Raw genomic sequence first — 144,179 nt, 5'->3', positions numbered from 1 at the left:
GGAAGAAGGCCGGCAGCGGCCAAGGTGCTTAGGGGGTTTATGGACCTAATTAGGGGGAGTGGATCCGTGGAGACTTGCCAGGCCGCTGGCCAAAGAGTTCTCCTTTTTCTCCCATGTCCATAAGGTATACTCCCGGATAGATTTCTTCGTTCTGGGAAGGTCACTGATTTCGAGGGTGGGAGGAATGGAGTACTCGGCCATAGCTGTTTCAGACCATGCCCCACATTGGGTGGATCTGGAACTAGGAGAGGAGAGGGAACAGCGCCCACTCTGGCGACTGGATGTGGGATTATTGGCGGATGAGGGAGTCTGCGGAAGGGTGCGGGGATGTATCGAAAGGTACCTGGAGGCCAATGATGATGGGGAGCTCCGAGTGGGGGTAGTATGGGAAGCGCTGAAGACAGTGGTCAGGGGAGAGTTGATCTCCATCAGGGCTCACAAGGGGAAAACAGAGGTCAAAGAGAGGGAAAGATTACTGAGGGAGATCTTGAGTGTGGATAAAAGATATGCAGAGGCCCCGGACGAAGGACTATATAGGGAGAGGCGAAGTCTCCAGACGGAGTTTGACCTGCTGACCACAGGGAAGGCAGAGGCACAGTGAGGGAAGGCAGAGGCACAGTGGAGGAAGGCACAGGGGATGAGATATGAATATGGGGAAAAGGCGAGTCACCTGTGGGCCCACCAGCTTCGTAAGAGGACAACGGCGAGGGAAATAGGGGGAGTTAGGGATGAAACGGGAACTACGGTGCGGAGAGCAGGGAAGGTGAATGAGGTGTTTAAGACCTTTTATGAGAGGTTATATAGGTCCCAACCCCGGAGGGAAAAGAGGGGATGCAGCAGTTTCTGGCCAACTAAGGTTCCCGAGGGTGGAGGAGCAGGAGGTGGCAGGCCTGGGGCGCCAATTGGGGTGGACGAGGTGGCCAAAGGGCTGGGGAACATGCAGGCAGGGAAGGCCCCGGGACCAGACGGGTTCTCGGTGGAATTTTACAGGAAATACGTGGACTTGTTGGCCCCGCTGCTGGTAAGAACCTTTAACGAGGCCAGAGATTCTACCCCCGGCAATGTCGGAGGCGACGATATCACTAATCCTGAAGCGAGATAAAGACCCGCTGCAATGCGGGTCTTGTAGGCCTATCTCGCTTCTGAATGTGGACGCCAAGTTGTTGGCAAAAGTGCTGACAACGAGGATAGAGGATTGTGTCCCAGGGGTGGTGCACGAAGATCAGACAGGGTTCGTAAAAGGGAGACAATTGAATGTCAACGTGCAACGGCTACTGGGGGTGATAATGATGCCCCCATCAGAGGGGGAGGCAGAGATAGTGACGGCGATGGATGCAGAGATGGCATTTGATAGGGTAGAGTGGGAGTATCTATGGGAGGTGCTGAGGAGGTTCGGGTTCGGGGAGGGGTTTGTCAGCTGGGTTAAACTCCTCTATGGGGCACCAATGGCAAGTGTAGTCACAAATCGGCAAAGATCGGAGTATTTTCGACTACATAGGGGAACAAGACAGGGATGCCCGCTGTCCCCATTACTGTTTGCGCTGGCAATTGAACCACTGGCCATAGCGCTGAGAGACTCCAGGAAATGGAGAGGGGTGGTTAGAGGGGGAGAGGAACACCGAGTGTCACTCTACGCAGATGACCTACTGCTGTATGTGTCGGATCCAGTGGGGGGGATGACAGAGGTTATGCAGATATTGAGGGAGTTTGGAGATTTCTCGGGATATAGGCTTAACATGGGAAAGAGTGAGCTTTTCGTGATACACCCTTGGGACCAGAGTAGAGGGATAGATGGCCTGCCGCTAAGGAGAGTGGAAAGAAACTTCCGATACCTGGGGATTCAGATAGCCAGGAGCTGGGGAACCTTACACAGACTCAATCTGACTCGGCTGGTGGAGCAAATGGAAGAGGATTTCAAAAGGTGGGATATGCAGCCGCTGTCACAGGCGGGCAGAGTGCAGGCAATTAAGATGATGGTCCTCCCGAGGTTCCTATTTGTGTTTCAATGTCTCCCTATATTGATCACTAAGGCCTTTTTCAAGAAAATAGATAGGAGCATCATGAGCTTCGTGTGGGCAGGGAAGGCCCCGAGGGTAAGGAGAGGGGCTCCTGCAACGTAGCAGGGACAGAGGGGGACTGGCATTGCCGAATGTGGGCGACTATTACTGGGCCGCCAATGTGGCGATGATCCGTAAGTGGATGAGGGGGCGGCGTGGAAAAGACTGGAGATGGCGTCCTGTAAAGGAACGAGCTTAAAAGCGCTGGTGACAGCGCCACTACCGCTCTCCCCGAAAAGGTTTACCACGAACCCAGTGGTGGCGGCCACATTAAGTATCTGGGGGCAATGGAGGCGACAGAGGGGTGTGCTGGGAGCCTCGGTGTAGTCCCCGATCAGGAACAACCATAGGTTTGCCCCAGGGAGGTTGGACGGAGGGTTCCAGAGCTGGACCGGGCAGGAATTAGGAGAGTGGGAGACCTATTTATAGATGGGACATTTGCGAGCTTGGGAGCGCTAGAGGAAAAGTATGAGCTGCCTCCGGGGAATATCTTTAGGTATATGCAGGTGAGGGCGTTCACGAGACAACAGGTGAGGGAATTTACGCTGCTCCCGACACAGGGGATCCAGGATAGAGTGCTTTCGGGGGGTGGGTCGGGGAGGGCAAAGTGTCCGAAATATACCGGGAGATGAGAGAAGAGGGGGAGGAGCTGGTAGAAGAACTGAAAGGAAAATGGGAAGAAGAGCTCGGGGAGGAGATTGAGAAGGGTTTGTGGACTGATGCCCTAAGTAGGGTAAATTCCTCTTCCTCGTGTGCCAGGCTTAGCCTGGTCCAATTTAAGGTGCTACATAGAGCACACATAACGGGAGCGAGGTTGAGCAGGTTCTTCGGAGTGGATGACAAGTGCGGGAGTTGCGGGGGAAGCCCGGCGAACCACACACATATGTTTTGGTTGTGTCCGGCACTGGAGGGGTATTGGAGGGGAGTGGCTGGAGGGATCTCGAAGGTGGTGAAGGTCCGGGTCAAGCCAAGCTGGGGGTTAGCTATATTTGGGGTAGCGGATGAGCCGGGAGTGCAGGAGGCGAAAGAGGCCGATATTGTGGCCTTTGCGTCCCTAGTAGCCCGGCGAAGGATTTTACTCATGTGGAAGGAAGCGAAACCCCCCAGCGTGGGGGTAAATTTTGTTCTAGAGGGGATGAAGGGGCGGGGGGTGGGGAGTACTATTTTGTGTTATGTTGTTAGTTCACTATTTTATTTAAACCATGTTATCTATCAGTTATCATGTTACAGTTTTTGTTGATTTGTAAGGGGGAAAAATTGTGTTTGAAAACTTTAATAAAATATATATATTTTTTTAAAGTGTTAACTGGTTTCATAAATAAATATTGTTTTAATTTAAAAGTACTGTGGCTCTCTGGTGCATAAGAACATAAGAACTAGGAGCAGGAGTAGGCCATCTGGCCCCTCGAGCCTGCTCCGTCATTCAATGAGATCATGGCTGATCTTTTGTGGACTCAGCTCCACTTTCCGGCCCGAACACCATCACCCTTAATTCATCAAAATATTATCTATCTTTATCTTAAAAACATTTAATGAAGGAGCCTCAACTGCTTCACTGGGCAAGGAATTCCATAGATTCATAACCCTTTGGGTGAAGAAGTTCCTCCTAAACTCAGTCCTAAATCTACTTCCCCTTATTTTGAGGCTATGCCCCCTAGTTCTGCTTTCACCCGCCAATGGAAACAACCCGCCCGCATCTATCCTATCTATTCCCTTCATAATTTTATATGTTTCTATAAGATTCCCTCCTCTTCCTTCTAAATTCCAACGAGTACAGTCCCAATCTACTCAACCTCTCCTCGTAATCCAACCCCTTCAGCTCTGGGATTAACCTAGTGAATCTCCTCTGCACACCCTCCAGCGCCAGTACGTCCTTTCTCAGGTAAGGAGACCAAAACCAAACACAATACTCCAGGTGTGGCCTCACTAACACCTTGTACAATTGCAGCATAACCTCCCTAGTCTTAAACTCCATCCCTCTAGCAATGAAGGACAAAATTCCATTTGCCTTCTTAATCACCTGTTGCACCTGTAAACCAACTTTTTGCGACTCATGCACTAGCACACCCAGGTCTCTGCACAGCAGCATGTTTTAATATTTTATCATTTAAATAATAATCCCTTTTGCTGTTATTCCTACCAAAATGGATAACCTCACATTTGTCAACATTGTATTCCATCTGCCATACCTTAGCCCATTCACTTAACCTATCCAAATCCCTCTGCAGACTTCCAGTATCCTCTGCACTTTTTGCTTTACCACACATCTTAATGTTGTCTGCAAACTTGGACACGTTGCCCTTGGTCCCCAACTCCAAATCATCTATGTAAATTGTGAACAATTGTGGGCCCAACACTGATCCCTGAGGGACACCACTAGCTACTGATTGCCAACCAGAGAAACACTCGTTAATCCCCACTCTTTGCTTTCTATTAATTAACCAATCCTCTATCCATGCTACTACTTTCCCCTTAATGCCATGCATCTTTATCTTATGCAGCAACCTTTTGTGTGGCACCTTGTCAAAGTATGAGAAATTAGCATTTTATGTTGTTTTTACATGTATAACTCTGGTTCACAATTAAGATGTCAACAATAGGGCTTGATGGGAAATTAAGATGTCAAGTTCTGTGTAAGCTACAGTGAGCAAGTTGTTGTAACTATGTACAGGACTGACCTTCAGGGAAGAACGGGATGTACAATAACAGAAACCACTAAGCAAGGGGGAAGACAGCAGGTGCAAGCAGGGGGCCTTATTCTTATCTTTTAATTGACGGTCCAAGGATATACCAGGAGCGGACAGAAACCACTATGCAAGGGGGAAGACAAAATGAACATAACAAGTCCAAATAAGGAATCACTGATAAGGAAACTGCCCTTTCTGCAGTTTGTGGGATGTGTTTCTCACAGATTGTATATAACAAAGTGATGCTGTATGAATTCTTTGTGTCTGCCAATGTTGATGGGCTGCACCCGCTCTTGCAAGATCGATTGAATAAAATACTTCTTCAGAATTTGACTAAGTGTAAATTATTATCAAGTGAGCGGTGTTTCTCACAATTGGGGGCTCGTGCCGGGATAGTTTTCATTGATCGAGGGGGCGGCTCAAGAGGAACCGAGAAGACGCGTCCCGTTATTTAAACGGTCTCGTACTTCGTCTTGAGTAGTTACCCACGGTCAACTGAACACGTTCCTAGGGTAGTCATTCTGAAGAAGCACATAACGGATTATAGTGGCAGGCACGCCGTGAGTGAAGTCAGGCAACTCTGTGCACGGAGCAAGGTAAGAAAAGCGACTTTTAAGTATTACCTTGTTGACTTGGGTTCGTATCTAGACATCCGTATAAGTGTATGGGCGGATTGATGATATAAGTACTTTCAGGATTGTGATTGTTTTGACGGACCGGTCATAACTAGACACTTTACTTAGAAATAAGTGAAAGTTGAGTACATTACAATGGGAAGTAAAAACTCGAAACAAGGAGACGGCGCCGATAAGAAAATCCCTAAGAATATCCCACCAGAAAGTCCAGTGGGTCGGATGTTAGTGAATTGGGATTTTGAGAGTTGTACAAAAAAATAAGGACAGGAAAACAATGATAAAATGTTGTTGCTTCATATGGATAGAAGAAGCAATCCGTAAACCCTCAGTCTTTTGGCCGAAATACGGTTCGGACGAAGGTTGGACGTGCCAAATTTTGAGTATAAATGTCAATGATAAAAGACCCTGTTCCGATAAAGAAGTAAGTTACGCGAGTTGTTGGCTTCCTAGCAGGAACGCCACCCGAATATATCCATTAATCCCACAGGGCAAAGACAGTCCCACCGCCCCTCTTAAACAATGGGAATTCCTAGGAGAGAGTAAAATGATATTAAGATCCACAAAAGGACAGGGAAAGGAACCAGAAATAACAAAACTGAACCCCCTTCGAGAAGTCCCGATTGGAGATGGAGATGTAGGATTTGTAAATTCTCCTTTAAATTCAGAAGTCAGAGCATTCAAAAAGAAATGAAAACGTTAATGGAAGACCCCTTAGGACTGGCAGAACAATTCGATCAGTTCTTAGGTCCTAATATATACACATGGACCGAATTAATGTCCATTATGAGTATCCTATTCACGGGGGAAGAAAGGGGTATGATTAGAAGAGCAGGCATGCGACTGTGGGAGAATAAACACCCGCCAGGGGGAAGCGAGAGAGAGTGAGAGAGATACAGAGAGACAGACAGAGAGATACAGAGAGACAGAGAGATACAGAGAGAGAGAGAGAGAGAGACAGAGAAAGAGACAGAGAGAGAGATACAGAGAGATACAGAGAGACAGAAAGAGAGAGAGAGATACAGAGACAGACAGAGATACAGAGAGACAGAGAGAGAAAGAGACAGAGAGAGAGAGACGGAGGGAGAGAGACAGAGGGAGAGAGACAGAGGGAGAGAGACAGAGGGAGAGAGACAGAGGGAGAGAGACAGAGAGAGAGAGAGACAGGCAGAGAGAGAGAGATACAGAGAGATACAGAGAGACAGAGAGAGACAGAGAGAGAAAGAGACAGAGAGAGACAGAGAGAGAAACAGAGAGAGAGAGAGACAGTGAGAGAGAGAGACAGAGAGAGACAGAGAGCGAGATACAGAGAGAGATACAGAGAGACAGAGAGAGAAAGAGACAGAGAGAGACAGAGAGAAAGAGACAGAGAGAGAGAGACAGAGAGAGAGAGAGAGAGATACAGAGAGACAGAGAGAGAGAGATGCAGAGAACAGAGAGAGAGAGAGATACAGAGAGACAGAGAGAGAAAGAGACAGAGAAAGACAGAGAAAGAGAGATACAGAGAACAGAGAGAGAGAGAGAGAGAGAGACAGAGACTGAGAGAGATACAGAGAGAGACAGACAGAGAGATACAGAGAGACAGAGAGAGAAAGATACAGAGAGAGGCAGAGAGAGAGACAGAGAGAGAGATACAGAGAGACAGAGAGAGACAGGCAGAGAGAGAGACAGAGAGATACAGAGACAGAGAGAGAGAACAGAGAGACAGAGATATACAGAGAGACAGAGAGAGAAAGAGACAGAGAGAGACAGAGAGGCAGAGAGAGAGATACAGAGAGAGAGACAGACAGAGAAGGCTGCAACATGCCTGGAGTCACTGTTTCAATACAGAGAGAGAGAGAGAGAGACAGAGAAGGCTGCAACATGCCTGGAGTCACTGTTTCAATACAGAGAGAGACAGAGACAGAGAGAGCTAGAGAGAGAGAGACAGAGAGAGAGAGACAGTTTGTTACAGAGAAGGCTGCAAATACTGAACTACCACCCGTGGGAAGGCTGTCCCCATACGAAATGTTGTTTGGATTGCCATACCTTGGAACAATGGGAGAATGGCCCATTGCAGAATGTAAAGATATCTATGTAAAGAAATATATACTGGCACTGTCTTCCTCATTATCATTCCTCAGGAGACAAGGCCTGCTAGCGCAGACACCTCCCCTTGAATTCGCAGTCCGCAAATTTAAACCAGGAGATTGGATACTGGTGAAATCGTGGAAGGAAACCAAGCTTCAACCCACTTGGGATCGTTCCTGGTTTTGTTAATCACAGAGACTGCCATACGAACCGCAAAAAAGGTTGGACTCATTACAGCAGAACAAAGATACCCGTGAAATCACCACCTGAACAGGAACAATAGCATGTGGAGGCCACTGAGGAACCATTAAAAATAAGGTTGCAAAGACACTGAAAATAGGACTAAAATAATATGAAGAGACTACAGCAAAAATGGACGATACAATGTATTATAATATTAATAATGTGGGGGGACGGAAACGGTCATATGTTTAAATCAACAATCCCAGAAAGTCGGTACCCTCAGGTAATACGGACTGATCTATGCACCCTCATAGACAGCGAGTCAGCGGGGAATGGAAAGGAGTTTAGGGTGGAGTCTCTTGAGTATTACCGAGGAGGGATGATTACCGAGAGGGGGGGGTTGGCTGAAAAGGTTGTGCCAATTGCCCAGAGGGGCACCACCGGTCGTATCCATTCACCAGGTTAATGAAAATTCCCCCTCAACGTGCAAGGCTGGAACTTGTAACCCCGTATACATCACCGTAAAACACACGGCCTGGACCGAGACAGGCAATAAGCATTGTTCACTATGAAATTAGATGTTCGGGGTAAGAATGAGAAATAGCGAGACTAAATGCTGCTTCCGTATCTCAATCGACCAGGGGGCAGCTCCCACAAATGGAACTAGGAAAGAAAAAAAAAGAAAAAAAAAAAGGAAGAAGGACAGGGTGTCAAAATAATAGGAATAAAAGATTTAGAGAAAGCCTTTGAGATAGAAACCAGATATGAGGGACAGAATACGTGGATTGAGTGGGTGAGGTATTCGGCCCAGATGCTGAAGAAAGACAATTGTTGTGCTTGCGCATCAGGTAGACCACAGGCCCATATGGAGCCCTTTCCACTGGTGTGGACAGAAAATAGAGGGAGCATGGAATGCATGATGGCCTTGTACCAAGATGCGACAGCCTGGGGCAACAAGACCTGCACTGCCCTATCTCTGATGTTTCCTCCTGCTAAGCAGAAACAATCAGCAAACCCTCCCTCCTTCTTGGTTACCGTGACGCATCATAAATCGTGTATAAGTCGTTCTGATATGGGACTAAGTAAAGATATGGGAGAACTCAAGGCTTGTATTGAGTCTAAGAACGTGACCACCCAGGGCAATTACTCATCACTAAAAATACCACGTGCGGATATATGGTGGTATTGCGGAGGAAAAATTCTAAGACCCATTCTACCCCCGCCAATGGAAAGGGACATGCGCATTAGTTCAGCTCGCCATTCCGTTCAGTATAGCCTATGAAAGACAAGAGGAGAGGGGGAGTGTAAAAGGGGGACAATCTAAACGGGGCATACCCACCTCATTTGATGACAGGATTTACCTGGACTCCGTTGGCATTCCCAGAGGAGTACCGGATGAGTTCAAAGCCCGAAATCAGATTGCAGCTGGGTTCGAGTCCCTCTTCTGGTGGGTTACGATCAATAAGAATGTGGATTGGATAAACTATATATACTATAATCAACAGAGGTTCATCAATTATACCAGGGACGCCGTGAAGGGCATAGCAGAACTGGACGCAACCAGTAGAATGGCCTGGGAGAATAGATTGGCTCTGGATATGATTTTGGCAGAGAAAGGTGGTGTATGCGTTATGCTCAAGGGACAGTGTTGCACGTTTATCCCCAACAACACGGCACCCGACGGATCGATTACCCGTGCGCTACAAGGGTTAACCACTCTGGCTGAGGAAATGGCAGACAATTCAGGGGCAGACACATCCATGACTGGGTGGCTTGAATCAATGTTTGGGAAATGGAAAGGGTTAATTGTATCCATCCTCACCTCCATCATCGTGGTAATAGGAGCATTGGCGGCAATAGGCTGTTGCATCATCCTGTGCGTAAGAGGCTTGGTGCAGAGGCTCATCGAAACAGCCTTGACCAAGCAGATGCCATTACCCCTGGGTAAGGGAGGCCAGGATACAATTTGCCTACTAGAAAGTGGGGAGACTGAAGGAGAGGACGGCCCCATCGAAAGAGAGGTTGAGAGGATGTTGGACAATTTGGGGGTAGGTTAGAAGGGGCTACATAGTGTAAAAAGCAACAAGAGTAAAAAGAAAAAAAGAGGGAATTATGAGAAATGAGCATTTTATGTTGTTTTTACATGTATAACTCTGGTTCACATTTTTTTTTTTCTTTTTTTTTAATTCTCTTCCATTTTCACATTTTCTCCCACATTTACATCCATCAACAATAAACAATAATCAGCAAGATATGTCAGTCCCCATAATAACAACAACGATCCCATCTACCCACCAACCCCCAAACCTCAACCCGCATGTTTACATAAACAAAGGACAAAAAGGAATCAGGGATTACCCGTAGTCACCCTTAATCTTACACAGCTCCCACCCCCCCCCCCCCCCCCCCACCCCCTCACCCCAGGTCTCCAGCTCCTCCCATCCACTGCCTCTTGTAAAACTCCTCCCCCTACCCTCGGTTCCTTGCCCCCCAACTTTCCACCCCGGCTAGACCACTCGGACCCTGTTCTGCCAGGCTCCGATGGCCGCAGCCCCTCCCCCCACCTCACTCCCGTTCACTGGCCAGCACCCACCAGCCAGCATGGAGGCCCCCGCCCAGGTCCCTTTCCCACGTGCCCGGCCCCAGGAAAGCCCAAAGATCCCCTTTTAGCACACAAACCCCGCCTATCCACCTACACCCCAAAGAACTCTCATTTCGAGTGAAAGTCCCGTCCCTTCCCTTGTCCAAATATATACCACCTTGGCTCCTTTAATCTCTACACCCGCGCGCAGTGATACAAAAAAGTAGAAAATACAGTCATGAGGTTACATCGGCACAAGGCCATTCCTCAATTTGTCAGTTCTGCCACAGTCCTTCTGCTTTCGCAAACTCCACCGCTGTTTCCGCCGTTCCAAAATAAAAGTCCCTGAGCTTATAAGTCACCCTCAGCTTCGCTGGATATACAATGCCGCACCGCACCTTGCTAATGTACAGTGCGCGTTGGACCGGGCGCTCGCATTTGTGGGGCTTCCTGTGGTTGCCCGGGTCCCATGCCCTGCCCATGCCCTCCTCCGCATCCTCCTCGTCGAATGAGACCGGGTGTTCATCCTCCTCCTGCAGCATGTCATCCCTCTGCTGCGCCATGTTATGGAGAATGCAGCAGGTCGCCACAATGTGGGAGAACCTCCTGAGGCTGTATTGAAGTGCCACTCCAGAGCGGCGCAGGCATCTGAACTGCACCTTCAGGATGCCGATGCACCGCTCGATCACACTCCCCGTAGAACAGGTGCTATCGACAAACACGAGACCTGGGTGCGATGCCTCCGTCCCACCTCCTCTACAGCATGTTGGGAGGCCGGCTCTCCATCATCATCATCGGCTGGCTCCTGCTCATCTAGAATTCTGCTGGATCCTCCCAAGCAACCCCAGCTTATGTAGCCTCAGTGCATCCGCCAGGACTGCGGTGGCCAGGCAGATGCCAACCACTCCTGTCTCGATGCCAATATCCATTTTCTGCAGGGCGTGAAGGACAGACATGTTAGCATGGTGAGTACTCACTTACCCAACCAGGTCCAATGGGCTGCACGGTGGCCCTGGCTTGTACTGCAGCCCCTACCCCTATTCTCACACCCACTCTGGCCTGGCACTTTGCCCTCTGCACTGCATCCCTAGTACCATCAGTTAGCATGGCGGTTATCCCAGCGCCCAACCAGGTCCAATGTGCTACACGGCGGCCCTGTCCTGCAATACAGCCCCTGCCCCCTACCCCCTGTACACGTCCCTGCTAGCAAGAGTACCAGTGGCCGGTGCTACACATGCCAGCGGTATGCCTGATGGCTTCTGTCCTGCGCCCTCATGTGGGGTCTACTGTGGTTGCCCTTGGTGGGCAATGTGATGCCCCACCAGCAGGGTAGCTCCTGGTTGTTTGGGGGGGGGCAGGGACTGTGGGCTCACTGGGGGTTGCCTGGGGGGAGGGGGCACATATATGGTCGGTGGCCCTCTGTGCAACTACGGACCACGGAGAGCGGTCAGAGGGGTGCACTGTAAGATGGCTGCCTTTCAGGCCGCGACAATGGCGGTCCGTGCCTGAACACCTGTCCGTGTGGTCACCTTGAACCCACAGACCATCTTCTGGCCCTCCCCCCACTACCTTCCCCGGATTGCCAGAAGCCGCCGGACCAGCGGCAGAACTGTCAACCCACGCTGCACCTTTAGGAACATGTCTTACCTCCTCTTTCTCCCTCAGCAGCCATGGTGCCTGTTTCCCAATTTTAAATACCACAAGTGAACTTCGCCATCGGCAATTCCTCTTGGCGGAGGCGGAACATCGTGGGAGGCTCAGAGGATGCCGGGCGGGCCCGTTAATGCTATGCCAAAGGCGTTTACTGTACAATCTGTTTGCCCAGACGGGCATGCGGCGTAGAACGTATTCAAACCGCTGTCGAGTCACCAGAGCATGGCGTTCCAGGAGTCGCCGGCCCAATTTCCAGCTGACATGCAATTCTCCGTCCGATCGTGCTTCGTGATTCCGGCATCGCTGGATGGAGAATCCCGCCCAGATAGTGGGACTCACACCTGGTGCTCTGAAATCAAGACACAGGGAAGTTCCAGACTGAATCACAGGACCTCTCCACTGAGTCTAAATATGTATTTTGCAGACAATGTGGACACTCATTGAGAGGATTTGGTGTATTTCATTTTTTAAACACTGAAGGTTTCTTCGGCCTGTTACCTGGAGTATTGCGTGAAGTTTTGGTCTCACTACCTAAGAAAGGATATACTTGCCATAGAGGGAGTGCGGTAGAGGTTCACTAGGCTGATAGTGGGCTGGCGGACTGTCCCATGAGGAGAGATTGATTCGACTGGGCCTATATTCACTCGAGTTTAGAAGTACGAGAAGAGATTTGATTGAATCATATAAAATTCTAACGGGGCTGGAAAGATTAGATGCAGGGAGGATGTTTTCCCTGGTTGGGAAATCTAGAATCAAGGGACAGTCTCAGGATACAGGGTAGACCATTTAGATCTGAGATGAGGAGAAAATTCTTCACTCAAAAGGGTAGTCAACCTATGGAATTCTCTACCACAGAAGATTATAGAGGCCAAATCACAATGTATTCAAGAAAGAGATAGATCATGATTTAGATTTTATGGCATTAAGGGTATAGGAAGAGAGCAGGAATAAGGCATTGAGATTGAGGACCAGTCATGATCATATAGAACTCGATGGGCCCAATGGCCTACTCATGCTCCTAGTTTCTATGTCAGTGCGAATAACTGCAAACACACAAACTTGTTTTGATTTAAAGTTGTGTTGTTAAAGGCTTTTATCCAATGATGAATTTATTGATGGATGATTCGTCAACTCAGCCTCATTAACCAAGACCGATGTATTGTGGATGCTAGAAATCTGAAATCAAAACAGAAAATTCTGGAAAAGTTCAGCAGAGCAAGCAACAAGAATAGCCAGAAAGCTTGGTTTTAGTTTCGTTCTGTTAGAATATTTTAAATGCAACATACGTTAGTGTACATTAATGATTCAGATGCAAATGTAGGGGGTTATGATCAGTAAGTTCACAAATTTCACGAAAATCGTTGGTGTGGTAAATAAAGAACAAAGAAAAGTACAGCACAGGAAAAGGCCCTTCGGCCCAAGCCTGCTCCGACCATGCTGCCCGTTGTTGGTAATTTTGCCTTAGTTCAATTGCTCTGTTTTATTACCTTTGCTCTTGAGTCGCCAGGTATCTTTATGATACCGCCACGTGGTTCAAGTCAGAGTAATGATCAATAATCCAACACACCGATTAGTAAGATTTAAATCAAAGCACATTTATTATACACAGTAATCACTACTCACGTACAAATTCTACATCTAAGCTACTTCTACAGCTAACAGGCCAATACTTAACTTGGAACGGGCCCACCAGGTCAGGGAAACGAATGGCCTTTCGTTCGGGTTCTGAGCCTGCGGGATTCGAAGTTGGTACAGATTGGTAGCTAGGAGCGCCTATCTCGTAGCGAGCGTTGAATTGAGACTTACGGTTTTGACCAGCTGCTGAAGAGTGAAGAGCTGGAGAAGCGGTGGAGAAGAGAGCAATTTGAACTTGGAGCTCAATTCTTATAGTTCCCAGGGGCTTCCCGCCTTTCGGGGCGGACCCTGTACCTGGTCCCAAGTGATTGGACTTCGTCCCAATCGCTTGGTTCGATTTTCTCCAATGCTGGAGCGGTTCCCTGATCGATGGGCAGTCTTGCGGTGGTCGTTCACCTCCTTTTGTGTAGGCTTCTGCTGGCTTCGTAATGTCTGGTTTTGCTTTGTGTGTCTAAATGTTGCTTATTGTTCCCGGGGATTGCTCATTAGTATGCAGATGGCTGGTGTTTTGTTATGCTGATATCGATCTTGTCTGGCCTTTCCAGAGGTAAATACACAGCCAACCTGCAGCTGCTCGTTTGTGTCTTGTTGGCTGACTTTCCCATCAGCCTTTGCCGTTCGCCATTTTGAATCGGGGGTTGGCCATTTTAAGTGGCTACACCGTCTAAACTAAAATTTTCCACACGTGCAGGGTCCGTATCCCTCTATTCCCATCCTAGTGATAGTGAGGAGGCAATCCTTAGATTACAGGATGATATAGTCAGGCTGTGCATGGGCAGAACAGTGGCAAATTAAATTTAACCCTGAAAAGTGTGAGGTTATGCATTTTGCGAGGACATGAAAGACAAGGGAGTATACAATGAACGGTAAGATGCTAGGATGTAGAGGATCAGAGGGTGCATGTCCATAGGTGCCTGAATACAGCATGACAGGTAGAAGAGGTGGTTAAGAAGGCCTATGGGATACTTGCCTTTATTAACTGCAACAGAGAATCTAAGAGCAGGAAGGTTATGATGGGGCATAGATTTAAGGTTAGAGACAAGAGATTTAGAGGGAATGTGATGAAATACCTTTTCACCCAGAGGGTAGTGGGAATCTGCAACTCACTATCTGAAAGGGTGGTAGTGGTGGGAACTTTCACAACATTTCGGAAGCATTTAGATGAGCACTTGAAACACAACAGCATACAAGGCTATGGACCCAGTGCTGGAAAATAGGATCAGAGTAAATAGCCGGCATGGACACAATGGGCCAAAGGGCCTCTTTCTGTACTACAAAACTTTGACATATATAACAGCAAACAGTTGTGTTCAAATAGCACCTTCAAACTACGATTTAGGTCAGAGAAGGAAAAGGAATGGGGGTGAGGACAGATTGGGTGCCAGACAGGATACTGAAGGAGTCCAGAGGGGTTTTGGCAAGGTGGAGCCTGGTAACATCAGCCTACACAACGAACGTTGTATTTTGAGGTGATGTTACCAAGGGTGAGAATGGAAATAGGGAAAGGACAGGGAGAAAAGGAGAGAAAACGGGGAACTGCAGACCTGTTAGCTTTACACATCATAGAAATCATAGAATCCCTAGATTGTAGGAGGCCGTTTGGCCTATCATATCTGCACCGACTCTCCATAAGAGCACCCACCTAGGCCCACACCTGGGCCCTATTTCCATAACCTTGTTTGGACACGAAGGGGTAATTGATCAAGGTCATTTGAGGCATTTTACAGAAGGCTTTATAAATCGGAGCCCCCGACCGGAGGGGGTGGATACGGCAATTCCTGGACGGGTGGAGTTACCCAAGATGGATGAGGACCTGGTAGAGGGGTTGGGAGCACCCATTGGACTGGTGGAGGTGATGGAGGGTATGGAGGTGATGCAGGCAGGGAAAGAGATAGTGTGGGGGGGGTTGCAGCATAGGATCTCGCTATATGCGGATGACCGGTTGCTCTACATAATTGGACCCATTGGAAAGTATTGGAGGTATCATGGACACTTTAGTGGAACTTGGCAGGTTTTCTGGGTATAAGTTAAACATGGGGATGAGGTATTTCTGACCCAGGCACGGGGGGGGGGGCAGGAGAGGAGGTTGGGTGAGCTGCAGTTTAAAGTAGTGGGCGAAGAGTTTCAGGTATCTGGGCATCTAGGTGGTGCGGGGATGGGAGCAATTACACAAATTGAATTTGGCCCATTTGGTGGAGCAAATGAAGAGAGATTTTAAGAGGTGGGACGTGCTCCCGTTGTCATTGGCGGGGCGGGTGTAGTCCGTGAAGATGACGGTACTCCCGAGTTTTCTTTTCATGCTCGAGAAACTTCCTATTTCGATTTTTATTCCAAAGGCCTTCTTTAGGAAGATGAATACATTGAACTTGGGGTTTATATGGGAGGGGAAAGCCCCACGGGTGAAGGTGCTGCTGGTGCGGGGACATGGGGGGTGCGGGTTGGCCTTGCCAAACTTAATGAATATAACTGGGCAGCAAATATAACCATGGGAAGGAAGTGGGCAGTTGGGAAGGGGTCGATATGGGAGCGGATGGAGGCAGCCTCACTACCTTTGCTGCACTGTTGACACTGCTCTGCTGTTCTCACTGGCCAGGTACTCCACAAGCCCAGTAGTGATGGTTAGGAAACAGGTGCCATCCTTTCCTGACCTGCCACCCCGGGGGTCGAAAACAGGGGTTGGTTCGGGGAGGGTGTCAGGTTAAATCACCACCAGTCAGCTCTCACCCTCAAAGGGAAAGCAGCCTATGGTCACCTAGGACTATGGCAACTTTACCTTCCCACTTTATCTAGTTTGAAGCAGACACCATTTCTTCCTGTAAGAGCAAAGTGCATAACTATTTTTCAATTCATGATAGAATTATGCAGAGAGGACTTTACGGTCAGTATTCTATTGCTTTCACTGATAGAATGACCACTTTTCCATGCTACAAACTTTAAACTCTGGAACAAAGATGATTTCTAGAAAGATCCTTTCATCTTATTTTCAAAATCCTTACAAAATTAATATAGACTTAAGAGGGACACACAGAATGCTGACCAGTCTTCACTTACAACTCACTCTGATCGACACAAAGATTAATTTGCAATTGATGTCCCAGAGTCTTCGTGCAACCCTTCAAGACCTGAGATCGAGGAAATTAAACTTTTAGCAGGGCTCAAATTTTTTTCATAAATGAAGATTCATGGAATCTCTCCAATGCAGGACGCCATTCGGCTCATCGAGTCTGCACCGCCCTTCTGAAAGAGCACTCTACCTGGGCCCTCTCCCCTGCAATCCCATAATCCCACCTAACCTTTGCACACTAAGGGGCAATTTAGTATGGCCAATCAACTTAACCTGCACATCTTTGGACTCTGGGAGGAAATCGGAGCATCCAGAGGAAATCCACTCAGACACGGGGAGAAAGTGCAAAATCCACAGTCACCCAAGGCCGTAATTGAACCCGTTCCCCTTCAAAACAAGTATACCACTTTGGATGCTGTTGGGGGAGGGGCAGGCCATAGCGGCCAGGTCTCTGTTGCTCAGCCTGGCTCTGTGGCTCAGAGGGGAAGTGGGGAGAACAGAAAAGCGACAGTGAAAGGAGACCCAATGGTTAGGGGAACGGATAGGAGATACTGTGGTCACGAACGAGACTCCCGGAAGGTACGTTGCCTCCTGGCTGTCAGGGTCAGAGGTGTCTTGGATCGAGTCTACAGGATTCTGAAGGAGGGGGAGCAACCAGAAGTCATGGTGCACATTGGCACCAACGACATAGCTAACAAAAGGAATGAGTATCTAAAAAGTGATTTTAGGGAGTGGGTTGGAAGCTAAAGAGCAGGATGAGCAGAGTAGTAATCTCAGGATTGCTACCAGTGCCACGTGCTAGTGAGGCAAGGAACAGAGAGCGAGTGCAGCTGAACACGTGGCTACAGGGCTGGTACAGGAGGGACGGCTTCAGATATGTAGATCATTGGGATGTCTTCTGGGGAAGATGGGATCTATACATGAGGGACAGGTTGCATCTAAACAGGAAGGGCACCAATATCCTGGGCGGGAGGTTTGTTAGAGCTCTTCGGGAGGGTTTAAATTAGTTTGGCAGGGGGGTGGGAACCACAGCTACGGATCAGAGGATAGGGTAGCTGTTGAACGGGCAAAAATAGTATGCAGCGAGTCAGTAAGGAAGGTTAGACAGTTGATGGGGCAAAGTTGAACTCAGTGGGATGGGTTAAAGTGTGTCTGTTTAATGCAGAGTATCAGGAATAAGGCAGATGAACTTAGAGCATGGATGAATACTTGGAACTACGTTGTTGTGACCATTACGGAGACATGGATTTCACAGGGGCAGGAATGGTTGTTAGATGTTCTGGGGTTTAGATGTTTTAAGAACGATAGGGAGGGAGGTAAAAGAGGAGGGGAAGTGGCACTGTTAATTAGAGTGCATCACAGCTGCAGAAAAGGAGGTAGTCGAGAGGGGTTGTCTACTGAGTCAGTATGGGTGGAAGTCAGAAGCAAGAAAGGAACAGTCACTTTATTGGGAGTTTTCTATAGACTCCCCAATAGCAGCAGAGAGGTGGAGGAACAGATTGGATGGCAGATCATGGAAAGGTGCAGAAGTAACAGAGTTGTTGTCATGGGTGACTTCAACTTCCCTAATATTGACTGGAACCTCCTTAGTGCAAATGGTTTAGATGGGGCAGATTTTGTCAGGTGTGTCCAGGAAGGATTCCTGACTCAATATGCAGATAGGCCGACTAGGGAGGAGGCCATATTGGATTTGGTGTTTGGCAACGAACCAGGCCGGGTGTCAGAAGTCTCGGTGGAAGAGCATTTCGGTGACAGTGACCACAACTCCTTGACTTTCACCATAGTCATGGAGAGGGATAGGAACACAGTATGGGAAGGTATTTAATTGGGGGAGGGGAAATTATACTGCAATAGACAGGAGCCAGGGAGCATAAATTGGGAGATGTTCTCAGGGAAATGCACAACAGTAATTTGGGGGTTGTTTAAGGAGCACTTCCTGTGAGTGCTGAATAGTTTTGTCCCACTGAAACAAGGAAGGGGAAGGTGAAGGAGCCTTGGATGACAAGAGAAGTGGAGCTTCTAGTCAAGAAGAAGAAGGAAGCTTACGTAAGGTTGAGGAAGCAAGGATCTGGCACGGCTTACAAGGTAGCCAGGAAGGAGCTCAAAAATGGAGTTAGGAGATCTAGAAGGGGCCATGAAAAAGCTCTGGCGGGAAGGATTAGGAAAAACCCCAAGGCATTCTACACTTACGTGAGAAACCAGAGGATGATCAGAGTGAGAGTAGGGCTGATCAGGGATAGTGGAGGGAACTTGTGCCTAGAGTCTGAGGACAAAGGGTAGGCCCTAAATGAATATTTTGCATCAGTATTCACTGGAGAGAGGGACCTTGTTACTCATGAGAACAGCGTGAACCAGGTTATTAGGCTCGAACAGATTGATATTAAGGAGGCTCGAACAGGTTGATATTAAGAAGGAAGATGTGCTGGAAATTTTGAAAAGCATCAGGATATATAAGTCCCCTGGGCCAGACAGCATATACCCCAGGTTTCTACAGGAAGCAAGGGAGGAGATTGCTGCACCGTTGGCGATGATCTTTGCATCCTCACGCTCCACTGTAGTACCGGATGGTTGGAGGGAGGCGAATGTTGTTCCCCTGGTCAAGAAAGGGAATAGGGAAATCCCTTGGAATTACAGACTTGTGGTGAGTAAAATACTGGAAAGGATTCTGAGAAATAGGATTTATGATTATTTAGAAAAACATAGTTCAATTAAAGAAAATCAGCATGGCTTTGTGAGGGGTAGGTCATGCCTCACAAGCCTCGTTGAATTCTTTGAGGATGTGACGAGACACATTGATGAAGGTTGGGTAGTGGATGTGGTGTGTATGGATTTCAGTAAGGCATTTGATAAGTTTCCCCATCAGAAAGTCATGGGGCATAGGTACAGGACAATTTGGCTGTCTGGATACAGAATTGGCTGGCCGAAAGAAGACAGCGAGTGGTAGTGGATGGAAAGTATATTCCATCTGGAGGTCGGTGACCAGTGGTGTCTCACAAGGATCTGTTCTAGGACCTCTGCTCTTTGTGGTTTTTATAAATGACTTGGATGAGGAAGTGGAAGGGTGGGTTAGTAAGTTTGCCGATGACACGAAGGTTGGGGAAGTTGTAGATAGTGTTGAGGGTTGTTGCAGGTTACAGCAGGACATTGACAGGATGCAGAGCTGGGCTGAGAAGTGGCAGATGAAGTTCAACCTAGATAAATGTGAAGTGATTCATTTTGGAAGGTCGAATTTGAATGCTGAATACAGGGTAAAACACAGGATTCTTGGAAGTGTGGAGGAACAGAGGGATCTTGGGGTCCACGTACATATATCCCTCAAAGTTGCCACCCAGGTTGATAAGCGTATGGTGTGTTGGCTTTCATTAACAGGGGGATTGAGTTTAAGAGCCGCGAGGTTTTGCTGCAGCTTTATAAAACCCTGGTTAGATCACACTTGGAATATTGTGTCCATTCTGGTCGCCTCATTATAGGAAGGATGTGGATGCTTTGGAGAGGGTTCAGAGGAGATTTACCAGGATGCTGCCTGGACTGAAGGGCATGTCTCATGAAGAAAGGTTGAGGGAGCTAGGGCTTTTCTCACCGGAGAAAAGGAAGAGAGGTGACTTGATAGAGGTGTACAATGTGATGAGAGGCATGGATAGAGTAGATAACCAGAGACTTTTCCCCAGGGTGGAAATGGCTGTCATGAGAGGACATAATTTTAAGGTGATTGGAGGAAGGTATAGGGGTGATGTTAGAGGTCGGTTCTTTACACTGAGAGTGGTGGGTGCGTGGAATGCACTGCCAGCGGAGATGGTGGAGTCAGAGTCATAAGGGACATTTAAGCGACTCTTGGAGAGGCACATGGACAGCAATAAATAGAAGGGGTATAGGTTAGGTTGATCTTAGATTAGGATCAATGGTCAGCACAACATGGTGGGCCGAAGGGCCTATACTGTGCTGTACTGTTTAATGTTCTAAGTTCCTGGCACTGTGATGCAGCAGTGCTAAACACTGTACCACCGTAAGAGATATTAAATCATAAATAATTGAAACTTGAAACAGCTGCCAAAAATAAAGTCAAGTGAAGGAATCGATAATCAGTCAGCAGATATCCTATTTAATGTCAACCAGAGTGATGCATTGCAAGTAGGCTGGTCCAAGTATTATGTAAACATATAACTGACGTTCATTGAACTCTTTGTATGTCATCAGGAAGGCAATACCTTTGGACTAAGTTTCTTCAATGCAAACAATTCAATGTCACAGGCAACAGGCATTGCCGGTTCAAAGGTATCTTGGTCCTATTTTCAATATACTCAATGTCACAGGATGCCAATCAATAGTGGTGTGGAAATAATCTCAAAATACTGAATGTTTGAGCAGCACTGTAAATTTTACTGGAACATTACTACCTACAATATTCCTTGATTAAACTGTAATACTGGGCGAAATTCTCCACCTCGCAACACCACAAATGCAAACCTCGATTGGGTAATCAGGTGTCCAGCCAAAATCGAGGTATGTACCTGGTGCCGATTCACGTGCTATGCTCCAGTCCCTCACTGGTTGGAATAGGTTTGCGCCCCGCACCGACATGCAAAACTGGCATTTGCATGTATTTAAATGTAATTAGTGGCTTGGACATAGTGCACCCCTCTGGCGGAGGCCTCGCGGGCATGAATTACTACATGCATTTACAAATGGTAGCAGTGGTCAGCACTGTTGCTTCACAGCACAACGTCCCAGGTTCAATTCCCAGTGTGGGTCACTGTCTGTATGGAATCTGCACGTTCTCCCAGCGCCTGCGTGGATTTCCTCGCAGTACTCCTCTTTCCTCCCACAAGTCCCCGAAAGACGAGCTGTTAGGTAATTTGGACATTCTGAATTCTCCCTCAGTGTACCCGAACAGGCACTGTAGTGTGGCGACTAGTGGATTTTCACGGTAACTTCTTTACAGTGTAAGCCTACTTGTGACAATAACAAAGATTAATATTATATGGACTGGGCGCCATGGGTGGAAGCTTAAAATAACTGTAAAATCATTGAAAACTGTTGGGCCGCCTGGGTGGGGTGTGGGTGACTGCCCAGGTCAGGGGCTAGTAGCATGTAGTGACCTGGTGTCAAGTCCATGGACTTTGGGTGTCCGCTTCAGGATCGGGATGGCCTGGTTCAGACAGCCAATGCTGCCTTTCAAATGCACCGCTTTGGTGCTACTTCCAGGCTCCTGGTTGCTCTCACTGCTGAGTGCTGCCTGTCTTTTAATGCTCAGAAGGCCGCTGGTCATCTGCAAGTCCGCCCAGCCTGCCCCTTTGGACACACTCATACTCCAGTTGTGTCAAGGGTCAAGCTCAATCAGGAGACACAAGAACTAGGAGCAGGAGTAGGCTATCTGGCCCCTCGGGCCTGCTCCGCCGTTCAATGAGATCATGGCTGATCTTTTGTGGACTCAGCTCCACTTTCCCACCCGAACACCATAACCTTTTATTCCTTTATTCTCCAAAAAACTTCCTTTATCTTGAAAACATTTAATGAAGGAGCTTCACTGGGCAAGGAATTCCATAGATTCACAACCCTTTGGGTGAAGAAGTTCCTCCTAACCTCAGTCCTAAATCTACTTCCCCTTATTTTGAGACTATGGCCCCTAATTCTGCTTTCACCCATCAGTGGAAACAACCTGCCCGCATCTATCCTATCTATTTCCTTCATAATTTTATACGTTTCTATAAGATCCCCCCCGCATCCTTCTAAATTCCAGCGAGTAGTCCCAGTCTACTCAACCTCTCCTCATAATCCAACCCCCTCAGCTCTGGGATTAACCTAGTGAATCTCCTCTGCACACGCTCCAGCACGTCCTTTCTCAGGTAAGACCAAAACTGAACACAATACTCCAGGTGTGGCCTCACTAACACCTTATACAGTTGCAGCATAACCTCCCTAGTCTTAAACTCCATCCGTCCAGCAATGAAGGACAAAACACCATTCGCCTTCTTAATCACCTGTAAACCAACTTTTTGCGACACATGCTCGAGGACACCCAGGTCCCTCTGCAGAGCAGCATGTTTTAATATTTTATCATTTAAATAATAATCCCTTTTGCTGTTATTCCTACCAAAATGGATAACATCACATTTGTCAACATTGTATTCCATCTGCCAGACCCTAGCCCATTCACTTAACCTATCCAAATCCCTCTGAAGACTTCCAGTATTCTCTGCATTTTTTGCTTTCCCACTCATCTTAGTGTCGTCTGCAAACTTGGACATATTGCACTTGGTCCCCAACTCCAAATCATCTATGTAAATTGTGAACAATTGTGGGCCCAACACTGATCCCGGAGGAAAATCACTAGCTGATTGCCAACTAGAGAAACACCCATTAATCCCCACTCTTTGCTTTCTATTAATTAACCAATCCTCTATCCATGCTACTACTTTCCCCTTAACTCCATGCACCTTTATCTTATGCAGCAACCTTTTGTGTGGCACCTTGTCAAAAGCTTTCTGGAAATCCAGATATACCACATCCATTGGCTCCCCGTTGTCTATCGCACTGGTAATGTCCTCAATAAATTCCACTAAATTAGCTTGGCACGACCTGCCCTTTATGAACCCATGCTGCGTCTGTCCAATAGGACAATTTCCATCCAGATGCCTTGCTATTTCTTCCTTGATGAGATTCCAGCATCTTCCCTATTAGTGAAGTTAAGCTAACTGGCCTATAATTACTTGCTTTCTGCCTACCTCCTTTTTAAACAGTGGTGTCACATTTGCTAATTTCCAATCCGCCGGGTCCACCCCAGAGTCTAGTAAATTTTGGTAAATTATCACGAGTGAATTTGCAATTTCCTTCGCCATCTCTTTTAGTACTCTGGGATACATTCCATCAGGTCCTGGAGACTTGTCTACCTTTAGACCCATTAGCTTGCCCATCACTACCTCCTTGGTGATAACAATCATCTCAAGGTCCTCACCTGTCATAGCCCCATTTTCATCAGTGACTGGCATGTTATTTGTGGCTTCCACTGTGAAGACCGGCCCAAAAAACCTGTTCAGTTCCTCAGCCCTTTCCTCATCTCCCATTATTAAATCTCCCTTCCCATCCTCTAAAGGACCAATATTTACCTTAGCCACTCTATTTTGTTTTATATTTGTCAAAACTTTTACCATCTTGTTTTTGTATTCTAAGCAAGTTTACTCTCATAATCTATCTTACTCTTCCTTCATAGCTTTTTTAGTTGCTTTCCAAAGATTTCCCAATCCTCTAGTCTCCCACTAATCTTTGCCACTTTGTTTGCTTTTTCCTTCAATTTGATACTCTCCCCTATTTCCTTAGATACCACAGTCGATTTTCCCTTTCTATCGTCCATTTTTGTTGATATAAACGTTTGCTGAGCAGTGAAAAATCGCTTGGAAGGTTCTCCACTGTTCAACTGTTTCACCATAGTCTTTGCTCCCAGTCTACCTTAGCTAGTTCTTCTCTCATCCCATTGTAATCTTTGTTGAAGCAAAAAACACTAGTTTGATTTTACCTTCTCACCCTCCATCTGTATTTTAAATTCCACATTATTGTGATTGCTCCTTCCGAGAGGATCCCTAACTATGAGATCATTAATCAATCCTGTCACATTACACAAGACCAGATCTAGGACCGCTTGTTGCCTCGTAGGATCCATTACATTACATACTGTTCTAGGAAAGTATCGTGGATACATTCTATAAACTCCTCCTAAAGTGCACCCATCTCCAGCTCCTCAAAAAAAACAAGTTAGAGAACTGGAGCTGGATGAACTTCGGATCATTCGGGAGGTAGAGGTGGTTATCGATAGAAGCTTCAGGGATGTAGTTACTCCGAAGAATGAAGATAGATGGGTGACGGTGAGAGGGGCTGGGAGGAAGCAGTAAGTACAGAAGCAATGACATTTTTTCCAAATTTTCATTTTTTTTCATACAGAGATCCTCTGTGGTTGTTCCCCTTAGTAACAAGTATACTGCTTTGGATACTGGTTGGGGGGGTGGGAAGAGGCTTACCAGGGGTAAGCCATGGGGTACAGGTCTCTGGCACAGAGTCTGTCCCTGTTGCTCAGAAGGGAAGGGGGGAGAGGAGCAGAGCATTAGTCATTGGGGACTCCATAGTTAGGGGGACAGATAGGAGATTCTGTGGGAACAAGAGACTCGCAGTTGGTGTGTTGCCTCCCAGGTGCCAGGGTCCGTGATGTCTCGGATCGTGTTCCGGGATCCTTAAGGGGGAGGGGAAGCAGCCCCAAGTCGTGCTCCACATAGGCACCAATGACAGAGGTAGAAAAAGGGATGGGGATGCAAGGCAGGTATTCAGGGAGCTATGGTGGAATCTTAAGAGCTAGAACAGTTATTATCTCTGGGTTGTTACCAGTGCCACGTGCTAGTGAGACAAGGAATAGGGAGAGAACAGTTGAACACATGGCTACAGGAATGTTGCAGGAGGGAGGGATTCAGATACCTGGATAATTGGGGCTCGTTCTGGGGTAGGTGGGACTTCTACAAACAGGATGGTCTACACCTGGACCAGAGGGGTACCAATATCCTGGGGGGGGGGGGGATTTGCTAATAGGGTTTAAACTAATTCAGCAGGGGGTTGGGAACCTGAACTGTAGCTCCAGTGTGCAGGAGGTTGAGAGTAGCAAGGTCATGAGTAAGGTTTCAAGGTCACAGTGTACCAGCAGGCAGGAAGGTGGTTTGAAATGTGTCTACTTCAACGCCAGGAGTATCCGGAATAAGGTGGGTGAACTTGCAGCATGGGTCGGTACCTGGGACTTCGATGCTGTGGCCATTTCAGAAACATGGATAGAGGGACAGGAATGGTTGTTGCAGGTTCCGGGGTTTAGATGTTTCTGTAGGTTCAGGGAAGGTGGTAAAAGAGGGGGAGGTATGGCATTGTTAGTCAAGGACAGTATTACAGTGGAAGAAAGGACGTCTGATGAGGACTCGTCTACTGAGGTAGTATGGGCTGAGGTTAGAAACAGGAAAGGAGAGGTCACCCTGTTGGGAGTTTTCTATAGGCCTCCGAAAAGTTCCAGAGATGTAGAGGAAAGGATTGCAAAGATGATTCTGGATAGAAGCGAAAGTAACAGGGTAGTTGTTATGGGGGACTTTAACTTTCCAAATATTGACTGGAAACGCTATAGTTAGAGTACTTTAGATGGGTCAGTTTTTGTCCAATGTGTGCAGGAGGGTTTCCTGACACAGTATGTAGATAGGCCAACAAGAGGCGAGGCCACATTGGATTTGGTACTGGGTAATGAACTAGGACAGGTGTTAGATTTGGAGGTAGGTGAGCACTTTGGTGATAGTGACTCCAATTTGGTTAAGTTTACTTTACCGATGGAAAGGGATAGATATGTACCACAGGGCACGCGTTTAAGCTGGAGGAAAGGAAATTATGATGCGATTAGGCAAGACTTAGGATGCATAGGATGGGGAAGGAAACTGCAGAGGATGAGCACAATGGAAATGTGGAGCTTGTTCAAGGAACAGCTACTGCGTGTCCTTGATAAGTATGTACCTGTCAGGCAGGGAGGAAGTAGTCGAGCAAGGGAACCATGGTTTACTAAAGTATTTGAATCACTTGTCAAGAGGAAGAAGGAGGCTTATGTAAAAATGAGACGTGAAGGTTCAGTCAGGGTGCTTGAGAGTTACAAGTTAGCCAGGAAGGACCTAAAGAGAGAGCTAAGAAGAGCCAGGAGGGGACATGAGAAGTCCTTGGCAGGTAGGATCAAGGAAAACCCTAAAGCTTTCTATAGGTATGTCAGGAATAAAAGAATGACTAGGGCAAGAGTAGGGCCGGTCAAGGACAGCAGTGGGAAGTTGTGCGTGGAGTCTGAGGAGATGGGAGAGGCGCTAAATGAATATTTTTTGTCAGTCTTCACACAGGAAAAAGACAATGTTGTCGAGGAGAATACCGAGATTCAGGCTACTAGACTAGACGGGATTGAGGTTCATAAGGTGTTAGCAATTCTGGAAAGTGTGAAAGTAGATGTCTCCTGGGCCGGATGGGATTTATCCTAGGATTCTCTGGCAAGCTAGGGAGGAGATTGCAGAGTCTTTGGCTTTGATCTTTAACATAGAACATACAGTGCAGAAGGAGGCCATTCTGCCCATCGAGTCTGCACCGACCCACTTAAGCCCTCACTTCCACCCTATCCCGGTAACCCAATAACCCCTCCGAACCTTTTGGACAGGGAAGGACAATTTATCATGGCCAATCCACCTAACCTGCACATCTTTGGACTGTGGGAGGAAACCCATGCAGATACGGGGAGAATGTGCAGACTCTGCACAGACAGTGACCCAGCAGGGAATCGAACCTAGGGTCCTGGCGCTGTGAAGCCACAGTGCGAGTCACTTATGCTACCGTGCTGCCCCATTTTTTTTCTTTATTAAGGGGTAATTTAGCGTGGCCAATGCACCTAATCTGCACATCTTTGGTTTGTGGAGGTGAAACCCATGCAGACACAGGGAGAATGTGCAAACTCCACAGACAGTGACCCAGGGCCGGGATGTCTTTATGTTGTCATTGTCTACAGGAATAGTGCCAGAAGACTGGAGGCTAGCAAATGTTGTCCCCTTGTTCAAGAAGGGGAGTAGAGACAACCCCGGTAACTATAGACCAGTGAGCCGTCCTTCTGATGTGGGCAAAGTCTTGGAAAGGATTATAAGAGATAGGATTTATAATCATCTAGAAAGGAATAATTTGATTAGATAGTCAACACAGTTTTGTGAAGGGTCGGTCGTGCCTCACAAACCTTATTGAGTTCTTTGAGAAGGTGACCAAACAGGTGGACGAGGGTAAAGCAGTTGATGTGGTGTATACGGATTTCAGTAAAGCGTTTGATAAGGTTCTGCGATTGCAGAAAATATGGAGGCATCGGATTGAGGGTGATTTAGCGGTTTGGATCAGAAATTGGCTAGCTGTAAGAAGACAGAGGGTGGTGGTTGATGGGAAATGTTCAGCCTGGAGTTCAGTTACTAGTGGTGTACCACAAGGATCTGTTTTGGGGCCACTGCTGTTTGTTATTTTTATAAATTACCTGGAGGGCGTAGAAGGATTGGTGAGTAAATTTGCAGATGACACTAAAGTCGGCAGAGTTGTGGACAGTGCGGAAGGATGTTGCAGGTTACAGAGAGACACAGATAAACTGCAGAGCTGGGCTGAGAAGTGGCAAATGGAGTTTAATGCAGAAAAGTGTGACGTGATTCATTTTGGAAGGAGTAACAGGAATACAGAGTATTGGGCTAATGGTAAGATTCTTGGTAGTGTGGATGAGCAGAGATCTCAATGTCCATGTACATAGATCCCTGAAAGTTGCCACCCAGGTTGATAGGGTTGTTAAGAAGGCATACGGTGTGTTAGTTTTTATTGGTAGAGGGATTGAGTTTCGGAGCCATGAGGTCATGTTGCAGCTGTACAAAACTCTGGTCCAGCCGCATTTGGAGTATTACGTGCAGTTCAGGTCGCCGCATTATAGGAAGGATGAGGAAGCATTGTAAAGGGTACAGAGGAGATTTACCAGGATGTTGCCTGGTATGGAGGGAAGATCTTATGAGGGAAGGCTGAGGGACTTGAGGCTGTTTTCATTGGAGAGAAGGTGGTTAAGAGGTGACTTAATTGAGACATACAAGATGATCAGAGGATTAGATAGGGTGCAGTTAGAGCCTTTTTCCTCGGATGGTGACGGCTAGCACGAGGGGACATAGCTTTGAATTGAGGGTAGATAGATATAGGTAGTGTAGCCATGTAAAATGGCTGCGTTCCGATTAATCTGGCCAAAACCCAGTTTAAAACGGCTAACCCGAAAGGCTGCTGGGAAAAGCAGCCAAGAAGACACAAGCAGGCAGCTGCAGACAGGTTTGCATATTCAGCTCTGGGAACGTAGCCCAGATCGATACTCAGGGCTATCAACAGCCCATCAACCCAGGTATCCACAGTTGCATTCAGGACTGTTTACACCTAATCAACTCAGACATCCACAGTTAAATCGGCTATCCCCGGGAACAATTGCAATATATTAGCAATTGAATACCGGGCCAGACCTGTCGGCGTCTGCAGTGGCCGAAACAAAGACAGGTGAGCGACCACCCCCCGATCGAGGAATCGCCTCACCATTGGACACATCGACCCCAGAGACTGGGGACAGAATCCAATCACTTGGGATTCAGGGTCAAGAGCCGCCCCGGGAGGCGGGAAGCCCCTGGGCCCTATAAAAGTGAAGGTCCAAGTTCAGATCTCTCTCTCTCATCTTCGCCTGCTCGAGACCTTCGCAAGACCAGCCACCGGCCACCGCAAGTTTGAATCCAACGATCGCTATCCGGTAGACACCTAGCCACCGACCTGTAGCAGCCTTTTGAATCCCGCGGGCCAGATTTGATTGGACAAGCCATTCGTTTCCCTGACCTGGTGGGCTCTTCCTAAGTTAAGTATTGGCCAGTAGTGATAGGTTTATTATATAGAAAGTAGTATTAGGGTATTAATATTGCTTGTTGTATATAATAAATGACCGTTGTTTTAATCCTTACTAAGCGGTGTGCTGTGTTATTAATCATAACCTGAACTTGAACCACGTGGCGGTATCATAAAGATACCTGGCGACTCATGAGTAAAGGTGACCTAAACAGAGCAAATAGACTAAGGTTAAAAAGAGCAACAGTAGGTTCTTTACTCCGAGAGTAGTAGGGGCGTGGAATGCACTGCCTGCAACAGTAGTGGACTTGCCAACATTAAGGGCATTTAAATTGTCATTGGATCAACATATGGATGATAATGGAATAGTATAGATGGGCTTTCACAGGTCAGCGCAACATCGAGGGCCGAAGTGCCTGTACTGTGCTGTAATGTTCTATTGTAAAGGCTGCCTTGACCGACCTGGTTAAACCAATCGACATGTAGATTAAAATCCCCCATGATAACTGCTGTACCATTTCTACACGCATCAGTTATTTTTTTTATTGCCCGCCCCACCGTAATGTTGGTGGTCTATATACTCCTATCAGTGGCTTTTTCGCCTTACTATTCCTGATTTCCACCCAAATGGATTCAACCTTATCCTCCACTACTGTCATCCCTCACTACTGCCCGGATGTCATCCTTAAATAACAGAGCTACATCAGCTCCCTTACCATCCACCCTGTCCTTTAAAATAGTTTGATACCCTCGGATATTTAACTCCCAGTCGTGACCACCCTTTAACGATGTTTCAGTAATGGCCACTAAATCAATCATTCACGATGATTTGCGCCATCAACTCATTTACCTTATTCCAAATACTATGAGCATTCAGGTAAAGTGCACTTATGTTGGCTTTTATACCTGTTTTGAATCTTAACACCTCGATCAGTAACCTCTCCCAAGTTATTTTTCCTTTGAACTTTTCTAATTTTCCTAGTCTTCATGTAACAATCTGCCGCGTCGCTTTCCATTAATGTTTTTACTTCACGTTTTATTCCTTTTAGTATTACTGAGCATATTCACTGAGCTCCCCTCAATCACTGTACCTTGTACTGTCGCCATTTTTGATTTTTGACTATGGTTTCTCTGCCTTACACTTTCCCCCTTCCTGCCTTTTGTTTGTCCCCGTTTTACTACCCTCTGACTTCCTGCATCGGTTCCCATGCCACATTAGTTTAAACCCTCCCCAATAGCTCTAGTAAACACCCCCCAGGTCATCGGTTCCAGTCCTGCCCAGGTGGAGACTGTCTGGTTTGTACTGGTGCCATCTCCCCCAGAACTGGTTCCACTGCCCCAGGAATTTGAATCCCTCCCTCTTGCACCATCTCTCGAGCCATGCATTCATGCTATCTATCCTGACATTCCTACTCTGACTAGCTCTTGCCACTGGTAGCAACCCTGAGATTACTACCCTTGAGTGGCTACTTTTTAGTTTAACTCGTAACTCCCTGAATTCAGCTTGCAGGACCTCATCCTGTTTTTTTACCTATATCGTTGATGCCCATGTGAACCACGACAGCTGGCTGTTCACCCTCCCCCCACCCCCCACCCCCCAAGGCATCCTTAACCTTGCAACAGGGAGGCAACATACCATCCTGGAGTCTCGATTGCGTCTGCAGAACCGTCTGCTATTCCCCATACGATCAAGTCCCCTATCACTACAGCATTGACATTCGGGGATAGGGTAGATACGTGGATAGGGTAGGCTTCAGTAGGGATGCTCTTTGTAAGGGCCAGTGCAGACTCGATGGGCCGAATGGCCTCCTTCTGCACTGTAAATTCTATGATTCGTTTTACTGCCCGGCTGCGCAGCAGAGGCAGCCACGGTGCCATGAACCTGGCTGCTGCTGCTTTCCCCTGATGAGCCATCTCCCTCAACATTATCCACAGCAATATATCTGTTTTGCAGATAGATGACCACAGGGGGATACCTGCACTGCCTTCCTACTCTTGCTCTGTCTTTTGGTCACCCGTTTTCTATCTCCCTCAGTAATTCTCACCTGTGGTGTGACGTCCTCAGCATCGCGGATGCTCCAAAGTGAGTCCACCCGCAGCTCCAGAGCCATCAAGCGGTCCAGCTGGACACACTTCTTGCACGTGAAAGAGCCAGCATCAGTGGACGTGTCTCTGAGCTCCAACATCGCACACGAGGAGCATGATACGGGTCTGGGATCTCCTGCCACGTCTCAAACCTTATATTAACTTATACAACTACAATGCTAAAAAACAAAAGAAAAAAATAAATAACTAAAATAACAAATGAAAAGAAAACCTACTTACCAGTCACTTACCACGGATAAAAAGCAACCCCCCCCTTGAATTCCCATCCAGCTTCAAATTCCCAAACTCACTCTTCGCTGTGCCTCACTTCTGGCTCAGTTGGAGTTACCACCAGGTGTTGGCACTCCTCAGAAACGCTATCCCATTGCAGAGGAAGCAGGGGTTCAGCAGAGCTCACCCCAACCAGAGGACACCTGCAGAGCAGCCTTTGGAACCCTCCCTGCTCCTCTGTACTGCTCAGGGCAGAGGTCTCACCAGTGACCCCCACCCCTCCGGATCACTAGCTGGCTCCTCCTGTTGAGACTGGAGGTCTCCTCCCTCTGTCACCACCTCCCAGGCAGTGTTCAGGAGAGCAGGCTCGAGTGTGCAGCCCACTGGGGAAGAGGGTGTCCCTCCGCTCCTCACCAACATGGAGCTGTGGGTCTATCTCAGACTCCCGACAATGTCCCTCGAACAAGGCACGATATAAATGGAACAACTTTCTTTATAAAAAGACAAAGCAAATGACTTTGGATCATGTGTGGCAAATATATGGGACAGAAAGGAGGTAGACGGAAAGAGACTACAGAAAGCAAGAGTGCTCAATTGTTAAAAGTTAAATATTTGTGAGGCACAGGAAGAAAGGGATTAAGAATGGAAGCAAAGCAGAACAAATGTGAGACGTCAGTTGCAATAAGACTTCAATTTCTGCCAAAACATTTAAACATGAAAAGGGCCACAGATCCCCCCAGGACTGATATACTTTAATGTTCACGGTTTAATAACAGAACAGTCTCCAAACATGGAGCTCACCACGAGGAATACACTCACTGACAGTATCTGAAATTGGATTAGCAAGGTGAAAAACAAAACGGTTAAACTGATCAATTTGAAAATTTTATTTCTAATAAAAACAATTTTTAATTTTACAGTTTATACATCAGCATTCGGCATATATCAAGGACTGAGGTTGAGCTGAGGGGAAGGTCCGGGTCCCTGGTCTTGACGATGCTGAAGCATTCTGGTTCTCCAGCTTTTTACAAGCAGGAATCAGTGTCCTATTTGTAGTGCTAGGCATCTGTTTGTCTTGACTAAACAGTAACTAAAGCTGCAGTATGCAGGTCCGACAAACTTTATCCTGATATTTGTTCTAAGATTTTATCCCTGTGCAATCGTCCAAACCCAAATGGTTTTAAAGAAACAGCAGCATTCTTGCCAAAGGGAACTGAAATCTCAAGGCTTGCATTTCTTAGCTTGCAGCAGGTTTAACACATCATAATCACTAACCATTAATTCTATTCATTTCACATGAACTGCTGCCACCAATGGCACCAAAGAGAAGAAAATCCACTGTTCCCGAGAACCAGGCTTTCATGATCCTAAGAGAGGTTATTGGAGGGAGCTCTCATTCCATGGCACTGGGTCAACAGAAGTGGTGACACATTACAAACAGAAAGAAAGGTGCAGTGAAATGTGCTTTGGGAGATTTCCACTTCAATTGCACTCACCTGGCATTCTTACCAAAACACAAGTAGGTGCATGGGTGAACAACAGGTCCCATTCTGTGGAAATTAGCAAGTTAACTGACAACCTTTAACCTCAATGGTAACAATTAACACGGGGTGAGGGGGTAATAAGGAGAGAGAAAAAAAGTTAACCGCTGTCAAACAGTTCCATAGATTTCACATTCAGTATAACAGAAACTAAAAAAAAGGGAGAGAAATCTCACTCTGCAATTTTTAAAATCAATGTCTGAAGCATTGTTCAGAGTGGGGAAACTGTGTCCCCAGTGACACCACCCTGGTGCCAATTTATTTTAAAAAAAGATTAAAAAAACAATGGCGTAAATTGTCTTCCGATGGTGAGGGAAGACCATGAGAATTAAAAAACATGCAGAGGTCCACTGCCAGGCTTCTCAATTCTGAATCAGATGCCAACAACCAATGACTTGCATTAATTACAGCAGTAAGGCACACACGCACTCCTGTCAAACTGCACACTGTCAACTTCCTATTTCTCTTCAACAGGGCCTTCTCTGCTTAGGCCATAGATGTGCAAATATCTTAAGATCGTAAGAGCGCAACATACATGTAAACTAAACTGAATTATATAGAATGAAAAAGCCAAACAAAAAATAAACTGCTATCTTTATTCGCCCATTCCACCTGTCCAGTGGTTAAAGGTTTGAAATTAAGCTCATTATTTAGATTCCAGGTAGCAATAAGTCTCAAACTGAAAGCAAAATCTATGTTTGCAGTCTACTGTGCAAAAAATCTTTTTATAAAAAAGGCCCACTTTAAAAACCCTTTAACAGCAGGATGGCTTGTCAGATCAACAACCTTAAAGAGTACAGACTGATCCTAAATCTGCACTTCAGGAGTATTTTCACTCAAAACTATGACTCTTCCCTACCAGGGAGAGCAGGACAGGGAATGGCAACTAAAACCTGAATGAAGAGAAGTCTCCAGCCATCTCTCACAGTTGTATTCCTACATTTGTGTCATCACTGTCAAGTACTCTGAAAATTTTGTCTGTCTGGTTTTTGATTCCGGAGGTACAATTCTTCATTTGTTCTGTAAGAAAATAAATTAAATACAAGTTTTATCACACCGGCAATGCTTTATACAAACTGATAACACGTCTCGAAAACTATTCTTCCAAATAACCTTTCAGCAGTCCCCCAGTGAATCTCTCCAGACCATATGCAAATCAATACAGCTCCCTGCTTACATTTACAGGGAAGTGTTTTTCAAAATAAAGATGAGGGATATGGAGGTGTTCATTTTCTTTCCTCAGCCCAATGGTTAGCTATTTCTCCACTGTGGAACTGTCCTCCTCTCCCAGCTCCAACCTCCCTTTCCTCTCCAGCATCTTTGAACAGGTCTCCTCATAAACCTTTCCGGCAATCCATTTTTGAATCCCTTCAATCAGGCTTTACAACTCAGTTCTACCATAGTACTGGAACAGCCCTAATCCAAGTCATAAGAAACAAAATTTGTGACTCTTACTACAATAAACTATCCCTCCTCACCCGTTCAACACTCTGAAGCACTTGGGAGATATTTTACGATCTTAAAAAAAAGTGGTATACAAATAAACCTGGTTTCATCGGAAGCCTTTCAGTCGACTGTACCATCTTTCTCTAATGAGCACTATTTCCAGCACCCCCACCCCAAGCACGACACGTTCACTAACAGGGAGGTGGTTTCCATTGGCTACCGATGGGATCTTCCTGTCCCACCGATGTCCACGACATGCTGTGTCGTTCACCCATCCCGCCACGAGAGAACCTCCCGCGCGGGAGGGGGGGGGGGTCGTTTTCGGCAAGACTGGAAGATCCTGCCAGTGTGAAGGTCTGTAAACCCCACCCAGTGTCTTAACTCCATTATCCAGCTGGGTGGGTTCTGCTCTTGTCTATCTGATTATAGCCAGAAAACTACCTACAATGATTCACTTTCTTCTCCCACAAGGTTTATCCTTTCTCATCTATACTCTGGCCCTCTGCAAACATCATCCAAAAACATATGTCCAATTCCACATATTAGCTGATACATTATATGGATGGCACAGTGGTTAGTCCTGCTGCCTCACAGCGCCAGGGACCCGGGTTCGATTCCAGCCTTGGGTGACCGTGTGGAGTTTGCACTTTCTCCCCGTGTCTGTGTGGGTTTCTTCCCACAGTCCAAAGATGAGCAGGTTAGGTGGATTCGTAGGATTTACAGTGCCGAAGGAGGTCATTGGGCCATCATAGTCTATACTGGCCCATGAAAGAGTACCCTACCTAAGCCCACACCTACACCCTATCCCTGTAACCCAGTAGACCACCCTAACATTTGGACACTATGGGGCAATTTAGCGTGGCCAATACACCCAACCTGCACATCTTTGGACTGTGGGAGGAAACTGAAGCACCCGGAGGAAACCCACGCAGTCATGGGGTGAACAAGTTGACTCTGCAGACAGTGACCCACGCCGGGAATCGGCTTATGCATCGGCCATGATCAATTCCCTCTTAAAAAGTGTCCAAAGATGTCCAGGTTAGGTGGGGACGCAGGGATGGCGCAGGGGAGTGGGCCGAGGCAGGATGCTCGACTCGATGGGCTGAATGGCCTCCTTCTACATTGGGGGGATTCTATCTCCATCTCACAAACAACTCGCTCAAAGATTCCACTGCTTCTAGTTTCTCCAATTAAATATTGAGAAAACTGAAGCCATTATCTTTGGTCCCCATCACAAACCCATGTCCTCGCTACTGCCCTTCATCCCTCTTCATGGCAACTGTCGGAAGCAGAGCCAGGTTGCCTACAAGCATGGTGTTATATTTGACCCCAAGATGAGCTTCTGACTGCCTAATTGATTGCCTAACTGCAAGTGTTTCTGCTGAAATCCTCAATGTTTTTGTTACCGCGAGAGCCAACTACTCCAATACTCTACTAGGCAGCGCCCCCCATTTTGAATCTTAACTTGTCCCTATCCAAAAACTCCGTTGCACCAAGTCCTGCATACAAACCTGCGCTCACGGATCCAAATTGGGTCTAGGAAACTTCAATTTTAAAGTTCTCATCTTTATTTTCAAATCCTTCCCTGGTCTTGCCTCTAATTTTCGCTTACCACTCACTTCCAGCCCTACAAATATTTTTGTGATCTCTGAATTGATCCGATTCAGGCAACTTTCCTCGTGCCGATTTTGGTCATTCCAGGGGCAGCAGTGTTTACAGCTGTCTGGGTCATAATGCTCTGGAATCCCTGGTCTAATTTGAAGTGAATCTTTGGGATTTCCTACTCCAGGTGCTCAATCAATGAGTTTATTCAAGGCTGAAAGTGATGGGACAAGGAGGATTGGGTCGGTAGGACATGAATAGAAGTCAAAAATCAGCCATTATGTTACTGAATGCTGGAGCAAGCTGGAGAAGCCTCATAGCTGACTCCTGCTCCAATTTATTTTTATATAAATCTTTCTGCCCCTCTATCCTCCTTTAAGATGCTCTTTAAGATTCAACTAGGGGCTTTTCACAGTAACTTAATTGAAGCCTACTTGTGACAATAACGGATTATTATTATTTGACTGAGTTTTTGGTCATCCGTAACGTACTGTCCCCATATCAAGGTACTAAACCTTGAAAGACCAAGCTCGTGAAGCACCTTGGATTTTTCTCCTAAATTAAAAAAGTGCGATTTAAATACAACTTTAATATTGAGGGCTGTAGCAGTGAAAACTAATTTTCAGATTAACAGGGTGCTCAATAGAAACATGGGCAAGTGTTTTGAACTTACTGCTGAGGTCACTGCGATCCAGCAAGGTCTGAAGGTCAAAATCATTTATCACTTTCTCAGTGGATCCTTTCACCACTCTGTTGGAAAGATCGACAAAACATTTCAGGCAAGTGAGGTTTGGCGATGAGCTGATCGTCTGCAGTTAACCAGCAAATTAATTAGCATCAATGAGTCAATTAATCACTGCAATAATTAACAAAGATTCAGACCGATGAATCCAGGGCAATCATTTCTCTTCCAGTTAGTGATATCTTTATCCCCTGTCCAGTATAAAAACATTAGCGCCTCCAATTTGCAAATGTTTATGAACTATACAAGAGAATAAATATCCAGTCCAAACTCATCCAGTACGGACAACGAGCAGAGCAGGCCGGTGTTGGATGTGTGTATTCCACACGATAAGGAAATCCATCTGAAATTGCAGAATGTGTTGATGCTGCTCAGGAAGTGTTGTAACCACCCTTATTTAATTGAATACCCACTGGACCCCAAAACCCAGGAGTTTAAGGTGAAACCCATTTGATTTCCTTAAAATCCTCAGTCGACTCACCGTTTGGTATTGCACTTTGAACCAAAATTCCCTTCTGCACTCGCATATACTTCTGTCTATTTGGACTTTGCAGCAGAATGCTTGAGTTTCCCCCATCTCCTTGTGGAATAACAAGTAGGAGAAAGATTCCACATTGCTTTTCCCTCCCTAGCCCAAGCAATTGTGACCATATTACCACCCATTCTGAAATCAACTAAATCAGCTCCAGTTGGAAATTAAACCTAGGGTCTTCATAGTCTATAATATATATATATTGTTCATAGTCTATAATACATATATATTATATATATATATATATATATATATATATATATATATATGTCGAGAAAATAATGAGGAGCATAGTCAACATCTTTTCCCAAAAGTAGAGGAGTCTAAAACTAGTGGGCATAGGTTTAAGGTGAGGGAGGAGATACACAAAAGGTTCCAGAGGGGCAATTGTTTCAAACAGGATGGTGAGTGTCTGGAACAAATGCCAGGGGCAGTAGTAGAAGCAGGCACAATTTTGTCTTTTAAATAGCATTTAGACAGTTATATGGTGAAACATATTATCATAGAATTTACAATGCAGGAGGCCATTCAGCCCATCGAGTCTGCACCGGCTCTTGGAAAGAGCACCTTACCCAAGGTCAACACCTCCACCTTATCCCCATAACCCAGTAACCCCACCCAACACTAAGGTCAATTTTGGACACTAAGGGCAATTTATTATGGTCAATCCACCTAACCTGCACATCTTTGGACTGTGGGAGGAAACCGGGGCACCCGGAGGAAACCCACGCACACACGGGGAGGATGTGCAGACTCCGCTCACAGTGACCCAAGCCGGAATCGAACCTGGGACCCTGGAGCTGTGAAGCAATTGTGCTATCCACAATACTACCGTGCTGCCCTTAAGAACAAATTAATCTACACTATATCATTCTACAGTACTCCATGTACCTATCCAATAGCCGCTTGAAGGTCCCAAATGTTTCCCACTCAACTACTTCCACAGGCAGTACATTCCATGCCCCCACTACTCTCTGGGTAAAGAACCTACCTCTGACATCCCCCCCTATATCTTCCACCATTCACCTTCAATTTATGTCCCCTTGTAATGGTTTGCTCCACCAGGGGAAAAAAGTCTCTGACTGTCTACTCTATCTATTCCCCTGATCATCTTATTAACCTCCATCAAGTCGCCCCTCATCCTTCTCCGTTCTAATGAGAAAAGGCCTAGCACCCTGAAACTTTCCTCATAACGGGCAGCACGATACGAAGATTGGTGGAGTTGTGGATAATTATGAGGGCTGTTGTTAGCTGCAAAGAGCCATAGATAGGATGCAGAGCAGGACTGAGAAGTGGCAGATGGAGATTAACCCTGAAAAGTGTGAGGTTGTCCATTTTGGAAGCACAAATATGAATGCAGAATACAGGGTTAACGGTAGGGTTCCTGGCAATGTTTACGGGCAGCACGGTAGCATTGTGGATAGCACAATTGCTTCACAGCTCCAGGGTCCCAGGTTCGATTCCAGCTTGGGTCACTATCTGTGCGGAGTCTGCACATCCTCCCCGTGTGTGCGTGGGTTTCCTCCGGGTGCTCCGGTTTCCTCCCACAGTCCAAAGATGTGCAGGTTAGGTGGATTGGCCATGATAAATTGCCCTTAGTAACCACAATTGCCCTTAATGTTGGGTGGGGTTACTAGGTTATGGGGATAGGGTGGAGGTGTTGACCTTGGGTAGGGTGCTCTTTCAAAGAGCCGGTGCAGACTCGATGGGCCGAATGGCCTCCTTCAGCACTGTAAAAAAAAATTCTATGATAAGACTTACTCTCCATTCCAGGCAACATCCTGGTAAATCTCCTTTGCACCTTTTCCAAAGCTTCCACATCCTTCCTAAAATGAAGCGACCAGAACTGTACTCAGTACAGTGGCCTTACCAAAGTTTTGTACAGCTGCATCATCACCTCGCGGCTCTTAAATTCAATCCCTCTGTTAATGAACGCTAGCACACCATAGGCCTTCTTCACAGCTATATCCACTTGAGTGGCAACTTTCAAAGATCTATGAACATAGACCCCAAGATCTCTCTGCTCCTCCACATTGCCAAGAACCCTACCGTTAACCCTGTATTCTGCATTCATATTCGTGCTTCCAAAATGGACAACCTCACACTTTTCAGGGTTAAACTCCATCTGCCACTTCTCAGCCCAGCTCTGCATCCTATCTACGGCTCTTTGCAGCTAACAACAGCCCTCCTCATTATCCACAACTCCACCAATCTTCGTATCGTCTTCAAATTTACTGACCCACCCTTCAACTCCCTCATCCAAATCATTAATGAAAATCACAAACAGCAGAGGACCCAGAACTGATCCCTGCGGTACGCCACTGGTAACTGGGATCCAGACTGAATATTTGTCAACCACTCTCTGGCTGTCGGTTAGCCAGTTTGTTATCCAACTTGCCACATTTCCCACTATCCCATGCCTCCTTACTTTCTGCATAAGCCTACCATGGGGAACCTTATCAAATGCCTTACTAAAATCTATGTACACATCCACTGCTTTACCTTCATCCACAGGCTTGGTCACCTCCTCAACAAATTCAATAAGACTTGTAAGGCAAGACCTACCCCTCAAAAATCCGTGCTGACTATCCCTAATCAAGCAGTGTCTTTCCAGATGCTCAAAAATCCTATCCTTCAGTACCCTTTCCATTACTTTGCCTACCACCGAAGTAAGACTAACTGGCCTATAATTCCCAGGGTTATCCCCATTCCCTTTTTTGAACAGGGGGACAACATTCACCACTCTCCAATCCCCTGGTATCACCCCTGTTGACAGTGAGGACGAAAAGATCATTGCCAACGGCTCTGCAATTTCATCTCTTGCTTCCCATAGAATCCTTGGATATATCCAGTCAGGCCCGGGGGACTTGGCTATCCTCATGTTTTTCAAAATGCCCAACACATCTTCCTTCCTAACAAGTTTTTCCTCGAGCTTACCAGTGTGTTTCACACTGTCCTCTCCAACAATATGGCCCCTCTCATTTGTAAACACAGAAGAAAAGTACTCGTTCAAGACCTCTCCTATCTCTTCAGACTCGATACACAATCTCCCGCTGCTGTCCTTGATCGGACTCACCCTCGCTCTAGTCATTCTCATATTTCTCACATATGTGTAAAAGGCCTTGGGGTGTTCCTTGATCCAACCCGCCAAAGATTTTTCATGGCCTCTTTTAGCTCTCCTAATCCCTTTCTTCAGTTCCCTCCTGGCTATCTTGTATCCCTCCAGCGCCCTGTCTGAACCTTGTTTCCTCAGCCTTACACAAGTCTCCTTCTTCCGCTTAACAAGACATTTAACCTCTCTTGTCAACCATGGTTCCCTCACTCAACCATCTCTTCCCTGCCTGACAGGGACATACATAATCAAGGACACGTAGTACCTGTTCCTTGAACAAGTTCCACATTTCACTTGTGTCCTTCCCTGACAGCCTATGTTCCCAACTTATGCACGTCAATTATTGCCCGACAACATCGTATTTACCCTTCCCCCAATTGTAAACCTTGCCCTGTTGCTCGCACCTATCCCTCTCCATTATTAAAGTGAAAGTCACAGAATTGTGGTCACTATCTCCAAAATGCTCCCCCACTAACAAACCTATCACTTGACGTGGTTCATTACCAAGTACCAAATCCAATATGGCCTCCCTTCTGGTGAGACAATCTACATACTGTGTTAGAAAAGCTTCCTGGACACACTGCACAAACACCACCCCATCCAAATTATTTGATCTAAAGAGTTTCCACTCAATGTTTGGGAAGTTGAAGTCACCCATGACTACTACCCTGTGACTTCTGCACCGTTCCAAAATCTGTTCCGCCACATCTCTGCTACTATTGGGGGGCCTATAGAAAACTCCCAACAAGGTGACTGCTCCTTTCCTATTTCTGACTTCAATCCATACTACCTCAGTGTGCAGATCCTCCTCGAACTGCCTTTCTGCAGCTGTTACAATATCTCTAATTAACAATGCCACCCCCCACCTCTTTTACCACCTTCCCTAATCTTATTGAAACATCTATAACCAGGGACCTCCAACAACCATTTCTGCCCCTCTTCTATCCAAGTTTCCGTGATGGCCACCACATCGTAGTCCCAAGTACCGATCCATGCCTTACGTTCACCCACCTTATTCCTGATGCTTCTTGCGTTGAAGTATACACACTTCAACCCATCTCCGTGCCTGCAAGTACTCTCCTTTGTCAGTGTTCCCTTCCCCACTGCCTCACTACACGCTTTGGAGTCCTGAATATCGGCTACCTTAGTTGCTGGACTACAAATCTGGTTCCCAATCCCCTGCCAAATTAGTTTAAACCCTCCCAAAGAGTACTAGAAAATCTCCCTCCCAGGCTATTGGTGCCCCTCTGGTTCAGATGCAACCCGTCCTGCTTGTACAGGTCCCACCTTTCCCAGAATACACTCCAATTATCCAAATACCTGAAGCCTTCCCTCCTACACCATTCCTGCAGCCTGGTGTTCAACTGCACTCTCTCCCAATTCCTAGCCTCGCTGTCATGTGGCACCGGCAACAAACCAGAGATGACAACTCTGGTCTGTCCTGGCTTTTAACTTCCAGCCTAACTCCGTAAACTCGTTTATTACCTCCACACTCCTTTTCCTACCTACGTTTTTGGTGCCAATGTGCACCACGACTTTTGGCTGCTCACCCTCCCCTGAAGACACAATCCGAGACATCCCTGGCCCTGGCACCCGGGAGGCAACATACCTTCCGGGAGTCTCGCTCGCGACTACAGAATCTCCCATCTATTCCCCTCACCATTGAATCTCCTATTACTATTGCTTTTCTATTCTCCCCCCTTCCCTTTTGAGCCCCAGAGCCAGGCTGAGCAACAGAGACCTGGCCGCTAGGGCCTTCCCCTGGTAGGTCATCCCCCCCAACAGCATCCAAAACGGTATACTTGTTTTGAAGGGGAACAGTGGCGAGGGATTCCCTGCACTGTCTGCCTGTTTATTTTCTTTCCCCTGATTGTAACCCAGCTACTCTTGTCCTGTACCTTGGGTGTGGTTATCTCCCTGTAACTCTTCTCTATAACCCCCTCTGCCTCCCGGATGATCCGAAGTTCATCCAGCTCCAATTCCCCAACACGGTTTCTGAGGAGCTGGAGTTGGGTGCATTTCCCGCAGGTATAGTCAGCGGGGACACCGGTGGTATCCCTCACCACCCGCATCCTACAGGAGGAGCATGCAACTGCCCTAGCCTCCATCCCCTCTTACCTTACAGAATATAGCTGCCCTGTGGACCAACTGGAACTCCGCCCTCCTCTCTGCTCCCACTCAGCTGCACTCTCTGTAAACTCTTGGCTCTCTTATCGTTCTTTGCGGAAAAGAAATGAAAGGAGCACCGTACTCCCTCCTCACCTAACTCCCTCAGTCACCAAACTCACTATAGCACTCAAATGCACCAGATTCAGCACTCAGTGCAAACAAAGTCTGCACTGTAGCTGGATCACTTTTATACTGTGAATCTAGCCTCTGAAAACTGGCCTAACCCAATTAACAAGCTCCAGCTGCAAGTACCTACAAGTAGAACCTTTGTTTAAAGTTGATTGAAAATTCACCTTCTTCTAAATCAAACAGCAATTTTTAAGTTAATTAAGTAAATAAAAGACCAGACTTTAGATAAAAATGAACCCTTATACTCCCTCAGTCACCAAACTCTCACTGTAGCACTCAATTGCACCAATTTCAGCACTCAGTGCAAACCACTGTAGAGGGGGATATGAGCTAAATGTGGGCAATTGGGACTAGCTTAGTGGTAAAACCTGGGCGGCATGGACAAGTGGGCCGAAGGGCCTGTTTTCATGCCGTAAATCTCTATGACACTAGAACCCAGCTAACAACTACCGAGAAATAGGGACGCTCCACTTGTACCCTGGCAGAATGCCTCATTCCAACTTAAGACCCGGAGTACGTGTCTGTTCACACACTGGCAATTTACTCATCAAGTGAATCTTTTGAGAAAGACCCTTGGGCTTCCACAACGCATAAAAGGCCCTGCCCAAGAATACTTTAGGGTAGAAAATAAGACTGGGCAATGATTCTGGAATATAAAAGCAAAATTCATACTGTGGATGCTGAAAATCTGAATAAAAACAGAAAAATTATGGAAATACTCATCTGGTCAGGCAACATATATAGAAAGAGAGTTAATGTTTCATGCCAAACCTGCTTGATATTTCCAACATTTTATTTTTTATTTAGTGCTTCTGGAAGATAGATAGTATGAATGTAGGGAAGATGATGAGTGCGTGGACTAATATAATGCAGCTTCAGATGAATGAGGAAACTTCAGAGGAACAATTTTGAGCACAGCATAGAACTTTAAAAGGAAGCTAGACCCCAAACTGCAAAGAGCCTCACAAAAGGTTAAACATTCTATTGCTCATTTACTTACCTTTCATGATCTCGAGACTTCAGCAAGTCCATCAGCTCTGTTGAATCTAGGCAGCTCCTTGACTGCTTCAAACCCGACTTTCCACCTTTGAACTTATCTGATCAAGAATTGAGAAAGACACATTCTGAATGAGGCAAATAGAGTACAAAGTTTTAAAGGTTCAACTGCGCAGTGAGTAAAACACACTTCTTTCACCGGAACAATTCTGCTCCTAACTGGTACCCTGACCTCAAATGGCCACAGATCGGCCAATGTGACATATGTTGTTTGGAGGTTGAGATGGAGGCACATCTTTAGATGGAGAGTAAAGCTTTTTTCTTATTTTGTCATGATCAGGCGAGGATGGTGGTGCAAGGGAAATCTCAGCATTTCAGACACACCCAGTGTGAGTATGTCTCAGTCAGGCAGAGTTCAGCTGGATTCAACATGTTCCAGCCCCAACCCCAAGGCAACATCCATGACTACACCAGTGACATTTTCTTCATTCTCATACAAATCTTCCTGAGGGCTTGGTCCAAGATAACCCATTAGTGTCAAATTAGGAACAGTTTTAGAGTGAGTCAATTCCTGCTAGAAGCTGAATTCAGAATACCAGAACTCAAAAGTGCCTTACATGCAGGGGACAATTTCAGTTCATCACTCTGGCCTTGATTTCAGCCAGGTTACCAGAGGATTAGGTCAGCATTCAACATACTGTGCTACCAAGTTCTTCTTTGAAGCTCTCCAAGTCAGTCACAATGCAGACAAAGGGTGGCTAAAATAGATAGCTCATGACCCAAAATAAAAGGTGATGCAGTACTAAAAATATATAAGCACATTGAGAAGAGTAAAGGCGAGTACTCAAAGTTTGCACTACAGTTCCGACCAAGAAAATGCTGTATTCAAACACTAACTTTTATGTATAACCATCTTTTCGAGTCGCCTTTTTGCTGTAGCTTTCTCCACAATCTTCTCATCGATAGTATTAGCAGTTACCAGGCGATATACCACAACGGGTTTGGTCTGGCCAATCCGATGACAACGATCCTGAGCCTGAAGATCTGCCTGAGGATTCTGGAAGGATGTAAAGTAAGACACCTCAAGTTTCAGTATTCACCCACCATGTCATTGAGTGAACAGATTTGAAACGGATACTGGCTTCTTATTAACAGTACCACTCAATAAAGTTAATGCCTAGGCTAACTTTGCTACAAGACACAAAAGTGGGTTGTCTACATATGCAGAAACAATTATAATGAACGTATGGTGCAAAGGACAGGCAATGCATACAATGACCTGCAACAACATACAACATGTGCTGCGGCCATTGTTTGTACACAGTACCACAAGCCTGGCGTGTGATCTTGGGACAGATTAAAGAAAAACAACATCTCCCACACTCAGCAAATCCAGTGTGAAATGGCTCCAACTATGAATGGGGGGGGGGGGGGTGCTTACACAATTGGAATTTAAAATCTACGTGATTCAAGACGTAATTCCTTGTGACGACTGGAAGTATTTAGAAATATTGCATTCTAGGTATTGGTCAATTTAAGGTTAAAAACCTGGGGTTAAGAGTGTTTGACTGCAGTGTTCATGTTTTTTTTTATAAATACTGTTTTGCAGGGCCTGAGTGTTTTTCGCAGCCAAAGGTGAAATTGGCAAAAGAGTCGGGTTTTTCAGTCTGGGCTAATGGAGTCTGGTTTGACTGGGAAAGTCCCTGGGGAGTTAATGTGCTTTGTAGCCTGCAGAGATCATTTGTTTTTCAGCTTGGGGAGATGAGGTCATTGCTGGGTGGAGCCAAGGAATGTAGAGACATTTTGAAAGGCTTTAGAGAGGCAGTTTTTGTGGAGAAACTTTGGAGAGAGGAGTTGAATTCTGATCTGCCTGACACTGAGTCCACAATTCTCCCACAGTAAGATAGTTACAGAAGAGAAACATTTAAAACAGAGCAGTCTTGACTGTAGACTAGGAAGAAGCTGAAACATACCAGGTGAACCTGCTTTTTGAAGATATTCAGCCAGAGTCTGAAGGATTCTACCTGGAGTGAAAATCTGTACTATGATACAAGTATTACTCTATGCCATGCTAATTATCAAGATAGATTGAGAGATTCACGTTTATTTTCTTGTTATTTAATGGGAAATTGAATAAGTGTTTAAGGAGTAATTGTAAGTTGTTCTTTTTGGGTGTGAAGTTAAAAAGTTTAATACTGTTGTCATAATAAAGTTGTTTTAAAAATACCAACATGCAATCACTCCTGGAGCGAATCGTTCTTTCCGCACAGCCTTATAAATAAACTATAATATTGTGGTTTCTGTCCAGGATCCTAGCCACTGTTGAGGTCTGGTCTGGGATTGTAATACCCTGCAAATTCTTGTCACACAGTTCTCATTCCAAACACATTTCAGTAATAGCGAAGAATGCAAATGGATTGTATGCAGCATGTATTAGATCACCAATAAACTGTTCTCAGTAGCAAACCTGTATGTCACTCTTGCGTTAAAAGAGTTCAATGTGCTCTGTTTGCAATGCAATTATCACGACGAGCTGTCACCGAATGTACAGAATGAACGGTGTAGCAGTGGTAAAAACACAAATGATATTACAAATTGCACTTACTGATCAGCCACAGTGGATTCTACCTAGTGCACAAGGTGGGAATAGTGCTTACCCAGTCACTGTCATATATAATAACCGTGTCTGCTGCTGTCAGGTTAATGCCCAAACCCCCAGCTCGAGTACTCAGTAAAAATATGAAGACTTCAGGGTCATTGTTGAAATTGTTTATCTGCAAAAAGAACAAAAGACACAGATTATAAACATACCTTTCTAATGATAAATAGTGTGCTCCACTCATTGCACATCCAAAACGTTTACTAATGATATTTTCAGGCTAATGCGCATTTTTCTTTCATTTGTTCATGGGATGTGGGCGTCGCTGGCTGGGCCTCCATTTGTTGCCCATCCCTAATTGCCCTTGAACTGAGTGGCTTGCTAGGCCATTTCAGAAGGCATTTAAGAGTCAACCACATTGCTGTCGGTCTGGAGTCACAATAGATCAGACCAGATAAGGATGGCAAATTTCCTTCCCCAAAGGGCATTAATGAGCCGTGTGGGTTTTTACGACAATAATCAATGGACATTTAATTCCATAATTTTATGGAATTCAAATTTTACCATTTGCTGTGGTTGGATTCAAACCCGGGACCCCAGATGGGCCTCTGGATCACTAGCGCAGTGACAATACCACTACCCCACCACTTCCTACTGCACCCAATATCAGGACAGAAATAAAAAACAAGGAAAGATAAATCCAGTACCTTCTCACTAAAGACACTATTAATGGTCCATCCTGAGCCTACAGAGCCTAACTGAAGAGTTTAATCTCTTTGTAGCATTTCCAGTGTTTTGCTGTTTTTTTAAAAATTCATTCACGGACGTGGGTGTCGCTGGCTAAGCCATTATTCATTGTCAATCCCTAACAGCACTTGAACCTCCGTAGTCCCGGAGTTGTAGACACACCCACAGTGCTGTTGGGGAGGGAGTTCAGGATTTTGACCCAGCCATATAAAATGGCTTTAAGCTTAAAGACAAACAAAAAGGAGAGATTTCAGGTGCAGCCTCACAACGGAACATACATTTTCCTCACGTATTGTATAAGACATCGAACCATCCAGTCGACTGTATTTATAGTCCCTCAGATAGCAATAGTCCATTAGGATATCCAGCATTGATGTCATTTGGGAAAATATCAGCACCTGTTAAAACAAATTATTGTAATCAGTTAGAACAAAGCAGAATGTTGAATTGAAGTAGTAATGGGGAAATTAAGCTTTTAGAGAGGCACTAGCATCTTGCAGCAGTCGGAATAAAAGATAGGGAAAGTGGAAATAGATGTTTGTGGAGTTTTTCTATCTCCGAGCACCCAGGGGATTTGAAATGGGATTTGCAGCAAAGTGACAAGCGGTTTGGTGTCTGTAAACATACCAACACTGAAGAGCATCTCAAATGTCTTATTTCCATGTACATTTGGTTTTGGAGGATTCATATATTTGATTAGCTATGTTTCAGGTCAAGCTTCAAAGGTGACAGAGAATACCACTTCTTGAGGCAATTTGACTGGGGGGGGGGGGCAAGAGTCTGGGTCTGATAAATTCTATGGGTAAATTACATTAGGCATTAAAGATCTAGGTCCAGAAAAATTGAGAATTAGCAAAGGGTCATGTCATTTTCAATATTGAAGCGGTGGAGATGACATTTTGGAAGGCACAGTAGAGATGCCAAGGTTTTGTCTTTGTCCGATATATTTAAGTCAACACTCAATAATTGCTAATTAATTTTCTGTTGTAATTTGTGATTTATTCAGCAATTCTGCAGTACTTAACAACAATGCTTCCAAACCCTGCAACTCCAGATGTAAAAACAAATAAGGAGCATGGAAAGGAAAATAAAAATGTGTCTGAGCTTCCAGAACCAGTATAGTGGATACTCTGGATTATTGCACTCTCTGGTTACCACTTTCCTGTTATTTTACGAGCAAGGGTTTGTTTATAGTAATGCCTTCAACACTACTGTGAGAAATAGATCAGACTGAAGACCAAAAACCAGCAGCCTCCTTAAAAAAAAGCCAAACAACATACATAGACGTCACATGAAGACACAAAGAATATTGAGTATTATTTGGAACATTAAAGTGGGATAAAACAAGTGACAGAGTAAAAACAGACTTAATTTTCAACCTCAACCATTTCAATTCTATGGCTACATTACTTCTGAACTGTCACGGTCATCAAGTCACAGGGGTGACATTTATAGTCAAGGTGTAACAGCTTACAAACCACTTTTCAAAGTACAGAGCTGTTAAGAGTGACACTTCAAAATAGATCACATCTTAAAAGTTATGTGCGCCTAAATGTAAATTTGTAAATGTTTCCTTGTAGCTCTTTGATCTCTTCAATTACATAAGAGTAGACTAGTAGACGCCTTGAGCATTTCCCATTATACCAATCTTCAGCCACAACTCCCTTTTCTTGCTGGCTCCCCATATCTTTTGATTCAATAAGAACCAAAAACCTGTCTTTCTCAGCCTTAAACATATTTAACGATGTAGCATCCACAATCCTTTTCAGGATTCTAGATTCCTCAGACCTCTTGGTGTCTACCCTGCCAAATCCCTTCAGAATTTTGTATGTTGCAATGAAATCACCATTCATGCTTCTAAACTCCAAAGGGAACAAAGACCAACTCAAATCAACCTCTCTTCACAAGAAATTTACATATGTGAGAAATATGAGAATGACTAGAGCGAGGTTAGGTCCGATCAAGGACAGTAGCGGGAAATTGTGTATTGAGTCTGAAGAGATAGGAGAGGTCTTGAACGAGTACTTTTCTTCAGTGTTTACGAATGAGAGGGGCCATATTGTTGGAGAGGACAGTGTGAAACAGACTGGTAAGTCTCGAGGAGCTACTTGTTAGGAAGGAAGATGTGTTGGGCATTTTGAATAACTTGAGGATAGACAAGTCCCCCAGGCCTAATGTGAGAGATCCAAGGATTCTATGGGAAGCAAGAGATGAAATTGCAGAGCCGTTGGCAATGATCTTTTAGTCCTCACATTCAATAGGGGTGGTACCAGGGGATTGGAGAGTGGCGAATGGCGTGCCCCTATTCAAAAAAGGGAATAGGGATAACCCTGGAAATTACAGGCCAGTTAGTCTTACTTCGGTGGTAGGCAAAGTAATGGAAAGGGTACTGAGGGATAGGATTTCTGCCCATCTGGAAAGACATTGCTTGATTAGGGATAGTCAGCACAGATTTGTATGGGGTAGGTCTTGCCTCACAAGTCTTATTGAATTCTTTGAGGTGACGAAGCACGTGGATGAAGGTAAAGCAGTGGATGTAGTGTACATGGATTTTAGTAAGGCATTTGATAAAGTTCCCCATGGTAGGCTTATGCAGAAAGTAAGGAGGCATGGGGTAGTGGGAAATGTGGCCAGTTGGATAACAAACTGGCTAACCGATAGAAGTCAGAGAGTGGTGGTGGATGGCAAATATTCAGCCTGGAGCCCAGTTACCAGTGGCGTACCGCAGGGATCAGTTCTGGGTCCTCTGCTGTTTGTGATTTTCATTAATGACTTGGATGAGGGAGTTGAAGGATGGGTCAGTACATTTGCAGACGATACAAAGATTGGTGGAGTTGTGGATAGTGAGGAGGGCTGTTGTCGGCTGCAAAGAGACATAGATAGGATGCAGAGCTGGGCTGAGAAGTGGCAGATGGAGTTTAACCCTGAAAAGTGTGAGGTTGTCCATTTTGGAAGGACTAATACGAATGCGGAATACATGATTAATGGCAATGTGGAGGAGCAGAGAGTTCTTGGGGTCTATGTTCAAAGATCTTTGAAAGTTGCCACTCAAGTGGATAGAGCTGTGCTAGCGTTCATTAGCAGAGGGATTGAATTTAAGAGGTGATGATGCAATTGTACAAAACCATGGTAAGACCACATTTGGAGTCGTGTGTGCAGTTCTGGTCGCCTCATTTTCAGAAGGATGTGGAAGCTTTGGAAAAGGTGCAAAGGAGATTTACCAGGATGTTGCCTGGAATGGAGAGTAGGTCTTACAAGGAAAGGTTGAGGATGCTAGGCCTTTTTTCATTAGAACGGAGAAGGATGAGGGGCGACTTGATAGAGGTTTATAAGATGATCAGGGAATAGATAGACAGTCAGAGACTTTTTCCCCGGTTGGAACAAACCATTACAAGGGGACATAAATTTAAGGTGGAATGGTGGAAGATATAGGGGGATGTCAGAGGTAGGTTCTTTACCCAGAGAGTAGTGGGGGCATGGAATGCACTGCCTGTGGAAGTAGTTGAGTCGGAAGCATTAGGGACCTTCAAGCGGCTATTGGATAGGTACATGGATTACGGTAGAATGATGGGGTGTCGATTAATTTGTTCTTAATCTAGGACAAAAGTTTGACACAACATTGTGGGCCGAAGGGCCTGTTCTGTGCTGTATTTTTCTATGTTCTATGTTCTAAGAACAATCTCAACACAGGAACCAATCTAGTGAACCTTTGCTGCACCAGCTCCAAAGCAAGTGCATGCTTCCTTATATACGGAGACCAAAACTTCACACTCTACTCCAGCTGCAGTCTCACCAAAGCTCTCTACACTTCCTGGTCATCACTGCTTTGAATAGCACCGTTTACCATTAACCCAAGTTGAGATAGATTTTTACACATCCAGATGAGCACAGCTAAGTACAATGGTCATCGGATTACCGTTCCAAGACTACAGATCCTGCAGCAAAATCCAGCTCTAGCTGCATTAGAATGTGATAAATTTGCCAGTAATGATCTAACTGATCTCCGTAGACTGTAGACAGGATGAGCTAGAGTGGGCCTCAATTCTAAATCCACTCAAGAGTTGATTATATTGCAGGCAGCAATAGCAGTCGGCGTTTTAACACTAATCTGCATTCATCCGATAGGGATGTCCTGGAACTAGTGTGCTACACAAAATGTAAAGGCACAATTAATGATGCCTAAATTTGGAATAAATATATATAACTGCGTAAAGTCTTATAGACTCACTGAGCTATAGATCACCCAGGAACCAGCTTCTAAGGCTCAGTAGACTGATGTGCAATGATTACATTCCAACTAGCATCCAGCCTCATCCCACCAGGAACTGAGGAACTTTCTATCTTGGAGGTTTTGCTCAACTTTGCAAGCACTGCTGGTCCTAAGCAATTTGATTGCAGGTGTTTCCTATTTGTCTTTGAGCGAAGCAGCATTGTTCAAAGAATGAGCAATATATGTCTATGCATGACTACGTGGAGATTGACATAGACAGATCACCTTGTGCCCTCTTCTGCTGAGTTCCGGCAGCATTCGGTCCAAAATGAGAAATTTTCCTGAGCTTTTCACCAACTCTTCATCGATCTACAGGAAACAGATTGAAATGGACAGTGTTAAGTGCCTAAAGAATGCAACGAAAACCCCCAATTTTACAGTGATGGTTAAAAATTGTCAAAATAAGAATATGGTTAATTATAAAAAATCATTTGACCACTGGTTCCATAAATAGGTTTATTAAAAAAAAAACAGAGGTAACGCTACATATAGAGATCATTGGATAGGCCCAGTTAGAAACTACCCAGTTTCAGAGCCCTGACTGTAGGGAGGATATGGCCATGGTGAGGGTTCAACCACGTAACACCCAGAATGAAAGGGTAGAAACCAGAGAAAAGGGAGCTGTTTTTAACTAGAATAGAAAAGCCAAGAGGAGATTTCAGAGATTATGAAAGGTACGGGGCGAGATGAAAGGGAAAAGATTTTCCACTAGCCAGTGAATCAGTAACAAGATAGTACATGTTTAAAATCATTGCAAAAGGAGGACGGGTGAGATTAGAAGAGGATTAGAAGTGGACCTGGGTTGTCCACTTTAGGAGAAACAACCCATTCTAAAGGCTATTTCTTTTAAATATTTAAGGGTGTGGGTGCAAGGGCAGCGAGTTGGGAGCGTACAAAGAAGTTAGAAATATAGTACTAGAAGGGAAACTGGTTGTTAATCATTAAAATTAGTTCTTAACCAATCCCCCCTAAAATTAAAATCTGAGTGGTTAAGTCAGAGATCAGTTTTCCTTACAAATTTGGCAAGAAGATCACATTTTCTCTTCTTATTACTAACACTGGGTGCCAAGGTACAGCACATTGCAGGTGTGAGGCTAGGCTGCTTATCCTACACTTGTTGAGCTTGGATATGGTGTATATGTCGCTGCATTAAAAAAAGCAAGATTAGGATTCCTTGTTGCATGGAAGATACCCTTTATACTTTTTCTCCAGCAGAATATGCTAGCAAGAACAGGGCTCTTACAGTTAACACAGCAAGAGACCCCTGAAAATGGATTTAATCAATCAAGGGCCAACTCGGGCCACGCACCCAAGGGAGTTCACAACTTCTGGTGTCCTAGAGATTTACAGCATGAAAACAGTCCCTTCGGCCCAACTTGTCCATGCCGCCCAGGTTTTACCACTAAACTAGTCCCAATTTAGCTCATATCCCTCTCTATGCAACTTTCCCATATAACGGTCTAAATGCTATTTTAAGACAATTGTGCCCGCTTCGACTACTGCCTGCCCCTGGCATTCATTCCAGACACTCACCACCGTGCGCGAAACAATTGCCCCTCTGGATCCTCCCTCACCGTAAACCTATGCCCACTAGTTTTAGACTCTACTTTTGGGGAAAGATGTTGACTATCTATGCTCCTCATTATTTTCTAGACATATTTATACACATGGTGGACGTTTCGCAGACTTGTTTTTAAGCAGCCTCTATCTTATGAACGGGCTATGAATTTTAGTTACACACATATATATATATATATTCCACAAGGAGATGGGGGAAACTCAACCATTCTGCTGCAAAGTCCAAATAGACAGAAGTATATGCGAGTGCAGAAGGGAATTTTGGTTCAAAGTGCAATACCAAACGGTGAGTCGACTGAGGATTTTAAGGAAATCAAATGGTTTTCACCTTAAACTCCTGGGTTTTGGGGTCCAGTGGGTATTCAATTAAATAAGGGTGGTTACAACACTTCCTGAGCAGCATCAACACATTCTGCAATTTCAGATGGACTTCCTTATCTTGTGGAATACACACATCCAACACAGGCCTGCTGAGAAAATAGAAGAGACAGCAAATTACTTTCAGAACAATCAACTAAGAGACAACTTGCTAATCTGTCAGCCTTGTTTCAGTGATGGCAGTCACCACTTCAAACCCCCACTCCAGAAAGTGCAGCACAAGAATCCAGGACTGGCACCCCAGTACAGTGCTGAGAGAATACTACATTATTGAATGGGCCATCTTTCAGATGATGTTTAGCCTCAGCAGGATGTAAAAGATTCCATGGCACCATTTTCCAACAGCAAGGTAGTTCCTAGTCTATATTTATCCAATACCAAAAAAGGTCTGGTCATTTTTTCCAACACAAGTTGTGGGATCTTGCTGTACACAAATTGGTTGCTTCATTTTAAATAGTGACTATCATTGGCCAGGAAGCAGAGACTATATAAGCTAAGGAAAAACAGCTGCTTAAGGCTCAAGTGGTCGAAAGCAAATATTGCGATTCAGCTTCAAATGGTAAGTTCTCACTGAAAGGCGTACCTCCCAAGATCACTGCAAACCAATGTGCCACTGACAAACCTTTTTTACAGTAACACGCGATGCTACATACCTGAAAGTTTCTCATGTGTAACATCATGTGACAACTACATAGTGGTCGAGAGAGAAAGCATCACAGTTCGATGGCCTTTCTGATGAAAGGTCAGTGATCTGAAACATCGGGAGCAATTTTAAGGCCGTGTAGCATTTGAGCGAGAGCGTGACCATTAGAGGCCAAAATCAAGAACCACGGTGGGCGCCGATCGGTCTGTGATCTAACCGGCCTGCTCACATTGGGAAAATCAGGATCCCACCGTGGCAAAACCAATAATCACCACTTAAAGCCAATCTCTATACAATTCAATTAACTTGAATGACATCCTATCTAACAGCCTCCAGTGATCTAACCACCTCCCCAGCAAGTAGTCACACGGGCACCGATTAAGACTCCTTAATAAAAATGTGAAGCTGGCAGAATGGCTGCTGTGGGGATTAGAGAAGGCGAGTAGCCGTCTTTCCTCCTGGGTAATGAGCCTGGGGGCACTAGGGTGTTTTCCCCAGTGCTCGGCGTGGGTGGTGGGGGAACCTCGGTTTGGGGGGGGGGGGGGGGGGGGGGGGGGAAAGATATCCCGGTGCCCACGGGTAACTCCTTGGAACATAGAACAGTACAGCACAGCACAGGCCCTTCAGCCCACGATGTTGTGCCGACCATTTATCCTAATCGAAGATCAACCTAACATACACTCCTTCAATTTACTGTGTCCATGAGCCTCTCTAAGAGTCGCTTAAATGTCCCTAATGACTCTGACTCCACCACCTCTGATTGCAGTGCATTCCACACATCCACCACTCTGTGTAAAGAACCTACCTCTGGCATCTCCCCAATACCTTCCTCCAATCACCTTAAAATTATGTCCCCTCGTGACAGCCATTTCCACCCTGGGGAAAAGTCTCTGGCTATCTACTCTATCCATGCCTCTCATCACCTTGTACACCTCCATCAAGTCACCTCTCTGCCTTCTTCGCTCCAGTGAGAAAAGCCCGAGCTCCCTCAACCTTTCTTCATAAGACATGCCCTCCAGTCCAGGCAGCATCCTGGTAAATCTCCTCTGCACCCTCTCCAAAGCATCCACATGCTTCCTTTAATGAGGCGACTAGAACTGGACACAATATTCCAAGACTGGTCTAACTAGAGTTTTATAAAGCTGCAGTAAAACCTTGCGGCTCTTAAACTCAATCCCCCTGTTAATGAAAGCCAACACACTATACGTCTTCTGAACAACCGTATCAACCTGAGTGGCAACTTTGAGGGATCTATGTACGTGGACCCCAAGATCCCTCTGCTCCTTAACACTTCCAAGAATCCTGCCTTTAACCCTGTATTCAGCATTCAAATTCAACCTTCCAAACTAAATCACTTCACATCTATCTAGGTTGAACTCCATCTGCCACTTCTCAGCCCAGCTCTGCATCCTGTCAATGTCCTGCTGTAACCTGCAACAACCCTCAACACTATCTACAACTCCCCAACATTCGTGTCATCGGCAAACTTACTAACCCACCCTTCCACTTCCTCATCCAAGTCATTTATAAAAACCACAAAGAGCAGAGGACCCAGAACAGATCCTTGCTGGACACCACTGGTCACCGAACTCCAGGCGGAATACTTTCCATCCACTACCACTCGCTGTCTTCTTTCGGCCAGCCAATTCTGTATCCAAACAGCCAAAGTGCCTTGTATCCCATGCCCCCCAACTTTCTGAATGAGCCTTCCATGGGGAAGGTAGCACTGTGGATAGCACAATTGCTTCACAGCTCCAGGGTCCCAGGTTCGATTCCGGCTTGGGTCACTGTCTGTGCGGAGTCTGCACATCCTTCCTGTGTATGCGTAGGTTTCCTCTGGGTGCTCCGGTTTCCTCCCACAGTCCAAAGATGTGCAGGTTAGGTGGATTGGCCATGATAAAGTGCCCATAGTGTCCAAAATTGCCCTTAGTGTTGGGTGGGGTTACTGGGTTATGGGGATAGGGTGGAGGTGTGGACCTTGGGTAGGGTGCTCTTTCCAAGAGCTGGTGCAGACTCGATGGGCCGAATGGCTTCCTTCTGCACTGTAATTCTATGTAAAAAATGCCTTACTGAAATCCATATACATTACATCCACTACCCAACCTTCAATGTGTCTCGTCACATCCTCAAAGAATTCATTAAGGCTTGTGAGGAATGACCTGCCCCTCTCAAAGCCATACGGACTATTTTTAATCAAACTATGTTTTTCTAAATAATCATGAATCCTATCTCTCAGAATCCTTTCCAATATTTTGCTCACCACAGATGTAAGACTGATGGGTCTGTAATTCCCAGGGATTTCCCCATTCTTGAACAGGGGAACAACATTTGCCTCCTTCCAATCATTCGGTACTACTCCAGTGGAGAGTGAGGACGCAAAGATCATCGCCAATGGCGCAGCAATCTCCACCCTTGCTTTCCGTAGTAACCTTGGGTATATCCAGTCAGGCCCAGGGGACCTATCTATCCTGATGCTTTTCAAAATTTCCAGCACATCCTCCTTCTTAATATCAACCTGTTTGAGTCTATTAACCTGGTTCACACTGTTCTCATGGGCAACAAGGTCCCTCTCTCTAATGAATACTGAAGCAAAGTATTCATTTAGGGCCTCCCCCATGTCCTCAGACTCCAGGCACAAGTTCCCTCCACTATTCCTGATTAGCCCTACTCTCACTCTGATCATCCTCTTATTTCTCACAAGTGTAGAACGCCTTGGGGTTTTCCCTAATCCTTCCTGCCAGGGCTTTTTAATACCCCCTTCTAGCTCTCCTGAGTCCATTTTTGAGTTCTTTCCTGACTACCTTGTAACCTTCTAGAGCAGAGTCAGATCCTTACTTCCTCAATCTTATGCAAATTTCCTTCTTCCTCTTGACTAGAAGCTCCATTTCTCTCGTCATCCAAGGCTCCTTCACCTTACCATTCCTTCCTCGTCTCAGTGAGACAAAACTACCCAGCACTCGCAGCAAATGCTCCTTAAACAATCCCCACATAACTGTTGTGCATTTCCCCAAGAACAATTGTTCCCACTTTATTGTTCCTGTCTAATAGCAGTATAATTTCCCCATCCCAATTAAATACCTTCCCATACTGTGTGTTCCTATCCCTCTCCATGACTATGGTAAAGGTCAAGGAGTTGTGGTCACTGTCACCGAAATGCTCTCCCACCGAGCCATCTGACACCTGGCCTGGTTCGTTCCCCCCTAGTCGGCCTATTTACATATTGAGTCAGGAATCCTTCCTGTATACACCGGACAAAATCTGCTCCATCCAAACCATTTGCACTCAGGAGGTTCCAGTCAATATTAGGGAAGTTGAAGTCACCCATGTTACTTCTGCATTTTTCCAACATCTGCAGCCCAATCTGTTCTTCCACCTCTCTGCTGGTTTTGGGGATCTATAGAAAACTTCCAATAAAGTGACTGATCCTTTCTTGTTTCTGACTCCCACCCATACTGACTCAGTAGACAAATCCTCCTCAACTACCTCCTTTTCTGCAGCTGTGGTGCACTCCCTAATTAACAGTGCCACTCCCCCTCCTCTTTTACCTCCCTCCCTATTCTTCTGAAAAAATCTAAACACCGGAACATCTAACAACCATTCTTGCCCCTGTGAAATCCATGTCTCCGTAATGGCCACAACATCGTAGTTCCAAGTACTCATCCATGCTCTAAGTTCATCTCCCTTATTCCTGATACTCTTTGCATTGAAACAGACACTCTTTAACCCATTCCACTGAATGCAACTTTGTCTATCCTTCCTCGCAGACTTGCTGCACACTACTTCTGCCTGTTCAACAGCTACCCTATCCTCTGATCCATAGCTCTGGTTCCCATTCCCCTGCCAAACTAGTTTAAACCTCCCGAAGAGCTCTAGCAAACCTCCCACCCAGGATATTGGTGCCCCTCCAGTTTAGGTGCAATCCGTCCTTCCCCAGAAGATACCCCAATGATCCACATATCTGAAGCCGTCCCTCCTGCACCAGCCCTGTAGCCACGTGTTCAGCTGTTTGGGAAGGCTGGTAAGGGAATTGAACCGTGCTGCTGGCCTGCCTTGGTCTGCTTTAAAAACCAGCTGTGCTAAACCAGCCCCATATCCTACAGGAGCATGCAACTGCCCTAGCCTCCATCCCCTCTGATCTGAATTCACAAAGAGATTTAAAGGGGGAAAAAGATTAAGCACCCGTTAGGCCCCTAAAAAAAAAAACATATGTATACTATTGCTACTCTCCCAAGTGAACCCTCGAAAATTGTGATTCTGCGAAATCAAAGAATGATAGCTTGCTGCCCCAAAAAAAACAAAACAAACACGAAAAATAAAAAATTTTAAAACCTCAAAAACAAACAACTCTTACCTTACAGAATGTAGCTGCCCTGTGGACCAACTGGAACACCACCCTCAGACTCTGCTCCCAGTCAGCTGCACTCTCTGTAAACTCCCAGGGCTCTCTTCACGCTCTTTTGAGGAAGTGTAAACAAAATGAAAGGAGCATCTTGCTCCCTTCTCACCCAACTCCCTCAGTCACCAAACTCTCACTCTAGCACTCAAATTCAGCACTCAGTGCAAACAAAGTCTACACTGTAAGCTGGCTCACCTTTATACTGTGGCACTCGCCTCTGAAAATTGGCCTATTCCAATTAACTAATTATCAAGCTCCAGCTGCAAGTAGAACCTCCTTGTATCGCATGTACCCATAAGGGGGCCAACCCCAGTCCCTGCCTGTATGTATGTCCCACCGACCACAGAGACCTCTGGCAGTTCAGCTGAAAACTATTGCTAATAGGGAATTGGCAATTGTAGTTAAGTGAGCACTTCACAGCACCCGAGTGGATTCCCGTGGGTCTGCGTGCCATGTAGCATGTGGGAGTTGTTGCCTACCATTCCAATCAGTAAGTGATTCTTCGACACTGTGCCTGAACACTGCAAGGAGCAACAACACATGTGCAGCGACCAACTTCCAAATATCCAGGGGCACCAGGGACATTTCAGGGACCAGAGGTGGGGGAGTGCACTGGGGAGGGGACTAGCACCCAGTCCACGCAACATAATGTGCAGGTGTCTGGGGTACCCACTGCAGCCGGGGGACCGTGGGCAGGGTGTGTTGGATAATGTCCCAGGCTCAACCATCTTAGCTGCTTCATCAATGACCTTTCTTCCATCATAAAAAGGTCAGAAGTGGGTATATTTACTAATGACTGCACAATGTTTGGCATCATTCGCGACTCCTCAATACACTGAAGCAATCCTTCTTCACTGGCAGCAGGGTAGCACAAGTGGATAGCACTGTGCCTTCACAGCGACAGGGTCCCAGGTTTGATTGCCTGCTGGATCACTGTCTGTGCGGAGTCTGCACATTCTCCCCGTGTCGGCATGGGTTTCCTCCGGGTGCTCCAGTTTCCTCCCACAGTCCTAGGAGGTGCAGGTTAGGTGGATTGGCCACGATAAATTGTCCTTAGTGACCAAAAAGGTTAGAAGGGGTTATTGGGTTACAGGGATAGGGTGAAGTGAGGGCTTAAGTGGGTCGGTGCAGACTCAATGGGCCAAATAGCCTCCTTCTGCACTGTATGTTCTACAATATTCAGGCTTGGCTGACAAGTGGCAAGTAACATACATACCATGCAGTACCAGGCAATGACCACCTCCAACAAGAGAGAATCAACCATTGTCCCTTGACATTCAACGGCATTACCATCACTGAATCCCCGACTATCAACATCCAGGGAGTTACTATCAACTAGAAACTGAATTAGCCAGATAAATACTTTGGCTACAAGAGCAGGTTAAAGGCTTGGAATCTTGCAGCGAGTAACTCACCCGATTCCCCAAAGCCTGTCCACCAACTACAAGGCGCAAGTCAGGAGTGTAATGGAATACTCTCCCCTTACCTGCACGAGTGGAGACCAAAACACATAAGAAGCTCGACACCACCCTGGACAAAGCAGCCCGCTTGATTGGGAGCCATTGACAAATATTCACTCACTCCACCACCAAAACACAGTGGCAGCCATGTGTACTATCTACAAGATGCATCTATTTGCCTCGATATAAATATATCGAGAACTTACAAAACACTTCATAAGCAAATGATTTATCATACAGGTGAATTTCATTACAAATGTATGCAAAGCAGGATCCCACAGAAAGCAAATGGATAACCAGTCACTCATTTTTCTGATGGCACTTAAAGGGTGAATATTGACCAAGGGACACAATGTTTCTGGTTCCTTTTCAAATAGTTGACAACAGATCCACATCACATGTGCCCAAACCACTACCTTCATCACCAGAAGATGGCACTTCTGACAGTGCCAATTTCCCCCAGGACTGCACTGAAGTGTCAACCTAGATTATGTGCCAGGGTGCAGAGTGACTTCACAACCTTTTGACTCAGAAGAGAGAATGCAGACACCCAATTCATAAAGTCATCAGTCAGTATAAAGCAGTGTTAATGTTCAGGACTCATCAGGACAACCCACACCTCATCACCAACCTCTGCTCATGGGCATTCTGTTGCATCCTAGCAATCATCTTCTCCAAATCACCATCATCAGACTCGGTATAATTCACCAGCTTCCTGCTTCGACGTTTTGGTCGACCGGTAGGGGTCAGCTGTGGTTTCTCCTGCTCGGGCTGTTTGGGGATGGGAGAGAAGAATAAACAATTGCAGCAAACTTTAAACCTCAACAGAGAATTACAACACCTGGGCCAGTGCGCAGTCAATTCTAGCCCCATTTGAGCGGGAGTCACAGCACGGTTGAAATGAACTCTTATTTTTAAAATACCCAAGGTCTTCGACTGCCCAATTAGTCACCAGGTTTGTAAATTTAAACACAATTTACTTTTATTATCAACAGTAACTATAATTAAATAGGCAACATGTACAACTGTTAACTACTATCTAATCTCTAAACCCCCCCCCCAACCTTAACTCACCCTACCCTCTATATATAACACACCCACATGGGAAATGGGGGTTCCAAAATAATTATGCAAGTAGAAGGCCAAGAGTATTTGTTTCAGATGGTCGTCTTCTAGGTTGCCAGTCTAGGCTTTTTGATGGATATTATCTTTCTTTCAGCTTGTAATGTTTTTCACTGTAGACTCACAGAAATAGCAGGCAGCCAGCATTTGAGAAAGAAACTGCTTCTTCTTTCAGTGTCTAGAAGCCTTCAGACAGCAGGCAACAGAGCAGAGAGAGAGCGGAGAAGCTGCTTCCACCTCGAGGGTCCAGTGACTTCTCCTGGGTTCTCTCTGAAAATTCCCACCGGACAGGAACCAATTGCTGTCGGTGGTCAGGCAGATCACTGACCCTGGCCAATCCACTGACCACCAACCAACCAATCGAAACAACCCCCCCCCCCCCCCCAAATCTCTTGGGTGCCATAAAATCTGGGTTCTTCTGCCCAAAATACAAAACTTTATAACACAAGTGTAGTACTTTGACACTTTATCCTTACTTCCTCTGCTCGACTTAAAGGATGTCTCCATTAACGATCCATGGACCAAAAACGATAAAGACAAAGTAAAAGAAATCGGAAGTAAGGGAATCAACAGGAAGGGCCCTTACAAGAGAAATGAAACATCTCACCACTGTTTTATAATGCTCGCATACCTCCTGTCTCACCAGCGTTGTAATGGTCTTGTTGACTATGGCCGTGTAGAAGGACTCTTGTTTTTTGCTTAGAGGTGCATAAACCACAATCTCTCGCTTTGGAGGAATATCCAGAGTGACATCAGATTTCAATCTCCTCAGCAGGAACGGAGTTAAGATCTGCAACACAAATAATATTCCATCTAGAATTTGATAAACACAACTGCACAGACTTCATGCAGCTGGATAGCAGCTATCCCCCAGGATTTACCATTTATGGAGATCCCACAGGGTTTTGGTGAACTTCACTGCTCATGAGAATTCATTGTGAAGCACTCATGAGTCAGTAACCCATGGGTCTGGACTGGGCACAAACTAGTCTCAGGCATGAAACAAAGACATGCAAATCTCCCAGGGCACTGCTTGCTGCAAGTCACAGATAGGAATATTACATTATGTATTTAATGGTTGAGAAAGTGGTTAAAAAGGTATATAGGATCTTGGAATTTACAAATCAAAGCAGCATAAAAAAGCAAGGTAATTATGAAGAACCTCTATAAAATACTGGTTCAGTTAAAATTGAGTATTGTGTCAAATTCTGGACACTGCATTTTGAGAAGAATGTCAAAAGTTTGAGAGGATGCAGAAAATATTTACAAGAATGACTAGAGAAAAGATCATCAGTTGCATGGGTAGAATGAAGAGGCTTTGATTGCCCTCCTTGGAAAAGTGAGAAAATTGAGGGGAAATCTAATAGAAGTTAAAATCATGAGAGGTCTAGGAAAGCCACAGAACCTTGAGGACGTTGATTTAAAGTGATCGACAAAAGAACCAATGGTGACATGAGCAACATAAATAGTGGTGAGGATCTGCAGTGCACTGGCAGAGTATGCGGCGGAAACAGATTTCTTAAAAAATTAAATTGGATAAACACCGGAAAGGAAATAAAATTCGGTTGTGGCTAGTTAAATTCTCTTTCAGAGAGCTGACATGGAGTGAAGAGCAGGATATATGATTTTTTAAAACCTCATTCATGGAAATGGACGTCATCAGCATTGGACGGCACGGCGGCACTGCCTCACAGCTCCAGGGACCCGGGTTCAATTCCATCATCAGGGGACTGACTGTGTGGTGTTTGCACTTCCTCCCCGCGTCTGCGTGGGTTTCCTCCCACAGCCCAAAGAAGTGCAGGTTAGGTGGATTGCCACTTGGTGTCCAAAAGGTTAGGTGGGGTTACTGGGATAGGGTGGAGGTGTGGGCTTAAGTAGGGTGCTCGTTCCAAGGGCCTGTGCAGACGCGATGGGCCAAATGGCCACCTTCTACACTGTAAATTCTATGATTCAATAAAATGCCCTCGAGTTCAAGAGCAATAAAAAGATTCAAACTGCGCCAGTGGATCAGATGTAGGCCCCAGGCAAGGATGACAGATTTCCTTCCCTAAAAGGAGGACATTAGTGAGCCATTAGGGTTTTTACAACAATGTTTTCATAACCATAACGCGACTTTTAATTCCAGATTTTCATATGAATTCAAATTTCATCATCTGCTGTGATGGAATTTGAGCAAGTATTACCCTGGGACTCTGGATTACTAGTCCAGTGACAATACCATTACGCCATCGCCTCCCGATTTGTTTTATGCACTTTCCATATATGTGTGGAAGTAGGAGAAGGGGTGAAAATCATTACTGCAAAGAATTTGGGTAAACGTGGAATTCATTGTTCAAGACACCAGGTTCCTGGATTTTCCCCTCTTTCACCAGCTGCAGTGGTAGAGCAAACCTTATTAAGAATTAAGAATGATTGCTGGAATGTCAGGTCCAATCAAGTTTCCTAATTATTTTCTTACTCAATGTTTCACTGAAAACTTCTCCACTGAGAAAAATCCTATTAGTTTTGAATAGAGTATTAAAAAAGTGTTCAGATTATCTGAGTTACTTGCTTTGTCTGTGCACCAACCTCTCTAATGGAAATCAAGTACTTGTTATTTTAAAATTTGATATATCATCAGCCAAAACCTGTTCTAATTCATAGCTCCAGATTACTTTCAGCGGATTTGAAAAAAAAGTCTTCTTGAGGTTGAGTTTTTTTCATTATTTAAATTTGAAACTTTTTCCAGTTAAACAGGCTGAAGAGAAAAAAATGGATAAAATATCTCAAATGTATGCAGGCAATTTGATGGGGCATCGAGTACAAGAGTTGGGAAATCACGTTGCAGCTATATAAAACCTGGGTTAGGCTGCATTTGGAGTGTTGCATGCAGTTCTGGTCACCACATTATCAGAAGGCCCGGAAGCTTTGGCAAGAGTGCAAAAAGGGTTCACCAGGATGTTGCCTGGTCTCGAGGGTGTTGGCTATGAGGAGAGGTTGAATAAACTAGGATTGTTTTCATCGGAAAGACGGAGCCTGAGGGGAGACCTGATAAGAGGTCGACAAAACTATGAGAGACATAGACAGGGTGGATAGTCGGAGGCTTTTTCCAAGGATAGATGTGTCAATTACAAGGGGGCACAGGTTCAAGGTGAGATGTGGGGGGTAGGTTTTTCCACGCGAGTGGTGGGTGGCTGGAACGCGCTGCCAGAGGATGTGGTGGAAGCAGGCACAAAAGCAACATTTAAGAGACACCTGGATGAGTACATGAATAGGGAGAAAATAAAGGGATATGGACTGAGGAAGGGCAGGTTTTGTTTTTAGTTAGGGCATCATGATCAGCACGGGCTTGGAAGGCCGAAAGGCCTGTTCCTGTGCTGTACTTTTCTTTGTCCTTTTGTTTCTGCAGTCCTTTAATGGTGGATTCTGTACATTAACTGCAGAAGTTATAAAAATGTTTAATAGTCACCGTTTTTACAGTTAAGTCACAAGCGAGGTAGCCACACCCAAGGTACAGGACAAGAATAGCTGGGTTACAGTCAGGGGAAGGAAAGCGAACGTTCAGACAGTGCAGGGATCCCTCGTGGCCGTTCCCCTTCAAGACTCCCCAGAAGGCATGTTGCCTCCCCAGAAGGCATGTTGCCTCCCAGGTGCCAGGGCCAGGGATCTCTCGGATCTGCAGGGATGGTGAAGGAGGGAGGGTTTCAGGTACATGGATAATTGGAGCACATTCTGGGGAAGGTGGGACCTGTACAGACAAGACGGTTTGCACCAGAACCAGAGGGGCACCAACATCCTGGGAGGGAAATTTGCTATGGCTCTTCGGGGGGGTTTAAACGAATTTGTCAGGGGGCTGGGAAAACAAGCTATGAAAAAGAGAGTAGTGAGGTACTGAGGAGGGTATCAAGGTCGCAGGAGTGTACCAGCAGACAGAAAGGAGGGCTGAAGTGTGTCTACTTAAATGCAAGGAGCATCCGGAATAAGGTAGGTGAACTTCGGAGCGTGGATTGGTACTTGGGACTACGATGTTGTGGCCATTACAGAGACAGGAATGGTTGTTGGAAATTGCAGGGTATAGATGTTTCAGTAAGAGTAGGGAAGGTGGTAAAAGAGCTGGAGGAGAAGCACTGTTAATCAAGGATAGTTTAACGGCTGCAGAAAGGCAGTTTGAAGGGGGTCTGCCTACTGAGGTTATATGGGCCGAAGTTAGAAATAGGAAAGGAGCGGTCACATTGTTAGGAGTTTTCTATAGGCCCCCAAATAGTAATAGAGATGTGGAGGAAGAAATTGCAAAACAGATTATGGATAGGTGTGGAGGTCTCAGGGTAGTTGTCATGGGTGACTTTCACTTTCCAAAGATTGATTGGAACCTCTATAGGTCGAACAGTTCGGATGGGGCAGTTTTTGTACAGTGTGTGCAGGAGGGTTTCCTGACACAATATGTGGATAGGCCGACAAGAGCCACATTGGATTTGGTACTGGGTAATGAACCGGACCAAAATGTTAGATTTGTTTGTGGGAGAGCACTTTGGAGATAGTGACCACAATTCGGTGTCTTTCACTATTGCAATGGATAGGGCCATACGGCAGGGCAAGGTTTATAATTGGGGGAGGGGTAATTATGATGCGATTAGGCAAGAATTAGGGAGCATAAGATGGGAACAGAAACTGTCAGGGAAAGGCACAAATGAAAAGTGGAGCTTGTTCAAGGAACAAATACTGCGTGTCCTTGATAGGCATGTCCCTGTCAGGCAGGGAGGAAATGGCCTTGTGACCATGGTTCACAAGAGGTTGAATGTCTTGTCAAGAGGAAAAAGGAAGAGTACAGAAGGATGAGAAAACAAGGTTCAGGAGGGTCGCTTGAGGGTTACAAGGTAGCAAGGAATGAACTGAAAAAAGGGCTTAGGAGAGCTAGGAGGGGGCATGAAGTCCTTGGCTGGTCGGATCAAGGAAAACCCCAAGGCTTTTTACTCTTATGTGAGAAATAAAAGAATGACCAGGGTGAGGGTAGGGCCGGTCAAGGACAGTAGTGGGAACTTGTGCATGGAGTCAGAAGAAATAGGAGAGGTGTTGAATGAATACTTTTCTTCAGTGTTCACAAAGGAGGGGCCATGTTTTTGAGGATGTGTGTGTGATTCAGGCGGGTAGGCTGGAGGAAGTAGATGTTGTCAGGAAGGATGTATTAGCAATTTTGAAAAACCTGAGGGTCTACAAGTCCCCTGGGCCAGATAGGATATACCCAAGGATTCTTTGGCGGCAAGGGATGAGATTGTAGAACCTTTGGCTTTGATCATTGGGTCCTCGCTGTCCACGGGGATAGTGCCAGAGGACTGGAGAGTGGCGAATGTTGTTCCTTTGTTCAAGAAAGGGAATAGGAATGGCCCTAGTAATTATAGGCCAGTTAATCTTACTTCGGTGGTCAGGAAGATAATGGAAACGGTCCCGAAGGATAAGATTTATGACCATTTGGAAAGATGCAGCTTAATCCGGGATAGTCAACACGGATTCGTGAAGGGTAGGTCTTGCCTCAAATTTGATTGAATTCTTTGAGGAGGTAACTAAGTGTGTAGATGAAGGTAGAGCAGTTGATGTCGTATACATGGATTTTAGTAAGGCAGTTGATAAGGTTCCCCATGGTCGGCTCATGAAGAAATTAAGGAGGTGTGGGATAGAGGGAGATTTGCCCAATTGGATAAGTAACTGGCTATCACATAGAAGACAGAGGGTGGTGGTGGATGGAAAATTTTCAGACTGGAGACCAGTTACCAGCGGTGTACCACAGGGATCAGTGCTGGGTCCTCTGCTATTTGTGATTTTTATCAATGACTTGGAGGAGGGGGATGAAGGGTGGGCAAGTACATTTGCTGATGACACCAAGATTGGTGGAGTAGTGGATGAGGTGGAGGGCTGTTGTAGGCTGCAAAGAGACACTGATAGGATGCAGAGCTGGGCCGAAAAATGGCAGATGAAGTTTAACCCTGATAAGTGCGAGGTTATTCATTTTGGTAGAAAAAAAATTGAATGCAGATTACAGGGTCAACGGCAGGGTTCTGAGGAATGTGGAGGAACACAGATCTTGGGGTTCATGTCCACAGATCTCTGAAGGTTGCCACTCAAGTGGATAGAGCCGTGAAGAAGGCTTATAGTGTGTTAGCGTTTATTAACAGGGGGCTTGAGTTTAAGAGCTGCGGGGTTATGCTGCAACTATACATGACCCTGGTGAGACCACATTTGGAGTATTGCGTGCAGTTCTGGTCACCTCATTATAGGAAGCATAGGAAAGGGTGCAAAGGAGATTTACCAGGATGCTACCTGGTTTGCAGGATAGGTCTTATGAGGAAAGGTTGAGGGAGCTAAGGCTTTTCTCTTTGGAGCGGAGGAGGATGAGAGGCGACTTGATAGAAGTTTATAAGATAATAAGGGGGGTAGAGTGGACGTTCAGAGAATATTTCCTCGGGTGGATGTAGCTGTTACAAGCTATTAAGATTCAGGGTGGGAGATATAGGAGGGATGGCCGAGGTAGGTTCTTTACTCAGAGTGGTTAGGGCGTGGAATGGACTGCCTTCTGTGATAGTGGAGTCGGACACTTTAGGAACTTTCAAGCAGTTATTGGATATGCACATGGAGCACACCAGAATGACGGAGTGGGATAGCTTGATCTTGGTTTCGGACAATGCTCGGCACAACATCGAGGGCCAAAGGGCCTGTTCTATGTTCTATGAGTCTACAGGGTTCTTAAGGGGGAGGGGGAGCAACCAGAAGTCGCGGTGCACATAGGCACCAACGACATAGCTAAGAAAAGGGATAAGGATCTAAAAAGTGATTTTAGGGAGTTAGGTTGGAAGCCAAAGAGCAGTACAAGCAGAGTAGTGATCTCAGGATTGCTACCGATGCCACGTGCAAGTGAGGCAAGGAACAGAGAGCGAGTGCAGCTGAACACGTGTGAACCAGGTTAATAGACTCAAACAGGTTGATATTAAGAAGGAGGATGTGCTGGAAATTTTGAAAAGCATCAGGATAGATAAGTCCCCTGGGCCTGACTGGATATACCCAAGGTTACTACGGAAAGCAAGGGTGGACATTGCTGCGCCATTGGCGATGATCTTTGCGTCCTCACTCTCCACTGGAGTAGTACCGAATGATTGGAAGGAGGCAAATGTTGTTCCCCTGTTCAAGAAAGGGGAAATCCCTGGGAATTACAGACCCATCAGTCTTACGTCTGTGGTGAGCAAAATATTGGAAAGGATTCTGAGAGATAGGATTCATGATTATTTAGAAAAATATAGTTTGATTAAAAATAGTCAGTATGGCTTTGAGAGGGGCAGGTCATTCCTCACAAGCCTTAATGAATTCTTTGAGGATGTGACGAGACACATTGATGAAGGTTGGGTAGTGGATGTAATGTATATGGATTTCAGAAAAGGCATTTGATAAGGTTCCCCATGGAAGGCTCATTCAGAAAGTTAGGGGGCACGGGATACAGGGAAATTTGGCTGTCTGGATACAGAATTGGCTGGCCCAAAGAAGACAGCGAGTGGTAGTGGATGGAAAGTATATTCCATCTAGAGGTCGGTGACCAGTGGTGTCTCGCAAGGATCTGTTCTAGGACATCTGCTCTTTGTGGTTTTTATAAATGACTTGGATTAGGAAGTTTGCCGATGACACGAAGGTTGGGGGAGTTGTATAGTGTTGAGGGTTGTTGCAGGTTACAACAGGACATTGACAGGATGTAGAGCTGGGCTGAGAAGTGGCAGATGGAATTCAACCTAGATAAATGTGAAGTGATTAATTTTGGAAGGTCGAATTTGAATGCTGAATACACTGTTAAAGGCAGGATTCTTGGAAGTGTGGAGGAACAGAGGGATCTTGGGGTCCACGTACATAGATCCCTCAAAGTTGTCACCCAGGTTGATAGGGTTGTTAAGAAGGTGTATGGTGTGTTGGCTTTCATTTTTTTTTTAAAGACAGTTTTATTGAGGTATTTTTGGCATATAAAACAATGACATTGTATAGTACTGTACAAAAGAAAAAGCAAGTAACGCATAGTACAAACCACAACTCCTTTCTCGCAAGGACCTGCCTAAACCTACTCTACACTACCCTAGCTCCCCACCCCTCCGCTGACGATTAATTCTCCGCGAAGAAGTCAATGAATGGCTGCCACCGCCAGGCGAACCCCGATAGTGAGCCTCTCAAGGCGGACTTAACCTTTTCTTGACCGAGAAAGCTCGCCATGTCTGATAGCCATGCTTCGGTCTTCGGGGCTTTGAGTCCCTCCATGCCAACAGTATTCATCGCCAGGCCACCAGGAAAGCAAAGGCCAAGACATCGGCCCCCTTCTCCTCCTGGACTCCCGGGTCCTCCGACACCCCAAAGATTGCCACCTCAGGACTCATTACCACCCCAGTTTTCAAAACCCGTTATATGATGTCCTCGAATCCATGCCAGTGTCCCGTGTCTCCCCCCCCCCTCGAGTCTAGGGCACGACCAGAACATGTGCACATGATTAGCCGGCCCACCGGCGCATCTGGCACACTTGTCCTCCAGCCCGAAGAACTTACTCATCCGGGCCACCGTCATGTGGGCCCGGTGCACGACCTTAAACTGGATCAGACTGAGCCTGGTGCGGTTGTGTTTACTCTACCCAGAGCGTCTGCCCAAATACCGTCCTACACCCCCCCCCCACCGGCGAGCTCCACTTCCCACTTAAGCCTCGGATCCTCAGTCTGTGTATCCTCTGCTCCCATTAGCTCCTTGTAAATATCTGAGACTGTACCCTCACCTACCTCTCCCGTAGAAACTACCCTGTCCTGCCTCCCCTTTGGCAGGAGGCATGGGAAGGACGACACCAGTCTGCGCATGCAATCCCGCACCTGTAAGTATCTAAAGTCATTCCCTCCCGCCAGCCCAAACCTCTCCTCCAACGTCCTCATGCTCGGAAAGCTCCCTTCCAGGAACAGATCACCCACCCTCGCAATCCCCACCCTCCGCCACATTCGATACCCACCGTCCATGTTCCCCGGGGCAAATCGGTGATTGCCGCAGATTGGGGTCCACACCGATGCTCTCACTTCCCCTATATGCCTCCTCGACTGGCCCCAGATCCGCAGGGCCGCCACCACTATAGGGCTGGTGGAGTACCACGCTGGCGGGAGCGGCAGAGGCGCTGTAACCAGGGCTGCCAAACTGGTGCCCCTGCATGAAGCAGCCTCCACCCGCTCCCAAACCGACCCCGTGCCCACCATCCATTTGCTTATCATCGCTATGTTGGCCGCCCAGTCGTAGTTGCTAAAGTTCGGTAACGCCAGCCCCCCCCCCGTTCCTTTCGAGCGTCACCTTCCTCACCCGCAGGGACTTCCCCGCCCAACAAATCCCAGGATAATTTTATTCAGCCTGTTAAAGAAGGACCTCGGGATGAAAATGGAGAGACACTGAAATATCAACAAAAATCTTGGGAGAATCATCATCTTAATAGTCTGCACCCTCCCCGCTAGTGATAGCGGGAGCGCATCCCAACTCCGAACCTCCTCCCTCATTCGTTCCACCAGTCGTGACAGGTTGAACTTATGCAACCCGCCCCAGTCCCGTGCCGCCTGCATCCCCAAGTATCTAAAGCTTTCTCCTACCAGCCTGAACGGCAACCCCTTCAGCCTACTCTCCTGCCCCCTCGCCTGAATTATGAACATCTCGCTTTTAGCCATGTCCAATGTATATCCTGAAATCCAGCCAAATTCCCTCAGGATTTCCATGACATCCCCGCCATTGGGTTTGACACGTATAACAGCAGGTCATCCGCGTATAACAAGACTTTATGTTCCTCTCCCCCCCCCCCACCCCCCCCTCCCAGACCAGCCCTTTCCAGTCCCTTGAAGCTCTCAGAGCAATTGCCAACGGCTCTATGGCCAGCGCGAACAGCAGTGAGAGAGGGCAACCCTGTCTTGTCCCGTGGAACAGTCTGAAGTAATCGGATGTCCTGTTCGTCCTTACACTAGCCTCTGGGGCCTGATATAACAGCCTAACCCAGTCAATGAAACCTTCCCCGAACCCAAACCTTTCCAGCACCTCCCATAGATAGTCCCACTCGACCCGGTCAAAAGCCTTTTCCGCATCCATAGCTACCACTACCTCTGCCTCCCTGCCCTCCGGGGGCATCATGATTACATTAAGCAGCCTTCTTAGATTGGCCGCCAGTTGCCTACCCTTTACGGACCCAGTTTGGTCCTCCGCAATTACTCAATTCTAGTCGTCAAGATCTTGGCCAGTAACTTAGCATCTGCTTTGATCAAGGAGATCGGCCTGTGGGACCCACAAGCCTCCGGGTCTTTATCCCATTTCAGAATCAGCGAAATAGTGGCCTGCGACATGGTCGGGGGTAGAACCCCTCTGTCTCTTGCCTCGTTGAAAACCCTGACCAGCACCGGCCCCACTATCTCAGCAAACTTTTTCTAAAACTCCACCGGATACACATCCGGCCCCGGGGCTTTACCCGACTGCATGACCTTCAGGCCCCCCCAATACCTCTTCGATCCTAACCAGGGCCCCAAGCCGTCTACCAACCCCCGACCTACTCTTGGGAGGGTCAGTCCGTCCAGAAATTGCGTCATCCACTCCGGTCCCCTGGGGGTTCCGAAGTGTACAGCTAACTATAAAAGTGCCTAAACACCTTGTTCAGCCCTGCCGGGTTCCCCACCAAATTTCCCTTCCCATCCGCTATCCTTCCTATCTCCCTAGCCGCTTCTCTCTTCCTTAGTTGTTGCACGAGCATTCTGCTGGCCTTCTCTCCACGCTCATACATTGCTCCTTTTGCCTTTCAAAGCTGCTCGACAGCCTTGCCGGTGGTCAGCGCCCCAAACACGGCCTGCAGCCTCTGTCGTTTCGTGAGTAACTCTGGCCTCGGGGACTCTGCATAGCTCCTGTCCGTCCGTAAAATTTCCTGAACTAGTCGGTCCGTTTCTGCCCTTTCTGTCCTGTCCCTGTGAGCCCAGATTGAGATCAGCTCCCCTCTCACCACTGCTGCTGAGACTTCTCTGGTATCATTTACCTGCAGGTAATTCTGCATGCATTTCCTAAGTCTCTCACACACCACCTCATCCGCAAGCAATCCGACTTCCAACCTCCATTGTGGGCGCTGAAAGCTATCCTTACAAGTCCGTAGGTCTACCCAGTGCGGAGCATGGTCCGATATGGTAATTGCCGAATATTCTTCCCCCACCATCCCAGCCAGCAAGTCCCTACTCATAACAAAGAAATCAATTTGGGAATACACCTTTTGGACGCGGGAGTAATATGAAAACTTCCTTGCCGACAGGTGGCTAAATCTTCACGGATCAGCTCCCCCCATTTGCTCCATGAACCCTCTCAGTTCCTTCGCCATAGCTGGCAACCTGACCGTTTTTGAAGACGACCGATCCAGGCTCGGGTCCAGGACTGTGTTAAAGTCCCCACCCATAATCAGTTTGCATGAGTCCAAGTCAGGGATCTTCCCTAGCAACCTCCTGATAAAATCCACATCCTCCCAATTAGGGGCATACACAATGACCAAGACTACTCTCACCACTTCGAGCTTACCCTTAACCATAACAAATCCGCCGCCCCTATCCGCAACTGTACCCTCCGTCTCAAATTGAACCCTTTTATTAATCAGGATTGCAATCCCCTAGTCTTAGTGTCGAGCCCTGACTGAAAGACCTGGCTAACCCAGTCCTTCCTTACCCTAACCTGGTCTGCCACTTTCAGGTGTGTCTCCTAGCAGCATGACTAGAACCCGCAAATGCGCGAACTTCACTGGCCTGTTTAACGCTCTAACATTCCAGATGATCAGCCTGGTTGGGGGGCAATTCGCACCCCCCCTCCCTTTGCCAATCAGCCATCCCCTTTCCTTGGCCAGCTCTCCAGCCATGTGTCGCGCTTCCTCTAGCCTGTCTCCAGGCCGGCTCCACCCATGACCTCCCCACTGTTGCCATGTCCAGTTTCCATTCCTCTTCAGCAGATCAACTCCCCCCCCAGTAACACCATCCTACCACCTAACCCCTGCTCTAGTCTAACTAAATGAACCCCCCCCCCCCCCAACCTGGCTACCATTGACTAGCCCACCCAGCTAGCCTGGTGGCTCCCAGCTTCGGCGCCAGCGCGTCTCTCACCTATTGTTCCCTGGCTCCCCTGCCCTCTCCCTGTCCATACCACTTCCCCAAACCAGCCCTGCTTAAGCACACACTCTATACAAGTCAAAAACATCCCCAACAATAGTGCAATTTAAATCAAACAGATAGATAAGAAGTACCAGGCACACTCAGCCTTCCCCTCCACACACAGAAGGTTGCAAAAAATTCGCCCGAAATCCCCACCGTAACCACACCTTTTTAAACTATTTTCTTTTTTATTCTCCCCCTACCTACTTTTTGGCAGGAATTCAGCTGTTGGAGTGGGCGGAGCTACAGAGTCGAGCGGTGAGTACTTAAACTAGCTGCTTCGCGGATCCAGCTGGAGTGAGCGGAGCTAGAGTCGAATGGTAAGTATTTAAACTAGCTGTTTCGCTGCTTAAACAGTGGCCACAGGGTCTTAGGGGATAAATTTGAAGAGTGACATGACAACAAAGCAGTGATCTGATTGGCTGGTAAGGAAAGTGCACCAATTAGCAGTAGTTCGGAGGAATTTAACTCTTCGTGTGTGTGGTGAACCACTGTAATAGGAGATGTAAGGTAGGACCTGCGCTACAGGTTCGCCGGTCGCTCCTGCTGGCTGGCTCCGCCCACAGAGAACTGTATAAATATGCATGACCTCCAGTGCCCTGCCATTTCGCCAGCTGCAGCAGGAGGCCACGCATCTGACTGTAATAAAGCCACAGGTGTACCCAACTTGAATCTTTGTGCAATTGATCGTGCATCAATTTATTAGTCAGATTTTCCACCAAATGGATATCAGAATTAAGCCCGATCACCTGCAGCTGGATCCGCACTCGCCCGACGCCAGGAAAGACTTTACTCACTGGCTAGCATGTTTCGAGGCCTACATCAAGGCTGCGGACCCCGAGCCAACGGAGGCTCAGAAGATAAACGTCCTGTACTGCAGACTGAGCTCCAGCGTGTTCCCATTGATCCAAGACGCCACGAATTAGACAAAAGCAATGGAACTCCTTAAGGAACACTACGCGCAGAAGGCAAACACGCTCTTCGCCAGGCATGTACTCGCCACCCGCTCGCAACTACCTGCTGAGTCCATCGAAGACTTCTGGCGGGCCCTAATTCCACTCGTCCGGGACTGTGACTGTCAGGCCATTAAGGCCGCCAAACACGCAAATCTCCTCATGCGCGATGCCTTTGTGATGGGGATTGCGTCGGACCGCATCAGAGAATGATTACTGGAAGGGGCCACGCTCGAACTGGCGGAGACGAAAACCGTGGCGCTCTCCATGATAGTTGCATCCCGTAACGTACAATCGTACCCCTCCCGCCGCGCTGCCCACCCTTCTACTCCTTCCTACCCCTCCTGGACCCCACCGACGACCTCCTCAGCAGAGGCCCTGCCTTCCCAATACACCTGCGCCGCACGCCGATCCGCGTACCCCGGGGTTCCCCGCTGCTACTTCTGCGGTCAGCAGAAGCACTCCTGCCAACACTGCCCGGCCAGCACTGCAGTTTGGAAAGCCTGCAGTAAAAAGGGCCACTTCGCGGCTGTGTGCCAGGCCCGCGTTTGTCGCTGCAATCGTGCCCACTACCGCCCCTCCCCCACGCTAGACGCACAATGGGAGCCGCCATCTTGTCCCGACCCAGCAATGTGCGTACCATGGGCGTACAATTTAGTAACTTCCGCCTCTATGTCTTTCCTAATCTCTGCACTGCACTCCTGTTGGGCCTGGCCTTGCACTGCAACCTACAGAGCCTCACCCCTCAAATTCGGCGGGTCCTTACCCCCCTCTTACCGTTTGCGGCCTCGCGGCCCTCAAGGTCGATCCTCCCTCCTTTTTGCCAATCTAACTGTGGATTGCAAGCCCGTTGCCACTAGGAGCAGACGGTACAGCACCCAGGACAAGACCTTCATCAGGTCCGAAGTCCAGCGGCTGCTTAAGGAGGTTATTATCGAGGCCAGCAACAGCCACTGGAGAGCCCAAGTGGTAGTGGTTAAAACTGGGGAAAAACACAGGATGGTCGTGGACTACAGCCAGACCATCAATCGGTACACGCAGCTTGACGCGTGCCCCCTCCCACACATTTCTGATATGGTCAATCAGATTGCACAGTACAGGGTCTTCTCAACAATTGACCTGAAATCCGCCTACCACGAGCTCCCCATCCGGAAGTCGGACCGGCCATACACTGCCTTCGAGGCGGACGGTCGCCTCTACCACTTCATTAGGGTCCCTTTCGGTGTCACAAATGGGGACTCGGTCTTCCAAAGAGAGATGGACCGAATGGTCGACGAGTACGGTTTGCGGGCCACCTTTCCGTACTTAGATAACGTCACCATCTGCGGCCATGACCAGCAGGACCACGATGCCAATCTCGATAAATTCCTCTGCACTGCCACTCTTCTCAACCTGACAAAGAGAAGTGTGTGTTCAGCACTGTTAGCCATTCTCCGCTATATAGTTCTCGGGCCTGACCCCGACCGCATGCGCCCCCTCATGGAACTTCCTCTTCCCCCACTGCCCCAAGGCCCTCAAACGCTGCCTGGGGTTCTTTTCCTACTATGCTCAGTGGGTCCCAAACTATGCGGACAAGGCCCGCCCACTCATTCAGTCCACCCAATTCCCCCTTGTGGCAGAGGCACAACACGCTTTCACCCGCATCAGAGCAGACATCGCCAAGGCCGGGATGCACGCAGCGGACGAGTCATTGCCTTTCCAAGTAGAAAGCGACGCTTCAGACGGTCGCCCTTGCCACCACTCTAAACCAGGCAGGCAGACCCGTGGCATTCTTTTCCGGCACCCTTCATGCCTCTGAAGTTCGACACTCATCCGTCGAAAAGGAAACCCAAGCTATCGTTGAAGCTGTGCGGCATTGGAGGCATTACCTGGCTGGTAAGAGATTCACTCTCCTTACGGACCAACGGTCGGTAGCCTTCATGTTCAATAACACACAGCGGGGCAAGATCAAAAATGATAATATCTTGCGGTGGAGAATCGAGCTCTCCACCTATAATCACGAGATCTTGTATCGTCCTGGTAAACTCAATGCGCCCCCAGACGCCCTCGCTCGAGGTACATGTGCCAGCGCACAAGTGGGCCAACTCCGGGCCCTTCACGACAGCCTTTGTCACCCAGGGGTTACTCGATTGTACCATCTGGTCAAAGCTCGCAACCTGCCCTATTCTGTCGAGGAAGTAAGGGCAGTCACCAGGGACTGCCAGGTTTGTGCGGAGTGCAAGCCGCACTTCTACCAGCTGGACCGTGCGCGCCTGGTGAAGGCTTCCCGCCCCTTTGAACGCCTCAGCGTGGATTTCAAAGGGCCCCTCCCCTCCACCGACCGTAACACGGACATTCTCAGTGTGGTCGATGAGTACTCCAGATTCCCCTTCGCCATCCCATGCCCCAATATGACGTCTGCCACCATCAACAAGGCCCTCAGCACCATCTTCGCTCTGTTCAGTTTCCCCGCCTACATCCACAGTGACAGGGGATCCTCATTCATGAGCGATGAGCTGCGTCAGTTCCTGCTCAGCATGGGTATAGCCTCCAGCAGGACGACCAGCTACAACCCCCGGGGAAACGGGCAAGTAGAACGGGAGAATGGAACGGTTGGGAGGGCCGTCCAGCTGGCCCTACGGTCCAGGAACCTCCCAGCCTCTCGCTGGCAAGAGGTCCTCCCTGACGCTCTACACTCCATCCGGTCACTATTGTGCACTGCCATTAATAACACACCCCATGAACGTGTTTTTACCTTCCCCAGGAAGTCCACATCAGATGTGTCGCTCCCGACTTGGCTCGCTGCTCCAGGACCGGTCCATCTCCATAGGCACATTCAACTCCACAAGGCGGACCTCCTGGCGGACAGGGTTCACCTGCCCCACGCCAACCCTCAATATGCCTACGTTGAGTTCTCCAACAGCCGCCAAGATATTGTCTCACTCAGGGACCTGGCACCGTCAGGTTCCATCCCAACACACAACCCCACCAATGCGCCCCCCCCCCCACCTCGCCGCCAATATTGACCCCACCAGAGCACCCCCCTCCCCCCTCCCCTTTTACGCACAAGAGGATGAAGAGGTCTTCTCCACGCTCCCGGAGTTCCCCGATGACTGGCCAGCATCTGCATCGCCACCACCGCTGCCATCGGTGCCACCGTTACGCCGCTCCCAACGAAACACCACATCACCAGACCAGCTGAACCTCTGACGGACTCCGGACCATCAACATAGACTTTTCTTTCCCTGCCACTGTACATATTTGCACTAATTGTATATAGTTTCACGTCACCCCCGCCGGACTCATTTTTAACAGGGGGTGACTGTGGTGAACCACTGTAATAGGAGATGTAAGGTAGGACCTGCACTACAGGTTCGCCGGTAGCACAAGTCGGCTGGCTCCGCCCACGGAGAACTGGATAAATATGCATGACCTCCAGTGCCCTGCCATTTCGCCAGCTGCAGCAGGAGTACACGCATCTGATTGTAATAAAGCCACAGTTTTACCCAATTTTAGCCTTTGTGCAACGGATCGTGCATCAGTGTGTTGGCAAGTATTGTGATTGGCAAGTAAAATCTTTATTCCTTTCACTTATTCATTATTTGATATTATATTTGTAATCAGTTACGGTAAAGTGTAAAAATGGCAGATCTCATACTCGTCTGATGCTCCTCGTGCTCAATGTGGGAGTTCAGGGACGCGGTCGATGCCCCTGACGTATTCATGTGCGGGGAGTGTGTCCAGCTGCAGCTCCTGTTAGACCGCGTGACGGCTCTGGAGCGATGCTGAGGGGGTCGTGGATAGCATGTTCAATGAGTTGGCCACGCCGCAGATTAGGATTAGTGAGGGAGATAGGGAATGGGTGACCAAAAGGCAGAGAAAGAGCAGGAAGGCAGTGCAGGTGTCCCCTGCGGTCATCTCCCTCCAAAACAGGTATACCGTTTTGGATACTGTAGGGGGAGATGACTCACCAGGGGAAGGCAGTAGTAGCCAGGTTCATGGCACCGTGGCTGGCTCTGCTGCACAGAAGGGTGGGAAAAAGACTGGCAGGGCTATAGTCATAGGGGATTCAATCGTAAGGGGAGTAGTCATGCGTTTCTGTGGTCGAAATCGAGACACCCGTATGGTATGTTGCCTCCCGGGCCCACGGGTCAGGGATGTCTCAGATCGGCTGCAGGACATACTGAAGGGGGAGGGTGAACAGCCAGTTGTCGTGGAGCATATAGGCACCAATGATATAGGTAAAAAAAACGGGATGAGATCCTACAATCAGAATTTAAGGACTTAGGAGATAAGTTACAAAGTAGGATCTCGAAAGTAGGACCTAAAATCTCAGGATTGCTACCAGTGCCACGAGACAGTTAAGAGTAGAAATTCAAGAATAGTCAGAATGAATACGTGGCTTGAGAGATGGTACAGGAGGAAGGGGTTCTGATTTTGGGGACATTGGAACCGGTTCTGGGGGCGGTGGGACCATTACAAATCAGATAGTCTACACCTGGGCAGGACTGGAACCAATGTCCTGGGGGTGCTTTTGATAACACTGTTGGGGAGGTTTTAAACTAATGTGGCAGGGGGATGGGAACCAGATTAGGAAGTTAGAGGTCAGTAAAGAGGCAGCAACTAAAGCCAGTAAGGTACCAGGTAATAAACTCATTGTGACAAAGGGGAAGAGTAGACAGGGAAGAGATGATGAACGCAAAGGGACAGGTGGTCTGAGGTGCATTTGTTTTAATGCGAGAAGTGTAGCAGGTAAGGCAGATGAACTTAGGGTTTCGATTAGTACCTGGGATATGATGTTATTGGTATTAGAGACTTGGTTGAGGGAAGGGCAAGACTGGCAACTAAATATCCCAGGGTATAGATGCTTCAGGAGGGATAGAGAGGGAGGGAAAAGGGGTGGAGGAGTTGCATTACTGGTCAGAGATTATATCACAGCTGTGATTAAGGAGAGCACGATGGAGGATTGGAGCACTGAGGCAATATATGTAGAGCTAAGAAATAGGAAGGGTGCAGTAACATTGTTGGGACTTTACTACAGGCCTCCCAAATGCGAGTGTGAAGTAGAGGTACAAATATGTAGACAGATTATAGAAAAATGTAGGAGCAATAGGGTGGTTGTGATGGGAGATTTTAACTTCCCCAACATTGAATGGGACTCATGTAGTGTTGGAGGCGTAGATGGAGCAGAATTTGTAAGGAGCATCCAGGAGCGTTTTGTAGAGCAGTATGTAAATAGTCCAACTCTGGAAGGGGCCATACTGGACCTGGTATTGGGGAATGATCCCGGCCAGGTGGTTGAAGTTTCAGTGGGGGATTACTTTGGGAACAGCGATCACAATTCCGTAAGTTTTAGAATACTCATGGACAAAGACGAGAGTGGTCCTAAAGGAAGAGTGCCAAATTGGGAAAGGCCAAGTATAACAAAATTCGGCAGGAGCTGGGGAATGTGGATTGGGAGCAGCTGTTTAAGGGTAAATCCACTTGAAATGTGGGAGTCTTTTAAGGAACGGTTGATTAGAGTGCAGGACAGACATGTCCCTGTGAAAATGAGGGATAGAAATGGCAAGATTAGGGAACCATGGATGACAGGTGGAATTGTGAGACTAGCCAAGATGAAAAAAGCATACATAAGATCTAGGCGACTTAAAACTAATGAAGCTTTGGAGGAATATCGGGAAAGTAGGACAAATCTCAAACACGCAATAAAGAGGGCTAAAAGGGGTCATGAAATATTTTTGGCTAACAGGGTTAAGGAAATCCCAAAGCCTTTTATTCGTATATAAGGAGCAAGAGGGTAACTAGAGAAAGGATTGGCCCACTCAAAGACAAAAGAGGGAATTTATGCGTGGAGTCAGAGGAAATGGGTGAGATTCTTAATGAGTACTTTGCATTGGTATTCACCAAGGAGAGGGGCATAACGGATGTTGAGGCTAGGGATGGATGTTTAAATACTCTAGGTCAAGTCGGCATAAGGAAGGGGGAGCTTTGGGGTATTCTAAAAAGCATTAAGGTGGACAAGTCCCCAGGTCCGGATGGGATCTATGCCAGGTTACGGAGGGAAGCGAGGGACGAAATAGCTGGGGCCTTAATAGATATCTTTGCAGCATCCTTGAGCACAGGTGAGGTCCAGGAGGACTGGAGTATTGCTAATGTTGTCCCTTTGTTTAAGAAGGGTAGCAGGGATAATCCAGGGAATTATAGACCTGTGAGCTTGACATCAGTGGTAGGCAAACTGTTGGAGAAGATACTGAATTATAGGATCTATTCACATTTGCAAGAAAATAGACTTATCAGTGATAGGCAGCATGGTTTTGTGCAGGGAAGGTCATGTCTTACAAACCTAATAGAATTCTTTGAGGAAGTGACAACGTTAATTGAGGAGGGAAGGGCTGTAGATGTCATATACATGGACTTCAGTAAGGCGTTTGATAAAGTTTACCATGGCAGGTTGATGGAAAAAGTGGTGTCGTATGGGGTTCAGGGTGTACTAGCTAGATGGATAAAGAACTGGCTGGGCAACAGGAGACAGAGAGTAGTGGTGGAAGGGAGTGTCTCAAAATGGAGAAAGGTGACTAGTGGTGTTCCACAGGGATCCGTTCTCAGACCACTGTTGTTTGTGATATACATAAATGATCTGGACGAAGGTATAGGTGGTCTGTTTAGCAAATTTGTAGATGATACTAAGATTGGTGGAGTTGCAGATAGCAAGGGGGACGGTCAGAGAATACAGCAAAATATAGATAGTTTGGAGAGTTGGGCAGAGAAATGGCAGATGGACTTCAATCCGGGCCAATGCGAGGTGATGCATTTTGGAAGATCCAATTCAAGAGCGGACTATACGGTCAATGGAAGAGTCCTGGGGAAAATTGATGTACAGAGAGATCTGGGAGTTCAGGTCCATTGTACCCTGAAGGTGATTAGAGTGGTCAAGAAGGCATACAGCATGTTTGCCTTCATCGGACGGGGTATTGAGTACAAGAGTCAGCAGGTCATGTTACAGCTGCATAGGACTTTGGTTAGGCCACATTTGGAATACTGCGTGCAGTTCTGGTCGCCACATTACCAGAAGGATGTGGATGCTTTCGAGAGGGTGCAGAGAAGGTTCACCAGGTTGTTGCCTGGTATGGAGAGTGCAAGCTATTAAGAAAGATTGAATAGATTAGGATTGTTTTCGTTGGAAAGACCAAGGTTTAGGGGGCCTGATTGAGGTCAACAAAATTATATGGGGTATGGACAGGGTGGATAGCAACATGCTTTCTCCAAGAGTGGGGGTGTCAATTACAAGGGGTCACGATTTCAAGGTGAGGGGGAGAAAGTTAAGGGAAATGTGCATGGAAAGTTTTTTACGCAGAGGGTGGTGGGTGCCTGGAACGCTTTGCCAGCAGAGGTGGTAGAGGCGGGCACGATAGCATCATTTAAGATGCAGATATATGAATGGGCGGGGAACAGGGGGAAGTAGATCCTTGGAAAATAGGTGACAGGTTTAGATAAAGGATCTGGATCGGCGCAGGCTGGGAGGGCCGAAGCTGTTCCTGTGCTGTAATTTTCTTTGTTTGTACCAAACCTCCAAGAAAGAAGCCCAAAAAGGGAACATTCAGGGAAATCACAAAAAAGAACAAGAAAAACACATCGCCACAAAATACATCAACCTAGAAAGGTCGAAAAAAAAAAAAGAACGGACCCAAGCATGCAGGCATCTCTCAAAGCGAGAGAGACAAAATAGACTTAAAAGTTCTACCATGAGTCCAAGAGTCCTCAGCTCAGAGCCAGCCCTTGCTTCTTAACAAAGTCCATCGCCTCCTCGGGTTCCTCAAAATAGTAGTGCTGGCTCTCATACGTAACCCACAGTCGCGCCGGAAAAAGCAGCTCAAATTTCACCTTGTTCTTATACAAAATCTCCTTCACCTGCCTGTAGCCTCCCCTTCTCCTGGCCACCTCAGTGCTCAGGTCTTGGTAAACACGCAGGGTGCTATTGTCCCAGGTACAGCTTAGTGTGCTCTTGGACCATTGCAGAACCCGCTTCTTGTCCAGGTACCTGTGGAACCGGACCACCATTGCTCATGCGGGGACCCCCTCGTTGCGGCTGCCTCACCTGCGCTCTGTGTGCCCTGTCCACCTCCGGCGGGCGAGGGAACACCTCGTTCCCCAGCAGCTTCTGGAACATATCTGCCACATATGCGGCGGCGTCCAGCCCCTCAGCCCCCTCCGGGAGACCAACAATTCTTACAGTCTGCCGTTGAGATCTGTTGTCCAGGTCCTCCAGCCTTTCCAGGAGCATTTTCTGCTGATCCCTCAACCTCCGAATCGCCACGTCCGCCACCGTTTGAAAGTCGACCTGCTCCTCCACCGTCTTCTCCAGCTTCTGGAGCTTCTCAGCCTGATCATCCAGCCTTTTTTCCCCCATCGGTCCAACGACTTCTGGAGCGGCTCCAAATTATCGCGCTTCAGAGCTAAAAAGCCCTCCTGCATGGCCTATGAGTTGGCTTTCATTAACAGGGGGATTGAGTTTAAGAGTCGCGAGGTTTTGCTGCAGCTTTATAAAACCCTAGTTAGTCCACACTTGGAATATTTTGTTCAGTTCTGGTCACTTCATCATAGGAAGGATGTGGATGCTTTGGAGAGGGTACAGAGGAGATTTACCAGGATGCTGGCTGGACTGCAGGGCATGCTTATGAAGAAAGGTTGAGGGAGCTAGGGCTTTTCTCACTGGAGCGAAGGAAGAGAGGTCACTTGATAGAGGTGTACAAGGTGATGAGAGGCATGGATAGAGTGGATAGCCAGAGACTTTTCCCCAGGGTGGAAACGGCTGTCACGAGGGGACATAATTATAAGGTGCTTGGACGAAGGTATAGGGGAGATGTCAGAAGTAGGCTCTTTATACAGAGAGTGGTGGGTGTATGGAATGCACTGCCAGCAGAGGTGGTGGATTCAGAGTCATTAGGGACATTTTGACTCTTAGTCGGGCACATGGGCAGCAGTAAATTGAAGGGGTGTATGTTAGGTTGATCTTAGATTAGGGTAAATGGTCGGCACAACATCGTGGGCTGAAGGGCCTGTACTGTGCTGTTCTATGTTCTAATACATTGAATAGACCTATCATGTAGATTTGGCCGAATCAAATCAGTGTTCAAATGAAGTTGATTAAAGGATAGGGGGAAATTTTGGAAAGGATGCACCAATACAATTTAATCCCCATTTTAAAGATGTACTCTGGCTTTCTTTTGGAAAATAGCTTAATTTGATACTTATATTTAAACTTGGTGGAATTTACAGAGAGGTTTATTTGCAGGGTAGTCCGAGCAGCTGCGAGCTGCAAACCAAAACACTATAGTAAATTTGCATTGGTAGTTCCCATCCCATATGCAACCATAAGAATTTATGATGGCAAATATGTTTTAGCAGAAAGAAAACATATACAAATAGAAAATGCTGACACAGACAGTTCCAAAGATGGCCAAAAATAATATCCAATTGGATGAAAGATTATTTTGCATGCTGGCAAGCAAAGTTCACGGTTATAAAATATAAAAGGTACCTCCTTCAGGGCATGAAAAGGCATTAGAAATATGAAAAGGGAATAAAACAGCTCGAAATAAAATAACTGTACCGATCATGAATACATGGAGGCACAACAGTGAAAGGGAAAGAAGTGGGAAATACAAATATTAAAAAGCAACTTTCAGAATCAGAACTGAGTGTTCAAAAGAACATTTCCACAATTAAAGAAGTTTACCTGGTGAAGCATGTGCAGAATGTTTTGTTCCTGCTCACTAGCAACTATATCCTCAACATTTTCCGTGATGTTTGTAATGTCAAACCAAGATTCAAAACTAGAGGACAAACAAAAATTGCATTTATTACAAAACTAGTTCACCAAAGTGCAGTGATGATCTTTTTGCTCCATATTCTCAGGTTCAGCATCACAAACAAACATTTAGTCACAAATGTGGATTTTAAAGGAGAGGAAGGGGAAGACAGATGTAGAATAAAGCTCCCAATATTGTGCACATCACATAAACGAGTACAGTATCAATTACTGCTGAATTCAGGACCACTGGGCTCTATCAAGACAACAAACGGGTGGACAGAACAGAAACAGGCCTAGGCCACTGCTAGCATTTATGCTTTATATCAAGATACCTCCCTTTAAATGCACCAATTACTTTAGTTTACAGAGCTGCAAGGTCACTACACCATTCACATTCCTAATGCACCAATGAAAACATTAATGGAACAATTCTCTACCTTAAACCTGCTCTGGTAAAATTAAACACCAAGCCCTCCCCTCCCCCCCCCCCCCCCTCATGGACTTATCCAGGTTCACTGAAAGCTCTCTGGTCACCCCAGTAGCCTTTCTTCCCAAAGCCGAACCAGGGCAGGGAGTGCCAACAGGCTATGTAACTACAGAGGGAATCACAGCTGAAGTCAATGCCCCCAGTTCTTGTGATGTGGAGATGCCGGCATTGGACTGGGGGAGGAGTGTAAGAAGTCTTACAACACCAGGTTAAAGTCCAACAGGTTTGTTTCGAATCACCTGACACTCAGTACTTGACAGTAGTCGCCTGAAAGGGATCAGATAGCAAAATACTAACTGGTCTTTACTTCAAAGGCACAATGTCCCTATTGCAAACCCAGCCAGGAGCAGTTAACTCAGTCGATTAAATTTGAGGCCTTCTCTTCCAGCTCTGTATAGTAGGTAGTGCCTTTGAGAGAAAAGGTCAGTTAAATTTAACAGTGCAGCACAGAGTCCATTCACATGAGCTACCTTTTCAAGTCGTCAAATACATCAGGCAGCAAAAAGTTGAGCAGTGACCAGAGTTCAGCTAGGTTATTCTGGAGGGGGGTTCCAGTCAACAGCAGCTTGTTGTCAGTGTTGAACCTTTTCAACTCTTGAATCAAGCGGCAATTTAAGTTCTTAATTCGGTGGCCTTCGTCGACGATGAGGTATTTCCAGTGACAATTCTGTTTATTTGGGGGAAAATAAAATACAATTGTCATACAAACGTTTTAATTACAGCTATGGATTGACACAGTAGAACAGAGGTATTTCCCCCCTCCCCACTTTCCCCTCATTGAGGCTTACAGTTGTACAGGAATCAGACTTCACTCAACTGTTTGTTCACAAGCAAGCTTGGATTCAGCACTGGTTGGATTCAGGACATTATGACCCAGCAGAATTTGTAGCCAAGTCAGCCAGATAGTAACAGCAATGGAATATGAAAAGCATTCTTTCAGGATCTGTTCGTGAAAAATTTACAAAATAATTCTGGAACAGCCCAGATTTTAAAATTACTGAATACCCTCAAGTCAAATACATTATGATTAATTAATTTCCCAGTGACATTCATTTAGAGGCAGGAGAACAAGGAGAACAGTAATGCTTACACATCTGAACTCCAATCTAGCATTTATGCTGGAACATGCACACAATAGACATTGAATTTCCTGATAAGCAACTCTTCAGGCTCAATCAGAAAGAACAGTGGCTACGGCATTGTACCAAGATAATTCCAGGATTAGTTATAATACACCCAAATACAAAATCACTAACAGGAGAAAATAGAAAAAGTTGTGCGATAACATTACAAATCTCAGCAAAATGTTAAAATTAGCATTGCTGAAAAGACACATGCGGTCAAAGCCCAGTGAATTTAAACAAGCTCAGCAGTTAACTGTTCCCTGGTGTATTCTCCATGGCAGCATCTCCACCAGAGTTCAATTGCCAACCAATCAGCACTCTCTTCTCCTGCAGTATAAATTGTTCCCTTGGATATCATGTATTTTTTTGATTCTGTTCTGATGAGGTAAGAAGTTGTTGCAATAGCCTATCTCTATTTTTCAGCAATATTCAACCATTTGCAGGAATATTAGTATAATTAATTAAGGATACTCCCTCAAAACCAGTGAGTATAACTGACTAATTATGCTGCAATTAAACCACGGCATAAGTATCCATTCCAGCATTGCTAAAATCAGCGAGGACTAATCAATCACATCTCAGTGAACACCATTCCAATAACTGAGTTTTCCATCTTGTACAAATGTGTTGATGTATCTTATCAGCTTATAAACAGGAAACCTTGACAGAGGCTTCATCCAAAGTATCTTCTGCACAATAAATTGCTTCCATGACCTGACAAAGGTTACACAGGACTCATAATCTTTTGACATTTGACCCGAATTCTACCAGATCCACCCAAAGTTTAAACAAGAAAGGTCGCACGCACCTGGAAGTGTTTTCTGTCCCTCATGGCTATTTCGTAAGAAGTGATGACAACTGGTAAAATGTGTAGCGAGCCCTGCCGTTTGTGGACTTTACGCAGGCTTTGTAAACGATCTTTCTGGCTCCCGTGATAAAGCAGCACAGGAATCTGAGATACAGAAGAAAACACATTGAAATACATTCCACAAAAATTACATTCAAACATCAAGATGTGCAGTAGAGTAGAGATCTGCCCCTGCCTGACTCACCTCTGGGGTGAATCGCTTAAACTCCGATACCCAATTTGGTAGTGTAGACAGAGGGCCACAGACGAAGAAAGGTCCAGGGACCCCTCGCTCCACCATCATGGCAATCATGGCGATGCACTGGACGGTCTTCCCCAGGCCCATCTCATCCGCCAGAATCCCATTAATACCATTTTCCCACAGCATCTGAGACAGAAATATAGTCACATTAGGATCCGTGAAAGATACTTACAGCAACTCATCATGAATTTACTGCTGTACCAAAGTCCCAGACTCAACAGTAGGTCTGAGTTAGTCAACATTAGCATGGTGTGTGACCAGGACAGACAAATTGATTTTCCCTTTTCCCCAGGAATTGCAGACACAGAAACTGATCAGGGAAAGAGAGAAAGTCAAGATTAGCCAGGTTCCACTTGTGGTCACGTAGAACATATGGAACATCGAACATACAGTGCAGAAGGCGGCCATTTGGCCCATCGAGTGTGCACCGACCCACTCAAGCCCTCACTTCCACCCTATCCCTGCAATCCAATAACCCCTCCTAACCTTTTGGTCGCTACGGGCAATTTATCATGGCCAATCCACCTAACCTGCACGTCTTTGGACTGTGGGAGGAAACCAGAGAAAACCCACGCAGACACGGGGAGAACGTGCAGACTCAGCACAGACAGTGACCCAGCAGGGAATCGAACCTGGGACTCTAGCACTGTGAAGCCACAGTGCTATCCACTTGTGCTACCGTGCTGCCCCTGTCACAGAGTGCCTCCTGCAGAAATTGTGAACAAGGGACAGGATCAGACTCAATTTCTAGAGCCATTCTGCTGACTGACACTTGCAATCATGCTGGCCATTTATGTGCGGTTGCAGAGGCCTCCCAATACCTACTGAATGGCATCTTCAGCAGAGGACAGTAGAGAATGAGGTATAAACAGAAGTGCTGAAAATTTCACATACGCCCACAATATTATTTTGCATTCAACAGCTCCAATCAGTCCCACAAGCATATTCTGTGGTTCCCTGAGATCTAGTGTAATTTGCTGCTCAATAGCCAGCTGAACTGTCCTGCCCCAGGTAAATATTTAAATGACCCCACAATTGAATACAGTACAACAATTTTAGACATGTATATTGTCTTATCTTTCAGAAGGCAGAGTGAAGAGTAATTCTGCATTACAAAGTTAGCATGGAGTCTACAAAGTGATTTATTTCAGATGTGCTGTAGAGTTTTCAAAGCAAATTTTAATCACGATCTTACTGATCCTCATATTTGGAAATTGAACAAAATCACTTTGATATAGGACCTCAAACCAGCAATATATCTTTTGAAACAAAAAGTGGTTTTGATGCTTCACCTACTGTCTGGGCTTAAAGTGCAGGTGGCAGCAGTGGCTAGGAGAAGGGGGAGGAAGACACCAACTGAAAAAGTAAGAATGACAAGAGACAAGAAAATGACTTATGATTCCCTCTCCCTCATCTGTGTCTCGGATTGTTCAATGGGAGACCTTGTTGATTTTTCTGGGAACATGGAAACTGCTAAGCTGAGGCCCCGGTTGGTCGCTTAAAGGAAAATCTTTCCATCACTAAAAAAGCACAAAAAGTTTCTAAGAGGTATTCAGTAACTTCCCTCACCTCGAATTGATCGGATACAGAATAACAGATGAGATTTTAACTAATTTGTCGTAAACTGTATCCTAGATAGCTTGTCTCTTTCCAAACAGAATCCTTGTTTTTTGAGTTTAACCTCGTGAAGTGACTATAACTTCGAACAGTAGCAGAAATTAAAATTAAATCAAAATTTTTTTTCTAGGTTAAATAATTTTTAAAATGTAGAATCTTAACAGCAGCATTAAGACAATGAACCCAATGTCACACTATCACTAATCCAATGTATGGTGTTTTGAATCCATCCCATCACGGGTCTGAACAAAGGACACTTCTGGACAAGGTTCCCTACAAAGTTTTAATGTTCTGCGTGGTCAGTTCTTTTCACACACGGTAGCATTAAGTGTCTACACAGCCACGCAATATTAAATCAGAAGGCGGCCTACATGGCAACCTTCAGGCTGTGCAGCTTAGCTGGATGTGGCTTTCAAAATTGCTTCTGTGATCCCAACAAGCATGTCAAACCCCAATAAGACGATAAGCATTGTAGCCTCACCCTCAGCCACTCCATCCCCTCGACCTGGTACCACCTCATCACTCCGCCTGTGAAGAGTTTGGGCTGTTGATACGGAACTGGTTGGCTGTTCACCTGCCTCACGGGGTCCAGGAGATGCTGCGAGTTGTGGCGTACAGTCTGCGCCAGCCGGTCTTTGATGTCAAAATTTGAATCTTGGTTCTTCTCAATATCTTCAGCCTCAAGCTTTTTAACAGGTGGCATAGCAGTATCCTTTAATGAAATTTTTAAAACAAAGTAATTACAGAAATCAAACATACATACAGGTACCATTTCAACATTGCAAATGAAATGGTACAATGATCGGGCAAACGTTTACGCCCTCTCCAAGTTAGTTGCGATGAACTATTTTCACATGGATCAAAATTGATTGAGCGCGAGTTAGAGCACAGAATCCACTTGGCTCAAATTTAGCAAGCTGCAATCCAATTTAAAAGCCACAGGCTTGGGACTGAAATGAAAACTAGAGATATTGTACAGCATACAGAGGCACCACTGTTGGGTCACTGAAGAGGGGGCCTTCACTCTGCCTTCAAGAGTGTTATACCTTACCTACGAATGCTCACTCATGTGTTAGAAAGTGCTCAATTCAAGCACCAACATTCCTTACTTGGTACAAAAGGCAACACATGAAATGTGTAAAATAAGCTTTGTTGAGGGTTGCTATGGGTGGGCAGGGTGAAAGATGGTCATGGAGAATAAAGGCCGAGAAGCACAGTCTACATTACAATTACTTTCAGCTGAAGAATTGCAAAGTCAGTATTCTTGACAACCCGGAGCTCAATAACTCCACTTTTCTCCTCTCAAAGTCATTGCGTTGTGCTCAGGAATGCTCATGGAGGGGCACTAGCAGCTCTCCAGTACCTGTCTAAAGGAAACAACTTCAGGTGCAAGCCCAGGATATGGTAGTGGGATATTCAACTGTGATGCAGGAGGGGCACCACCTCCTACTCAAATCCTATCTTCTCCATTGTTATGCAAACATAGTGGTAAATATCCCTAAATAGGGATCAGGGGCAGCTGATTTGATGTGCAGGACAAATACTTCCACTGTATATTTACCACAATTTATGGCCAGGCAGGTTGAGAAAAGTGCACTCCAAGTGCTGTACAGACATGCTGTCAATGCACTGACATAGAGTCAATGCACTGAACTAATTCCACTCCTAATCTGCCCAGATCTGAAACTGTTTTTACCTCCTGATTCACAAAACTTATTAATGACGTACCTCATCTGCTTTAGCCCTTTTCACCCGTGACAAAATGTCCTATAAAAAGCAAAAAGTAAATCAGCAAGGGTTTGTAACAGGGCTCAACAAATGACCTTTTAACAATATAAATTTACGATAGAGAAAGCGAATGCAAGAGAAGTTGCTTATAGTGGATACAATGGTTGTTACCTGGATTAGCCTGCCAGAAGTATTAAGAGGTGTGCTGCCTTTTAGAGACCAGAATACAGAAGGAGAGGAAACAAATGACAGGCTGAATTCCAATATCGTTCCGTACTTATTGTTAACAAACTTTAACATGGATAGAAATTAATAAATGGTTTGTCCAAGTTATGCCAAAAATGCTGATAGAAGAACCAGAAGCTGGCAAAATACAGGGACAGGATTTATTTTTAATCCACAATGGGAGAGTGTTAAAATAAATGGAGGCTCGAAAGAGACAGAATAATCAGGAGGGATTTAGATACAAGGGTGATAACAAGATGCAAAAAGCCTTGCCCAAATGTGCAGCATATTTAATATGTAATAAGCAGTATTTGATAGTAGGGGCAAACAGTGAGGGCCATTTGCCAAAAACAGGTGGCTGCCCATGATGAATGTTGACAGTATACATAGGGACGGTCTGTGAATTTTACATAAGCATACAAGACACCACGAGACTGGTCACAAAAGAACTCAATATTAAGAGGAAAGTAGCCAGCTTGACAGAGGTGGGATTTGGCTAGTTTATTTAAAAATTCATGGGATGTGGGAATCACTGGCACTTACGGCCAAGCCGTAATGTCGTGACCAGGGATACACGCTGAGATTTCTCATTTTCTATTGATAGAACCTTTTCTGGATCGGAGGACAAGGTGGTTTTGCTGGCATTCTCAAACTGGGAAGCATCGCAAAGACAAAGAAGAATTCAGGAGGATAGTCAGATTGGCACAGAGGTAAGAACAGGTTAGCTCATGAAACATTAAGTACTGTATTTTGGGAAAGTAGAACTCCAGGGAGAAGATTTGAAAAACAGGTCTTTATTCATTAGAGCTAGCACTAGGGCGAGTGTCAATACTGACATAAACAGGCCAAACACTTCCTTCCTTCTCGGCTCCACATCTACAATTTTTTGGATAAAGAAACCTGATAAAACTAGAATGAAAGCAGCTGCAGACATTTGACTCAGATATGTGGGAGATGCACAGGATCAATTGTTGGATGCAGAATCCCAGCAGAATCGCAGTGGGCAGAGCAGGGTAATTAAGGACATTACAGCTTCCTTCAATACAAAGGACATCAGGAACAAGAGACCGTTTATTAGCTAGAAAACGGACACATTACCTCCTTACTGATGTAATCGGAAAGATTGTACGTTTCTTCTTCTCTTCCCCTTTTTTTCTTTATTGCTAGAATTTTTTAAACCAGAAAACAGATTATTTAACAGGTTGGACCTTTGAATGATGAGCATTCTCCAAAATCAACTGAGGACATCATACACTCAGCCAATTACTTTAACACTGAAGATGGCACCACATGCTAATCATATGAAGGCTTCATGAGACCATAAGACATAGAACCAGAATTAGGCCAATCGGTCCATTGAGTCTGCTCCACCATTCAATCATGGCTGATATTTGTCACATCCCAATTACCCCTGATCCCCTTATTAATCAAGAGCCTATCTATCTCGGTCTTAAAGACACTCAGTGATTTGGCCTCCATAGCCTTCTGCAGCAAAGAGTTCCACAGATTCACCACCCTCTGGCTGAAGAAATTCCTCATCTCCGTTTTAAAGGATCACCCCTTTAGTCGGAGGTGGTGCCCTCGGTTATAGTTTTTCCTACAAGTGGAAACATCCTCTCCACATCTACTCTATCCTGGCCTCGTAGTATCCTGTAAATTTCAATAAGATCCTCCCTCAGCCTTCTAAAATCCAACGAGTACAGACCCAGAGTCCTCAACCTTTCCTCATAGAACATCGAAAAATACAGCACAGAACAGGCCCTTCGGCCCACGATGTTGTGTCGAACTTTTGTCCTAGATTAAGAACAAATTAATCTACACCCCATCATTCTACCGTAATCCATGTACCTATCCAATAGCCGCTTGAAGGTCCCTAATGTTTCCGACTCAACTACTTCCACAGGCAGTGCATTCCATGCCCCCACTACTCTCTGGGTAAAGAACCTACCTCTGACATCCCCCCTATATCTTCCACCATAAATTTATGTCCCCTTGTAATGGTTTGTTCCACCCGGGGAAGAAGTCTCTGACTGTCTACTCTATCTATTCCCCTGATCACCTTATAAACCTCTATCAAGTCGCCCCTCATCCTTCTCCATTCTAATGAGAAAAGGCCCAGCACCCTCACAACCTTTCCTCGTAAGACCTACTCTCCATTCCAGGCAACATACTGGTAAATATCCTTCCACATCCTTCAAAATGAGGCAACCAGACCTGCACACAATACTCCAAATGTGGCCGTGCCAAGGTTTTGTACAGCTGCATCATCACCACACGGCTCTTAAATTCAACCCCTCTAATGAACTCTAGCACACCATAGGCCTTCTTCACAGCTCTATCCACTTGATTGGCAACTTTCAAAGATTTATGAACATAGACCCCAAGATCTCTCTGCTCCTCCACATTGCCAAGAATCCTACCGTTAACCCTGTTATCCGCATTCATATTTGTCCTTCCAAAATGGACAACCTCACACTTTTCAGGGTTAAACTCCATCTGCCACTTCTCAGCCCAGTTCTGCATCCGATCTATGGCTCTTTGCAGCCAACAACAGCCCTCCTCACTATCCACTACTCCACCAATCTTCGTATTGTCTGCAAATTTACTGACCCACCCTTCAACTCCCTCATCCAAGTCATTAATGAAAATCACAAACAGCAGAGGACCCAGAACTGATCCCTGCGGTACACACCACTGGTAACTGGGCTCCAGGATGAATATTTGCCATCCACCACCACTCTGACTTCTATCGGTTAGCCAGTTCGTTATCCAACTGGCCAAATTTCCCACTATCCCATGCCTCCTTATTTCTGCATAAGGCTACCATGGGGAACCTTATCAAATGCCTTACTAAAATCCATGTACACAACATGCACTGCTTGGTCACCTCCTCAAAGAATTTAATAAGACTTGAGGCAAGACCTACTGCTCACAAATCAATGCTGACTATCCCTTATCAAGCAGTGTCTTTCCAGATGCTCAGAAATCCTATCCCTCAGATCCCTTTCCATTACTTTGCCTACCACCGAAGAAAGACTAACTGGCCTGTAATTCCCAGGGTTATCCCTATTCCCTTTTTTGAACAAGGGCACGACATTCGCCACACTCCAATCCCCTGGTACCACCCCTGTTGACAGTGAGGACGAAAAGATCAGTGCCAACGGCTCTGCAATTTCATCTCTTGCTTCCCATAGAATCCTTGGATATATCCCGTCAGGCCCAGGGGACTTGTCTATCCTCACGTTTTTCAAAATGCCCAACACATCTTCCTTCTCAACAAGTATCTCCTTGAGCTTACCAGTCTGTTTCACACTGTCCTCTCCAACAATATGGCCCCTCTCATTCGTAAATACTGAAGAAAAGTACTCATTCAAGACCTCTCCTATCACTTCAGACTCAATACACAATCTCCCGCTACTGTCCTTGATCAGACCTACCCTCGCTCTAGTCATTCTCATATTTCTCACATGTGTAAAAGGCCTTGGGGTTATCCTTGATCCTACCCGCCAAAGATTTTTCATGCCCTCTCTTAGCTCCTAATCCCTTTCTTCAGTTCCCTCCTGGCTATCTTGTATCCCTCCAGCACCCTGTCTGAACCTGGTTTCCTCAGCCTTACGCAAGTATCCTTCTTCCTCTCAACAAGACATTCAACCTCTCTTGTCAACCATGGTTCCCTCATTCGGCCATCTCTTCCCTGTCTGACAGGGACATACATATCAAGGACACATAGTATTTGGTCCTTGAACAAGTTCCACATTTCAATTGAGTCCTTCCCTGACAGCCCATGTTCCCAATTTATGCACTTCAGTTCTTGTCTGACAGCGTCGTATTTACCCTTCCTCCAATTGTAAACCTTGCCCTGTTGCACGCACCTATCCCTCTCCATTACTAAAGTGAAAGTCACAGAATTGTGGTCACTATCTCCAAAATGCTCCCCCACTAACAAATCTATCACTTGCCCTGGTTCATTACCAAGTACCAAATCCAATATGGCCTCCCCTCTGGTCGGACAATCTACATACTGTGTTAGAAAAGCTTCCTGGACACACTGCACAAACACCACCCCATCCAAACTATTTGATCTGAAGAGTTTCCACTCAATATTTGGGAAGTTGAAGTCACCCATGGATACTACCCTGTGACTCTGCACCTTTCCAAAATCTGTTTCCCAATCTGTTCCTCCACATCTCTGCTGCTATTGGTGGGCCTATAGAAAATTCCCAACAAAGTGACTGCTCCTGTCCTATTTCTGACTTCAGCCCATACTACCTCAGTAGGCAGGTCCTCCTCGAACTGCCTTTCTGCACCTGTTGTACTATCTCTAATTAACAATGCAACCCCCTCACCTCTTTTACCACCCTCCCTAATATCTTACTGAAACATCTATAACCAGGAACCTCCAACAACCATTTCTGCCCCTCTTCTATCCAAGTTTCCGTGATGGCCACCACATCGTAGTCCCAAGTACCGATCCATGCCTTAAGTTCACCCACCTTATTCCTGATGCTTCTTGCGTTGAAGTATACGCACTTCAACCCATCTCCGTGCCTGCAAGTACTCTCCTTTGTCAGTGTTCCCTTCCCCACTGCCTCACTACACGCTTTGACGTCCTGAACATCGGCTACCTTAGTTAGACTACAAATCCAATTCCCATTCCCCTGCCAAATTAGTTTAAACCCTCCCGAAGAGTACTAGAAAACCTCCCTCCCAGGATATTGGTGCCCCTCTGGTTCGGATGCAACCCGTCCTGCTTGTACAGGTCCCACCTTCCCCAGAATGCGCTCCAATTATCCAATTGGCCCTCCCACCTACACCATTCCTGCAGCCACGTGTTCAACTGCACTCTCATCCTATTCCTAGACTATCACGTGGCACCGGCAACAAACCAAAGATGACAACTCTGTCTATCCTGGCTTTTAACTTCCAGCCTAACTCCCTAAACTCATTTATTACATCCACACCCCTTTTCCTACCACGACTTCTGGCTGCTCACCCTCCCCCTTAAGGATCATGAAGACACGATCCGAGATAGCCCTGGCCCTGGTACCTGGGAGGCAACATTGCTTCCGGGAGTCTCGCTCGGCGACCACAGAATCTCCTATCTATTCCCCTAAACATTGAATCTCCAATCACTATTGCTTTTCTATTCTCCCCCCTTCCCTTCTGAGCCCCAGAGCTAGACTCCGTGCGAGAGACCTGGCCGCTAGGGCCATCCCCCGGTAGGTCACCCCCCCCCCAACAGCATCCAAAACGGTATACTTGTTTTGAAGGGGAACGGCCACGAGGGATCCCTGCACTGTCTGCCCATTCATTTTCTTTCCCCTGACTGTAACCTTGCTACTCTTGTCCTGTATTTTGGGTGTAGTTACCTCCCTGTAACTCTTCTCTATAACCCCCTCTGCCTCCCGGATGATCCGAAGTCCATCCAGCTCCAGCTCCCTAATACGGTCTCCGAGGAGCTGGGGTTGGGTGCACTTCCCGCAGGTACAGTCAGCGGGGACACCGGTGGTATCCATCACCACCCACATCCTACAGGAGGAGCATGCAACTACCCCAGCCTCCATCCCCTCTTACCTTACAGAATATAGCTGCCCTGTGGACTACCTGGAACTCCGCCCTCCGCCTCTGCTCCCAGTCAGCTGCAGTCTCTGTAAACTCCCGGCTCCCTTCACGCTCTTTGAGGAAATGAAACGAAAGGAGCACCTTACACCCTCCTCACCTAACTCCCTCAGTCACCAAACTCTCACTATAGCACCCAAATTCAGCACTCAGTGCTGCACTGTAGCTGGCTCACATTTATACTGTGAATCTAGCCTCTGAAAACTGGCCTAATCCAATTAACTAATTAACAAGCTCCAGCTGCAAGTAGCTACAAGTAGAACCATTGTTTAAAGCTGATTGAAAATTCACCTTCTTCTAAACCAAACAGCAACTTTTAAGTTAATTAACTCAATAAAAGATTAGGCTTTAGATAAAAATGAACCCTTATTATCCCTCAGTCACCAAACACGCACTATAGCACTCAAACACACCCTAATTCAGCACTCAGTGCAAACTCATATGGAAGTTCATTCCAGGGATCATTCTTGTGAACCTCCTCTGGACCCTTTCCAAGGCCAGCACATCCTTCTTTAGATCCAAGTCCCAAACCTGCTGACAATACTCCAAATGGGGTCTGACGAGAGCCTTGTACAGCCTCAGAAGTACATCTCTGCTCTTGTATTCTAGCCCTCTCGACATGAATGCTAACATTACATTTGAACATAGAACAGTGCAGCACAGGCCCTTCGGCCCACGATGTTGTGTTGACCATTTATCCTATTCTAAGATCAACCTAACCTACACCCCTTCAATTTACTGCTGTCCATGTGCCTGTCCAAGAGTCGCTTAAATGTCCCTAATGACTCTGACTCCACCATCTCCGCTGACAGTGCATTCCACACACCCACCACTCTGTGTAAAGAACCTACCTCTGGCATCTCCCCAATACCTTCCTCCAATCACCTTAAAATTGTCACTCGTGACGGCCATTTCCACTCTGGGGAAAAGTCTCTGGCTATCCACGACTCTCATCACCTAGTACACCTCTATCAAGTCACCTTTCTTCCTTCTTTACTCCAGTGAGAAAAGCTCTAGCTCCCTCAACCTTTCTTCATAAGACATGCCCTCCAGTCCAGGCAGCATCCTGGTAAATCTCCTCTGCATCCTCTCCAAAGCATCCACATCCTTCCTACAATGAGGCGACCAGAAATGGACACAATATTCCAAGTGTGGTCTAACCAGGGTTTTATAAAGCTGCAGCAAAACTTTGCAGCTCTTAAACCCAATCCCCGTTAATGAACGCCAACACACCATACGCCTTCTTAACAACCCTATCAACCTGGGTGGCAACTTTGAGGGATCTATGTACGTGGACCCCAAGATCCCCCTGTTCCTCCACACTTCCAAGAATCCTGCCTTTAACCCTGTATTCAGCATTCAAATTCGACCTTCCAAAATGAATCACTTCACGTTTATCTAGATTGAACTCCATCTGCCACTTCTCAGCCCAGTCCTGCATCCTGTCAATGGCCTGTTGTAACCTGCAACAGCCCTCGACACTACCTACAACTCCCCAACCTTCGTGTCATCGGCAAACTTACTAACCCACCCTTCCACTTCTTCATCCAAGTCATTTATAACAACTACAAAGAGCAGAGGTCCCAGAACAGATCCCTGCGAGACACCGCTGGTCACCGACCTCCAGGCGGAATACTTTCCATCCACTACCACTCGCTGTCTTCTTTCAGCCAGCCAATTCCGTATCCGGACAGCCGAGTTTTCATGTACCCCATGCCCCCGACTTTCTGAATGAGCCTAACACGGGGAACCTTATCAAATGCCTTACTGAAATCCATATACACCACATCCACTGCCCGATCTTCATCAACGTATCTCGTCACATCCTCAAAGAATTCAGTGAGGCATGACCTGCCCCTCACAAAGCCATGGTGACTATCTTTAATCAATGTTTTTCTAAATAATCACGAATCCTATCTCTCAGAATGCTTTCCAGTATTTTGCTCACCAGACGCAAGACTGACTGGTCTGTAATTCCCAGGGATTTCCCTATTCCCTTTCTTGAACAGGGGAACAACATTTGCCTTCCTAACTGCCGACTGAACCTGCACGTTAACCTTAAGAGAATCTTGAGCAAGGACTCCAAAGTCCCTTTGCGCTTCTGATTTCCTAAGCATTTCCCCATTTAGAAATTTGTCTATGCCTTCATTTCTCCTTCCAAAGTGCATAACCTCATACTTTTCCACACTGTATTCCATCTGCCACTTATTTGTCCACTCTCCTAGCCTGTCCAAATACTTCTGCAGCCCCCCCTCTGCTTCCTCAATACGATCTGTCCCTCTACATATCTTTGTATCTGCAAACTTAGCAACAATGACTGCAGATCCTTCTTCCAGATCACGATTATATATAGTGAAAAGTTGTGGTCTCAACAGCGACCCGAGGGACACCACTAGTCACCGGCTGCCATCCTGAAAAAGACCCCTTTATCACCATTCTCTGGTCGTTGCTGCCAGTAATACCTCTTCCAAAGATGCAAAACATGTTCTAAACCTTCGTTCAGCCACACTTGAAAGATTAAGCAGTTTTTGGTGATCATTTTATTAAAAGAGGCAAAGGAGAAAATGCAAACAAACTTTGCAAGTATGGTAACAGAACTGTGGTTATACCTAGAAAGATAGGGTGAATAGGCTGGGTCTCTCTTCCTCTGACACGGTGGCACAGTGGTTAGCACTGCTGCCTCACAGCGCCTAGCACTGTGCCTCACAGCGCCAGGGACCCGGTTTTGATTCCGACCTCAGGTGACTGCGTGGACTTTGCACATTCTTCCCGCGTCTGCGTGGGTTTCATGCGGGTGCTCCAGTTTCCTCTCATAGTCCAAAGGTGTGCAGGTTAGGTGGATTGGCCATGATAAATTGCCCCTCGGTGGGGTTACAGGATAGGGTAGAGGATTGGGCCCCAGTCAGGGTGGTCTTTCAGAGGGTCGTGCAGACTTGATGGGCCAAATAGCTTCCTTCTAAACTATGGATTTTATGAAGGTCTTTAAAATGATTAACGGTTTTCAAACGGTAAAGTGTTTCTGCTTGTGGGGAAAAGTAAAACCAAGAGGTCATCAATACAAGATGATGAACATCAAGAAACTACATAGGGAATTCAAAGAAAACCTCTTTACCCAGAGCGTGGTGACAATGTGGAATATTCACCCACAGGGAGTAGTTGAGGCAAATAATATTATAATCTTTGATATTAGTGTCACAAGTAGGCTTACATTAACAGTGCAATGAAATGATTGTGAAAAGCCCCTAGTCGCCATATTACTGCGCCCGTTTGGGTACACAGAGGGAGAATTCAGAATGTCCAATTCACCTAACAAGCACGTCTTTCGGGACTTGCGGGAGGAAACCGGAGCACCCGGAGGAAACCCGCGCACACACAGAGAGAACGTGCAGACTCTGCAGACAGTGACCCAATCAGGAATCGAATCTGGAACCTGGGTGCTGTGAAACAACAGTGCTAACCACTGTGCTACCGTGCCGCATAGTATAGACACGTGTCAGAGGAAGATAAACACAGAAGAGAAAAGGGAATTGAGGTTGTGCTGACACAGGTGAATGAATGGAAGGATGGGAGAAAGCTTGAATGGAATACAAACACAAACATGGTCTGCTTTTGCACTGACTACACAAGTCTATATTGGACACAGGGTCAAGGGAGATGCAGGGTCAAGGGATATACAGTAAATAGAAACATTAAGTCACTCACAAAGCTACATCTTCAAACAGAAATATGAAATAATAGTTGCATTTGAAGAGGCAAAAAAAAGTGTGCTGTTGCTGAAATTCTCTTGTGCCAGTGAGATCTTATTACCAATGGACATTGCAGGAGGTGAAAAGAGTCGTCAGTGCTCAAATTTCAATTTTATATCATTGAGGTTATCAGCCTGCATACCAGTGTTTCCTCATTAGACTGGGAATGACCCACATTGTGAATGTAATGCAATTTCCTAACCAGTTCTAGAATAAATGCCAAGAAACCCATCCAGGAATATTCTGTGAACTGGACATTGGCAAAGTGCACTATCACGTCTGGATGAAAAAATGTTCAATGATTGTAGAAGTCAGATTGTGGCTGGACAATAATTTTTAAAATAAATTTAGAGTACCCAATTATTTTTTTTCAATTAAGAGCCAATTTAGTGTGGCCGATCCACCTACCCTACACAACTTTGGGTTGTGGGGATGAGACCCATGCAGACAGGGGAGAATGTGCAAACTCCACACCGACAGTGACCCGGGGCCAGGGTCGAACCCGGGTCTTCGGTGCCGTGAAGCAGCAGTGCTAATGGACAATCGGTTTTAAATATCATGCCAAAGAGACTGGCAGATAGAGACTGGAGTTGGAGAAGTTTTAATCCAACCATGGAGACACAAATCTACATACCCCCAGAGACTTATATCTTGGGGATCAGTGAACCGTACAAAGCAACTAAAGCTTCAATTCTGTTTGAAGTTTTCTGTGCAAGCTGCTCAAATCTGAAACCACAACACGGAAAGATGAATGAAACAGGGCCTTTTTCTTAATGATACTACCAAATGAACATAAGCACTTCTTTTTAAATCCCCCCTGAAAAGGATCCATTTTAATTAAACGCTCCAATAATATTTTGATGCCACAAGACACTTGACTGAAAATGTCAATATGTCTTTGTTCTAACTGGAAAACAGTTGAATGAATACAAGTGCTCAATTGGATTACTCGATTTGATTACAACCAATCTTCCTTGCAGCAAATTGTTTAAAACTACAATTGTGAACAAACACGTACCAGTTTCAGTTTCCTGTATTGGCCAGTCGTCCACCTTTACCTGGACACATACAAAATAAAGTCAAATTTGTGTCTTCACCAGAAACATCTCAATCTTTAATAATAATAATCTTTATTGTCACAAGTAGACTTACATTAACACAGCAATGAAGTTACTGTGAAATGCCCCTAGTCGGCAGGGGGTTAGGAACTAGTTCGGCAGGGGGTTGGGAACCTGAATTGTAGCTCCAGTATACAGGAGGTTGAGTAGTGAGGTCATGAGTAAGATTTCAAGGTTGCAGGTTTGAAGTGTGTCTACTTCAACGCCAGGAGCATCCGGAATAAGGTGGGTGAACTTGCAGCATGGGTTGGTACCTGGGACTTCGATGTTGTGGCCATTTCAAAGACATGGATAGAGCAGGGACAGGAATGGTTGTTGCAGGTTCCGGGGTTTAGATATTTCAGCAAGCTCACGGAAGGTGGTAAAAGAGGGGGATGGGTGGCATTGTTCGTCAAGGGCAGTATTACGGTGGCAGAAAGGACGTTTGATGAGGACTCGTCTACTGAGGTAGTATAGGCTGAGGGTAGAAACAGGAAAGGAGAGGTCACCCTTTTGGGCATTTTCTATAGGCCTCCAAAAAGTTCCAGAGATGTAGAGGATAGGATTGCAAAGATGATTCTGGATAGGAACGAAAGTAACAGGGTAGTTGTTATGGGGGACTTGAACTTTCCAAATATTGACTGGAAACGCTATAGTTCGAGCACTTTAGGTGGGTCTGTTTTTGTCCAATGTGAGCAGGAGGGTTTCCTGACACAGTATGTTAAGAGGCCAAGAGGCGAGGGCACATTGGATTTGGTACTGGGTAATGACCAGGACAGGTGTTAGATTTGGAGGTAGGTGAGCACTTTAGTGATAGTGACCAAATTCGGTTACGTTTACTTTAGCAATGGAAAGGGATAGGTATATACCGCAGGGCAAGAGGTATAGCTGGAGGAAAGGCAATTATGATGCGATGAGGCAAGACTTAGGATGCATAGGATGGGGAAGGAAACTGCAGGGGATGGGCACAATTGAATGTGGAGCTTTTTCAAGGAACAGCTACTACGTGTCCTTGATAATATTGTACCTGTCAGGCAGGGAGGAAGTGGTTTACTAAAGTAGTTGAAACACTTGTCAAGAGGAAGAAGGAGGCTTATGTAAAGATGATTCGTGAAGGTTCAGTTAGGGCGCTCGAGAGTTACAAGTTAGCGAGGAAGGACCTAAAGAGAGAACTAAGAGGAGCCAGGAGGGGACACGAGAAGTCTTTGGCAGGTAGGATCAAGGATAACCCTAAAGCTTTCTATATATGTCAGGAATAAAAGAATGACTAGGGTAAGAGTAGGGCCAGTCAAAGACAGTAGTGGAAGTTGTGCATGGAGTCCGAGGATAGGAGAGGTGCTAAATGAAGATTCTTTGTCAGTATTCACACCAGAAAAGACAATGTTGTCGAGGAGAACACGGAGATACAGGCTACTAGACTAGACGGGCTTGGAGGTTCATAAGGAGGAGGTGTTAGCAATTCTGGAAAGTGCGAAAATAGAGAAGTCCCCTGGGCCGGATGGGATTTATCCTAGGATTCTTTGGGAAGCCAGGGAGGAGATTGCTGAGCCTTTGGCTTTGATCTTTAAGTCATCTTTGTCTACAGGAATAGTACAAGACTGGGGGATAGCAAATGTTGTCCCCTTGTTCAAGGAGAGTAGAGAGGCCAGTGAGCCTTACTTCTGTTGTGGGCAAAGTCCTGGAAAGGTTTATAAGAGATAGGATTTATAATCATCTAGAAAGGAATATTTGATTAGGGATAGTCAACATGGTTTTGTGAAGGGTAGGTCGTACCTCATAAACCCTATTGAGTTATTTGAGAAGGTGACCAAACAGGTGGACGAGGGTAGAGCAGTTGATGTGGTGTAAATGGATTTCAGTAAAGCGTTTAATAAGGTTCCCCACGGTAGAAAGTACAGAGGCATGGGATTCGGGGTGATTTAGCAGTTTGGAACAGAAATTGGCTAGCTGCAAGAAGACAAAGGGTGGTGGTTGATGGGAAAGGTTCAGACTGGAGCTCAGTTACTAGTGGTGTACCACAAGGATCTGTTTTGGGGCCACTGCTGTTTGTCATTTTTATAAATGACCTGGAGGGTGTAGAAGGATGGGTGAGTAAATTTGCAGATGACACTAAAGTCGGTGGAGTTATGGACAGTGTGGAAGGATGTTGCAGGTTACAGAGGGACATAGATAAGCTGCAGAGCTGGGCTGAGAGGTGGCAAATAGAGTTTAATGCAGAAAAGTGTGAGGTGATTCATTTTGGAAGGAGTAACAGGAATACAGAGTACTGGGTTAATGGCAAAATTCTTGGCAGTGTGCATGAGCAGAGAGATCTCGGTGTCCATGTACATAGATCCCTGAAAGTTGCCACCCAGGTTGAGAGAGTTGTTAACAAGGCGTACGGTGTGTTAGCTTTTATTGGTAGAGGGATTGAGTTTCGGAGCCATGAGGTCATGTTGCAGCTGTACAAACCTCTGTTGCGGCCGCATTTGGAGTATTGCGTGTAGTTCTGGTCGCCGCATTATAGGAAGGACGTGGAAGCATTGGAAAGGGTGCAGAGGAGATTTACCAGGATGTTGCCTGTTATGGAGGGAAGATCTTTGAGGAAAGGCTGAGGGATTTAAGGCTGTTTTCATTAGAGAGGTTAAGAGGTGGCGTAATTAAGGCATACAAGATGATCAGAGGATTGGATAGGGTGGACAGTGAGAGCCTTTTTCCTCGGATGGTGATGTCTAGCACGAGGGGACATAGCTTTAAGTTGAGGGGAGATAGATATAAGACAGGTGTCAGAGGTAGGTTCTTTACTCAAGAGTAGTAAGGGCGTGGAATGCCCTGCCTGCAACAGTAGTAGACTCGCCAACATTAAGGGCATTTAAATGGTCATTGGATAGACATATGGACGATAAGGGAATAGTGTAGATGGGCTTTAGATTGGTTACACAGGTCGGCGCAACATCGAGGGCCGAAGGGCCTGTACTGCGCTGTAATGTTCTATGCAGTCGCCACATTTCAGCGCCTGTTCGGGTACACAGTGGGAGAATTCAGAATGTCCAAATTACCTAATAGCACGTCCTTCAGGAGGAAACTGGAGCACCCGGAGGAAACCACACAGACATGTGGAGAACGTGCAGACTCCACACAGACAGTGACTCAAACTGGGAATCAATCCTGGGACCCTGGCGCTGTGAAGCCATAGTGCTAGCCACTAAGCCCCGTGCTGAGGAATTTAATTACAAGCAAGCATGACTTTTCTTAAAGCCACTAGTCTAGTACTGATTTTATATAATACGTTTTTTTTTTTTAAATGGGGAGATCGAGGCATCCCCAAACCTCTCAACACTTGAACAAGTTACATTCTCTTCATACAGATCTCCAGCAGATCAACACTGCTTGTGGCAGGGAGTCTAAATACCCATAGTAGAAATTACAAATGGGAAATTGGGCAGGAGAGTGGGGAGGTCACTGAGACAAAAATAATAAAGATGTCCAAAGAAACTTCACTTCACACTTCAGGAGGAAAATAAGAGTGAAGAATTGAGGGAGAATGTAGCGAGTTAATAGAAAAGATGAGTATTGAATCAGATAGCTTTTTCCTCTTCTTAATGGTATAGTATGGCAATATATATTATATACACACATGGATATAAACTATGGTACAGTATATGCATGTTACGAGAACATGGTCTATAGTTCATGTCAGACTTGGTAGAGTGATGGCAGTCACACAGGAGTCAGAAGGAAATATGTTCAAATCCATTCAGTCTAGTGCAGTACAGGAGTGCTACACTTTCAAAATGGGTTTTCCAGGCGAGACATTAAATGAAGATCACACCGTCCCCTTCAGGTGGATGCAAAAATCCTCTTGCAGTGCTGAGATCTTCCAGTCAATTGGCCAATAATTACCCTCAATCAGGATCACACAAATACTTTAACGTGTTATTTATTATCCTGTTATTTTCAGGCCTATAATCAAATCAATGATATGTGCAAATTGGCTGTTGATGTTTTCCTACATTACAACACTAACAAGCACTCGGTTAGCTGTGAAGTGCTTTGCGATTTGATATTGTCACAAGTCGGCTTACATTAACACTACAATGAAGTTACTGTGAAAATCCCCGATTCACCACATTCCGGCGCCTGTTCAGTACACTGAGGGAGAATTCAGAATGTCCAATTCACCTAACAAGCACGTCTTTCGGGACTTCTGGGAGGAAACCGGAGCACCCAGAGGAAACCCATGCAGACACGGAGAGAACATGCAGACTCCGCACAGTGACCCAAGTCGGGAATTGAATCTGGAACCCTGCCACTGTGAAGCAACCATGCCAACCACTGTGCTACCCTGCCACCCAACTTTTTCTGCTTTGACCATGAAATCCATTTCTTCTCAAGATAGCCTACTTGACCTAAAGGTAGAAAGGCACCGCTGAGATTGCCAAGTTATGATAGGTGCGATCAAAATGTACACTCATTCTTTATAGGACACAGAACTCATATGTGATGAAAAATGTCTTACTCTGATCCCAAGAAGACATGTCTTTCTGCAGGGATCTGTTAGAACCTGGAATGTGTTGGCACAGGCAGTAGTTGATAATTCCTCAGAAAACGCTATCTAACCATTACCTTTTGAGCAGTCACCAGCAGCATTTTCTTTTTCTCAAGTTTTTCTTTTCTTTGCTGCTCCTGTTAGAAATAAATACATCATTTTCTGAGTAATCCAGTGTGACAAAGAAGGGATTTTACTTTTAATATCAGAGTATACATAAAGAAAAACTAAATTCAGAAGCAAATCCACCCTTCCTTCCTGGGTGATATTTCACCAAGTGAATCTTTGGAAAGAAAAACAATTTGTTCATTCTCCCCATCCTCTCCGGAAACCAATCTCATGCCCTCAGACAAGCAGTTATCCATTTGCTCACCTCAAAATGGCTATACTTTTATGTGCAAGTCTTTCACTGTGGGGTAGAAACAAACAGAACTCTGTTTTGTTTCTGTCAAGACAGCCATACCTATAAACTTTCCGGCAAGGATCATTGAACAATGAATTTAAACAGGAGTTCTAGCTGATTACAGCCCTGCTTATTCCAAAGGTACAGAACCAACAGCTGTATCATATAACAAGGTCATTACAACATCATTGAGATAGATTGGGCATGCCATTAAAAAAAGAGCTCTGAACCTTCAAACTGATACATCAAAACCTCCCCACGTTTCAATCGGAAACCTAAAGCAGTTAACTGGCAAGTACTTTTAATGGGGGGGGGGGGGGGGGGGGGGGGCTGTTGAATTCAATTCAGAAGATAGCAAGCAACAAGAATAGTCCACAGATGAATGTAGAAATGATATATATTGTATTTTATATTTGTTGCAGTATTATTAAAGAACCTAGGTTAAGGCATCCAGACTGTTTCTGCACAAGCTGTAATTAAGAAGTCATAGAAAGTGAGGTAACCATAGTTTCTAACCATTTACTTATTTGCATATAGAGGGATAACGAGATATTGTTACGATTGCTGGAGATTCCCTGGAGAGATCATTTATGGGGTTGTATGTAGTACTAGCTAAGCAGGTCATGTGACATCTTAGTGGGATACAGATGTAATTAATGGGAGGAGCCAGGGCTGTCTGTAGTTTAGCCATAGGATTTGAGTCTGACAAGACAGAAGGATTTAAGTTGAACAATACTTTTGCCAAGTGCTGCTAAATTCAGCAGAAGAAGTGTACTCAATCTGCTCTTGAAAGGAATTCTCTCCAAAGGTTCACACAACTAAGTAAGGAATCTTTTTGTTAACTTTATTTATAGGTGTTATTTGAACTGTATTGGATTGCTTTATTGTTAGTAGCAGGTATAGATATTAAGTTTACATTTTTCCTTGCCTTTAAGACCCGTTTAACTGATAATTGTAAAGCTATAGCAGTTGGAGTTTAATCCGGACAAATGCGAGGTAATGCATTTTGGAATGTCTAATATAGATGGGAGAACCCATTGGAGTATTGACAAGCAGAGAGATGTGGGCGTACTGGTCTACAGATCACTAACAGTGGCAACGCAGGTGGATAAGGTAGTCAAGAATGCATACAGTATGCTTGCTTTCATCGCTCGGGGCATTGAGTATAAAAGTGGCAAGTCATGCTGCAAATTACAGAACTTTAGTTAGGCCACACTTGAAATATTGTGCATAATTTTGGTCGCCATACTACCAGAAAGATGTGGAGGCTTTCGGGAGGGCACATAAGAGGTTTACCTGGTCTGGAGGGCATTGGTTATGAGGAGAGGATGGGTAAATTTGGATTGTTTTCACTGGAATGACAGAGGTTGAGGGGGTGACCTGATAGAAGTTTACAAAATGATGAGTTGCATGGGCAGAGTGGATAGTCTTTTTCCCAGGGTGGAAAAGTCAACAACTAGGGGACATCAGTTTAAAGTGTGAGGGGCAAAGTTTAGAGATGTGCGAGGCAGGCTTTTAGACGTGCCTAGAACTCTCTTCCAGGGGAGGTGGTGGAAGCAAGTACGATAGCGAAGCGGCATCTTGAAAAATACATGAATAGGATGGGAGTGGAGGGATAAGGACCACAGAAGTGCAGAAAGTTTTAGTTTAGACAGGCATCATGATCGGCGCAGGCTTTGAGGGCCGAAGGGCCTGTGCTGTTTGTGGTTTAACTGATCATTGTGAAGCTATTTTCTTTGTTGGTAATATGGTTAATTCTGTGTTTAAATTAAAGTTTGTTTTGACAATATTTGTCAGAGTCATCACTTCTGGGGTAAAGCATCCTTTCCTCAGTTTTCCAATAAAAAAATGTCTGGTGTTCTTGTCTGGTATCGTACCAATTTTAAAAAATATTTGTTTAGGGGATGTGGGCATCACTGGGTGAGACAACATTCTATTGCCCATCCCTAATTGCCCTTGAACTGAGTAGTTTGTTCTGGCATTTCAGAGGGCCTAATTGCCCTTGAACTGAGTAGTTTGTTCTGGCATTTCAGAGGGCATTGAAGTGTAGGCCAGACCAGGTAACGTAAGGTTTCCTTCCCTCAAGGATATTAGTAAACCAGATGGGGTTTTTAAACCACAATCAACATAGTCCACGGGAGGGTTTAAACTAGTATGGCAGGGGGGTGGGTACGGGAGCAATAGGTCAGAAGGTGAGAGCATTGAGGGAGAACTAGGGAATAGGGACAGTGTGGCTCTGAGGCAGAGCAGACGGGGAGAAGTTGCTGAACACAGCGGGTCTGGTGGCCTGAAGTGCATATGTTTTAATGCAAGAAGCATTAAGGGTAAGGCAGATGAACTTAGAGCTTGGATTACTACTTGGAACTATGATGTTGTTGCAATTACAGAGACCTGGTTGAGGGAAGGGCAGGATTGGCAGCTAAACGTTCCAGGATTTAGATGTTTCAGGCGGGATAGAGGGGGATGTAAAAGGGGAGGCGGAGTTGCGCTACTTGTTCGGGAGAATATCACAGCTATACTGCGAGAGGACACCTCAGAGGGCAGTGAGGCTATATGGGTAGAGATCAGGAATAAGAAGGGTGCAGTCACACTGTTGGGGGTATACTACAGGCCTCCCAACAGCCAGCGGGAGATAGAGGAGCAGATAGGTAGACAGATTTTGGAAAAGAGTAAAAACAACAGGGTTGTGGTGATGGGAGACTTCAACTTCCCCAATATTGACTGGGACTCACTTAGTGCCAGGGGCTTAGATGGGGCGGAGTTTGTAAGGAGCATCCAGGAGGGCTTCTTAAAACAATATGTAAACAGTCCAACTAGGGAAGGGGCGGTACTGGACCTGGTATTGGGGAATGAGCCCGGCCAGGTGGTAGATGTTTCAGTAGGGGAGCATTTCGGTAACAGTGACCACAATTCAGTAAGTTTTAAAGTACTGGTGGACAAGGATAAGAGTGGTCCGAGGATGAATGTGCTAAATTGGGGGAAGGCTAATTATAACAATATTAGGCGGAAACTGAAGAACATAGATTGGGGGCGGATGTTTGAGGGCAAATCAACATCTGACATGTGGGAGGCTTTCAAGTGTCAGTTGAAAGGAATACAGGACCGGCATGTTCCTGTGAGGAAGAAAGATAAATACGGCAATTTTCGGGAACCTTGGATGACGAGTGATATTGTAGGCCTCATCAAAAAGAAAAAGGAGGCATTTGTCAGGGCTAAAAGGCTGGGAACAGACGAAGCCTGTGTGGCATATAAGGAAAGTAGGAAGGAACTTAAGCAAGGAGTCAGGAGGGCTAGAAGGGGTCATGAAAAGTCATTGGCAAATAGGGTTAAGGAAAATCCCAAGGCTTTTTACACGTACATAAAAAGCAAGAGGGTAGCCAGGGAAAGGGTTGGCCCACTGAAGGATAGGCAAGGGAATCTATGTGTGGAGCCAGAGGAAATGGGCGAGGTACTAAATGAATACTTTGCATCTGTATTCACCAAAGAGAAGGAATTGGTAGATGTTGAGTCTGGAGAATGGGGTGTAGATAGCCTGGGTCACATTGTGATCCAAAAAGACGAGGTGTTGGGTGTCTTAAAAAATATTAAGGTAGATAAGTCCCCAGGGCCTGATGGGATCTACCCCAGAATACTGAAGGAGGCTGGAGAGGAAATTGCTGAGGCCTTGACAGAAATCTTTGGATCCTCGCTGTCTTCAGGGGATGTCCCGGAGGACTGGAGAATAGCCAATGTTGTTCCTCTGTTTAAGAAGGGTAGCAAGGATAATCCCGGGAACTACAGGCCGGTAAGCCTTACTTCAGTGGTAGGGAAATTACTGGAGAGAATTCTTCGAGACAGGATCTACTCCCATTTGGAAGCAAATGGACGTATTAGTGAGAGGCAGCACGGTTTTGTGAAGGGGAGGTCGTGTCTCACTAACTTGATAAGAGTTTTTCGAGGAGGTCACTAAGATGATTGATGCAGGTAGGGCAGTAGATGTTGTCTATATGGACTTCAGTAAGGCCTTTGACAAGGTCCCTCATGGTAGACTAGTACAAAAGGTGAAGTCACACGGGATCAGGGGTGAACTGGCAAGGTGGATACAGAACTGGCTAGGCCATAGAAGGCAGAGGGTAGCAATGGAGGGATGCTTTTCTAATTGGAGGGCTGTGACCAGTGGTGTTCCACAGGGATCAGTGCTGGGACCTTTGCTCTTTGTAGTATATATAAATGATTTGGAGGAAAATGTAACTGGTCTGATTAGTAAGTTTGCAGACGACACAAAGGTTGGTGGAATTGCGGATAGCGATGAGGACTGTCTGAGGATACAGCAGGATTTAGATTGTCTGGAGACTTGGGCAGAGAGATGGCAGATGGAGTTTAATCCGGACAAATGTGAGGTAATGCATTTTGGAAGGGCTAATGCAGGTAGGGAATATACAGTGAATGGTAGAACCCTCAAGAGTATTGAAAGTCAAAGAGATCTAGGAGTACAGGTCCACAGGTCATTGAAAGGGGCAACACAGGTGGAGAAGGTAGTCAAGAAGGCATACGGCATGCTTGCCTTCATTGGCCGGGGCATTGAGTATAAGAATTGGCAAGTCATGTTGCAGCTGTATAGAACCTTAGTTAGGCCACACTTGGAGTATAGTGTTCAATTCTGGTCGCCACACTACCAGAAGGATGTGGAGGCTTTAGAGAGGGTGCAGAAGAGATTTACCAGAATGTTGCCTGGTATGGAGGGCATAAGCTATGAGGAGCGATTGAATAAACTCGGTTTGTTCTCACTGGAACGAAGGAGGTTGAGGGGCGACCTGATAGAGGTATACAAAATTATGAGGGGCATAGACAGAGTGGATAGTCAGAGGCTTTTCCCCAGGGTCGAGGGGTCAATTACTAGGGGGCATAGGTTTAAGGTGAGAGGGGCAAGGTTTAGAGTAGATGTACGAGGCAAGTTTTTTACGCAGAGGGTAGTGGGTGCCTGGAACTCACTACCGGAGGAGGTAGTGGAAGCAGGGACGATAGGGACATTTAAGGGGCATCTTGACAAATATATGAATAGGATGGGAATAGAAGGATACGGACCCAGGAAGTGTAGAAGTTTTGTCGGGCCGTATGGTCGGCACGGGCTTGGAGGGCCGAAGGGCCTGTTCCTGTGCTGTACATTTCTTTGTTCTTTGTTTGTTCTAGTCATCATTAGACTTTTAATGCCAAATTTCTGAATTTAAATTTCACCATCAGCCATGGGATTCGAACATGGATACCCGGAGCATTACCCTGGATCACTAGTCCAGTGACAATACCACTATGCCACTGCCTCCCCTGAAATGTTGGTGTCTGGTCCTGTATCCTAACAAAATTGGGGGCTCTTTACCGGGATTAAAAAGTATAATTCCTAGTTTTGTTTGGGATTATTGAATTCAAACACAGCGTGAGAGAGGAACTGGCGCGTTTGTTCAGGTATTGATACTCTGTCAATTTAAATAGGGAGTGACTGGTAAAATGGCTCTTTCAATGGCCAAGAGTTTCCTGGGTGTAGAAGAGGTAATTCTGGGTTGTTTGCAAAGGGTGGTTAAAAGAAAGCTTTTGGATTTGGCAGTCAAGCTGCAGTTGATTTTACCCGAAGGGGTGAGGAAAGTGGAGGTAATTAAAGCAATAGCTCAGCATTTAAACTTGCCAGAGACGCAATCTGAATCATTGGAATTAGCTAAAATTCAATTACAAAAGAAACAATTAGAAATGCAGAAAAAAGAGAAAGAGAAAGAAATAGAACCAAGACAGTTTGAATTGGAATTAAAAGTAAAGGAAAAAAGTGGCAATGGCAGAAGGAAAAGGGAGAGAATTGGAATTTTGGAAAATGGAACTACAAAGATGATCAACTTAAAACAATGCCATTAAATGCAGATATTGAGATGTTTAAATATATTCAAGCTGTGTAGGGATTTGACGAGAAAGCTATGGAAGCATTTTTAAAAAAAATCTCATTTTAGAATCATTGAATTGGCCAAAAACCTTGTGGGTTCAAACAAAGTTGGTAGGTTGAGCTAGTGACATGTTTGCGTCATAATCAGAGTAGGTATCCAGGGATTATGATGAGGTGAGAAAAGCCATTTTAAGTGCATATGAACTAGTACCAGAAGCCTACAGACAGAAGTTTAGAAATTTAAGGGAAGAACCAGGTCACCCATGTATACAATTTGAAATAAGCAAACAAAATAATTCGATTAGGTGGATATGAGCATTAAAAGTAGACCAAACGTATGAAGTTCTTCGGGAAATTTTTATTTTGGAGGAATTTAAAGATTCACTTCCCGCAGGAGTGAGAACTCTCATGTGGCAGAACAAAGGGTTAAAATTGCTAGCAGGCAGCAGAAATAGCAATGATATTAAATTAGTTAATAAATCAAGGTCTTATTTTCGACATCAATTTCAATCTGGGATGGACAGTAACTGGGGAAGTGAGAAATCATCAGATGCTCAAGGCAAAGGAAGTCTAGTTGGAGATATTAAAGTGATTTTGCCTCACATTAAAAGGCAAACTTGAAGGTGGGAGAGATGAGAAAACTAGTGTTTTCATTGTAATAAAGGTTGGACACACAGTCAGTGTTGGTGACTTAAGAAAATACTGGGAAGACAGACTCCAAGCTAGTGGTTTATTAAAGTAGGAAAAAACATGGAGCTGAAGAGGTGCAAAAGAGCGTATAGGCGGTTCAGAGGTTGGTTGATAGGAAGGTTTCAGATCTTTTTAAAGATCTTATTTGTGAGGGTACGGCTTACTCATGTGCGAAAGGTGGAGTAGGTAAGGAGGTTAAGATCTTAAGGTGTACAGGAGCAAGTCAATCTTTAATGGTGAGAGATAAGGAGATATGTAGTTCAGGAATATTGCCAGAAAAGATGGTAATATGTGAGATTACTGGTGAAGTGAATAAAATTCCATTAAGTAAGGTAAGGATAGAGAGTCCAGTAAAAAGTGAAGTGGTGGTAGGAGTAATAGAGAAATTACATTTTTCAGGGGTACAGTTTATCCCGGGTAATGAGGGAGCTGGATCACAGGTGGGAGTGAAGCCCACTGTGGTCAAAAAGCCAGTGGAAAGTTAACCTGAGGTGTTGCAAGAAGCATATACTGGAGTGTTTCTCGATTGTGTGGTAATGAGATCAGAGAAATCAAGAAGCAACGGTAAGGAGTCTGAGGTTGTTATCCGAAACAATTTTTGACCAGGTTGATAAAGAACAAGAGCAGGTGGAGGATGAAAAGGATATTTTTAGTTCAGGAAAGTTGGCAGAATTACAACAGAAGGATTCAGAGATAGTGAAGTTGTATCAGAAAGCATGTACAGAAGTAGAATCTAAGTGTATACTGGAGTGTTATTACATTAGAAATAATTAATAATGATGAAGTGAAGCCCTTTAGATATTCAAACAGTTGAGAAATGGGTAGAAGTTGATAAAGTTATATTACCGGTGGTTTAGAGAAAGGTGGTTTTGTGGGTAGCGCATGAGGTTCCAGTAGGGGGTCATTTAGGTGCAAGGAAAATGCAAGCAAAAATACAGAAACATTTTTATTGGCCTGATCTGCATAAGGATGTAGTGGAATTTTGTCATACATGTCAGGTAATAGGAAAACCTCATGCGGTAATCAAACCAGCACCCTTAATACGCATTCTGGCATTTGAGAAACTTTTTACTAGGGTCCAAGTTGATTGTGTGAGGCCCCTTCCCAAGAAAAGTGGGAACACTTTTATTGACCATAATGGACGTGTTGACTAGATTTCTAGAGGCCATTCCATTACAAAATATTAAAGCTAAGAGGGTTGCAGAGGAGCTAACTAAATGTTTTACCAAATAAGGACGACCAAAAGAAATCCAATCAGATCAGGGATACAATTTTATGCTGAAATTATTCAGGCAAGTTATGGATAGCTTATGAGTAAAGCAATTTAAATCAACTGCGCATCATCCAGACTCACAGGGAGCATTAGAAAGATGTATCAAACTTTAAAGATCATGTTGAGGGCCTATAGGCAGGATTATCCAGAAGGTTGCACGGTAGCACAATGGTTAGTACAATTGCTTCACAGCTCCAGGGTCCCAGGTTCGATTCCCGGCTTGGGTCACTATCTGTGCGGAGTCTGCACGTTCTCCTTGTGTCCGCGTGGGTTTCCTCCGGGTGCTCCGGTTTCCTCCCACAGTCCAAAAATGTGCTGGTTAGGTGGATTGGCCGTGCTAAATTGCCCTTAGTGTCCAAAAAGGATGAGTAGGGTTACTGGGTTACGGGAATAGGGTGGAGGCGTGGGCTTGAGTAGGGTGCTCTTTCCAAGGGCCGGTGCAGACTCAATGGGCCGAATGGCCTCCTTCTGCACTGTAAATTCTATGAAATTCTACGATTGGGAAAAAGTAATTTCATTCATACGGTTTGCAATTAGGGATGCAGCTAATTAGTTAACTAATCCGTTCAAATTGATTTTTGGTCACGAGGTAAGAGGACCACTTAAACATAGAGCTAGATTTGGGAACAAACTAGGAAGTATACATGGTGTAGATATAGGAAATTATTTGTCAATTAAGCAACATCCAGACAGACTCAGTTGGCACAGGTACAAAAGCAAATTGAACGCATGCTTAAGAATGATATCATTGAAGTGAGTTGCATCGATTGGAGCTCACCTATTGTGATGGTACCAAACCCAGATGGAACGCAACGGTTGTGTGTGGACTATAGGAAAGTCAATGCAGTTACGAAGTCAGATTCGTATCCTATTCCTCATTTGGAAGACTGTATTGGAAAGGTGGGACAAGCAAATTTTATTACTAAAATTGACTTACTTAAAGGATACTAGCAAGTACCTTTATCGGAAAGGGCGGAGGAAGTTTTGGCTTTTGTGACACCAAATGGTCTGCATCAGTTTTAAGATATGCCGTTTGGAATGAAGAATGCGCCAGCAACATTCCAAAGTCTAACCAACAAGGTCATTTCTGGACTAAAGCATTGTGCAGTGTATATAAACGATCTGGTGGTGTTCAGTCAAACACGGAAGGAACATATTGAACATTAATTTATCAACTACATGAGGCTGGAATGGCAAACAGGACTAAAAGTGAGCTTGTTAAAGCCCGAGTCACATTCTTAGGCCATACTGTTGGACATGGTCAGACAGCCCCACGAAATGTGAAAACAAAAGCTTTGGGAAGCTCCCATTACCATCATCAAGGAGAGACGTTCTTAGATTTCTGGGATTGAGTGGTTCCTACAGAAAATTTGCGCCAAGTTTCAGCAGTGTGGTTGCTTCACTGACTGAATTTTTAAAAAAGAACCAGAAATTTCATTAGACATCAGAATGCCAGAAGGCACAGTCCGAAAACTGTGTTAATCACCGCACCAGTTTTGGCAACACCGAATTATGAAAACAATTTAAGGTGATCATTGATAAGGCGTTGCTGCTGTATTGTTCCAGAAAGATGAGCAGCAAGAAGTCTCACAACACGAGGTTAAAGTCCAAACCGTTTATTTGGAATCACGAGCTTTCGGAGCAACTCCTTCATGGTAGGTTGTTGCAAAAGGTTAAATGTCACGGAATCCAGGGTTAGATAGCCAATTGGATACAAAATTGGCTTGCCGACCGAAGCCAAAGGGTGGTTGTAGAGGGTGGTTTTTCAAACTGGAGGCCTGTGACCAGCGGTGTGCCTCAAGGATCGGTGCTGGGTCCACTGTTATTTGTTATATATATTAATGATTTGGATGAGAATGTAAGGCATGGCTAGTAAGTTTGGTGGCATGATGGATAGTGAACTAGGTTATATAAGATTGCAACAGGATCTTGACCAATTAGGCCAGTGGGCCGATGAATGGCAGATGAGAGTTTAATTTGGATAAATGTGAGGTGATGCATTTTGGTAGATCAATTCAGGGCAAGACCTATCCAGTTAACGGTAGGGAGTTGGGGAGAGTTACAGAACAAAGAGATCTAGGGGTACAGGTTCATAGCTCCTTGAAGGTGGAGTCTCAGGTGGACAGGGTGGTGAAGAAGACATTCAGCATATCAAGTTTTATTGGTCAGAATATTGAATACAGGAGTTGGGATGTCTTGTTGAAATTGTACAAGACATTGGTAAGACCAGACATGGAATAGTGTGTTCAGTTCTGGTTACCCTATTATAGGAAGGATATTGTTAAACTAGAAAGAGTACAGAAGAGATATACGAGGATGCCACCAGGACTTTAATGGTCTGAGCTATAAGGAGAGGCTGGATAGGCTGGGACTATTTTCCCTGGAACTTAGGAGGCTTAGGGGTGATCTGATAGAGGTCTATAAAACAATGAGGGGCATAGATAAGGTGATACGGTCAACATATTTTCCCAAAGGTAGAGGAGTCTAGAACTAGAGGGCATAGGTTTAAGGCGAGAGGGGAGAGATACAAAAGAGACCAGAGGGGAAATTTCACAAAGGGTGGTGAGCATCTGGAATGGCTGCCAGAGGCAGTGGTAGAGGCGGGTACAATTTTTTCCTTTAAAAAAGTTAGACAGTTACATGGACAGGGTGGGTATAGAGGGATATGGGCCAAATGTGGGTAAGTGGAATTAGCTTAGTGATAGAAACTGGGTGGCATGGACAAGCTGGGTCAAAGGGCCAGTTTCCATGCTGTAAACATCTATGACTCTATAACTCTAACAGGAAGAGTAAAACATAATTTCAGATGCTTTATCGAGACTTTGAAATACAAGAATAGAATGTTCGGAGTGGGGAAAGGCTGAAATAAACGACACTGATATTTAAGTTTGCACACAAAAACGTGACAAGATATGCATCAATAGTAGTGTTTGAAGAGACTTTGGAACAGAAAGCCATCTTTTTTTAAGAGGAGGCGTGTGATGTAGAAATTGATATATATTTGTGACAGTAATGTTATTAAAAGCCTGGGTACGCTATAGATTTATTGCAGTAATATAATTAAAGAACCTAGGTTAAGGCATCCAGGCTGCATCTGCTATAACTGCAATTAAGTCGTAAAAAGTGAGGTAACCATGGTTTCTAAGCATTTACTTGTTTAATGCATATAGAGGGCTAATGGGATATTGTTATGATTGCTGGAGATTCCCTGGAGAGTAGATCATTTATGAGGGGTTGTATTTAGTCCTAGCTAAACAGGTCCTGTAACATCTTAGTGGGATACAGATGATGTAATTAATGGGAGGAGCCAGAGCGGTCTGTAGTTTTGCCATAGGATTTAAGTCTGACAAGACAGAAGGAATTTAAGTTGAATAGCAGTTTTGCCAAATGTTGTATCGTTGAGCAGAAGTTTACTGTATCTGCTCTTGAAAAGGAACTCTCTCCAAAGATCTACACAGCTAAGCAAGAAATGTTTGTTAACTTTATTTATAAGTTGAAATGTATTAGGTCTCTTAATTGGACCTAGTAGCAGGCACAGATAGCAAGTTTGAATTTTTCTTGTGTGTAAGAACTGAGAACGGTAAAGCTATTTTCTTTAAAAGGTAATGGGTTTATTTTTTCTTTAAAAGGTAATGGGGTTAATCAGTGCTTAATTAAAATTTGTTTTGAAATAAAAGATACTTATGGATCAAGGTCATAACTCCTGGGATGAAGTATCCTTTCCTCAGTTTTACAAATTAGAAAAACATGTTTGGGGTTTTTGTTAGGTAGCCAAACAAATGTTGGAGTCTGGCCCAGTATCCTAACATCATGTGGCCCATTAATCATGCTCCTCACACAGCCCATGACTCCCTATCTAACCTCTCATAGGCATTAAGATATCCACTGCATTTCCTTCCAGCCCACATACACTCCCCTCCATCATGGACTCCACATACCTAATTTTCCTGCAGCAAGAAACTTTATATAACTGTCCAAGGGCAACTAAGCAAACTACGAACAATTGTCAAAAAATAAAAATCAGGAAATGCTGGAATAGCAGACCTGCCATATGACATAGAAATAGACAGGTTAACAATTCAGATGGGATCCTTTTTTTATACTTATTATACTATTTTGATTTAGCCTTCAAATTAGGGCAGCCATTCAACTTTTCATTTTCATTATATACCCCTGGCTGACCTGCTCCGACCTACTCCAGATAGCATGTTCGAAACCAAAGAGTCATGTGAGAGTACCTTTAAGAAATGGGTGTTTATCGAATAGCTGCAGTGATGTCAGAGTGTGGGTGGAGCTGGTCTGTCTGTCTTTCACTTTCATTTTTGAGCAGGCAGCAACAGGGTGTTTTTAGTTTTGTTTTGAGAGCTGGATAGCTGCAGGAAAAGCAAGCAGCTGTATAAGGATATCTCTGCAATCTAAAGACTGTCTCCAGATCATTTGAGTGATTTCAAAGTGATAACTGCTCTCAGCAGAGAATTTAAACCTGATCTCGGTGTTAAAAAAGGTCTTTTAAAGGGATGTTAATAAGGAAAGATTACGGTTGACTTATAGAATATTGTATCTGTGGGGATGATTGGTGTTGATAGTTGTTAAGATGTTTACTGTGGGTTTATAAAGTGTTAACTGGTTTCATAAATGAACATTGTTTTAATTTAAAAGTACTTTAGCTCTCTGGTGCACCACCCTGTAAAGTAGGCCCGTGTGCTCCCCATAACCACAATCTATTAAACGTTGTGGGTCAGGTGAACTTCATGGTACACTTTGGGGTTCTCTAAACCCTGGCCCATAACACAAAGACGTTACCTCCAGCTGTTGTTGCTCCATTTTTGTCAATAAGAACTTTGAGTAAATGTTACTCTTCTCCAGTAAGTGCTGCAATCGCTTATAACGCATTTGACGCGAGTCTTTTTCCCAGAACATTTTGGCCTAGAAAAATAAATCTTGTGTCACAAAGAAATTTCAACCAATAGTCACACAGCAGTACAACTATTAATTTCTACTTTTAACCTCACTGAGATCATACGTTTAGCTACAAGAATCTTTTACAAATCTTTTACAGTCCAAGGATGTGAGGGTTAGGTGGATTGCTCACGCTAAATTGCCCATGTCCAAAAGTTAATAGGGGTAGCTGGGTTGCAGGGATAGGGTGGAAGTGTGGGCTTAGGTAGGATGTTCTTTCAGGGGCCGGTGTAGACTCGATGGGCCTGCACTGTAAATTCTATAATTCTATGAAATAAGAAACTCTTATGGAAATGATTTAATTTGGCATTGCACGAATAGGCCACTTGGAGCATCAAGCCTGTCACCAATCAATATGATCAAGGCTGTTCCATGTGGCCATAACTCCTTTCCTGCCTGCCTCCATAACCCTCAACTGCCCAGTCTATCAAAAATCTGAATATATTCATGCCTTAGTTAAACAATGACCAAGCCTTTACTGCTCTGTGGAAGAGAATTAATTCCAGAGATGAAATAAATTTCTCATCTCCGTCCTAAATGGGAGGCCCCTTATTTGGGAACCATGTCACGGTTGTATTTCCGCACCCTCACAGCAAAAGCCCAAGATTGTAGCATTCCTCCCCCCCACGCCCCCCCCCCCCCCCCCCAAAAGGATAGATGTTAGGTTTAAAAGTTGGCCAAAGAAATTTTTGCCCAATCTCCATAACCCATTACCAATTAAAAATCTGTAACTCCTCCTTAAATTTACTCACTGTCCCAGCATCCACCGCATTCTGGGTTAGCGAATTCCAGATTCACAACCCTCGATGAGTTTGTTTCTCCTCAAATCTGTTTTAAACTTGCTACCTCTTATCCTAAAGACAATAACCTCATTCTAGAATGACCCACAAGCATCTACTCCATGTCTACTTCATCCGTACCGTTTATCATCTTGTATACCTCAATTTGATCTGCCTTTGTTCTTCTAAACTCCGCCATCTTCAGCGGTAGTTCGTCTATCCCCCTTCCCTGGTCCCTTGAATGCACCACAAAGAGCTCACTCTTCTCTACGTTGAGTTTATACCCCCGAAAAGTCCCCAAACTCCCAAAGGATCCGCATGACCTCCCCCATCCCCTTTACTGGGTCCGCAACATACAACAACAGGTCATTGGCATACAACGACACCCAGTGTTCCTCTCTCCCCCCCCCCCCCCCCCCCCCCCCACCCCCGAACCAATCCCCTCCATTTCCTGGACTCCCTCAGTGCCATGGCCAGCAGCTCAATTGCCAGTGCAAACAAGGGGGATAAGGGACACCCCTGCCTCGTCCCCCGGTACAGCCGAAAGTACTCCGACCTCCGCCGGTTCGTACCCACACTCGCCACAGAGGCCCTCTATAACAGCCTGACCCAACTTATGAACCCCTCCCCAACCCAAACCTCCGCAACACTTCCCAAAGATACTCCCACTCCACCCGATCAAAGGCCTTCTCCGCGTCCATAGCTGCCACTACCTCCGCTTCCCCCTCCACCAAGAGCATCATAATCACATTGAGGAGCCTCCGCACATTAGTATTCAGCTGCCTACCCTCCACAAATCCCGAATGGTCCTCATGAATCACCCCCGGGACACAGTCCTCAATTCTCGTAGCCAGAACCTTCACCAGCAACTTAGCGTCAACATTGGGGAGCGAGATCAGTCTATACGACCCACATCGCAATGGATCCTTTTCCCCGCTTCAAAATCAAAAAAATCAGCGCCCTGGACATTATCGGGGGCAAGGTCCCCATCTCCCTCGCCTCATTAAAAGTTCTCACTAGCAACAGGCTCAGCATGTCCATGTCTTTCCTGTAAAATTCAACCGGGTACCCATCCAGCCCCAGGGCCTTCCCCGCCTGCATGCTCCCCAATCCTTTAACCAGCTCCTCCAGCCCAATCGGCTCCCCCAGCCCCACCACCTGCTCCTCCTCCACCCTCAGGAACCTCAGCTGATCTAGGAATCATCGCATCCCCTCCTCCCCGCCGGGGGCTCAGACCTGTACAGATCCCCATAGAAGCCGCTAAATACCTTGTTTATTCTCACCGTACCGTATTCCCCCTCTATCCCCAACTCCACCAATCTCCCTCGCTGCCTCCCTCTTACGAAGCTGATGTGCCAGCATCCGACTCACCTTCTCCCCATACTCATACGCCGCCCCTTGCGCTTTCCTCCACTGTGCCTCTGCTTTCCCCGTAGTCATCAGATCAAATTCAGTCTGGAGGTTCCGTCGCTCCCTAAGTAGCCCCTCCTCAGGGGCCTCTGCATTGCTCCTGTCCACCCTTAAAATCTCCCCCACCAACCTCTCCCTCCTCTCTCTCTTCTCCATGGGCCCTAATGGAGATTAGCTCTCCCCTGACCACCGCCTTCAACGCCTCCCAGACTACCTCCACCTGCACCTCCCCATTGTCATTGGCCTCCCAAGTATCTTTCAATACACCCCCGAACCCGCCCGCACACTCCTCATCCGCCGACGGTCCCACATCGAGGCGCCACAACGGGCACTGGTCCCTCTCCTCCAGCCCCAGCTCCACCCAATGCGGGGCGTGGTCCGAGATGGCTATGGCCGAATATTCCGTTCCCTCCACTTTCGGGATTAGCGCCCTACTCAAGATGAAAAAAATCTATCCGGCAGTAGGCTTTATGGACATGGGGGAAAAAAGGAAAATTCCCTGGCCAGCGGCCTGGCAAACCTCCATGGATCCACTCCCCCCATCTGGTCCATAAACCCCCGGAGCACCTTGGCCGCAGCCGGCCTCTTACCCGTCCTGGACCGAGAACAGTCCAGTGCTGGGACAAGCACCGTGTTGAAGTCCCCCCCACCCCCCGTCCCCCCCATTATCAAGCTTCCTACCTCCAGATCCGGAATCCGACTCTGCATGCGTTTCATAAATCCGGCATCATCCCAATTCGGGGCAAATACGTTCACCAGTACCACCCGCCCCCCCCTGCAACCTACCACTCACCATCATATATCGACCTTCATTATCCGCCACAATATTCAGCGCCTCGAACGACACCCACTTCCCCACCAGTATTGCAAACACTCTGTTTTTCGCATCCAGCCCTGAATGAAAGACCTGCCCTATCCATCCCTTTCTCAGCCTAACCTGATCAGCCACCTTCAGATCTGTCTCCTGGAGCATAACCACGTCTGCCTTCAGTCCCTTTAGGTGCGCGAACACCCATTCAGGCCCCTCACATTCCAAGTAATCAGCCGGATCAGGGGGCTACTCGCCGCCACCCCGCCCCCCCCCCACCCCCCCGGCCAACTAGCCATCTCCTTTTTTAGGCCAGCCACGTGCCCGCGCCTCCCGCACCCTCCAGTCCCCCAGGTGGCAGTCCCGACTACCTCTCCTACCTCCAGCTTCCCGTTTGGCCAATGCAGCAGCAACCCAGTTTCCCCCCCCCTCCCTGATCCTCATCTAGCCATTTTGCTCCCCCCATGACACTCCCATAAGTCAGCTGACTCCTGCTGACCCCGGCCTCTCCCACCATTCCATCAACCCCCCAGTGTGAAAATCCCCCCCCACCTCCCCTTGGCAATCAGTGCGCACCTCCAGCCCTTCCCCCCCCCCCCACCCCCCTGCCCCACCTCCTTCCTTCCCTAGCGCGGGAAAAAGCCCGCCCTTTCCATCTGAGCCGGCCCAGCCCCCTCTGGCTCAGCTCCTTTGTGTGGCCTTACCCCAACTCCCCATCCCCGGGCCTCCACCCCCCCCTTCCTCCGTGGGGCCCTGCCCCTCCATCACCGACGCCCACACTCTCTCACAGCTCCCACATCAAATCCATTCACCCATCCCCACCCAGCACCAAAACAAAAAGAACATTCCCCAAACGCAGTAAACACTGTTAAACCCTCCCCCGGCGACAAACCCTCAGTTCGAATCCAACTTTTCAGACTGGATAAAGTTCCATGCCTCATCAGGCGTCGCAAAATAGTGGTACCGATCTTGGAACGTGACCCACAATCGCGCTGGCTGCAGCATCCAGAATTTCACCCCCTTCCGATGGAGAACCGCCTTAGCCCAGTTGAAACCAGCCCTCTTCTTAGCCACCTCCGCACTCCAGTTCTGATAGATTCGGATCTCCGTGTTCTCCCACCTGCTGCTCAGTTCTTTCTTGGCCCATCTAAGGACGCACTCTCTGTCCATAAAGCGGTGGAACCTCACCACTACAGCCCTTGGCAGCTCGTTGGCTTTGGGTCTCGTTGCCAGGACCCGATGAGCCCCATCCAGCTCCAGGGGCCTCGAGAAAGCCCCCGCACCCATCAGCGAATTGAGCATCGTGCCCACATATGCCCCGGCATTGGGCCCCTCCACTCCTTCAGAGACCCAGAATCCGAAGATTCTTCCTCCTCAACCTATTCTCCAGGTTCTCAAATTTTTCCTGCCACCTCTTGTGCAGCACCTCGTGCACCTCCACCTTCACCACCAGGCCTCCACCTTCACCGCCAGGCCCAAGATCTCGTCCTCGTTCTCCAAGGCTTTTGGCCGCACCTCCCGGATCGCCGACCCTTGGGCCTTCTGGGTCTCCACAAGCTTCTCAATTGACGCCTTCATTGGCGCCAGCATTTCTGCCTTCAGCTCCGCAAAGCAGCGTTTGAGGAACTCCTGCTGGTCCTGCGACCACGCAGCTTGGTCTCCACCCGCTTCTCCTCCCTCGCACTTTCCGCTGCACCAAAATCACTTTCTTAACCGCTCCACCCCTGTGGTCCAATCCATACAGTGCCACGGGAACCTTGCTGTCACCTTCCCACACTGGGAGCCGTCGAACAATTGCCGTTGGGGCCCAAAAGTCCGTTCCTGGCGGGAGCTGCCGAACGTGCGACCTACCTCGGCATAGCCGCAACCGGAAGTCCCTTTTCTGGTTTCTACAATGTTCCCAATCTTCTGGCCTGCCACTAATCTTTGCTGCATTTCACACTGACTTTCAATTTGATACCATCCTCAACTTTCTTAGTCAGCCTTCCCATAGTCTTTCTTTCTCAATGGGCATGGGCTGTACCAAAGGTACTCCTTTTAAAAAGGACATCTGCCTGTTCAGTTATGTTTAAAAATCCCATAGCACCTTCAGAAGATAGTTGTGTGTGTTGGCCGATAATCCTCCCTTAACCAATACTAGCAAAAATAGATTACTCATCCATTTACAAATTGCAGGATCTCCCACCCACTGTTAATGAAATTAGTTATTCTTGGACATCCTGAGAATGTTACAGGGCATGAGAGTAATACAGCAAATTTCCATTACCGAAGGCTTACACTTGACGGTGTTACAGGGAGAAGGCGAGGGAGCTGCACTATGCAAATTCTTACGGAGAGTTGGCACAGAGATGTTGGGTTAAGAGGTCTCCTTCTGTGCTACAGAAATCCTATGACCTTTGTGACAGCCAAACAAAAGCGACCTGGTCTAATCCCACTTTCCAGTTTTTAAATTGGGATTTTTTAGAAATGCGTTGAGAGATTCGACATCTACCATTCTTTCGGGCAATGAGTTCCAGATTGCCACCATTCTCAGAAAATATTTCTCAGCCTCTCCAATCTTTTTGGCAATTACTTCAAATCTATGCCACCTAAGGGCAGCACGGTGGCACAGTGGGTTAGCCCTGCTGCCTCACGGTGCAGAGGTCCCAGGACGTTTAGCGAGGCAGCATGGTTTTGTGAAGGGGAGGTTGTGTCTCACTAACTTGATTTGAGTTTTTCCGAGGAGGTCACAAAGATGGTTGATGCAGGTAGGGCAGTGGATGTTGTCTATATGGACTTCAGTAAGGCCTTTGACAAGGTCCCTCATGGCAGACTGGTACAAAGGTGAAGTCACACGGGATCAGGGGTGAGCTGGCAAGATGAATACAGAGCAGGCAAGGTCATAGAAGGCAGAGAGTAGCAATGAAAGGGTGCTTTTCCGATTGAAGGGGTGTGACTAGTGGTGTTCCGCAGGGATCAGTGCAGGGACCTTTGCTGTTCGTAGTATATGCTGTTCGTAGTATATATAAATGATTTGGAGGAAAATGTAACTGGTCTGATTGGTAAGTTTGCAGATGACAAAAGGTTGGTGGTATTGCGGATAGCGCTGAGGACTGTCAGAGGATACAGCAGGATTTAGATTGTTTGGAGACTTGGGCAGAGAGATGGCAGATGGAGTTCAATCCGGACAAATATGAAGTAATGCATTTTGGAAGGTCTAATACATGTAGGGAATATGCAGTGAATGGTAGAACCTTCAAGAGTATTGACAGTCAGAGAGATTTAAGTGCACAGGTCCACAGGAAGGGGCAACACAGGTGGAGAAGGTCGTCACCAAGGCATACGCATGCTTGCCTTCTCTGGCCGGGGCATTGAGTATCAAAATTGGCAAGTCATGTTGCAGCTGTATAGAACCTTAGTTAGGCCACACTTGGAGTATAGTGTTCAATTCTGGTCGCCACACTACCAGAAGGATGTGGAGGCTTTAGAGGGCGCAGAAGAGATTTACCAGGATGTTGCCTGGTATGGCGGGCATTAGCTATGAGGAGAGGTTGAATAAACTCGGTTTGTTCTCACTGGAACGACGGAGGTTGAGGGGCGATCTGATCGAGGTCTACAAAATTATGAGGGGCATAGACAGAGTGGATAGTCAGAGGCTTTTTCCCAGGGTAGAGGGGTCAATTGCTAGGGGGCATCGATTTAAGGTGCGAGGGGCAAGGTTTAGAGGAGATGTACGAGGCAAGTATTTTTTTTTTTTTTTTTTTTTTTTTACACAGCGGGTAAGTGGGTGTCTGGAACTCGCTGCCGGAGTGGTGGAAGCAGGGACGATAGTGGCGTTTAAGGGGCAACTTGACAAATACATGAATTGGATGGGAATAGTGGGATACAGACCCTGGAAGTGTAGAAGATTTTAGTTTAAGGGGGCCAAAGCGCCTGTTCCTGCGCTGTACTTTTCTTTGTTCCAAGAGTGTTTCAGGATTTTGACCCAGCCAAAGCGAAGGAATGACACCCATCATTGGTACCATCTTCCCTGCATCTACCCTGTCCAGTCCTGTTAGAATTAAGATTCAGCAGGTGAGTTACTTGCTGCAGAATTCCCACTTTTGGCAGTATTTATATACTTGTCCAGTTTAGTTTCATGTCAATGATAACCTCAGGATGGTGATAGCAGGGGATTCAGCAATGGCATTACCAAGGGGGTATGGTTAGATACTCTCTTGTTGAAGATGATAATCACCAGGCACTTGTGTGGCATAACTGTTACTTTCCAATCATCATGCCAAGACTGAATGCTGCCCAGGGCTTGACACATGTGGGCAGGGGTTACTTTAGTATTCGAGAAATTGCACATTCTCCCCTCCATAAACTTGAGGTCATCCAAAACTCTGCTGCCCGTGAAAGCTCGCAGCAAGTTCCATTCCCCCATCCTCACTGGCTGACATTAACTCCCAGCCAAGCAACAACCTAACTTCAGGAGGCAGACAAAATGGATCATCTACTTGGCACCTCCACCTGACGATGACTGCAGGAACTACTCTTTTGCACTGACAGGGTTCTGCCATGATTGAGGATCGGGGTGTTCATGCATCATTTTCTCGTTAGATTTTTAATTATCTACCACCTTTCAGAGCTGAATGGGACAAGACTACAAGGTTTAAATCTGATCTGTTGGCTGCAGGATTGCTTAGCTCTATCTCATCCTGCCTAGCAGTTATTTTTTTCTGTTGCTGCTCCTGACATGCTCTTCTGTACTCTACTTTGAAGCAGGCGTGATGGTAATAGTAGATATGCTGGGCCAGGTTACAGATTATAACTGAATACAAATCTGTTGCTGATACCTAGAGCCTCATGAATGCCCAGATGGGTTTTGAATCTATCCCATTTAGTAATGGCAGTGCCACACAACACAATGAAATGTGTCCTCAGTGTTAAGACAGGATTTCATACCCACAAAGACGGAGGTGGTCACTCCTCCCAATACTATCTATGACAGGTAGATTGAAAAGAACAAGTGCTTTTCCCCCTCTTGGTGGTTCCTGCACCACCTGCTGCAGGCCCAGTTTGGCAGATATATCCTTCAGGACTCGGGTCAGCTTTTATAATAATCTTTATTGTCACAAGTTACTGCGAAAAGCCCCTAATCGCCACATTCTGGCGCCTGTTCGGGTACACAGAGGGAGAATTCAGAATGTCCAAATTACCCAACAGCATGTCTTTCAGGACTTGTTGGAGGAAACCGGAGCACCTGGAACAAACCCATGCAGACACAGGGAGAATGTGCAGACTCCACAGACAGTAACCCAAGCCGGAATCGAACCTTGACCCTGGAGCTGTGCAGCAACAGTGCTACCCACTGCGCTACCGTGCCGCTTTGTCAGTAGTGATGCTACCCGAACCATTCTGGGTGATGGACATCACCCAGATGTCCTCGGTGTTGGGGGGCATGGTAGCACAGTGGTTAGCACAACTGCTTCACAGCTCCAGGGTCCCAGGTTTGATTCTCGGCTTGGGTCACTGTCTGTGCGGAGTCTGCACGTTCTCCCCGTGTCTGCGTGGGTTTCCTCCGGGTGCTCCAGTTTCCTCCCACAGTCCGAAGATGTGCAGGTTAGGTGGATTGGGAATGTTAAATTGCCCTTAGTGTCCAAAAAAAAAGGTTAAGTGGGGTTACTGGGTTACGGGTGGCGGTGTGGGCTTAGGTAGAACAACAAACAAAGAACAAAGAAATGTACAGCACAGGAACAGGCCCTTCGGCCCTCCAAGCCCGTGCCGACCATACTGCCCGACTAAACTACAATCTTCTACACTTCCTGGGTCCGTATCCTTCTATTCCCATCCTATTCATATATTTGTCAAGATGCCCCTTAAATGTCCCTATCGTCCCTGCCTCCACTACCTCCTCCGGTAGTGAGTTCCAGGCACCCACTACCCTCTGCGTAAAAAACTTGCCTCGTACATCTACTCTAAACTTTGCCCCTCTCACCTTAAACCTATGCCCCCTAGTAATTGACCCCTCTACCCTGGGGAAAAGCCTCTGACTATCCACTCTGTCTATGCCCCTCATAATTTTGTATACCTCTATCAGGTCGCCCCTCAACCTCCTTCGTTCCAGTGAGAACAAACCGAGTTTATTCAATCGCTCCTCATAGCTTATGCCCTCCATACCAGGCAACATTCTGGTAAATCTCTTCTGCACCCTCTCTAAAGCCTCCACATCCTTCTGGTAGTGTGGCGACCAGAATTGAACACTATACTCCAAGTGTGGCCTAACTAAGGTTCTATACAGCTGCAACATGACTTGCCAATTCTTATACTCAATGCCCCGGCCAATGAAGGCAAGCATGCCGTATGCCTTCTTGACTACCTTCTCCACCTGTGTTGCCCCTTTCAATGACCTGTGGACCTGTACTCCTAGATCTCTTTGACTTTCAATACTCTTGAGGGTCCTACCATTCACCGTATATTCCCTACCTGCATTAGCCCTTCCAAAATGCATTACCTCACATTTGTCCAGGTTAAACTCCATCTGCCATATCTCCGCCCAAGTCTCCAGACAATCTAAATCCTGCTGTATCCTCAGACAGTCCTCATCGCTATCCGCAATTCCACCAACCTTTGTGTCGTCTGCAAACTTACTAATCAGACCAGTTACATTTTCCTCCAAATCATTTATATATACTACAAAGAGCAAAGGTCCCAGCACTGATCCCTGTGGAACACCACTGGTCACAGCCCTCCAATTAGAAAAGCATCCCTCCATTGCTACCCTCTGCCTTCTATGGCCTAGCCAGTTCTGTATCCACCTTGCCAGTTCACCCCTGATCCCGTGTGACTTCACCTTTTGTACTAGTCTACCATGAGGGACCTTGTCAAAGGCCTTACTGAAGTCCATATAGACAACATCTACTGCCCTACCTGCATCAATCATCTTAGTCACCTCCTCGAAAAACTCTATCAAGTTAGTGAGACACGACCTCCCCTTCACAAAACCGTGCTGCCTCTCACTAATACGTCCATTTGCTTCCAAATGGGAGTAGATCCTGTCTCGAAGAATTCTCTCCAGTAATTTCCCTACCACTGAAGTAAGGCTCACCGGCCTGTAGTTCCCGGGATTATCCCTGCCACCCTTCTTAAACAGAGGAACAACATTGGCTATTCTCCAGTCCTCCGGGACATCCCCTGAAGACAGCGAGGATCCAAAGATTTCTGTCAAGGCCTCAGCAATTTCCTCTCCAGCCTCCTTCAGTATTCTGGGGTAGATCCCATCCGGCCCTGGGGACTTATCTACCTTAATATTTTTTAAGACACCCAACACCTCGTCTTTTTGGATCACAATGTGACCCAGGCTATCTACACCCCCTTCTCCAGACTCAACATCTACCAATTCCTTCTCTTTGGTGAATACTGATGCAAAGTATTCATTTAGTACCTCGCCCATTTCCTCTGGCTCCACACATAGATTCCCTTGCCTATCCTTCAGTGGGCCAACCCTTTCCCTGGCTACCCTCTTGCTTTTTATGTAAGTGTAAAAAGCCTTGGGATTTTCCTTAACCCTATTTGCCAATGACTTTTCATGACCCCTTCTAGCCCTCCTGACTCCTTGCTTAAGTTCCTTCCTACTTTCCTTATATGCCACACAGGCTTCGTCTGTTCCCAGCCTTTTAGCCCTGACAAATGCCTCCTTTTTCTTTTTGACGAGGCCTACAATATCATTCGTCATCCAAGGTTCCCGAAAATTGCCGTATTTATCTTTCTTCCTCACAGGAACATGCCTGTCCTGTATTCCTTTCAACTGACACTTGAAAGCCTCCCACATGTCAGATGTTGATTTGCCCTCAAACATCCGCCCCCAATCTATGTTCTTCAGGTCCCGCCTAATATTGTTATAATTAGCCTTCCCCCAATTTAGCACATTCATCCTCGGACCACTCTTATCCTTGTCCACCAGTACTTTAAAACTTACTGAATTGTGGTCACTGTTACCGAAATGCTCCCCTACTGAAACATCTACCACCTGGCCGGGCTCATTCCCCAATACCAGGTCCAGTACCGCCCCTTCCCTAGTTGGACTGTTTACATATTGTTTTAAGAAGCCCTCCTGGATGCTCCTTACAAACTCTGCCCCGTCTAAGCCCCTGGCACTAAGTGAGTCCCAGTCAATATTGGGGAAGTTGAAGTCTCCCATCACCACAACCCTGTTGTTTTTACTCTTTTCCAAAATCTGTCTACCTATCTGCTCCTCTATCTCCCGCTGGCTGTTGGGAGGCCTGTAGTATACCCCCAACATTGTGACTGCACCCTTCTTGTTCCTGATCTCTACCCATATAGCCTCACTGCCCTCTGAGGTGTCCTCTCGCTGTATAGCTGTGATACTCTCCTGAACAAGTAACGCAACTCCGCCTCCCCTTTTACATCCCCCTCTATCCCGCCTGAAACATCTAAATCCTGGAACGTTTAGCTGCCAATCCTGCCCTTCCCTCAACCAGGTCTCTGTAATGGCAACAACATCATAGTTCCAAGTAGTAATCCAAGCTCTAAGTTCATCTGCCTTACCCGTAATGCTCCTTGCATTAAAACATATGCACTTCAGGCCACCAGCCCCGCTGTGTTCAGCAACTTCTCCCCGTCTGCTCTGCCTCAGAGCCACACTGTCCCTATTCCCTAGTTCTCCCTCAACGCTCTCACCTTCTGACCTATTGCTCCCGTGCCCACCCCCCTGCCATACTAGTAGGGTGCTCTTGTCAAGGGCCAATGCAGACTCGATGGGCCGAATGGCCTCCTTCTGCATTGTAAATTCTATGATTCTATGACATTGAAGTTCCCCACCCAAATTACCTCTGTGCCCTTATTACCCACCCTCAGTGCTTGTCCCAATTGGTATCAACATGGTGGAGTACTGATTCATCAGCTGAAGGAGGGCAGGTGATGGCAATGAACAGGAAATTTTCTTTTCTGGTTTTGACTGGATACAATGAGGCTTTTGGTGGATTCCGGGTTATGGATGGTATGAAAATGGAGTTGCATGTGAGGCCATTTGAGAATGAGTCAACCATCTAGTGTGGACGATGGATCAAAGGCCAGATTGAAAAAGACAACAGAATTCCTCACCTGAAGGACATTAGACAGCCTTCCATGCTTATCTATTTATTTTTATTGTCCCATTTCAAAGTTGATTCTAAGATGACACTTCCACTTCCTCACAAAGCTTGTTTAAAATCTTTCCCAACAGCACAACCCAACTAACCTATCACAGGCCCTGTTGAAATCCAACATCTCTGGTTTGCACAAGTTCTATTTCTCCAGAATTGATCCTGATGTACCAGGATCCAAACATCCTTCCTTTTTCAGCTTCTCTCCAGCCATTTACAACAGCATTATCGTCAATTTCCATGCAAACTAGCACATGGCATTAGGAGCAATTAGATTACTATCTTTGCGATCTTACATTTTGTTTCCCAGCAAGCTCAATCGTGCCTCAAAACAATTAAATAAATTCCACCTACCCTGCACACTTTTGGGTTGATGGGGACAAACACGGGAAGAATGTGCAAACGGCACACGGTCAGTGACCCAGAGCCGGAATTGAACCTGGGACCTCAGCATTATGAGGCAGCAGTGCTAACCACTACGCCACCGTGCTGCCCTGCCTCAAAACAATTTTTATAATTACAACACCTTCCGGTGCGGGAAAGAAAATCATCCTAACCTCCTCTCATTCCTAACTTTCTTGTTTTCACTTTTATGCCTCATGTTGCAAACTTCACCTTAAAGTTTTGGCTCTTTCAAAGGAAATAAGTCCAATTTCCTTTCTAGTTTTGAAGAGCATATACCCCTCACACTCTGAAATCAAATAAGGTTCAGATTTCATCCCACCCCTCATATAGAAAAGGAATAAAAATTATACACCAGACAAGATGAAGCTAAGTTGGAACATAAACACTAGCATAGAGCGGTTGGATTGAAAAGGCCTGTGCTGTAAGTTTTTATAGATTGCTGCTGCAGCTCCCATCTGAACTACACTGTAATTTAACAAAGAGCCTTACCTGTTGCATCAGCTTTCTCTCCTCCTCCTGTCTTTCTTTTTCCAGCTGCCTTTCCTCTTCTAACATGCTGGCTGTTATGATCTCATTCACCTCATCCTCAACCATCTCACCATTTCTAGAGTCTGAAGGAAGAAAAGCAGTCCAGAGCACTCATTCAAATGGTTACAAATAATCTCCCGATTGCTCAATAAATTCATTGCTGAATGAGCTCCCAAGCCGCGAACAACAAAAGACCCCAAGCTTGATTCCAAGTTGTGTTGAATTGACTGAGATACCGTTTATACTCACCCTAGGCTAAGAAGAGGAATCTCATCATGATCAGTTGCCATCAGTCCTTCTGTCAGGACACAGGTCATTGTGTGGCCATGACTTCCACAGTTTGCCAATACTCACCATCTTGATTTGCACATGAGGACTGACCACTTGACTGAGGTACTGGAAAGTTGCCAATGCTCAGAGCCATTACCTCACAGCAGTCCCACAACTTGTTGTTGACCTACACCATCTGAACAGGCAAAGCCAGTTTCCATTAAGGCCTGGCAATAAGCACTACTTGGAGCACTCAACTTCCTGCCTTCTGTGATTGACAAGACAAACAGCTAGTCTCAAAAACATTGCTGTACTGTCCCTTGGAATCTCTGGGTAGAGGGAGGAAATTGTTGCAAAAGTCAGTCCAAGCAGAGATCCCAGTGGTACCGTTCTGCAGCTAAATCAAAAACCACTGCTTTGGGTGGGAAGTTGGCACTTGCCATACTCAACTGTCATACTTAGCAGTACTTACTATTACTTCTAAGGAAACCAAAGCATGGAGAGCCTGCCATTACTTTACTCCCCAATTCAGTGATTACTGAAACAGGGTGTGCACACGACTGCAATAAAAACAGAAAATGCAGGAAATACTCAGCAAGTCTGATAGCATGTGGAAAGAAACAGAATTCACAGTATTCAGAAAAGGTTCATACCGACAAAAAAGAAAGACAGTAGAAAGGGGAAAAATCGACCGTGGATATCTAAGGAGGTGAGGGAGAGTATCAAATTGAAGGAAAAAACATACAAAGTGGCAAAATTAGTGGGAGACTAGAGGGCGGGGAAGTCTTTAGGGGACAACAGAAAGCTACTAAAAAAGCTATAAAGAAGAGTAAGGTAGACTATGAAAGTAAACTTGCTCAGAACATAAAAGCAGATAGTAAAAGCTTCTACAAATATAGAAGACAAAAAAGAGTGGCTAAGGTAAATATTGGTCCTTTGGAAGATGAGAAGGGAGATTTAATAATAGGAGACGGGGAAATGGCGGAAGAGCTGAACGGGTTTTTTGGGTCAGTCTTCACAGTGGAAGACACAAATAACATGCCAGTGACTGATGGAAATAAATATAGGATAGGTGAGGACCTTGAGATGATTGTAATCACCAAGGAGGCAGTATTGGGCAAGCTAATGGGGCTAAAGGTAGACAAGTCTCCTGGCCCTGATGGGATGCATCCCAGAGTGTTAAAAGAGATGGCTAGGGAAATTGTAAACGCACTAGTGATAATTTATCAAAATTCACTAGACTCTGGGGTGGTCCCAGAGGATTGGAAAGTAGCAAACGTGACGCCACTGTTTAAAAAAGGAGGTCAGCAGAAAGCGGGTAATTATAGGCCGGTAAGCTTAACTTCGGTTGTAGGGAAAATGCTGGAATCTATCATTAAGGAGGAAATAGCGGGGCACCTGGAGGGAAATTGTCCCATTGGGCAGGCGCAGCATGGGTTCACAAAGGGTAGGTCGTGTCTGACTAATTTGGTAGAATTTTGAGGACATTAACAGTGCGGTAGATAACAGGGAGCCAATGGATGTGGTATATCTGGATTTCCAGAAAGCTTTTGACAAGGTGCCACACAAAAGGGTGCTGCATAAACTAAAGATGCATGGCATTGAAGGTAAAGTGGTAGCATGGGTAGAGGATTGGTTAACTAACAGAAAGCAAAGAGTGGGGATAAATGGGTGTTTCTCTGGTTGGCAACCTGTAACTAGTGGGGTCCCTTGAGGATCAGTGTTGGGCCCGCAAAAAATCAAAGAGATGTCAATGGTATTTTATACCCTTCAAAACAGAGGCAATGTCTCCATGCTACAAAGATTAAATTTACACACTAACTAAAAATACCACTGATGGTGGTGCCCATTGAACTTTACCTCCGGCAGAGCCAGTGTCCAATAGGTCCTGTTCCGCACTGGAGTTCACTTGAAGACAAGAGGTGGTTCTTTGACCTTTAAAAACACTGCAGGAAAGAAGGTAAAATCAGAAATGCAAAAAACGGGAACTAAAATTCAGGGGGGGGGGGGGGGGGGGTGCTGTCCATGCATTTGGAAGGGGGGGGGGGGTTAGTGTCCATGCATTTGGGAGGGGGGAAATGACCATACGGGGGGGGGTGTCGAATGTCCATGCAGTGGGGGGGGGGGGGGATGTCCATGCAGTGGGGGGGGGGATGACCATGCAGTTGGGGGGGGGGGGGGATGACCATGCAGTTGGGGGGGGGGGGGGATGACCATGCAGTGGGGGGGGGGGGATGACCATGCAGTGGGGGGGGGGGGGGATGACCATGCAGTGGGGGGGGGGGGGGGAAGAGAAATATCCATGCAGGGGGGGGGAGAAATGTCCATGCAGGTGGGGGGGGGGGGGAGAAATGTCCATGCGGGGGGGGGGGGGGGGGGAGAAATGTCCATGCAGGGGGGGGAAGAGAGAAATGTCCATGCAGGGGGGGGGGGGGGAGAAATGTCCATGCAGGGGGGGGGGGGGGGGGAGATGTCCATGCAGGGGGGGGGGGGGAAACGTCCATGCGGGGGGGGGGGGGGGGGGGAATGTCCATGCAGCGGGGGGGGGGGGAGAATGTCCATGCAGGGGGGGGGGGGGGGGGGAATGTCCATGCAGGGGGGGGGGGGGAGATGTCCATGCGGGGGGGGGGGGGAAGAGAAATGTCCATGCCGGGGGGGGTGGAGGTAAATGCCCATGCAGGGGGGGGGGGGATGTCCATGCAGGGGGGGGGGGGGGGGGGGGGGGGGAATGTCCATGCCGGGGGGGGGGGGGGGGGAGAAATGTCCATGCGGGGGGGGGGGGGGGGGGGGGGGGGAGAAATGTCCATGCAGGGGGGGGGGGATGTCCATGCGGGGGGGGGGGGGGGGAGAAATGTCCATGCCGGGGGGGGGGGGGGGGGGGGGTGGAGGTAAATGCCCATGCAGGTGGGGGGGGGGGATGTCCATGCGGGGGGGGGAAATGTCCATGCGGGGGGGGGGGGGGAGAGAAATGTCCATGCCGGGGGGGGGGGGGGGGGAGGTAAATGCCCATGCAGGGGGGGGGGGGGGGGATGTCCATGCAAGGGGGGGGGGGGGAATGTCCATGCCGGGGGGGGGGGGGAAATGTCCATGCGGGGGGGGGGGGAGAGAATGTCCATGCAGGGGGGGGGGGGGGGGGGGGGGGGAGAAATGTCCATGCGGGGGGGGGGGGGGGGGGGGAGAGAAATGTCCATGCCGGGGGGGGGGGGGGATGTCCATGCAGGGGGAGGGGGGAATGTCCATGCAGGGGGGGGGGGGGGGGGGGGGGGAATGTCCATGCAGGGGGGGGGGGGGGAATGTCCATGCCGGGGGGGGGGGGGGGGGGGAATGTCCATGCGGGGGGGGGGGGGGGGGGAATGTCCATGCAGGGGGGGGGGGGGGGGAAATGTCCATGCAGGGGGGGGGGGGGGGGGGGGGAAGAGAAATGTCCATGCAGGGGGGGGGGGGGGGAGGGAAGAGAAATGTCCATGCAGGGGGGGGGGGGGGGGAGAAATGTCCATGCGGGGGGGGGGGGGGGGGGGAGAAATGTCCATGCCGGGGGGGGAGGTAAATGCCCATGCAGGGGGGGGGGGAAATGTCCATGCGGGGGGGGGGGGGGGGGAAATGTCCATGCGGGGGGGGGGGGGGGGGGGGAATGTCCATGCGGGGGGGGGGGGGGGGGGGAAATGTCCATGCGGGGGGGGGGGATGTCCATGCGGGGGGGGGGGGGGGGAATGTCCATGCGGGGGGGGGGGGGGGGGGGAGAAATGTCCATGCCGGGGGGGGGGGGGGGGGGGGGAGGTAAATGCCCATGCAGGGGGGGGGAAATGTCCATGCGGGGGGGGGGGGGGGAAATGTCCATGCGGGGGGGGGGGGGAAATTGTCCATGCGGGGGGGGGGGGGGGGAATGTCCATGCAGGGGGGGGGGAAATGTCCATGCAGGGGGGGGGGGGGAAATGTCCATGCTGGGGGGGGGAAATGTCCATGCTGGGGGGGGGGGGGGGGGGATGTCCATGCAGGGGGGGGGGGGGGGGAATGTCCATGCAAGGGGGGGGGGGAATGTCCATGCGGGGGGGGGGGGGGGGGGGGAATGTCCATGCGGGGGGGGGGGGGGAAATGTCCATGCGGGGGGGGGGGAATGTCCATGCGGGGGGGGGGGGGAATGTCCATGCCGGGGGGGGGGGGGAATGTCCGGGGGGGGGGGGGGGAAATGTTTATGCGGGGGGGGGGGGAAATGTTTATGCGGGGGGGGGGGGGGAAATGTCCATGCAGGTGGGGGGGAAATGTCCATGCAGGTGGGGGGGGGGGGGGGGGGGAAATGTCCATGCAGGGGGGGGGGGGGGAAATGTCCATGCAGGGGGGGGGGGGGGGGAAATGTCCATGCAGGGGGGGGGGGGGGGGGGGGAAATGTCCATGCAGGGGGGGGGGGGGGAAATGTCCATGCAGGTGGGGGGAAATGTCCATGCGGGGGGGGGGGGGGGGGAAATGTCCATGCAGGGGGGGGGGAATGTCCATGTGGGGGGGGGGGTATTAAATGCCCCAAAAAACGATGTTCCGGGTTCCCCCCGCACTTACCCGTTCATCCTACCGGTCGAGACTTAATCCGTTCACTGGGGGCGATTATCTTCCTATCCCGGTATTTCCCGATCCCGGTGTCTCTCTATCTGAGTTTCTCTCTCGCGCGCGAGAAACACAATTTTCGCGCCTCTTCTCGGTCGAGTCGAAGTGAAGCGGCTCGGGGAGGGGGTGCTTTGCCCGTCAGTTGAGCGCCCTGAGTCTCCAGCCTGAATTCATGGTAATTATCTACAGGATACTGTGTCGAAGAAAATCTTTGCAGTTCTCCGTCTGTCGAGGTTTCTGTGTGTTTAATTTAATTTCACTGCATCCCCCCCATTTATTTGGACGAGTGGAAAACCCCAATCCAGCGACGCGCGACAAGCGAAGGGGCGCGCGCCGGACGGGGGAAGCGCGCATTAGACGAGGGCGCGCGCCGCACAGGGGGCGCGCAGGGTTGGAGCATGGTTAATGGAATACGTTGAGAAGCTGTGGAGCAGCTCAGAATTGGAAACGGTTGAGGGGCTCTGGGCGATCAGCAGAATTATACTCAACCATAATCTGCAACTTCATGTTGTGGTATATCTACCACTCTCAAGCCATGAGCTCATCCCTGGATCAATAAATGAAGAGGTCTTGCCAGGAGTGACAGCAGACTACCAAAAACTGAGGTGCCAACCTGGTGAAGCTAGAGGACTAATTTACAAATGAAACAGTGGAAGCACCATGCAGTGCAGCAATGTTTCCAGTCTTGGCCTTTTGGTTAAGATTGTGAGAAACACCGCTCACCTGTTAATAATTTACACTTAGTCAAATTCTGAAGAAGTATTTATTTCAATCGATCTTGCAAGAGCGGGTGCCTCCAGGAAGCAATAGCAGACACAAAGAATTCACACAGCATCACTTTGTTATATACAATCCATGAAAATACAATCCGTGGGAAACCATCCCTGAGAAACACATCCCACAAACTATAGACAGGGGAAGCGCGCATTAGACAAGGGCGCGAGATGGGCAGTGGGGCGCGCATCAGTGATCCCTTATTTGGCCTCCCCCTTTCATAGTGGTTTCTGTCCGCTCCTGGTATATCCTTGGACCGTCAGTTAAAGATAAGAATGAGGCCCCCTGCTTGCACCTGCTATCTTCCCCCTTGCTTAGCAAGTTCTGTTATTGAACATCCCGTTCTTCCCCAAAGGTCATCCTGGTACATAGTTATAATAATTCGCTCACTATAGCTTACTCAGAACTTGACATGTTAATTTTCCCATCATGCGTCATTGTTGACATCTTAATTGTGAACCAGAGTTTATACATGTAAAAATAACACAAAATGTTCATTTCTCACAAATCCCCATTTTTTTCTTTTTACTCTTGTTGCTTTTTACACTTTGTAGCCTCTTCTAACCTACCCCAAAATTGTCCAACATCCTCTCAACTTCCCTTTCGATGGTCTCCCCACTTTCTAGGAGGCAAATTGTATCCTGGCCTCCTTTACCCAGGGGTAATGGCATCTGCTTGGTCAAGGCTGTTTCGATGAGCCTCTGCACCAAGCCTCTTACGCACAGGATGATGCAACAGCCTATTGCCGCCAATGCTCCTATTACCACGATGATGGAGGTGAGGATGGATACAATTAACCCTTTCCATTTCCCAAACATTGATTCAAGCCACCCAGTCATGGATGTGTCTGCCCCTGAGTTGTCTGCCATTTCCACAGCCAGAGTGGTTAACCCTTGTAGCGCACGGGTAATCGATCCGTCGGGTGCCGTGTTGTTGGGGATAAACGTGCAACACTGTCCCTTGAGCATAATGCATACACCACCTTTCTCTGCCAAAATCATATCCAGAGCCAATCTATTCTCCCAGGCCATTCTACTGGTTGCGTCCAGTTGTTCTGCTATGCCCTTCACGGCGTCCCTGGTATAATTGATGAACCTCTGTTGATTATAGTATATATAGTTTATCCAATCCACATTCTTATTGATTGTAACCCACCAGAAGAGGGACTCGAACCCAGCTGCAATCTGATTTCGGGCTTTGAACTCATCCGGTACTCCTCTGGGAATGCCAACGGAGTCCAGGTAAATCCTGTCATCAAATGAGGTGGGTATGCCCCGTTTAGATCGTCCCCCTTTTACACTCCCCTCTCCTCTTGTCTTTCATAGGCTATACTGAACAGAATGGCGAGCTGAACTAATGCGCATGTCCCTTTCCATTGGGGGGGTAGAGTGGGTCTTAGAATCTTTTCTCCGCAATACCACCATATATCTGCACGTGGTATTTTTAGTGATGAGTAATTGCCCTGGGTGGTCATGTTCTTAGTCTCAATACAAGCCTTGAGTTCTCCCATATCTTTACTTAGTCCCGTATCAGAACGACTTATACACGATTTGTGATGCGTCACAGTAACCAAGAAGGAGGGAGGGTTTGCAGATAGTTTCTTATTAACAGGAGGAAACATCAGAGATAGGGCAGTGCAGGTCTTGTTGCCCCAGGCTGTCGCATCTTGGTACAAGGCCATTATGCATTCCATGCTCCCTCTATTGTCTGTCCACCCCAGTGGAAAGGGCTCCATATGGGCCTGTGGTCTACCTGATGCGCAAGCATAACAATTGTCTTTCTTCAGCATCTGGGCCGAATACCTCACCCACTCAATCCACGCATTCTGTTCCTCATAGCCGGTCTCTATCTCAAAGGCTTGCTCTAAATCTTTTACTTCAATTATTTTGACTCCCTGTTCTTTCTCCGCCTTGTCGTCCCTAGTTTCATTAGTGGGAGTTGCTCCCTGGTCTAATGAGATACGGAAGCAGCATTCAGTCTTGCCATTTTTCATGTTTACCCCGAATATCTCATGTCTAAGTGAACAAACCCTATTGCCTGTCTCAATCCAGGCCGTGTGGTTTACGGTGATGTATATGGGGTGACAAGTTCCAGCCTTGCACGTTGAGGGGGAATTTCCATTAATCTGGTGAATGGATACGACCGGTGGTGCCCCTCTGGGCAATTGGCAGAACCTTTTCAGCCAACCCTCCCTCTCCGTAATCATCCCCCCTCGGTAATAATGAAGAGAATCTACCCTAAACTCCTTTCCCTTCCCCGCTGACTCGCAGTCTATGAGGGTGCATAGATCAGTCCGTGTTACCTGAGGGTACCGACTTTCTGGGATTGTCAATGTAATCATACGACCGATTCCGAACTCCCACATCAATAATATTATTATACATTGCATAGTCCATTTTAGCTGTAGTTTCATCATATTATTGAACAGTTCAGGATTTAGTGTCTTTTCAATCTTATCTTAAATGGTTCCTCAGTGGCCTCCACATGCCATTGTTCCTGTTCAGGCGGTGATTTAACGGGACTCTTCGTTATGCTGTAATGAGCCCAACCTTTTTCCGCGGTTCGTATGGCAGTCTCTGTGGTTAACAAAACCAGGAACGGTCCGTCCCAAGTGGGTTGAAGCTTGGTTTCTTTCCACGATTTCACCAGTACCCAATCTCCTGGTTTAAATTTGTGTACTGCGAATTCAAGGGGAGGTGTCGGCGCTAGCAGTCCTTGTCTCCTGAGGAATGATAATGAGGAACAGTGCCAGTATATATTTCTTTACATAGATATCTTTACATTCTGTAATGGGCAGTTCTCCCATTGTTCCAAGGTATGGCAATCCAAACAACATTTCGTATGGGGACAACCCCAAATCTTCTCTTGGAGCCGTTCGGATTCTTAGAAGGGTTATCGGTAAGCATTTTGTCCAAGGGAGCCTAGTTTCTAGTATTATTTTTGACAAATGATTTTTAAGGGTTTGATTCATCCTTTCCACCCGTCCCGATGAGGGGGGGTGCCAAGGAGTGTGGAAGTCCCAATTTATCTCCAAACTTCTAGTAGTGCCTTCTTTAATAGAATCGACGAATTCATCTACAGAAAACCTATATGTTTAATAAGTTATTGTGTTTGATATTTTAAAATAAATGTTTAGAATTAGCCTAGAAATCAAAACTTCAAACCATGTGGAAGCTGGTCTTAAAAAAAACCAAAACAACTTTGATTAAAAATAACAGATTGTTCAAGGACAACTGATAACAGGAATTTGGCAGCAATCCAACCCTTACAATCGATGAATTTGAGCTGAAATACTATTATTGAAATGTTACTGAATCGGTAGTATCAAATTTGATTAATTTATTAATTATAATAATTATTTTGAAATGCCTGGTTGTTGGGCCCCTGCGGTTGGCAGGGTTGTATGCTATATTGGGAACTTGCCGGACGGGGAACTGACACTGCGGTTGATAAGACCTTAGAGGTAAAGTGACTTCCCCTGTCCGAGTCTATATTTTCTACCAACCCGTATCGGGGAACTATTTGCTCCCGAATGATTTTAGAGACTCCGCCTGCGGTGGCGGTGGTTGTAGGGTAAGCTTATTTCAGCATTCCCACGGGTGATAGTTCACTATTTGCAGCCTTCTCTGTAACAAACTCTCTCTCTCTCTCTCTCTCTGTATTGAAACAGTGACTCCAGGCATGTTGCAGCCTTATGTCTCTCTCTCTCTCTAGCTCTCTCTCTCTGTCTCTCTCTCTCTCTGTCTCTCTTTCTCTCTCTCTCTGTATTGAAACAGTGACTCCAGGCATGTTGCAGCCTTCTCTGTCTCTCTTTCTGTATTGAAACAGTGACTCCAGGCATGTTGCAGCCTTCTCTGTCTCTCTCTCTCTGTGTATTGAAACAGTGACTCCAGGCATGTTGCAGCCTTCTCTGTCTCTCTCTCTCTCTCTGTATTGAAACAGTGACTCCAGGCATGTTGCAGCCTTATGTCTCTCTCTCTCTCTAGCTCTCTCTCTCTGTCTCTCTCTCTCTGTCTCTCTTTCTCTCTCTCTCTGTATTGAAACAGTGACTCCAGGCATGTTGCAGCCTTCTCTCTCTCTCTCTCTCTCTGTATTGAAACAGTGACTCCAGGCATGTTGCAGCCTTCTCTGTCTCTCTCTCTCTATTGAAACAGTGACTCCAGGCATGTTGCAGCCTTCTCTGTCTCTCTCTCTCTGTATTGAAACAGTGACTCCAGGCATGTTGCAGCCTTCTCTCTCTCTCTCTCTGTATTGAAACAGTGACTCCAGGCATGTTACAGCCTTCTCTCTCTCTCTCTCTGTATTGAAACAGTGACTCCAGGCATGTTGCAGCCTTCTCTGTCTCTCTCTCTCTATTGAAACAGTGACTCCAGGCATGTTGCAGCCTTCTCTGTCTCTCTCTCTCTCTCTCTGTATTGAAACAGTGACTCCAGGCATGTTGCAGCCTTCTCTGTCTCTCTCTCTCTGTATTGAAACAGTGACTCCAGGCATGTTACAGCCTTCTCTCTCTCTCTCTCTGTATTGAAACAGTGACTCCAGGCATGTTGCAGCCTTCTCTGTCTCTCTCTCTCTATTGAAACAGTGACTCCAGGCATGTTGCAGCCTTCTCTCTCTCTCTCTGTATTGAAACAGTGACTCCAGGCATGTTGCAGCCTTCTCTGCCTCTCTCTCTCTCTCTCTCTGTATTGAAACAGTGACTCCAGGCATGTTGCAGCCTTCTCTCTCTCTCTCTCTCTCTCCCTGTATTGAAACAGTGACTCCAGGCATGTTGCAGTCTTCTCTGTCTCTCTCTCTGTATTGAAACAGTGACTCCAGGCATGTTGCAGCCTTCTCTGTCTCTCTCTCTCTCTCCCCCTGTATTGAAACAGTGACTCCAGGCATGTTGTAGCCTTCTCTGTCTGTCTGTCTCTCTCTCTCTGTACTGAAACAGTGACTCCAGGCATGTTGCAGCCTTCTCTGTTTCTCTCTCTCTCTCCCTGCATTGAAACAGTGACTCCAGGCATGTTGCAGTCTTCTCTGTCTCTCTCTCTGTATTGAAACAGTGACTCCAGGCATGTTGTAGCCTTCTCTGTCTCTCTCTCTCTCTCCCTGTATTGAAACAGTGACTCCAGGCATGTTGTAGCCTTCTCTGTCTCTCTCTGTATTGAAACAATGACTCCAGGCATGTTGCAGCCTTCTCTGTCTCTCTCTCTCCCTGTATTGAAACAGTGACTCCAGGCATGTTGTAGCCTTCTCTGTCTCTCTCTCTCTCTCCCTGTATTGAAACAGTGACTCCAGGCATGTTGTAGCCTTCTCTGTCTCTCTCTGTATTGAAACAATGACTCCAGGCATGTTGCAGCCTTCTCTGTCTCTCTCTCTCCCTGTATTGAAACAGTGACTCCAGGCATGTTGCAGTCTTCTCTGTCTCTCTCTCTCTCTCTCTCCCTGTATTGAAACAGTGACTCCAGGCATGTTGCAGTCTTCTCTGTCTCTCTCTCTCTCTCTCTCCCTGTATTGAAACAGTGACTCCAGGCATGTTGCAGTCTTCTCTGTCTCTCTCTCTGTCTCTCTCTCTGTATAGAAACAGTGACTCCAGGCATGTTGTAGCCTTCTCTGTCTCTCTCTCTCTCTCTGCCTGTCTCTCTCTCTCTCTCTCTGCCTGTCTCTCTCTCTCTCCGTATCTCTCTGTCTCTCTCTCTCTCTGTTCTCTGTCTCTTTCTCTCTCTCTCTCTCTCTCTGTATCTCTCTCTCGCTCTCTGTTCTCTGTATCTCTCTCTGTATCTCTCTCTCTCTGTCTCTCTCTGTCTCTGTCTCTCTTTCTCTGTATCTCTCTCTTTCTGTCTCTCTCTGTATTGTGGTGTTGGGTGCTCTGAGGTACAGATGAACCAACACGGTTGCAATTGGTACAACGCTGTTTTATTTCAACTTTTTATTTACAGATCAGTCCTGGTACTCAGCACGTGGTGACTCTCTGAGTGTGTTGTTAATCAGGTCCTGTCCTTGTCCTGGTCTCCAGATCTACTGACCACCAGGTGTCGTGTTTCTTGTCTTATACTCTGTCTGCCCTTGTCTGTGATTGGCTGTCGTGTTATGTGTGCTAATTGGTCTGTTGGTCTGTCTATCATGATATGTGTGTTTGAATATCATGACATCCCCCTTTTTTACAAGATTATGTGCCTACGTGGTTATAAATATGAATGTGTCCAGAGTGCAGCTAAAGGTGTGTGTGCGTGATATTTACAGCATGTGCATGTGGCGTAACTATATACATGGGGCGATGTCAGGTGTGGCATGCTAACGAGGTTGTACCATAACAAAAGAAGAAAAACTTTGAAGTGTGGTCCAGTCAAACGAGATCTGGAACGATAAAACAGGAACATGTTACAATACAATAGTTTCTAAACTTTGACGTGTGAACAGTCTCATAAGTCCATTCTAGTAGGTGGGCGACGAACACGGGTTGACCGCCTCAAGGGTGGGTCGAGAACCACCGGTTGAGGTGCGAGCCTGGCCATGGGTGGCGACAGAAGGGGCATGGAATATGGCAGCTCCACGAAGTCACTATCAGGAACCATTGGAGGACACGGCGTCTGTGTGTGGTTCCGTTGCGAGCGTGGAAGTAGGCGAAAGGCTCGCCGATTGCGCCTACGCACGGATCCATCCGGCATGCGTACCAGGAACGAGGTGGAGTCTTTTTCTTTTCATGTTTGTGGTGGTGCTGTCGGATGGCATCTTGTAGCTGATGGGTCGTTGACATTGAAGAGGTACCATCAACAATATCATTCAAGGTCATGAATGTGCCAGATGTTGAAGTTGGATGAGGCTGTGCTGGAAGGGTGATTCTGCTGAGAAGCGTTGAAGCATGTCGCTTTGGAGACAGAATTGCTGCTCGCATCAATGTCTGGTAATGGTGTGAAACTAGAACCTTGCATCTGATAGGAAAACGCTATCTGGCCAGGCTGTGGTGCAGCAAATCCTGGGCAGTAACTAAGGCATCCAGTCTGTAGTGCAGATTGCGCTGGCGGTAGTCCTCCTTCGGTCTTGATTCCATTAGTGGGCAATCCGCAGTGCTGGCCTGTTTGAGAATATGCTGCATAGACTGCTGGCTGCTGCAGGCTTGAATACTGGGACTGTCCAGCATGAGCTGTCATTGGCCGCACTGTCGGTGTGGAACAAATGTGTGGATATAGCTGTGGTAAAAATTGGTGTATTCCTCTTGGACTGTCGCTGCTGCTTGTTATTGCTGACCCAGTGTGATTGTCACGTGATCCATCTCCTGTCGTTGTGGCATCTGCTGTCACCCTGAGCGTGCCATCACTGAGGTTGCGACACTG

General features: G+C 46.5%; 1 protein-coding gene across 3 annotated transcripts; it reads right to left on the bottom strand.

The window, feature by feature from the left end:
• Positions 1-32,164: 32,164 nt before the first annotated feature.
• On the bottom strand, positions 32,165-136,215 carry hells (helicase, lymphoid specific). 3 transcript variants are annotated; one of them, XM_072478787.1, is made up of 23 exons: positions 136,048-136,215; positions 133,357-133,442; positions 131,188-131,309; positions 118,016-118,138; positions 105,022-105,081; positions 100,338-100,377; positions 91,053-91,117; positions 89,730-89,768; positions 88,483-88,713; positions 86,328-86,510; positions 86,084-86,227; positions 84,622-84,818; positions 83,590-83,686; positions 61,386-61,544; positions 60,252-60,403; positions 53,084-53,225; positions 51,403-51,486; positions 47,186-47,305; positions 46,219-46,335; positions 44,459-44,618; positions 43,566-43,662; positions 36,555-36,631; positions 32,165-33,853 (listed from the first exon to the last, which is right to left on the bottom strand). In XM_072478787.1, exons 1-23 carry the CDS (start codon positions 136,053-136,055, stop codon positions 33,756-33,758), a joined length of 2,601 nt encoding a protein of 866 aa, XP_072334888.1. In that variant the 5' UTR covers positions 136,056-136,215; the 3' UTR covers positions 32,165-33,755. The 3 variants fall into 3 exon arrangements, with proteins under 3 accessions (XP_072334888.1, XP_072334889.1, XP_072334890.1); XM_072478788.1 differs by having other exon boundaries at positions 60,264-60,403; positions 136,048-136,207; XM_072478789.1 differs by lacking the exons at positions 118,016-118,138; positions 131,188-131,309; positions 133,357-133,442; positions 136,048-136,215 and adding an exon at positions 113,991-114,071.
• Between the last annotated feature and the right edge of the window lie 7,964 nt (positions 136,216-144,179).

Source organism: Scyliorhinus torazame, chromosome 16, assembly GCF_047496885.1.
Source record: "Scyliorhinus torazame isolate Kashiwa2021f chromosome 16, sScyTor2.1, whole genome shotgun sequence".
Classification (NCBI taxonomy): Eukaryota; Metazoa; Chordata; class Chondrichthyes; order Carcharhiniformes; family Scyliorhinidae; genus Scyliorhinus; species Scyliorhinus torazame.
The sequence above is the reverse complement of the archived record's forward strand: the minus strand, read 5'-3'. Positions and strand labels throughout refer to the sequence as shown.

Coding starts and splice junctions, on each gene's coding strand:
- hells (XM_072478787.1), bottom strand. Junction 89,769..91,052: donor CCGATTACATCAGTAAGGAG/GTAATGTGTCCG, acceptor TGCTTTTTATAG/GACATTTTGTCACGGGTGAA. Junction 86,228..86,327: donor TTAAGCGATTCACCCCAGAG/GTGAGTCAGGCA, acceptor TCTGTATCTCAG/ATTCCTGTGCTGCTTTATCA.